The 129,556-nt window shown below is 44.3% G+C and overlaps 3 protein-coding genes across 5 annotated transcripts; 1 reads left to right on the top strand and 2 right to left on the bottom strand.

Moving 5' to 3' along the window:
* Positions 1–34,502: 34,502 nt before the first annotated feature.
* On the bottom strand, positions 34,503–49,113 carry INIP (INTS3 and NABP interacting protein). Of its 3 annotated transcripts, XM_075725898.1 has the most exons (6): positions 48,848–49,113; positions 48,259–48,345; positions 40,138–40,240; positions 37,488–37,578; positions 34,780–34,901; positions 34,503–34,610 (listed from the first exon to the last, which is right to left on the bottom strand). In XM_075725898.1, the coding sequence occupies exons 2-5, from the start codon at positions 48,281–48,283 to the stop codon at positions 34,806–34,808; spliced, it is 315 nt and encodes a 104-aa protein (XP_075582013.1). In that variant the 5' UTR covers positions 48,284–48,345; positions 48,848–49,113; the 3' UTR covers positions 34,503–34,610; positions 34,780–34,805. The 3 variants fall into 3 exon arrangements, with proteins under 3 accessions (XP_075582013.1, XP_075582011.1, XP_075582012.1); XM_075725896.1 differs by having other exon boundaries at positions 34,503–34,901; XM_075725897.1 differs by lacking the exon at positions 48,848–49,113 and adding an exon at positions 48,791–48,841 and having other exon boundaries at positions 34,503–34,901.
* Positions 49,114–59,734: 10,621 nt separating this feature from the next.
* Positions 59,735–111,656, top strand: SNX30 (sorting nexin family member 30). The gene is made up of 9 exons (XM_075726174.1): positions 59,735–59,896; positions 83,100–83,288; positions 89,563–89,673; positions 93,356–93,514; positions 95,886–96,081; positions 96,743–96,942; positions 102,557–102,643; positions 107,607–107,759; positions 109,635–111,656. Exons 1-9 carry the CDS (start codon positions 59,735–59,737, stop codon positions 109,692–109,694), a joined length of 1,317 nt encoding a protein of 438 aa, XP_075582289.1. The 3' UTR covers positions 109,695–111,656.
* Positions 111,657–122,813: 11,157 nt separating this feature from the next.
* On the bottom strand, positions 122,814–129,151 carry SLC46A2 (solute carrier family 46 member 2). The gene is made up of 4 exons (XM_009490567.2): positions 128,086–129,151; positions 126,195–126,278; positions 124,369–124,525; positions 122,814–122,871 (listed from the first exon to the last, which is right to left on the bottom strand). Exons 1-4 carry the CDS (start codon positions 129,149–129,151, stop codon positions 122,814–122,816), a joined length of 1,365 nt encoding a protein of 454 aa, XP_009488842.1.
* Between the last annotated feature and the right edge of the window lie 405 nt (positions 129,152–129,556).

A 129,556-nucleotide genomic window follows, 5' to 3' on the forward strand; every position in this document is an offset into this window, starting at 1 on the left:
ACACTGAAATTCATCCCATGTAGTAGGTTGCCAGTACCCCCCCAAACTGAAGAATTTGAAAACCCCAGCTGAAGATCTGAACCTTCTGATAGTGATTAGGATGCTTAGAAGCCTTGTGCAGCACCTCAGTTCTATTTCTTGGAGAGAATAGGGCTCTCTTCAGAAACGTTTGGCCCTTTTATTGTCCTTTAAAAACTGGTAGCTTCTTCAGGCTCCTTATGCCAAATCAGAAGCTAGCTGAGACCAGTTGTAATGTGTTTCTCCATTGTTTTGCTTGTCTAGTAGCTATTTACACATGAATGCATGCTTCCACTAATATGAGTGAAGAGTTTTGGCTCCGCAGAACTCCTGCCTATGTGGCCCTAATATTAAATATGCAAGGCAGTGATACTCGGTCTTATTTCCTGCATTTCTTCTATTTATAACTAGATCTGAGTCTCCATGGTCCCACCAATTGCACTAACTGTCTTACCAATTGGCATTCCTAGCTGCTCCTATGTGTTGGCCCAACTTGCAAAAAAAATCCGTCAGACTCCTGCAGCACAGCAGCTGTTTTTTCCCCATCTTCTTCTCTTCCATTGTGAAGCTAGATATATCTGCATTATCTTCAGCTTAGATTTGAATCAGGAAAGCGCTCGATATCCTTTATTTAGCAGTTTGCATGCTGGAAATGCAGTTATGGTTCTACAGGTGCAGACCTGGCATTCGTGTTTAGCCTGCTGCCTGAGGCATGTTGGACTCTGTAGTGGCGTTTGTTTGCCTTTCACCGTGGTTCACTGGTTTCAAGAGGCAAACTGGCTGATACTAGTGGTGTGCTGGTTTAGATACCACCTTCCAATCACTGTGATGCCTTCAATGTACGTGTTGTCAGTCCTGTAATTGCTCTTGTAATTGCATTTTGTCTGAAGTGCATTCTATTGCAGGACAAGCTTTCTTTTCTTTTTTTTTTTTTAAACAAACAAATAAACAAACAAAAACCCTATAGCTTAGGCTGTGCTGCTGGAATGATCCAGAAGAGAATTATCCATTCGAACCCCAGTGGAATTGGGGACTTAGCTTTTCTTAGACCCCTTTGCAAACCCCAGCCGTAATCAGCTATTTAAGGCAGAGATCTTAGCATGAGCAGTGCTACATATCTTTCACTCAAAATGCAGTTTTCTGTATGCAGGGCACCTTCTTACACAGATCTCTTGCCCCTGCATTTGGCAGATTATATATACAACAGTTTATGTTGGAGCAATATTTTGATGCATTTTAATGCATTAAGCTCTGCAAATCTAGAATATCTGAGGGGAAGGGAGAGATTACTGGATCATTTTCTGAAAACCTGAGCAAAATTGTCAACTACAGTCCATTTTCAGAGCTACCTGTTCAACCCCATTGTCTTCAAATTACCTTCTTTCTGGAGTCGCACAGCGATCTGAGAAAAACTAGCAAAAGGCTTCACTGCTGTAAATGAGGAAAGATTTCACAACCTACTTTGAGCCGCAGATCCCCAACTGGGTTTCCAGTGCCGGTAACCTTTTTACTCATCAGCTGGATAAGTTTTGATCCATGTGAATGCCATATTGCAATTTCTGCAGAGTATTTTTAAGAAGTAAACTTCATACAGGGTAAGGTCCTTCACAGGTGAAGACCAGTATGGTCAACAAAGTTGTCTGTCATTTGTACTAGTTGAAGCTGGTTTTTTGTTGTGGTGGTGGTTTTGTTTTGTTTTTTTTTCCCTACTGCAAGACGCTCCACTCTTCTGTAATTGGGATGGAGTAAGCAAACGTATATTGTACTGCTGTCTGCCACACTTCAGTCAGATGTCTCTTTGAAAAATACGCTTTCAGTGTTCGACTACATAAGTGCCCTCAAGAAGAAGAAAGTAAAACCAAGAGGTCTTTTTTTTTTTAATGGTGTCTGAGTTTCATCCTTTGCTCAGCTGTCAGGTAATTAGGCTTTTGAAAAGAATGGATTCGGTTGTGTGCTAATTGGAGTATGACATTCACTTTTACTGATCTGCAAATTCCAGAGATATTCTGATCTTTGTTGAACTTCAGTTCCATTTTTATTCTCTTATGATTATCTTTAAGAAGTCTGGTTCTGCTGCATTAGAGATTGATTTCACTGTCAGTACAATGTTTGCTACTATTGTAGTGTGACTTTTTATTTTTGTTTTTTAAAATTTATATTGGTACAGCCTCAAACTTACAGAATTAAAGACCATTTAAAAAATGATCAAGATAGTCATTGATGTCTGATAAGTGCATGCTTTATTCACAGTATTTTGTCTGTAATTAGGTGTAGCAACCAAGTCTCATGTATTTAATAAACTGTTTTCTGCGAAGTTGACTGCTTTCTTCAATCAAGTGAAAACAATTTACTTGGCATTTTGGAGCACATTGTATTAAAAAAAGCGTAGCTCGCTCTCATGCTTTTCAAGTATGAGTATCAGCATAGCTGGGAAGTTCCTATGGACCTGTGATGCATTTCGATTAGCAGAGTGCAAACAGGCTCACTGAGAAATAGTTGCTGTCATCCCCTCTTTAACTTCTGGGGTTGTGTTTCAGAAAAACATTTAAACAATTGCTTAGGTCCTTCCCTGCTCAGGAATGTACCTACAAGCAAGCTTGACTTGAACCATGTGCTCATTTAATCTCACTTCAGTAGGACTGAAAGCCTACATCCTGAGAGCCTTTTTGGATATTCCTGAACCTGATCTGGTTACATCAATTCCAAGGTGAAGTTTGGCTTGAAATTATTTATTTTGCACTTAGCATTTCAGCAGTAATGTCTGCTCTTCACATAGGTTTGTTTTAATATGCATCTAGAATAAAAATAAATGTGCACCCAAGGACATGCATCTTTTAAGACATTGCTTGTCAGGTCTGACTTTTCTCTGTTCAAGAAGTTTTTAAAGTAAAAGACCAGAAAACTAAAGCTAATAAGGCCCCCATAGTGTGAAAGAGAAACATCTGCAGGTTCAGGTAAGCAAATTAGTAAAGTTTGGTAACTCAGCTGCTTTCACTTTTCCCTTTGTACACTGATTTAACCCAGATTGCCACTTTAAGAACTGCCGTGCTTCCACAGCCTGTGGGATGGTTGCGTGTCCTCTCCTCCTCCTCCTCCTCCTCCTCTCATACCCAAGGATAACCAGCAGCAGTGTGCACACCTTGTGTGCAGTCCTGCAGGGTTCAGGCCTTTTGGGTAGCTAGGCAAACAGCACTGAGGAATTTGGCCTGGGCAATCTGGAGTGCTTCCCTGGGATGATCTCACAAATGTGATGCAGTCTCCTGGTTGCAGCTGAATATATCTGAACATTGTGCTTGAGACATTTCTTAAGAATATCAATGACTGCAACTGATGTGGAAGTTGCTTGGGGACATTATGGCACGATGCCTCTTCAGATAGGCTTGGAGATGGCAAAGTGGGCTCTGTAACTCGCTGGCAGTTTACTTTGTAATATACATCAAAAGGAAACTGGCAACTATCCCTGGAAAGATCCAAAAGATTTCTTTTTAGAGTAGCCCGATGGCTTACTATGTTACAACCTTCACTATTGATAGCACTGATTAGCTCTCAAAGAGAATAATTAGAAAGATAAAAAAAAAGACAGTTATGTGTAAGAAGATAGGGTTATCCATATATAGACACTTTGTTCTAAGGGCCAGATTCCTGCAGGTACCTAGGAGAGAATGCACATGCAAGACTGGCAGCACATGAGACATGCTTATTGCTTCTTTTCCGAAAGCTGTGAGGAAGCAATACCTGGAAGAGCTTGAAGATAAAATCCTGCATGTAGTATGATTATTCACCTCAGAGCTCCTTGTGTACTTGCAAGCACAACATTTTAGTTATTCTTGTCCCCATGCAAAATGGCAAACAGAACAGGATTGGAGAAAAATCTGCTTCAAATGTATACCCAGGGAAAGGCAGGCAGAAGCATTGAGTGTTGAGGAGGTAGGATGCTGCTAGCCATAAAGCCATTAACTCTGTAATGCAAGATGATGCCATTCATCTGCATTTTGAAGGAGATTTCTGTGTGTGGACCTTCGTGAAGGACACTTAGAAACGTTCTTGGAGGCACAGGGTGGCCAGATGTTCTCGTGTGCCTGAGGAAACTGTTGAGCAGACAAACATTGCCAATGCTACAAAACCAGGCAGCTAAGCTTTATCCTCTATGCCATCTGCTATGGGGGTCGCTTTTCCACATCGTCTGTGTCCTTCAGCCTCCTGGGTCTGGAGCCCCTTCTGGAAGAGGGACTGGTTACATAGTTGTAAAATGTGGTCATCAATCTGCTAAGCAGACCGGAAATCGGTCAGGCCATGTCGGTGCTGTATCAGACAACTGGTGCCTGCAAGCCTGCAGGGAGCACAGGATTGTCTCCCTGCTCACCTTGTGAGAGCTGGGTGGCCTCTAAACAGCATTTAAAATCCCTGCTCTTTCTGGACAACAGTGGTATCTGCCAGGAGCATGTGATACATGTCATCATCTTTGCAGCATGGGCTAGCACAAAAATGAGTAAAGGCCAGTTAAAGATGAGTAGAATTTGTGGATTCTAGGAACATCCAGATACGGCAGAGATCTTTATCTTCTTTATTTAGAAGATAAAGATGGGTGGGGGATTAGTATGTTTGCTTCCATAGAGGGAGGATGAATACAGTCCCCCAGCTTTTCTGATGTGATGCCACTGAGACAGTGACTGCTAATTTGCACATAAGCAGCAACAGGCGCTGCGTGAGGAACTGCCACTGCTTTAGGGGATGACTGCAGAGATGTACAGAGATCTCAGATCTGAGACCTCACCAGTTTTGATGGCATCTTTCTACCTTGTCTGGCCACCCTCCTCTTCTTCCTTCACCAAATACACGCACAGTACAACTCCTGGCCACAGCATGGAGCACAGCATTAGACATTTTCCATGTGCATTTCAACTTAAAAGGTCTGGCATGGAGCACCTACAAACCATCAGGTAATAGCACGGTGGTTGTCTGCACAGATGTAGGGTGTGTACATGTTTTGGCAAGCAATGACAAACATAAGTGTTTTTTTCCTGTACAAGTATCATCTCAGTGACAGAAGTTTGGCAAGAGGGCTTGTGCCTGTGCAGACGGCAGTTTTGTGTGATTTTGCAGTGTTTCTGCCATGAATGTGGCATCAGGTGAACTGAACACAAAGATGACCTTTTCAAAGGAACCATAATTACTGAGATGTTCAAGTGCTGAGTATTCATACATACCTAGCCTGCATCCCCTGAAATGTTTGAAAATAAGCCCTCAGGTAACCTCCAGGAAGAGGGAGGTAAAAGGCGTATTAGGGGTGAGGGAGCAGGATTCTGAGTGCAGATCTCCTCTGTGTTTGTTAGCTACTCATGCCATACCTACAGCAGTACTGAGTCAGGACTTGCTTGCTTTCATAGGCAGCCTGTGAGTTACACACATCAAAAAGCAGTCTCACAGGACTTGATCCAGAACCTGCAAGTGTTGATGTGATTACAACCCAGAGCACCAGTGTTTGCAAGGCCCTTCTGGAAATGGGATCTTGTGTTCCTGGCTGCTTAATGCTTTTCCAAATTCTGTCTGACAGGTCCCGGTGAGAACTCATGTCCACGCTTGGTAAGGGTGTAGGCTTTCTTGGTGTCTCCTGACAGTGTCCCAACACCTCTATCAAGTACTCCACGAGGTGTTCAGACATCATTTAAAACTCTTAGAGCATCATCTGGCTGCTGACAGGTGATGTCAGGTGAAGAGCTTTGTGGCTTGGTATGGTATGCTGCCGCTGAAGTTGGCAATGAAGGCAGGGTGGGAATACCCTTATCTTTAAACAGAGCCCATGCTGGTGCACTTTTGAACCCAGATCCCAGCCTTTTTCAGGACTCCTCCACATTGTCTGAGAATAAAAGGGTGTCTTGGGTTTGCATGGCAAGGTTTCAGTAGCGGGGGGGCTGCAGGGGTGGCTTCTGTGAGAAGCTGCCAGAAGCTTCCCCCATGTCCAATAGAGCCAATGCCAGACGGCTCCAAGACAGACCCACCGCTGGCCAAGGCCGAGCCCACCAGCGACAGTGGTAGAGCCTCTGGGATAGCATATTTAAGAAGGGAAAAAAAAAAAACCAAACAAAAATGGGACACAAACTGCAGCTGGGAGGTAAGAGTGAGAACAAGTGAGAGGCACAGCCCTGCAGACCCCAAGGTCAGTGCAGGAGGAGGGCAGGAGGTGCTCCAGGCACCGAGCAGAGATTCCCCTGCAGCCCTGGTGCAGCCCCTGCTGAGGCAGCTGTGCCCCTGCACCCATGGAGGCCCACGGGGGAGCAGAGATCCACCTGCACCCGGGGAGGGCCCCACGCCGGAGCAGGGGGACGTGCCCCAAGGAGGCTGTGACCCTGTGGGAAGCCCACGCTGGAGCAGGCTCCTGGCAGGGCCTGTGGGCCCGTGGGGAGAGGAGCCCACGCTGGAGCGGGTTTGCTGGCAGGAGCTGTGGCCCCGTGGGGGACCCACGCTGGAGCAGTCTGCTCCTGAAAGATGGCACCCCGTGGGAGGGACCCAGGCTGCAGCAGTTTGTGAAGAACTGCAGCCCATGGGAAGGACCCACGTTGGAGAAGTTCATGGAGGACTGTCTCCCATGGGAGGGACCCCAGGCTGGAGCAGGGGAAGGGTGTGAGGAGTCCTCCCCTGAGGAGGAAGGAGCGGCAGAGACGATGTGTGATGGACTGACCCCAACCCCCATTCCCCATCCCCCTGTGCTGCTCGTGGGGAGGAGGTAGAGAAATTGGGAGTGAAGTTGAGCGTGGGAAGAAGGGAGGGGTGGGGGGAAGGTGTTTTAAGATTTGGTTTTATTTCTCATTACCCTACACATGTTCTCACTCCTCTCTCCTACTCAGTTTTGATTGGTAATAAATTCAACTGATTTTCCCCAAGTTGAGTCTGTTGTGCCCATGATGGTAATTGCTGAGTGATCTTTCCCTGTCTGTATCTTGACCCATGAGCTTTTTGTTATATGTTCTCTCCCCTGTCCAGTTGAGAAATGGAGTGATAGGGTGCCTTTGCTGGGCACTTGGCAGCCAGCCAGGGTCAAACCATCACAAAGGGTTAAACTGTTTTCTTCCGGACAAAAGAAAGCAAATATTCATAATGCTGATAAAAAAAAAAGAGAAGCAAGGATGATCTATTTCCTGCAGGAGTGTAAAGTTGGATAATTCTTCTACCATCCTTCTGATGATACAACACCCTTACAGGTGGTAGCTGCTACATGCCTGCCATCACAATGCCATCATTTTATTTCATTTTTATTTTGTTATGCTAAGACTCCTTTGCTGCAAGTATTAGAGCTGCACACTGCTCACAGTAGCCATCACTTTGTTGATGTGGCTACACTTTCAAGCCTTAGAGCAACTCATGCCAATTTTTGTAGTTTCTGAGTTTATAAGGACAAGGTGTCTAGTGGGAAGAAAAGGCAAAAATGATATAGACTTTAATGGGCATCACTTTGCATTAGGTATGAAACATCCCTGAAAGGCCATCTGTGTATCCTGTTCTGGTGCAGCACTTGACTCGCTGTCCAAGGTCAGTGGACCAAAGTAGCACTAATAACAAGTTGTTACTATTAGCAGTATCAAGTATCAGAGCTCACCTCAAACCAGATGCCCCAATTTTGAAAATCTGGAATTTGGAGAAACCAGAAAGTCCGACTTAATTTCCTAGCACATAATAAACCCTGCCCTGGGAAGCCAGAAGCAGGCTAAGTCTCTGTCTTCTGTTGTGGTTTGACAAATTGCCTGAGTGATACTGTGATTCAGGAAATGGCCACCATAATTTTCAAATGGAGGCCTGTCAGAATTTAATTAATCCCTGTGGGATTAATTGCAGTATGAGAACTTCAGTGAGGCTGGTGCTGTTATATCTTCCAGGGCAAGTGACATTGTATGGCTAGGCTCTTGAGTTTAGTAGGCTGTTTCCCAGTGCTCTTGGTGCTCTCAGAAGTAGTCCTTGGGTGAGCCAGCAGTGTGAGGCAGTGGCAGCTCATGAGATGGCCATTTCAAAAGCAGAGTAGCAAGCAATGTGAAGGGAAATGTGGTGTGAGGTGAACATTACCAACCCATGGGCTGGGCAAAAAAACATCCTGGGAGGTGCAAGGCTTTATGGAGAACTAACCTAAGATTTGCTTATTGGTAGGGGACAAACAGTGCCTGAACAGTCATTGCAAGAGGGTTGTAGCAAAGCCTGAGGGCACAAGAGAGCAAACCCTTGTCGAGGAGGCTGCTGGTGACTGAACAGCTCATCATTTCCATGAGCATCCCGGCCTTTCTTTAGCAGAGCTGTCTGCCTAATAACTCACAACACAGAGCTTGTGAAGCTACTGACCAGAGGAACTTCCACCCAGGTTCATGCCACCTGAATTTGTCACAACCCCCCGCTTCTGCAGCACAATCCCTGGGCTAGCAGGAGAGCAAGGCAGCTGCCAGGCACCACAGGCAGTGGTCGTCAGCACAGACAGAGGAGGATCATTTACCATGAGCAAGATTTGTAAACACAGCTCACTTTAGAAAAAATACTTGCAGCCTACCTTTCAGACGGAAAGAAGTCCTAATTTTGTCCACTGACTAGTTGCAGTGTACAGAAGGAAGAGAGGGTCCCTCTAGTTTCTGAGACTTCTGCCCCTGGACGGGCTTGCATGGCAATGTGCATTTTTCAGATGTGGCCTCTGTGTAGCACGCTTTTTTCCAGCAATCTTTCTTGGAGTCTTCAGAAGGAGACGCTGGGCCATCAGGGGTCTGCAGAGCACAGACTGAGGACTCCTGTTATGGAAGCATCCAGAGCTAAGAGGATCAGGCAACATACTTACATTGCTAGCCTGTGCATGGTGCATCTCTTCAGCTTTCCAGCTTGTTTTGCTTGCAGTGCATTCTTCAGCTGGGTTTATGCAGTTCCTTTACATTTTATATGCTATATTAACAGCAAAAGCTGCAACAACAGAAACCTCTTTTTAAAATCACCTCTTCCTAGCGCGCAGAGTTACATCTCTGGGGCTGCAGTAATGGCCAGCTGTGGCTGCAGAGTTGAAGGTTAGAAGGAGAAATCCAACACCTCCTTCCTCTTGAGTGTACCACCTCTTCCCTTTTCCTGCCACACTGAGATGGTCACTGTGGGGATCACTAGCTCAGTGCATGGATGTTCAGAGCAACCTTTCACAGCTAGCGTGCATTGGGCTGCAAAATCCATTAGCTTCAGCCCTGTAAAAAGTAGACTTAAAGTATAGTGGATATAATAAAATTATAGTGGTATCATAAAAATGTATTACTGTTTCATAAAAGATATTAAGTGTTTGAACATCTATAAAATGTTCTCCATCAATCCTCTACTTTCAGTTCCTGCCCGTGGGGCTGAGGCTATCCTTCTAAGAAATGCACACTGCGTGTCTTCACTTAACTCATGGTATTCATCAAGATGCACCTGCCTTTGGTCCACTGAACCAACAGGGCCTGTGCCTAACAGGGAGTAGAAAGGGGGTATGAGTGGAAAATCTTACTTGGTTGGCATTGCCTGTCCAGTTTGCCCAGACACCTGTGGTGGTGTGACACACTGGCAGCACAGAGTCAGACTGTATAGGAATAGGAAGAGTTTTTCCCCTGCTCCTGAGCTGATTAACAAAGGAAAAACCTTTGCCTTTGTCATCCTCCTGCTGTTTCTGTAGCAAGGTGAAAGGTGCTGTGCACTCCCTCTCTATTACTGGCTCTGTGTGGCAGCACATTTTTAGCTCTGCGGCAACCTTAGAATGACTTCATGCTGGTGCCCCTCCAGCCACATCTGAGTTTTCAGCTCACAGACTTGTGGGAAATCGTCAGGGAAATGCTGTGTTTCATCTTTCTCAAATTCCTTACATTTTGTGAAGAACACCAAGTTGCTCTTAGCCAGAAATGGTGGCAGCATGTGACTAGGGCAAGTTATTTTTATCCCCTTTCTTTGTTTTCTAGTGTATTCAACTAAGCTCAACAAGTTTCCCATCTTTAATTTTGATGATGACCTCAAGTACCTGTGTGTCAGTGCTGTGAGCCCCAACATCACCAAGGCCACCCTCTGTGCTCTCAACGTGTGGAGATACTGGTGCATGACCAAAGGACTCAGAGATTGCACGGACATCACTAAGGTCAGAAAACTTAGCAAAATTCTGTTTTTTCAGTGATGGGAGCCAGCCCCCCCGGTCAAATGAAGTTATCATAAAGTTTGAAAAGAGATGGGATTTCAGACTTCTTTACGTCTTTGTGGTCTTGGGGACCTTCCAAGTTTCTCTTAATAAAGCTATAACCTTTTCTGATTCACACCCTGTTGCCTTTATGGTTGAGACAATAGCTTGGAAACCCAGGGTGATACAGAAGATTTCCACGTACATAAAACTTGTACGCACCCTTGCCCTCATGCTGCCATGTGACAAGATTTGCTGCTGTTTCCTAAGGACATCCTGTCTGCATGATTTCTGCTCCCAGAGCTAGCCAATGCAATTCAGAGCATTTAAGGACTTTTCTCCAAAATTGAACTCCCAGCAAAATCAGTGTATGCACCAAAAATAAGGACAGTGGCAAAGGGCCAAAGTACAAAAAGCACCACTCACATTTTTATCACGAAGTTTCTCTGTTAGGTTGATCTAAGACATTGGCAGGCTGAAGCAGCCTGACTGGCAGCCTGACTGCAATACTGACATCTCATGGCCAAAAGAAGAATCTGCTGCTGCTTCTCCTTTTTGTCCTCCTTCTCCTCATCCTCCTTCTCTTTCTCCTCCTCCTCCTTCTTTGCCTGAAAAGTTTCCATATGTACCATATTACCGCAAAAGTACAGCGTATTACACCCAAGTGGTAGGTCACACATTTGCACACGGTCACACCTAAGTGTGACTGAAACCTTCAATCACTTCAAAAAATCCAGGAATTTGCCTCCTTTCTTCTGTATCTGGATTTCTACAGCTGGTGCAGAAGTGGTGCCAGCCAGTGAAATAGATCTGGTCTGTCCGAGCATCTCTACACCATGGGGTTTCGTTGCATCTCTTTTGCTTAGATAAACATCTAGCCTCTTCCTAAGGTTCTAAGGCTGCCCAGAAACAAACTTCTGGGGAAGCATGGAAGCTGCTGCAGATTTCTTCAGACAGAGCATGGAGAAGCCCTAAATGTGTCTTCCCCACCTGCAATGCATTTCCTTCCCATAGGTACCCTGATACATCTTTCCCGTTCCTCTTGTTCCAGATCTCAGCAGTGAAGCTCAGTGAACTCCTGGAGGACTTTTACATCACTGTGAAGAAAATAGATGGGTCTGACTTTTTAGCCACATCCCTCCACACTATCCAATGAGTCCTGGACTGGATCCTCAAGAATGCTGGTGCTGGTTTCTCCATCTCCAGCAGCACCTTCAGCTCTTCCACCAGAAAGCTCAAGGAGAAGCTTAAGGTCCTGAGCAAGGCTGGGATGTCTGGTACCCGCTCTTGCAACATTATCTACTTCTCCCTTTCTGATGAGGAAGAGATGTGGAGGACAGGATGCCTGGGAGATGACAGCCCCGTAGCCCTGCTGTCCACAGTGGTGAAATACAGCAGCCAGTACCTGAACATGCAAACCTTACAGGAGCATGTGGACTTAATGTTTGGTGACATTGAATTGCTCAAAGACTCCCAGAACAGGCCATTTTTTGCCAGAACAGATAGCATGAAGCAAGAAAACAGGGTGAACACGAACAGAGTGTGTTACAACCAGATCTACCATGAGCAGTCAGAAGGGCACAAGCTTTGCCCGTACTGCCTCCTCTACAAGTACATGTACGTACACCGGCCGCCAACGCAGATGGAGGCCAAGTTTCCCTTCTACCTGACAGCCCGGAAGAAGGTGAGCAGCATAGGGAATATCTGGTATGAAGAGCAGAGGATGGGGCTCTGCTCCCTCAGGTGTGTCATCCCCAAGCTGGCAAAGAAAGTAAAGCTGGAGCACTGTGAAAATTTTACTTTTGTCTCCTTCACTCAGGCTTCCAGGAAGTTTGTCCCTCTTAGCGCCTACCAATAACTCTGTCCTTGCCAGCCAGCGTCCCAAGAAAGTGCTTCACCCAGTAGCTTTAGTGTGATAGGAAGAGGGTGAGCTGCTATCAAACAAGAGCAAAAAGTGGAAAGACAGGACATTAAATTCTTCCTGAGGAGGACTGCACATGGTGCGGTCCCGTTTTGGGGATGAATACAGCCTTGTTCTGAAAAGCAGGGCAGCAGTTTTCTCCTTCACTACTGCCAGGTCTTCCAAGCAAAGAGGTGGAGGAGAGCTTTCTCCTCATTGGATGCAGCAATGTGTATATCATGGATTTTCCTCCTTAGCAAGCATAGCTAGGAGAAAGCTGACTGAGTTTTGGGGACCAAGAACTCTTGAAGCAGAAATGCATATGCTTGCTTTCAGAGCTACTGTACAAAAGTTGCTGTCTTATGAACCATATTTTTTGATGGTTCACAGTTTTCTTCACTTGTTTGGTGTATTGTAAACATAGATATTTTTCAATACCTGGTCATTTACACTGGATCTGAAACTACTATTGGCTTTACCAAATAACAGACAAACAGATGAAATTAATTACAGCATCCCCAAAGGACAACATTTTCAGTCAGTCATTTAAAAATGGTGAGCACTTAACTCAAAAATCAGCAGTTTTGGGCTGTCCAGGTTTTGAGACACCTTAAAGGTGGTTTATATTACAAGTCAAATGCTCAGCACCTTTTGAAAATGAAAGCACTCTAAGGTGTCTCACGTCTGTCCTCCAAATGATGTCATTTTCAAAAATCGGTGGTCAGCTGTAAAAATAATTTCCTTAAACTTCTACAGTTACGGCTTGGTCCACTTTCTGTTGAGAGGAAAACTTCATTTCAGCTGGAGCTGTGGCAAGCCTTTAAGTCACAAAAAAGAAAACCTGGAAGACCTAAAACAGAGTTGGGGACGTGCAATTTGATGATGTGCAATCTGCTTCTATTCTAATGGAAAGATATGGCTGGGTTTTTTCCACCAGGTTGCAGGGCTGCGAGAGGATTGATGAGGTTTACCGAGCCCACTGTACAGTCATTGATTTTCTAGTACTATATAACACCTTGAAATCACAGCTTCAGTCCAACAGGTACATGATTGCAAAGATAAAATAATGACATTTAGTTGTACTTTTTTTGAAAGACAGCTGCTCCCTCCCCCAAATTACTTGAATTCTCTGTTTTAAAAATATTAGTTTGATTTGTAGTATCTCTGTATTGTAGAGATTGTCCTGTCTTTTAAATACTTTCACACAGTATTATTTTCATTTTAAGAAAGTAATTTGCTGGATATTGAAACAGTAGCATCAACTGTAGCAGGGGAAACATCTGCTAGGAAAAGCTGCTACTTACAACCCTCACAGGCTGTGGACGTTATTTCCCACTGTCAGGGTGGTTTTTTTAAGAGCCTTATCCTGGGAACCCCTGGCAGCCTTTGCTGGAGGAGGCAGAGGTTTTGGTCAGGATTTCCAGACAAGCTCATGTGATGGGAATAGGAGCTTCTGCCTGAACAGGGTTTCAGGTGTGCATTGTGGGCATTGCTCCCAGAGGAAAAATGCTATTTGTTATCACTTTCTTTTGTTTCATGGGCGATGGTAAAGGGCATTCTCTGTTAAAAAAATACCATTCTGAGTCCTGCAGAGCAAATCACCAGCTAAGACTGAGGAAAAGCAGAAGCTGGGGTTTATTTGTCTTTGAAAGGAGCAGAAGCAGCTGTTCTAACACAAACCATTTTGAAACCTGAGTGCACCCAGAAAATCAGACTCTTTGTTTGGTAACTAATCAAGGAACATGTTCTTCAGAGGTGCTGACCTGCTGGAGCTCCTCCTGCAGTCACTGCCACTGAGCAGTTCCCACGCTGGGACCTGCTGGTGGCTGTTGGCAGTAAAAGGAGTCATGGTGAGGTTTCCTTAGGCACAAATAAGAGGTACAAAAGCCCAGTGGCTGTTCTCTAATCTCTAGAAGTTTTTTGCCCTTAATTTCTTTGCTCGGTAATGGGGCTGTATTTGGTGGGTCAGGAATGCTCTGTGGTGGGGTCCAGAGTCCTGGCCCTCTGGCAGCACAGGGTGGAGGGTTTCCTAGAGGAAACCTCAGCTCCCTTCACTGCCCATGTGCCCAGAGGAAACCTGGCATTGCAGGAGAGGTGGACACTTGCCTAGGTTCAGACCTCTCTGCAAAACGAACAACTGGTTCCATATATTAGCAGAGGGAACATATAGAGCAGTAGGACTGGTTGCTTTAAGGCATGGTGATAGGGACTGCTGTGGTTTCTCTCAATGATTGCAAGCCTCTCCCTGTTCCTCCAACAGTGTCAAGGCACTAGGAGCTGTGGCTGTAACTAAACATGCATACGTTGTTTGTAAGAGTCAATAAATACACAAGGAAAGCATTTAGCTTATGTCCAATATCCCAAGCGGAAGGATACTTCCTTTTCCATGTTTTGCAAAGAACTGAATATTCTATATATGAAAACTGAGTAAATTCCTAGAGTTGGTAGGCATCTTACAATTCAGATTGACTTTGATTTATCCTGTTTGTTGTCCTGTTCTTGTTCTCCTGCAGTGGCATCTGATACCATAGAGGAAATGCTCACAGTGCATCAGCGTACTATGAGGTTTTTGTTTTTTTTTTTTAATAGTGACATAAAGTGAGAGGAAAAAGAGAAGAATACTGAGTGCTTTTGTGAAGAAGAGTTGGTCTTGATTTTGTCTCACAGTATGTCTTATTCCTTTGTCTGATGTCCTTGAGTTTGACAATTTGATGTCTCTTTTCTCACTTAAAAGCAGCATTTGTTCTGATATAAAAGCAGTATCACCTTTGTAAACTGTGGAACCATTATGAACTGAACTGTTACGGAAATTACTTGGATATGGGGAAGAACATGTGGTGTTTAACTGTCAATTTTTGTCACAAGGAATATTTGCCTACTAGCCAAACTTCTTCTTCAGTATTGATGGTCCTTTTTTTCTGGCAGCTCCTCAAATTCATGATCCCCAAACCTATGTTTTAGCTAGCAATATTTAACTCATTTGACTTCTTTGGCTCAGCTTATAATTATCTGTATTTCAGCAGTGGTTAATGTGCTCTAATGAGACCAGTGTCATATTAGTATGTTAGTTTTATCTGAAGGAAACAATTTCCCTCATGAAGCAATTCCTACCAAAAGGCAAAAAGACAAGGCCAAAAGAGGTGTGATATGACTTGCCAAAGGTCACAAAGCGGGTCAGTAGCAGGGTACAGCCATGTCCACTTACAGCGCCCGTCATCTGTAAGGTCATGATTGATAAATGCAGCTCCTCTGGGAGTCCTGTAAGAGCTGGTACTCAAGAATCGTACTCAAGAATCACCTAGTCAAAAAGAAAACTGGGTTACATCAGGAGTGGCACTTACCCTTTTTGCCTATTAACAAATAATCAAATGATGCAAAGGACAAAGAAACACCCCCTCTGCATCTCTGGCATGGCCCCATTTCCAGCCAAAGCAGGTATCGCCCATTCTGTGCCCAAGCACCCAAATTCTAAGTAGATGGGGTTTATAGCAGCCTTGTGCTTCTGCAGTGCACTGGAGAACTAGGCCGTGAGTTTTATGTTTCCAGCCATGTCTCACACACCGGGCTGTGCTCTGTCCTTGTTGAGAAGCTAGCTTTTGCAGACTTTCAGCCAGGCATGCATTATTCAGTGGGTTTTTCTTGCACTGAACACCTTCCTTTAAAATACCTCTCATATTGCAAAATCAGAGCACTTAGCAAATCCTGACTTTATTAGTTTTTGTGGGCCATGGAGAGTACTCTGGCACAGCATTATTCCTTATTTTGGGTTCTAAGGTAGATAGAATTACGGTTCATTCAGAATTTGCTGTTAATTGCAGGGGGTTTATTTTGCATTCCCTCCCCACTCACCCCAGACCAAACACATCTATGATGTGAGGCATACGCTCACCCTGGCAGGCTACAGAATTATGCCCAAGATTATCAAAATACTGGCTAGCCAAGTGACTAGCATGATAAGAAGGCCTTATGTTTTTGAAGCCTTTCAGGCTTTTCTGCAGTGTGTCCGGTTGAGCACCCATAATTGCGAGTTACTTTGGAAGACCTTGGCACAGCTAAGAATGGCCACCATTGGCATGGATGAAAGGGGACACGCATACATCTCTGCTTATCAGGGTGGGGCTGTGCACTTAAGCACGTTAGAGCAGACAGACCTGATGTTTTAGTTTTAACATTCATTGTCATCAGGATGGATGATTAATACAATGTCCTCCTACAATCTTAGGTGCTGGGGAGGGATGCAGACATTCCTGTTACGCAGAACAGAGAGCTAAGTAGAGTCAGAGGGAGAGAGAGAGAGAGAGAGAGAGAGTCTCTCTTCACTTTCAAATGTGTCCTGACAGCTGAGCTTACAAGGGCATGGAGCCATCTCGCATGATGCATTCAGTCCACTTGGTTTAAGTTGAAATTAAGTGATGTTTCAATTTTGCTCCAAGAAAATGTTTTTCTCAAGCCAATGTAAGAAATACATTTAATTAAATTAAGTAAAGTGTTCCATTCTTTGGCAGACTTTCAGTTACTCAGAACATTGATTTCAGACCTTATCTGCTCAATACTATTTATTAAGTCACTAAGCTTTCCTGAAAAGCAGAACAAAATCAAAAATGCCACATACCGCAGTCCTGAGCCAGGCCATGCAGAATTACACCTGCACGTAGGCAGAGTCTGAAGAACCTTGCATTTGTAACCCACCTAGATGTTTCCTATGGACTCAAAGACAAATGAGAAGGGAAAATAGTAATAGTTTAAGATGTATCATTTACTTTAAAAAAAATCTCATGCATTATGCTTTTTTTCTACTCCATTTGTTGTATTTTTGCCAATCTGATGACTTGGGGGGTCCCAACTTAAAAGGAGTTGAATGCTTTGGGTTGCAAGGCTGTCATCCATTTTGTTGGACTGGAAGTCTCTGACTGCCATGGTGCCCCAGGGGTAATTGCAATTTTCACTGCAGACAGACTATTCACTACACAGAGAGTGAGAAGGAATCACTCCTATTGAAGTCAGACACTGCAACATCCACAGGGCATGTCTGGTTCATCCCGTGACCTAGACTGAGCACCCTTATGCAAGGGAAAGACAAAATAGGAACTAACCAGCACTGCGGATCACCAGGTCAAAATCAGGGAAGTGGAGGGAGACAGAGCTGCAAATTCTACACTCACATCTCCATGGAGTCTAAGGCACAGGAAAATGTTACCTAGAAAAAACGCTGCTTGGAAGAACAGTCAGGGCAGGAAACAGGGAAATACCACCCAGCCTCAACCAGCAGCCCCAAGTCCAGATGTGGGAGGGCCTGCAGAGCCACAGTCAAATATAATATGCTAATTATTGAATATTTTTCTGCTCTGAAGGAAAACCTTGCCTTGAACTGTACACCTCCTTGAATAATTTGTTCCCTGATGGAAACAAGAGCTTTCATTATTGGTGCTAAGACTAGGGTGCAAAAAGCAACAGGGCAACTGGTCCCTTCCAGCCCAAAGCATTCTATGATTCTATGAACTGTGGAAGAAGAGAAAGGTGAGCAGACAATTAATTAAGAAATGCAGAAAAAAACAGATGGCATTAAGGGAGAGATGTGGTTGCAGGAAGCAGAGCAGAGAATCACACACCATTCCCAGTGGTTCCATTTCCAGAGGTTCCAGGAGTGAATGGAGAGTGGTCAGAGCAGCCCTTCCCAGAGACACCAAGTGAACAAGGGACAGAGAAAGTCCTGCAGCTGCAGAGAAGGTCCGTGGCTGAGAGCCTTTAGTGTCCTCAGGACAGCTGCAGCATGGTCAGTCCCTGGGTGAGTCACCCATTCCTGAGGGTCCTGCCAAGACACTTCAGGACCTACCTGAAGGAGTCTGATCTGACTTCTGTAGATTTGTGTTGTGGATGAAGTTTCTTTTACTGAGCTCACTGATGAGGTTTGTGGGAAAATGGAGCCTGTCTGGGGAAAAACACTGAGAGGAGATGTGATCAAGTTATGTCATGCTGGAGCAAGACAAATGAGGTTGAGCCAAAGTGGTTATTCTCAAAATACAGCTTCTCATACCTAGTTAAAACACAATCCCACAGGAAACCCTAGCAGTCATTGATCTCTCGGGAGCTCGGAGGAATCTATCCTAGATCTGCCAGCCAAGGTCACAGGTGTGCTGGTAGTTGGTGAACAAGCTGTTGTGCATGATCTTGCTTGAAGAAGTCCTGCAGACAATTCTGGAGTATTTTCTGTGCTTTTGGGGTCTTTCTGCCTTCAGCTGCTGCTGGAGTAGAAGGAGAGTCTAGGTGGAAACAGTCCTGCGCAATGTGTCTGGAGCTTTTTAATCTGATGCTTTTGAATAAAGCTGTTGCTTTTTCAAACTTACTCCCAATTTGGCAGCGTGTGTTGGGAGCAACTCAGAGTGAGGGCCAGCTAGTTGGATACCAGTCCACAGGGCAGGTTTCTGCTCTGCTTGAAAGATTAACCCTTAACCCTGTCCTATGAGGGTCTCTCACTTTGCTAGCAAAAATTCACCCAAGACCTCCAGCATCTTGCTGAGATCGCTGGCGTGCAGCTGCACCCATGAACAGGGGAGAGCAGCTGTGGGCTGGGGAGGTGATTTCTGGGGATGAGAGTGGAGGAAAATGCTAACAGAGACTGGCAGGAACACCGTGACATTTGAATGGCTCCTCTGGTATTGTACACTGGCTGTTTTAAATGTGTACAAGTCCTGGCACCAGCTCATGACTGCTTTTCAAAGCAGTGGCATTTTCGGGGGGGCACATGCTTGTGCTTTATGTTGTTAAAGGAGAACACCTCTGTTTTAAACACTTGCAGATATAAAACAAAGCTGTGATGCCTGGGATAGTAGGTCTGAGGGGCAGGATCGCTATTTACATGAGCAGAGTGTTCATTGTGAAGTTGAGCGATGACATGTTGATTACTCTGCCGCTCATTCAAATACCGCAGAGTGGGTGGGACAATGTCCCCACAGGGACAAGCTGTTGTGTCTGGCATCATTTTGACAGAACACCCAAGCTGAGTCAAGCTGGGGTCAGAGCTTGGAGGAACACGCCACTCCTTTTTCCTCTCCTACTTGGTCACCTTGGTTTTTTTCATGGAGGATACATCTAAACTTACAAACATGTATTTGTGTAGCAAACGAAAAGCTAGTGACCAGCTGTAAGTCACACCTGAGCAAAGCTTAAAAGAAAATAGGGGACAAATGGGAGATGACAAACCTGTGTGTTGAAGCTGGCCTCAGATTCAGAAGCAAGCTCTTGTTTGTCAGAAGCAATCCCAGCTTGTCAGAAGCAAGGATTTACTAGAAGCAATCCAAGATGCAACTCAAGTCTTCACTGTCCAGACCTAAGTCCTTCTGACAGTGGCACTGAAAGCTGTGCGAGGAGCTGTCCTCCACGTTTGCCGGGTGCACCATGTCTCTGAGCCAGACTTTTTGCTCCCTAGCATTTCCCACCGGCCCTGGCCCCAGGGGTGAGCCACTCTCTACTCTTCAGTGACTGCTTGGCATTAAAGCACTCGCAGGGCTTCTCACCTTCCTGCTGAGAGCTGACTTTGTGCTGAGGCTGCAGAGCCCCTCCACGGAGCAACCCTGCTCCTGCAAGGAAGCAGCACATTCCCTTGCCCTGAGGCTACCATGGGCTGGGGCTCCTTTGCACTAATTTTCCCCTTAGAGCAAAGCAACCAAGTCCTTAATTTCCCACGTCTGCCACACAGGGACATTGCTGCCTGGTTTTCCCTGGTGGGAGTCTCTCTGGGTAATGAGTATTTGATCCGTCTCCCATCATGGCCTTGTGACTGGTAGCTTCCTTATTGAGGCAGTGTCATTTTTATGGCCTGACGGAACCCTGGAGCATCTTGATTGACTTTGGCCATACCTATTCCTTCATATCTGTGCATGTCATGGTGACAGCACATCTCTCCCCAACAGTGCTGGCATTCTTATTTTCGGATGGAGCATAATTGGCTGCCGTCAGACGCTACCCTGTGATCCAGTAACATGAAGCCTATGATAAGGCGTTGTAGCCTTTCTCATCAGGCACTTGACTTTTTTCTGTTTGCCACCAGCCTGTTATAGAGGTTAATGGGATCTAATGGTGACCTCGGTCTGTAAAGATAGTCATTACTGCAGACTGCTGCAATACTAAATGGAGGCCAGCCTGAGACATGAATGTGTTCACCGTATCGCACCATATGAAAGCTTGCCTGGCTAGTAGATGTCATTTATTTAGTTAATATGTCTAGAAATACAGCAGTTATGAGGAAGGCCAAATGACAGGACAAGCATGCATTTTTTTTGCACACTTCTGGAGGAGATTCACTTTCTCCATACCAAGAGCATTGGCTTTTGCACTTGATAGGGTTTGTACTTTTGATGTTAACTTGCTTTAATAAAGTCCTGAAATGTCCCTTGCCTACCATAGACTTCTATAAAAATCCTATTACAGCAAAATTATTTTTATAGTTTCAACACTGCCTTCTTGTGCTCTTGCAATACTTCCCTGTAACACATGAAGAATTGCTACCTTGGAGTCTTTAAGGTAAACCACAGAGAGAAGTAAGACTTCCTCTTTGTAGTGGTGGTCCCAAGGGACTGTTGAATAGCTGGAGTCAATTTCTGAGAGGTCTCACATCTGACCTATGCTCTGGCAGGTAGTGTCTTCATCTGCAGCCTGTTTCAGCCCTGATGGGGGCTTTAGTTGCTGGGCTTTTTTCTGAGCTTTTTCTGAGCGCTGGAACAATGTGATATTTCATGATCACTCACTGACTGAGACACTTGCAGGAGATCTGAATGGGCTCCATCCAGCTCCAAATGTGTGTATGTAAAAAGCCTGTGGTCCATACGGAGAGCTTTGACATCAGAGACATTGTTCCCAAAGCCATAGCAGTAGAGGCCTGGTCTGAGCCACTTCCTGTGATACGTGTGCCTTGTGGTATCTGCAGGGCAACAGTGGGTTCAGTGCTTAGGCAGTCTGGCTGTACTGGGACTTCTGCTTTTTGACTCCTAAGGACCAAATCAAAACCACAGACCTAGGGCCACAGTAGGTAATAAGCCAGTGAACAAATGCAGATGCACTCCTCCTTCCCTCCCCTGCTCTAGACTGGGACAATGAGTGACAGCAAAGAATAGCCCACACCGTATGCAGTGCTGATGCTCCACGGCAAGTCATGAGTGATGTGTATGTGATGAAGAGAGAGAAGACCTGCACAGGTTTAAGTCTGTAAAGGTCTCAGAGGAAGCCCATTTACATCATATGTGTACAGGCTGAGGAGCAAGAAAGGCCCTGCACTTGGGAGGGAAAAATGTACATTTTTGCCTTAAGCCATTTTGAATTTCAGCTGCACTGTGTGCACTTGCCTCAGGTGACAACACTCAGAAGTAGGGATCTTGGCCTGGTTTTGGTGTGATTCAGAGCTCTGTAGGCAGGTCTGAAGAAACTACCATGCATCACTACGGGACTCATCTTTCCCTGGGATAGTCTCAATGCTTTGAATGGCAACATGCCCTACAATTCACATTGGGGATTTCATTCCCCAGTGCTGCATGAAGCAGCAGTGTGGGATTATGTCTCCAGGAGATACAGCACACAGTGCTGTTGCTGCTTGTAAGTGCTGTTCAGCTCACCGGGATTTTTCCAACAGGATGTTAAAGACCAGAAGGGTAGTAGGGATAAATGCTGTGAGCAGCTGAAGTGCCTCCTGCCTTGACACCTAGGCTTTGAAAGATTTGACTGTGTCTTGAGGAATGGTCTGGGACCACTCTTGGGCAAGCAAGGGTATTGCTAAGCTTCTTTGGAAACCGGTATCTCAAGTCAGGTATGAGGTGTCCAAAAGCATCATTACTCAGAGCCAAAACCACTTTAGAACAGTTTCTTGAGATATGAAAAAAAATGCCATCCTGGGAGGCTTTTGCACTCTTGCTCTTCTACAGTTGTGTCCCCTACAGAAATGCTCTAAGATCTCATACAGTGAAATTCCTCTTTCTACCTTTTTATCTAAGCTGGTTTTAAGTGTAGATGATTTATCCTCAGAAAGGGATTTTAAGAAATATTTGGGGAAAAAGGGAAATTTAAAAAAAAAAAAAAAAGAGTAAATATAAGCTGTTTGAGGTGGTTTACCCTGCTATTCATACATGCTCCAGGTCAGTTTGTGATGAGAGAACAGTGGGGAGAGAAGCTCAAAGGTGTGTGATAAACAGCAGAGCTATGTGTGTTAAGTGACTGTATCACTACTGCAGCGATGTGTATGTATACATTTGTAGAGCACTGTATGTGTTCTGCTTTACAATTAGTCTAGAAAACACGATTAAAAGCTCATCCTGCCACAGACATTACAGAACCTATCAACTGTAAAAACATGCACGTGTTTCTACAATGCAAGATGGGGGGATGTGCAGTAATGAGGATATTGGGGGGGTGTTCTTTCTTTTTGAGGTACCTTACCACCGAGATCTACTAGGGCCAGAGAATGGGTACAATCTGATGGGACACTGGGCTTCCTCAGCACACACTGAAGAGAAGAGAAGGCAGTTGGTGGGCCATTGGCATATGGAGGTTTGGGTTCTCACCTGTACTTTGCCAATACATAACTAGATGACCTCAGCAAGGCGCTTCCCTTTTCTGAGACTCAGTGCATGTTTCTGTTCAGTGAGGAAAACAACAGCTACTGCTTGATAATGTTCTGCCACAAACCTGGGGACAGAATGATGTCAAAGAGGTGCTCTGCACTTGGAACAAACACTCCCATTGCAAGGAGTGCTCTACTGCAAGATTAGACAGCCCCACCTTTCCCCCGCCACATCAGAATAAAGCAGAGCACCATGGCATAATTGTCAATCATCATCTGACTACTAATGAGAGTGAAATCTTCCAACTGATTTACCTGCAACTGGAATCCTTAAGTCACCAGAGGATGATTCGTCCCTCAGATGAGTTCTGAATTCTTTTCACTTCCAAATCCAGACACTGAGCACAAAAGAATTAGACACAATTCCCACCCATTATGTGAAATACCAACTTTATGAGATGCAGGAAAGCAAACATTTGCTGCTAAATAATGCATTATGTGTCAGACTGGTAAGAACCACAGCAGTGATTCAGTGTTTTGCTTTGTTCCTCATGCAAATGGTCTCAGTTTTGAAAAGGTGTCATATTTATGGGGGACTGCAAGGTGCATTTTGTAACTCACTGTAAATATTATTTATGGGGATGTTTCTGAAATCAATTTGGCTGCCAGATAGAAGGCTGTATAATTTACACTATACTGTATGTGTTAGGAAATCCCATAGGTATATTTCCTTCTGCCACTTGAAACCAGTATTGTAGGAAATAGCTTAACAGGAAAGAAAAACAGATAGAGTCCAGGAGGGGAAAGGAGGCCAGGCATTGGCTTTCATTGCTGTAAGTATCAGAAGCAAGAAAGAGTTCTATAATGACATACTACATGGAATGCACAATGCATACTGAACACACGTCATAGAATTAGAAGGCAGTGCATTGTTGTCTGATGGAGATTTGTGTCCTTTAAGCGAGGGAAAGCCCTGTATTAATTCTGTTTGGGTGTAGGGAGATGCAGCCTCCTCATCTCACTTCAGTTTGGCATTATGCTTGTCCTGACCATGCATAAAAATGCTCGCTAGCATGGATAGGCATTTTCCTGATGCATCTTTCTCAACCTCCCTCTTTTGGAACTCATACTGTTAAGGCAGACAATGCCTTCTTTGCCTCAGTCTTTAATAGCCAGACTGTTCATCCCCAGGGTACTCAGCCCCCTGATCTGGAAGACAGGGATGGGGACCAGAATGGAGCCCTCATAGTCTAGGAGGAAGCAGTTAATGACCTGCTATGCCACCTGGACGCTCACAAGTCTATGGGGCCAGATGGGATCCACCCGAGAGCATTGAGGGAGCTGGCAGAGGAGCTCGCCAAGCCACTTTCCATCACCTATCAGCAGTCCTGGTTAACAGGGGTGATCCCTGATGACTGGAGGCTTGCCAATGTGACGCCCATCTACAAGAAGGTCTGGAAGGAGGACCTGGTGAACTACAGGCCTGTCAGACTGACCTCAGTGCTGGGAAAGATTATGGAGAGGTTCATATTGAATGTGCTCAACAGGCAAGTGCAGATCAACCAGGGGATCAGGCCCAGCCAGCATGGGTTCATGAAAGGCAGGTCCTGCTTGACCAACCTGATCTCCTTCTATGACCTGGTGACCCACCTGTTGGATGAAGGGAAAGGCTGTCGATGTCATCTACCTGGACTTCAGTAAAGCCTTTGACACCGTCTCCCACAGCATTCTCCTTGGGAAACTGGCAGCCCATGGCTTGGACAGGCGTACTCTTCTCTGGGTAAAAAACTGGCTGGATGGCCAAGCCCAGAGAGTAGTGGTGAATGGAGTTAAGTCCAGCTGGCAGCCAGTCAGGAGTGGTGTTCCCCAGGGCTCTGTTTTGGGACCAGTCTTGTTCAATATCTTTATCAATGATCTGGATGAGAGGATTGAGTGTGCCCTCAGTAAGTTTGCAGATGGCACCAAACTGGGTGGGTGTGTCGATCTGCTGGAGGGTAGGATGGCCCTGCAGAGGGACCTGGACAGGCTGGACCGATGGGCTGAGGCCAACTGTATGAGGTTTAACAAGGTCAAGTGTCGGGTCCTGCACTTGGGTCACAACAACCCCATGCAATGCTACAGGCTTGGGGAAGAGTGGCTGGAAAGCTGCCTGGCCAAAAAGGACCTGGGGGTGCTGGTCGACAGCCGGCTGAACATGAGCCAGCAGTGTGCCCAGGTGGCCAAGAAGGCCAACAGCATCCTGGCTTGGATCAGGAATAGTGTGGCCAGCAGGAGCAGGGAGGTGATTGCTCCCCTGTACTCGGCGCTGGTGAGGCTGCACCTGGAATACTGTGTCCAGTTTTGGGCCCCTCAATACAAGAAGGACATTGAGGTGCTGGAGCGTGTTCAGAGAAGGGCAAGGAAGCTGGTGAAGGGTCTGGAGCACAGGTCTTATGAGGAGCAGCTCAGGGAACTGGGGTTGTTTAGCCTGGAGAAGAGGAGGCTGAGGGGAGACCTTATCGCTCTCTACAACTACCTGAAAGGAGGTTGTAGTGAGGTGGGTGTTGGTCTCTTCTCCCAAGTAGCTAGCGATAGAACAAGAGGAAATGGGCTCAAGCTATGCCAGGGGAGATTTAGATTGGATATTAGGAAAAATTTCTTCACGGAAAGAGTAGTCAAGCATTGGAACAGGCTGCCCAGAGAGGTGGTAGAGTCACCATCCCTGGAAGCTATCAAAAAACGGGTAGACGTGGCACTTTGGGACATGGTTTAGTGGGCATGGTGGTGTTGGGTTGATGGTTGGACTGATGACCTTAGAGGTCCTTTTTTACTTTCATTATAAGTGATCCAGCCACCAAGCCAGGAGGCATGGGGTTGCTACTCTACCCTCAATTGGTTTAGTGGTGGACTTGGTAATGTTAGGTTAATGGTTGGACTGGATGATCTTAAAGGTCTTTTCCAACCTAAACGATTCTATGATTCTATGAATATTCACTGGTTTGGATCAAAACTGGCCCTGTTACCTTGTGGGTCAGGCTCTCACCTGGCCTATGGAAAACCCTGGGTCAGGTCCATGTTCCAACAATTACTTCACCATTTATCCAAAGGGAAGGAGCTCTGTCAGAGGAGACTGAGAGCCCACCGCCTTTGTAAGCATGAATCTGGGCACTCTCCCAGAGTGGAGGTCAGGTTCTGTGGTGGGTTGACCCTGGCTGGATGCCAGGTGCCCACCAAAGTCACTCTATCACTCCCCTCCTCAGCTGGACAAGGGAGAGAACATATAACAAAAAGCTTGTGGGTTGAGATGAGGACAGGGAGATCACTCAGCAATTACTATCATGGGCAAAACAGACTCGATTTGGGGAAATTAATTTATTACTAATCAAGACTGATTAGGGTAATGAGAAATAAAACCAAATCTTAAAACACCTTCCCCCCACCCCTCCCTTCTTCCCACGCTCAACTTCACTCCCAATTTCTCTACCTCCTCCCCACGAGCAGCACATGGGGACGGGGAATGGGGGTTGGGGTCAGTCCATCACATGTTGTCTCTGCCGCTCCTTCCTCCTCAGGGGAGGACTCCTTACACTCTTCCCCTGCTCCAGCCTGGGGTCCCTCCCACGGGGTGCCATCCTTCAGGAGCAGCCTGCTCCAGCGTGGGTCCCCCACGGGGCCACAACTCCTGCCAGCAAACCCGCTCCAGCGTGGGCTCCTCTCCCCACGGGCCCACAGGCCCTGCCAGGAGCCTGCTCCAGCGTGGGCTTCCCACGGGGTCACAGCCTCCTTGGGGCACGTCCCCCTGCTCCGGCGTGGGGCCCTCCCCGGGTGCAGGTGGATCTCTGCTCCCCCGTGGGCCTCCATGGGTGCAGGGGCACAGCTGCCTCAGCAGGGGCTGCACCAGGGGCTGCAGGGGAATCTCTGCTCCGTGCCTGGAGCACCTCCTGCCCTCCTCCTGCACTGACCTTGGGGTCTGCAGGGCTGTGCCTCTCACTTGTTCTCACTCTTACCTCCCAGCTGCAGTTTGTGTCCTGTTTTTGGTTTTTTTTTTTTTTTTCCCTTCTTAAATATGCTATCCCAGAGGCTCTACCACTGTCGCTGGTGGGCTCGGCCTTGGCCAGCGGTGGGTCTGTCTTGGAGCCGTCTGGCATTGGCTCTATTGGACATGGGGGAAGATTCTGGCAGCTTCTCACAGAAGCCACCCCTGCAGCCCCCCGCTACTGAAACCTTGCCATGCAAACCCAATACAGGCTCATACTCCAGGCCTGGAGAGAGAGGCACACAGACTGCTCCTGGGTGGTGAACTTTTACCTCTGGGGTTTCTTGTTGCCTTCTCAGATGGTCTGAGAAGGACCAGTGCATAATAAGCATATTTTGAAGTCCCAAGAGCTTCCTTGGAAATGGAATAGTATTCCTCACTCAGGTCTGATCATCATTTTGCATTTAAGGTGACATTCGCTCTTCCCGACACAGAGCTGGAGTTTGAGGCTGTCTCTGGGGAACAAACAGGGACTGAGATCTCTCCAGGGCTAAAAGGATGGAGGTGCTCCCACACGCACAGTGCAAACCTGTGTTGCAAAACAGCACTGGCATCTCACCTTACAGCCCCTAAGCCCACAAGAGAAACCTTCATCCAATCACCACTCACCCGCTTTGCCCCCTTTTCTGACCCTTACAATCCAGTGGCAAAACCAAGTTTCTGTGAGTGCTGTGCCAATTGCCTTCCACTGGGTCATAGCTGAGGGACAAGGCAGACTGCCCACATGGCTGCAGATGGTCTCTGTGTGTAAGGGGAAGGAAGGCTTACATCCCCTCGCCTTAACCTGTCCCACAGAGAGCTCTGGACTGAGATGGCTTGATGTGAGCTTTATCAGGTGATGTTGGTGCTGTACCTAATGTAAAGTTCACCAGAATCAGGTAGCATCCCTCACTCATGTTACCAGGCTTGGGCTCAGGCTGGAATTGGCTAGCAATTCTTTTGAATTGGCTTGCCAAGCTCTAGGCAATCAAATGTCACTCTCCAATAATAACAGAACTGTTTAAGTGCTGCAAAAGACAACTTCCTTATCAATGAATCTGAGTACATTAGGGTGATGCTGAGCTGCTTTCCCAATAGTGTCATGAAACTCTCCACAGCTGAACACACTCTCAGAGTTCCCAAAAGTAACTTTCTGCTTGCAGTCTTGCTTGCATGTGTCAAGAAATGTAGTTACATCTTGTTTAGTACTGAGATAGAGCTTCATTAAAGCACATCTGCTATGGTGTAACGAGGACATTGCTGACTGGAAGGAAGAAGCGGAGCTGGAGGAGCAACACAACATAACTGAGATAAATGTGTGTGGTAGAGGAAGAAACGGTAGCACTGACGGGTGTTACCCTAGAAAGTCTTAAGAAAATGCTGAAAAGACTTCCAAAGGACTAAAAAGGTCTAACAAACAGGTCAGCTAGAATCACAGACCACATGAGCATGGTAAGGCTGAAAAGCAATAACCACAGGAACAAGAACCACCATGTTTCTCATGTGCTTTAGGGTTCAGTTGCTGCACTGAGGTGTCTTCAGCCGTGTGTTGAGGCAAGCAGTTTGCTGATTAAGACCTGGAGAACATACTGAGCTGGGGTTTTGGATAAGCAATCATCTATTAGATTTGAGACTTCCCACTCTTACATGGCTCAATATCACCTGCTACCCTTAACATATGTGAACAGACTGCATCGTCAGAAAGCTCTGCTGGGTGGTGCTGGCATTGTGCTCCTGTCTGATGTACTGCAGCACCACTGCTAAAAGCCCCATGTGGGGATCAGGACATCATACTGGCAGGTCTCTCTGAAACCCTGTCTCTGAGCTCATCATTAGAATAAGATACACAGTAGCATGGGGGATATCACTATAAATGGGAATACTTTTTTTGCAATTGCCCTAGGAATGCTCAACTGAAAGGAAGACCAGTAACAGAGGTTGAAACAGCAGCATGTGCCACTATGAATGACTTCCTGTTCTTAGCAACCTGCCTTATGTCAAGGACTTCACTGTGCCAGGTGATGAACAAACACATTGATGAAAGATGGTCTATCCAAATCAACACAATAATCAGGCTCGGTTGCTGACAGAGCAACTGAGAACTAGAGAACTGTCTGGTTCAAGACATTAAATGTGAAGGTGATCAGGCCTGAATCTGCCAAAAACATTCTCTGCACATGTGTGTGTGAGACTGGGACACATATCCAGGCTCAGTTCAGAGGGTAACAGCCTTTGAAAACCTGAAAGTCCAGGGAAGCAGGCTATACTCAAAATGAAGCTTCAAGCCAAGCCAGCACAATGCACCTTCATTTGGATGGGACACAAACTGCCTAGTTCTTAGAGGGGCTGCCAGGGTTGCTGGCACTGCAGCATGCACATCAGCCAACTGTACACAGGTCAATGCATGGCCATTTTGCTTTCCTTGTACTAACAAGCCATCTGCTAGGGCAGAGATTGAAAACATATTACTCTTGGTGTGTCTCTTCTTGACAGGCTGCAACCATGCAGTCCCCCTGACACCTGTCCCAGCTGTCAGCCAGCTGCGCATAGCTCTTGCTGGCAGAGAAACACGGAGATGGCAGCTTTGGCTTGGGCCCACATCTGGCCATTCCCACTTCCACAAGCAGCCACGCACTGACAGATGGAGAAAGTCTACAGTCATCCAGGCAGACAGAGGCTCTAATGTGCTTCTACTTAGGGCATAAAATGACAGCTAAACCCCAGCATAATGGGCAAGTTTATCTGGTCACTGTTGCGAAGAAGGAAGTACACTTGCCCTTGCTTCCAAACACCAAGTATAATACTGCTTTTTATCACCATCCTCCCTACCCAAAATTTCAAACATAAAAGACCCAAACTCTGCCCTACTTTGTTGTTTTCACCATCTGAAAAAAAACCCAAATCAAACCCAAGCACTGAGCTATCCATGAAAGCAAAGACAAACCAGGAACCAGAGAGCTCAGCATCTTCTGCGGGGGGGAGATGAGCCAGCGGCTGGTGTGGGATGCACAGCCAGTCTCCAGATGATGCCTCACAGCGGCTCACTAAGCAGGAGCTAATCCAGGACAACTCCACAGGTTTTCTGTGTACCTGCAGGCATTGCAAACCCTTTGCATTTTTCTCCATCTGCAAAACTGAAGATAACAGTAACTTAGTTTGCCTCATGGGAGGATTCAGGTAATGCACTGAAAAAGCCTCTGAAGATATAAAAATGTCCATAAATCTACATATATTTTTTTAGAATGAGACATGTTTCCCTACTGAAAGAAACACACACTCCACCAACCAATAATACACATACACGAATGTACAGTGCAACGTATGTGCATAGTGAAGCTGGTGTGCAAGCTTGTGATTCGCACTTTTAAATGAACCAGTACGACTCTTGGGACAAAAATAAGGTAGATTTTGAACAACTTCCAGCCCACAATCTAAAAAACCCACATGCCAAAAGTAGCATCCACTGACAGTAAAGTATCCAGATTAGAGGTCTTAATGAGAACAAGTTGAGAACTGTGCCACCACCCTTCAGAATTCAGTGTCTGAACAAACCTGGCAAAGTGGAGTAACTAAGGAGAAGACAAGAGGCATTTCCTCACGAGTAGTTAAGTATCACTTTTCATAATGTCCCACTGCACTAATCAAATTTTCTCCACTTAGGTCATTTAACCTGCTTTCTTCCTCTCTGAAAAACCTGTATTCAAGGAAGGAATGTAAAAATAATTTCCCTGGGGAGGTATGTCACTTGATTCCTTCTATCAAGAGCAAGAACCAGGAAATAAGGTGAAGGTGTTGTCTTTGTTGTAACAAGTCTGGGGCAAGCTCTGTGGTTCCAACAAATGCAGAAACTCATTAGAGCAGGCTTTTAACCCAACAGCATGTGAAATCCACTTCACCCACTTGTCTTCAAAGTTACTGTTCACTTCAGAAAGCTCCGTACTGTGTATTTTAGCCCAAGAATTCCCTACAGCCTCCAAAAGTGTTTCAGAACACACTGATTACCAGACTTCCCAGACACAAGGGTGTTACTAGCAGATGCTATAGGATTTTCCCTGTGTGTTAGCAAAACATAAATCAGGCACATAAAGCTCTGGATGGGAAGACTCTTCCAGTTGGGTGCAGACAATCTTTCCCTCTCTCTCCACCTCCTCCTTCAGAGGCACCTGTGCACACAAACCACCAAGCAGAGAGATGCCTCCTCTTAGCTTTTCCCTTAGGATTCATGTATCTTTTTGGTTACCATCTGTCGCCTAGGTCATGGCAATCGGCTTCGGTTTCAGCAGAAGTCTGGAGCACAGTGCACTGACCTTAGCCTTCAAGAAAACTTGCTATTTGAGCTGGTGTGACAGGAGGAATCATCAGTGCCATAATTTTGACCAACAGGAATCATCCAGCTGCTTTCTCAAATCTCCTGATTCTGAATATAAGTTTAAGCAGACACAGGGTGAAAGAACATCACCTGCATAAGACAGCTATTCTTAGCAATGCTTCTTCCTGGTGAATACACTGAGCCCTGTTTTAACTATCATGATGCTTAAGAGGATGCGCTGAGATAGTCTGTGATGCGCTGCTTGCACATCTGTGACCGCATGCTGCACTATTCTAGGCTCATTGCCCTCCTTCAGCCCTTGTTGCTCTGTCCCTGAAACACTGCAAATGCAACAATAAGTCAAGCCATAAAGTCATGCACTCCAATACACAGTTGTCTGCATTTCCTTCCACCAGTTCAAGCTCACATTCCCTGATACCTGGTTGATAATTGGTAACTTCCTCTCCTTTCTAAAGAAGATGGGAAAAGCCTGGCCTCTTCATTCATTTCTACAAGGTTAGGGTCAGAGCACTGACCTCTCTGCTGTGCAGCAAGATGATAAGTGACCTCCAGCCTTTAAGTGACACAGGTGATCTAAAAGACTTAAGCCATCCAAAGTGTCTACCTCAGACAGGACTCCTCAGCATTAACAGAGTGGTACCCACATGTGTTCATAGGACTTGCAAATTACAGCTGGCTTGTCCTGAGCTGACTGCACTTGAAGGCAGAAATAGCATTTAGCTATTTTAACTGATTGAACACATGAAAGCAACTAGGAAGTTCCTGGCATGTGACATCAGGGGGTGTAACTTCTTTCCAATAATGAGTTTCATTGGGTAGTCTGTGTTCTGACATAAAGGGCAAATATGTCAGGTACTATTGATTAGTTTCATACCAGTGCTTCTAAGAGATCAGTAGAGTGAAAATACTAAGAAAAAATGGAGACTAAAACCCTGCAGTAGGAGGAAACCACGTGTGGTTCTACAGGTCAGGCTTCTTGTGTTAAAACTGAGCATTCTCCAGAGCCTATAATGGTGGGGAGATGGTGAATGACTTTGAAATACAAGGGCGTGGAGAGAAAACTTTTGTAGTGGAAGAAAAAGAGCACAGAGCTAAGAAAAAAGAAGCTATGGTTCAGTTCTTCCAGTGCTTCAGTTCAAGATCTTTGACTTCCTTACCTCATCTGTTGTTGACAAATTATGACTCTGCCATCACTTAGAAAGTCTGACCTCACTGTGTGCTATCGCACCTCTCATTTATCTGTTTAGTGTAAGACCTACCCAGTACCGTGACCTGCTCTCACCCCACCATCCAGCTCCAATATGGCCTCTACACCAACCATCTGTGTTGGAGTGGAAAGGCCGATTACTACTGTAGCAAATGAGATAAAATTACTCTTGAGTGATTATGTGTGTTAAGATACATCAGGTGCACAGGTCAGCACTAGATTACAAACCTTCTGCTTTTATGTGATCAAGTTAATGGCTACTGCCAGCAGCAAGACATCCCAGACACTTCCTGGTTCGGGTACATTCTAACTAATGATTTGAATTTCAGCATGCAATTCCAACAGGAGAAAAGATTTTGCTGAAATTACTGCACAGGGATAGATTAATGGTTTTATTACTGATTAATAGCAGAAAAGAAAAAGTAAGAGTGGCAAGACAAATTGATGCATCTGACACTAATTGCTAGAGACTGTGGTTTCTACGATAGAAGCTTCCATATACAACATTTGTATCTTTTGACAGTTAATTATATCTACATATATCATCAAGTCCCTCATGATTACACAGAATAATTTGAGGCATTATAACTTAAAAATATTACAACAGCTGTGTCAATTTTTCCCCTCTTTCGAATACCTCCATCTTTGAGCCCAGGCCCTGGATTTCCAAAAGCAGATCTTTTGATACCTGAGACGAAAACAATACAGCCAGCAAGTTTAACTCCTTCAGTGGAGCAACTATAGCTTTCCAAAGGAGAAGGATCTTTACTGTTTCATTGCCTGGATCATATGCAGTCGGCACAGCAACACTGAGAGATTCTATAGTTCAATTTGTTAGCATAGAGGGTCTGTTTCTACAGAAAGCAGACATTCTTTTGCCACTTTTCTCAAGGGAAGGAAAAAAGCTCCTTTAAAGTGCCCAGCTTACTTTTTAAATTCAACTAAAAACTAAAATACAAACTTCCTGCTCTATCTGCTTTACCTTCTTTGCCTTTGTATGTTTCCAAGCTTGGACCGATTCATAGCTGCCTCTTCTACACACATAGATTTGCACATCTTTTTCTTCAAAGCATCTAAGATACTCAGCTCACACTGCAGAATAATGAGTAGTTAGGACAGCTTCATGGTGAAGTTACTCTTGATAATTAAAATGAAAAAGCTACTCAGAGCCAACCACAGAAACCAGAAATTACAGTACTTCCTTCTCCACTGTCCACAAAACCCATTGTTGTTCCCATGACTCACAATATCAGACCCCTCAAAAAGCACACTATATGAATAGGGCATGTTACAACTGCACATCTTTAAGCTCTATCACGCCTCCTCCACAAGATTCTCCTTCTTGAATATGTTTCACAGCTGCTGCAAGGGTCTGTACTCAGCTGAGGTGTATGAAAGCAGTGGCATTTTCCTCATACCTGCACCGATTTCTTGGCCCTTGCTCTGTTTTCTTACTCAAGAGGAATGGAACTGTTAACAGTGCTTCCAGTTCAGTAATGCTTACTGGGTTTAGGCAATCCCCTGCAGATGGAAACAGGATACCCTAACATCACCGAAGAAATCTGTAGACTACAACCCTGGAAACCCAATGGGACAGCTAAGTTTCTGCAAAGGACAGAGCTGCTTCAAACGGGCACCAATTTAACAGATGCTTTCTGATTTCTGGTTCTCACTTAAGTTCTCGGTTTTTTATTTTCTAAAACTTGCCTCCATAGGTAAAGCAATCAATGTACTAGTATAATTTTATCAGTAAAGCTGTGGAGATATAAGAACATCTATGCAAGGACTATTTTTCACTCTAAGTTACTTTATCCTGGTAGCATGATCACAATTCCAAAATAACTTACCTTAAGATCAACAGATTTCCTTTCAGCATGGAGTTGGAACTGGTTACCACAGATAAAACCAGGAAGGAAAAAAGCAAACCAAATGAAACACACTAAGTATTGAAAAACGTATAACTAGAAAAATATGTCTTTTCAAACTGAATTGCCCTTGCAGACAACACCTTCCATCTGAAATGTCCAGAGAAGTTAAAAGACTTCTTTTATTTTGTCTGTTAAAAGACCATTTAAAACAATTCCTTTTTCCCCACTTTAATTCATTTTCATGTTTCACAAAACAAAATAAGAGGCAGGCACACTCTAAGGACTTGAGACCAGATGATACTACAACAGCAAACAGTACACTAGCAGTGTTCCTGCATACAGAGAAAAAAAAACAAAACCAAAAAAAGGACTGACTGATGCATTTGATAAATTCATGTCTGTTTTGATGGACCAAAGTAACTTCTGCCTTTCATTAAAGTCAAATATAGTACCTGTACACAATAATAAGAGACACAAATGCTGACAGAGTGTGCATCTCTTGATGACCCTGGTTTGGACATTTATTGAAAGGAAGCACAGAAACAGGGAAGAGCAAGCGCTATGCACTTCACACACCAAGGAAGTCTTACGTCTGACTTTGACCTGACAAAGGAACAGAAATACAGGATAAAAATCACTGTGCAACAACATTGCTTTTTCATTGTTACAGCTCACACTCCCAAAAGGCAACCACAAAAACCCAGGAAAAAGTTTTAAGACAAGTAAAGAAATTAAAAGGTCAGACAGTTCCTGCTATGGACAAAAATCAGACCTTGCAGTTCTAAGAAACAACATTCCTCATTCTGCCTCAAGTCGAGGTAAGACAGGAAGAATAAGATTTCCAAATGCAGAGTCTTGAGTTATGAAGTATCCTGAGGAATGTGCGTGTGCGTGCTGGAAAGAGAAAAACATTTGTTAAAGCATAACTCCCCGCAGTACTGATATAATTCAAGATTTTACAGCTTCTGCAGCATTAATTATTTATTTTTCCCAGTCTGCTCCTCAACTCTGATAGTCAATAGTCAAATTCAAAACCACCATTTTAAATCAGCTGCATCTGAACAGGGTCCATCAAGGGAATTAACTTAGCCATGCCCTGCTGCTCCTTTTTCAGCAAATCCCATGGAGATGAGGCGAGTGGTAATGAACTCCTGACCACTCTCCTCTGCCTAGACCCCATGCTTCCATGCCCATCTATAAGCAACTTACAGGTCTTGGTATGTGACAGCTGCCACACATGACTGCCGGAAGTGTGCATCAGTAGTGTCACACGACCCGAGCCTGCATGTACAAATAAGATGTGACCAGACACACTCCTGTTTGACATGGGACACCAGCCTTCTGCTCATGTGATGTATATATGTTTGTTCACCTGAGGAGGGCAGCTGCTGCTTAGGGCTCTGGACAACCTTTGTAAAATCGTATGTAGCCCCTCCCAGTTCAAAGACTGGACTGCAGTAAGCTAGATGGCCTGCATATCCCTTCCTTCCACCACTAGGGAAAAGCCCTAGTGGATATCAAACTTAGCCTGAGCCAGCAGTGTGCCCTTGCAGTGATAAAGGCTACCAGCACAGTGGGCTGCAGCAGCAACACCACAGCCAGCAGGCCAAGGCAAACTACCCATGAGGCTGCATTTGTGATATTGTGTTTGGTTGGAGATACAAACTGGAGGGAGTCCAACAGAGACCCAAAGAGATGGCGGGGTGCTGAGATGGAGCTCTCAGCATCCAAAGGGATGGTGAGAGGACTGAGCTTCTTGTAAGAAGAAAAAGCTGAGGGAAGATCTTATGCTGTTTTCAGATACCCAGTGACAGAATATAGAGAAGACAGAGCCAGACTCAGAGCCAAGAAAGGCTGTGGGAAGTGCATCCCTGGAGAGCTTCAAAACTTGATTGGACCATACCCTGAACAATGGGATACAGCACTGCTGCTAGTCATTCTCTGAGCAGGGCACTGGACTAGAAGCCTCCAGAGGATCCTTCCAGCCTACAATGTTCTGTGATAAACACAAGACCCCCGCCAGAGCTCATTTCTGCTCCCATTCATTTTAGGAGAAGCAATCTGGGGCCTTTACTGGGTAACAGAAACACAACAAGGTATAGGATACATGAACAGAGTTGCTAGTTTGCATTTCAACATTTTTCCCTTTCCTGTGCTCTCTGCCAAGTCATGCTGCCTAGAGTGCCAGGAAGGCAGGTGTCCATGTACTAGCTTTCCTGCTCAATTCCCAATGTCAACACCAAAATCAACCTCAACTGACATGAGCAAAATTGCAGCAAATAGAAGCCTATAAATGTACAAATAAATTTTCCAAACCTTTCACCCCTGTCACTCATAAGTGCAGGATATTTACTTGGCATCTACTCAGATTCAACCAAGGAAAGCCCTGTGGCTAGTTCTCCCTACACTTCATGAGACATTCAGAAGTATGATGAAACTGACTCTTGACTGAAATGTACAAAACAGCTATGATGATACTGTAGGCTACATTCTTACAACCATACTGAGGGAGAATGAGCCGATATATTTAAGCTTTCATTGTAACAGAAGAGTCATAGAATCGTTTAGGTTGGAAAAGACATTTAAGATCATCCAGTCCAACCATTAACCTAACATTACCAAGCACCACTAAACGAATTAAGGGCAGAGTAGCAACCCCACACCTCCTGGCTTGGTGGCTGGATCATTTATAATGAAAGTAAAAACTAGGAATCATTAAGATTGGAAAGGACCTCTAAGGTCATCAGTCTAACCATCAACCCAACACCACCATGTCCACTAAAGCATGTCCCAAAGTGCCACATCTACCTGGTTTTTGAACACTTCCAGGGATGGTGACTCCACCACCTCTCTGGGCAGCCTGTTCCAATGCTTGACCACCCTTTCCGTGAAGAATTTTTCCTAATTTCCAATCTAAATCTCCCCTGGCGCAGCTTGAGCCCATTTGCTCTCGTCCTATCGCTAGCTGCTTGGGAGAAGAGACCAACACCCACCTCACTACAACCTCCCATCAGGTAGTTGTAGAGAGCGATAAGGTCTCCCCTCAGCCTCCTCTTCTCCAGGCTAAACAACCCCAGTTCCCTGAGCCGCTCCTCATAAGGCCTGTGCTCCAGACCCTTCACCAGCTTCGCTGCCCTTCTCTGAACACGCTCCAGCACCTCAATGTCTTTCTTGTATTGAGGGGCCCAAAACTGGACACAGTATTCCAGGTGCAGCCTCACCAGTGCCGAGTACAGGGGCACAATCACGTCCCTGCTCCTGCTGGCCACACTGTTCCTGATCCATGTTGGCCTTCTTGGCCACCTGGGCACACTGCTGGCTCATGTTCAGAAGGAACTTCATTTGTGACAAATATAGAAATGTATGAAACCTAACCTCTAAAAGGGGTTTTTCATTCTCTCTAGGTGCAGGACTGCTCTCTGAAGGGATGCACATCTAAAATAGAGCCAAGCTAAACTCTACCTGACTGTATCACCTTACCTGCAGTGCAGCCTTCTGCTGTGCTGCGATGTGCTGCTGCTCAGCATGATCACGAAAATCCTTGTTCAGCGGTGATCTTGCAAGTGCAATGCTGCAAAAAAGAACAAGATGGTATGATACATACCACAGAAAAAAATGTGTCTTTGCCATTGTAGCCATAGATTCCACGACTTCCACAGCTCACGATTTATTTGACTCACGGCTTGACAATTGTTAACTATTGTTTGGAATTACTGTTTGCTAACAGAAAAGAGAAAAGGAAAATGGAGTGACCAGAGCCACATCATTTGACCTAGCATAAACAACTGATGCCAAACTAAACCCAGAAGACTCACAGTCCTGAAGCCTGTTGTGGATTTTGCTCATGGGTGGAGTCCCACTGAAGTCAGTGGAACCACTGGGGTGCAACATTAGACATCATCAGTGTTTTTTAAAACAACAGCTTTGTGTTTTCATCATTACTCAGTCACTCAGTGACTGTCCTAAACAACTGGGATAAACAGAAGCATTAACAAGAGCTCTGCAGTTTTCAGTATAAGACCAGTTCTTCGGCAGGTGGGTGGCAGATCAGTGCTTATGGTAAAGGAGCTTCATATTGACATAACTGAAACAATTAATGATCCTCTGATGATAGCTTAGAGTACCTAAAATTGATTTTACTTATCTATCTCAGTGCAGCATACATTAGGTTTCAAATGAAAATTTCTGAATAGGTTTTCTTTATATCTTAAGACTTGTCCACCGTGTTAATCAAAGAAGAAGAAATAAAAAGCAGACCTTTTTTTTTCCCCAACTCTGTGTAAGTAACATGATCAGCCATCCTCCAGATAGAAATCAGTGAGGACTGCCATTAGAGCTGTATCACAAGGCAACGCACAACTACGTCTGAAATTGGCTCTGGAGATTGGTGCTGAAAGCCCAGCTCTCCTCAGTCATAGAGACAAAAGTATGAAGGACCACAAGGGATCCAAACAAACTCATCACCCAACCTTTCCCAGCAGCTTCAATGTCAACAGCTGATTCAGTAAACCAGTTTTGCAAAAGCAGCCATGCTCATGAAAAGACCTTTAGCCAAACCTACACCTAAATGCATAACGAAAGCTAACTGACAATCCTCTGAACAGATTTTATGACAAATACTAAGATCAGCTTCACTGCTGGAGAAAAGTACTACTCAGTTTATTTAAAACCTAATATTTTCAGTTGTTTTGAAGGTATTTATTTTGCACTTAATTCTGTACCCTCTAACTTTTCAATGTAATTTCTGTAGATAATGTTAAGGCTTCATCATAAGTTGACACTTTTCAAGAGAGGTCTTCTGTTCTTGGATAGAGGATTCCCAAGTGCCAAGGCCAGAAATCAATTAACTCAATTAACCCTTATGCTGGCCATGCCACTATTGTGCTTCAGGTACCTCAAGCTTTTTTCTGTCAAGTTTGCAGAATTTCTGTGGTCTCATTTCTGACAACTCTGTGGTCCAAAACCTTTGGCACAACAGCTCTGCCACAGAACCGTCAGCTTCTCAAAAATCACACATCAGCCCACCATGCCAAAGCAGAGAGTTTGCGGGCTGCTTTGTAGGCTCCTCCCCATCCCCACTTTCAAAATTAGTAAAGTCTAATTCTGCTCACTAGCATATAGTGTTATTTTTCCTTAAACAAAAGAGAAAGCAAACAAGCACTCCCCAAAACTGTGCCAGACTTGCAATAAAGTATGGAAACACTGTAGCCAGGAGTCAGGGGTTGTACATAAGAGTATGATATTTCTATTTTCTTCTCTAATCAATAATTTTGCTTGAATACTAACTGTATACAGAGTCAGAGATCTAACTCGGGCAATTTTTAAAAATATTCTGCATGCTTTTTGACAGTATGAAGGAATTGAAGGTGACCTAGAATCTCCTTGAAAAAAGACACAGGCAGCATTCAGACTGTATTCAGAGTATTTGAGTCTTGTACAGACACTGCATGTAACACAGTGTCTAGAATACGGCACTGCACTCATTTCATGCTAACCCAAAAGCTCAACTATCTCAATTTCTCCATGTAAACCAGTGTGTGATTTTCTAGTTACTGATTTATGACAGAAATCTAATCTTTTTGTCTTAAATGGGAGAAATCCTGGTGACAGCTCCCAAACTCAGATTAGATTATCACACCTTATGGTGTAGAATCATCCTTACACCACAGTATCTTGTACAAGAAGATCTGCAATTACATAAAGGGGCTTTGTCTTGCACACAGGGAGTTTCAAGGATAACTCACTCGTTGCTGTTGTTCTTCTCTAAACACACAGTACCCTGAACCTAATGGTCTGCTACTTCCATTCCTTAGGGCATTTCAGCTTAATAATTAAATGCTTTCTCAGTGCCTGCTACCTGATTCTTCTTTTGAGGTTGACTTTAATACAGTTGAGTAAGTGCATCTGCTTCTCCCCTTCTCTAATGCAAGTTATATAAGCCAAAATTCAGGGTCTGTAAACAATTTTAAATACTAATATGTTCCTAAAGTGCAAGGTCTCTCTGACTGGTTATTGAAGATGGTCGGGAAACATTTCTGTTAAGTGTTTATGTAAGTTTACAGCTCACTTGCTTTTTTTTTTCCTTTGATGTAATCAGTGATGTCCAAACAGGTCTAAGAACATAAAATACCTGGCTCCAGGGTGATTTGTGGAAGACTGGTTTTGCATAAGTAACTTTCTCTTCTCCTTGTCTAGTTCTGCCAGGATTGCAACCCTATTTTTATTCTGGAAACCTGGTGGGAATGACAGAAAAATATTAGAGAGATTTACTTGATTTCTATGGCCCAACTCTTACCCTATGGAATTAAATGACTCTGTACAATATGACATTATGATGAATACACTAATCTTCAAAACTTTGCACCCATCTGAAAGGCTATTAATAAATAGGTTTCATTTTTCCTTTTCTCATTTTACAACATGAAGTAGGTTCTTTAAGCTATCATACATATTAATACATTTTAAAATCCACGTTTCTATCTCAGGTTAGATCCTACCCCTTCCCAAGCCAGCTCTGGAGCTATAAACAAGGTACATGATCAAATACTTGCCTTTTAAAAAAAAGTAAACTTACCATTTCTAGATTTAAAATGAAGTCACTGAACATAGAACTCAATGATAATTATGGAGTAATATACTGACAGGGCCTAATTTCTCATGTCAGTGAACTCAAACTATAATACAAGTTTTACATATCTAACAGGTAAGAATGAGATGACCGCTAAGCTTGCACATGTACTTATATAAAAAAATTACAACCTTTTATTCAATCTGTGCAGAAAGCTTTTAGTTTTAATATACCGATGTCCTTACATATACATGCTACCCTTCTGAGTATGACCACAATGCTGGAATAGAGAAGCAGAATTAAACTGTCTGGACACAATACAAGAGCATGGCCTTTATTTGCTCTGTTTCTGCCAAAGGGATCTTGTATACTAGAGAAGGGGTCATGAAGTAGAGTGACTGAGGGAATTTAGAAAATGCCTACAATAGTTGCTATCTGTATATTTTTGAAGTTGCCTTCTAAATGAAAATGTGGCAAAACTGCTGCACTTACACAGAACTCTTATACGGTAAAGGATCTTATTGCGGCCACCAAATAAATGAGATACACAAGTCCCTGCTGTTGCCCAGTATGCCCAGTATAGCACAACTGAGGACAACAGCTACAAAGCTGATTCTTATAGGCCTTTATACCACTAAGGACACTCCTCATGTCAAGAATATTTTTTAAATCTCTAATTTGCTGTTATTCTATAAATATCAAGCCAGTACACTGTCATAAAAAAAAGATAGATGTGAAAGTCAAGTTATCTCCTTTATTTCCTCCGTACAAAAAGTCAAAGTCATTCCCACTGGAAACTGCTGTGTGTTGTGCCGCCGCCCCTGTCTTGAGTGCTCTTTTAGTAACACCACTAAAAAATGGGAGCCCACAAGCTGTTAGGATGGCCAGACATGGTAACTCTTAAGGGGAATATTAGCATGTCAAGGTAAAATGATTTCAAATTTATTTTCGGTAACTGCACTCAAGGTTCATTCCCTTTGAGGGATCTTTTGTTGCTGCTCAATTACATAATGCAATATTCCTTTCATCAGCATGGCTCAATGAAGGAGAGAATTATCAGGTAGAAACCTTCAACTCTAAATAATAATTTTCACCCATACTACCTTGCTACCAAACCCTGACCTTTTTCTTTTCCTGTGCCTAACATACACACCCCTAAGCCTCAGTGTCTCAGAGTTCTCGAAAAGAGCAGTTGTTCGATTACATTTTACAGTGGTTTTATGCAAGATCACCCTTAATCATCTTTACATTTGTTAACAGATTTTTTAAATTAAATGTAATTAATTGTTATTTTCCCATCTGTTACTCTCTCCTTCCCACATGGCATTAGTTCCACTTAAACTCCATTTTGTAAGTGTATTGATTCAGGTCTTGGATGTTTCTCTGCTCTTTAGGTATTGTACGCTACCTGGTTTTGAACACCCTGCACTTGCAATGAGTTTGAAACATTACAATACAGCTGAATGCGTGCTCTAAGAGATACAAAGGCTGAGAGATCTTGAGATTCAACATTTCTGAGTTGCAGCTAGCCCACACTTTACTTTCTTGTAAATTCTGGAGACAATGCTGTAATAGGATGACTGAAGTACCTCTAAGAGGGTCTGAGCTAAAGTGATCACCTCTATATGCTCATTCTACACAGTTTTCAGCCAGAAAGCTTAATACTTGACATATTACTCAGCAGCCTTCTGCTAGTGCTTGTTTATCCCAAACTGCATAAATCTAAATGCATGCTTGGAATTCAGATGATATGGTGATTGAGGCAAGAAAAAGGAGACCACTTTTTAATAAGTTGCCTTTCAAAGCAGCTAAATAAATTAATGGCAGTGTCAGATGTCAAACTGAGCACCTGGATCCTCAGATTACTTACTCTCTAAGGTAGCACATTCAGGACATTTAAAATTTAAACCTGTTCTTTCTGACACCTCTATGTCTGAGATCAAGCACTGTATTATGTGCTCTGTGCAGCTAAAAGTTTACTTGCACCAATGTTTTGCATATGAAAAGCAGAAAATTAGAGAAAGCTGAAGCCTTGCTTAGTGATGCTGGTAGCTTTAAGAGCTCACAGCAAGCTTTACTCTTTAACCTAATCCTAACACCTGATCCTACCACCCTACCTTACCGATATGTATGTCAATTAGTTCTGCTAGCTAACTCTGCATGGCAAGAAACAGTATTACCTTTACCTACTTTTAAAGTTCTTGCTTTTAATCTCATATCTTTTCCCTGATCTGTTTGTTGCTTCAAATTAATAGTATGTGTAAGTTTTTTCTATTATGCATTATTTATCATTTGTCCATAGATGTGTAATGGCATGAAAGAGTCCTCCGACACTTTGTGTTCAAGATACGCTTCTACTTGGAAAAGTGGTTTCAAAGCTGGATGTCTACTCTAAGGTCTGTACATTAAAAAGCACTGTCACTGCACACTGTTCCGCCTGCTCAATTCAGAAAGCATTTCACAGCAATTTCTTTATGGAAGTGCATGTTTTCATAAATGGTAGCCTTCAGAAAGTGAGGCAGCAACCTCTTAAAAAGTAGAATCTAAAAACCTTATTAAACACACAATGCTTGGGAAAAAGGATGGAGTAACTGTATTTTGATTTCCTCTCCTGCTTATGACTACTGGCATCACAAAACATCATCTAATAGTCTGCTGCACGTCAGTACTTTTCAGTAACAATTTACATTCAGATATGCTTTCATATACATTGTGTGACAATGAAACAAGAGGCATATTAGCAATTCAGTAAATTAACTTGAGTTACTAAAAGATATATTAATATGTTTTGTCTGTCCCTCCAGAAAACAGCTACATGCATAGCTGAATGTAAGTCATTGATTGCTTTACAGCCACAAAGTTCTCTTCTCCAGGCTACAGCCCTCAAGTAGCAGGAGATGGTTTAAAAGCACTCTTTTGATTAGAATTTCAAAGATAAGGAGCTGCATATGAGTGCAGCTAAACCAAAGAGAATTGAATGAAAGCCTTACTTCAGGCTGTTGCTTTAAACTAAGGTTGCTATTGGAGGGAACCTCAATCCATCCCACTCCTACCAGTTTGGTGCCAGTGCCAACAATAGATGCCCAGAGCCTGAAGAAGGATCACAGGTCAGCAGGAGAGCACCTGAAGAGCAGCAGAAAGGAATTCCAGCCAGTAAGTCAGCTTCATCTGGCGCCCAACTTAAATGGCTCTATGCAAATGCACATAGCATGGGGAGTAAATGAGAAGTTAAGAGACATGCACACACCTGCAGGGCTGTGATCTTACCAGCATCACAGAGAATAGCTCCTATGACTGGAGTGTTGGAATGGAAGGATACAGGCTCTTTAGGAAGGACAGGCAGGGGAGACAGGGAGGGGGTGTTGCCCTCTATGTCAATGACCAGCTGGAATGCATGGAGCTCCAGCTGGGATGGATGAGGAACTGACTAGAGCTTATGGGTCAGGATTAAAGGGAGGGCAGGGACAGGTGACATTATAGCAGAGGTCTGCTACAGGCCACCTGACCAGGAAGACTAAGCAGATGAGGGCCTCTACAGACAGATAGGAGCAGCCTCACATTCACAAGCCCTGGTCCTTATGGAAGACTTCAACCGCTCCGCTATCTGTTGGAGGGACAACACATCAGGGCACAAGCAATCTGGGAGAAGAGGTGCTATGCTGGACCTTGTTGTCACCAACAAGGCCGGTGGGGAAAGTGGAAGCTCCAGGGTAGCCTTGCCTGCAGTGACCATGAAGTGGTGGAGTTCAAGATCCTTAGGGCACCAAGGAGGGCACACAGCAAGCTCAGTACCCTGGAATTTGGCCTCTTCAGGGATCTGCTTGGTAGAGCACCATGGGATAAAGCCCTGGAGGGAAGAGGGGCCCAAGAAAGCTGGTTAATATTCAGGGATCACCTCCTCCAACCTCAAGAACAATGCATCCCAACAAAGAGGAAGTGAAGCAAAAATGCTAGGAGGCCTGCATGGGATGAACAAGGAGCTCCTGGACAAACTCAAACACAAAAAGGAAGCCTACAGATGGTGGAAGCAAGGACAAGTAGCCTGGCAGGAATACAGAGAAATTGTCTGAGCAGATTAGGAAAGCTTAAAGCCCTTGCAGAATCAATGGCCAGGGATGTCAAGGGCAAGAAGAAAAGATTCTATAGGTATGTCAGTGATAAAAGGAAGACCAGGGAAAATGTGGACCCCCTCCAGAAGGTAATGGGAGACCTGGTCACCTGGGATATGGAGAAGACTGAGGTACTCAATGACTTTTTTGCCTCAGTCTTCACCGGTGAGTGCTCAAACCACACCATCCAAGATGCAGAAGGCAAAGGCAGGGACTGGGAGAATGAGGAACTGCTCACTGTAGGAGAACATCAGTTCACAAGTCCACGGACCTCATGAGATGCATCCACGGGTCCTGAGGGAACTGGCAGATGAAGTTGCTAAGCCACTATACACCATATCTGAAAAGTCATGGCAGACTGGTGAAATTCCTGCTGACTGGAAAAGGGGAAACATGATGCCCATTTTTAAAAAGGGAAAAGGGGAAGACCTGGGGAACTACAGACCAGTCAGTCTCACCTCTGTGCCTGGTAAGATCACGGAGCAGATCCTCCTGGAAACTATGCTAAGGCACATGGAACACAGGTGATTGGTGGTAGCCAACGTGGCTTTACTAAGGGCAAATTGTGCCTGACAAATTTGGTGGCCCTCTATGATGGTGTTAGTGTTGGCGGATAAGGGAAGAGCAACTGACATCATCTACCTGGGCTTGTGCAAAGCATGTGACACTGTGCTGCACCACATCCTTGTCTCTAAATTGGAGAGACATGGATTTGACAAGTGGACCACTCGGTGGATAAAGAACCTGGAATATTGTGTTCAGCTCTGGGGCCCCCAACATAAGAAGGACACAGACCCATTGAACTGAGTCCAGAGGAGGGCCATGAAGATGGTCAGAGGGCTGGAGCACCTCTCCTATGAAGACAGGCTGAGAGAGTTGGGGTTGTTCAGCCTGGAGAAAAGAAGGCTGCGGGGAGACCTTAGGGCAGCTTTCCAGTACCTGACAGGGGACTACAAGCAAGCTGGAGAGGGACTTTTTACAAGGGCATGTAGTGCTCAGACAAGGGGTAATGGCTTTAAACTGAAAGAGGGTAGATTTAGATTAGATATAGGGAAGACATTCTTCACTATGAGGGTGGCGAGACACTAGAACAGGTTGCCCAGAGAAGCTGTGGATGCCCCATCCCTGGAAGTGTTCAAGTGTTCTCCTTGTTAATGCATGTTGTCTAAGTACTGTGAAGTACTGCTGCAGAATTACCAAGCACCTGCAAGTCCTTTCTGTAATTTAGAAGCTGATTTCCAGCCTGCCCCCACCCAAATGTACCACTGTGGTCTATGAGCTCATCTTGTGGACAACACACAGCATGTTAAAAGCTTTTCCATTTCTTTTAAATGCTGTAATCAGTCTCATGCAATCAGTTCCATGTGGTACTAACGGCCTGAAGTAAGGCTTTTATTCAATTCTCAGCTCCTCATCTTTGAAATTCTAATCAAAAGAGTGCTCTCCTAAGAGTCCAATGAATTAAAGAAAGTCCAGTCCACAAAATCTTAACCTTTGTAGTCCAAGTCTGCAGTTAACAGAAAACTCAGTTGGAAAACACTTGGTACTGATTAAAGGGAAAGAAACAACTCGGTACAAAAAATTACAAGCACAGCCTACCATGTAGAAGGCTAATGTTTAATCCATCCTTACAGTTCTGAGTAAATGCTACTATTTATAACCCTTTCAGTGGCTGTTTCAGCAAATCCCTATTTCTTTTGTTCAAGAAGAGGGAAATGAGAGAATGAATTGCTTGAACGGCACCAATACGCGTGCCATGCAGCAAGCATTTGTCTCCATCATTTTCACTACTAGGCTGCATCTGGCCAAGAGAAGGTACAGAGGCCTTGAACTGTTGTTCATATTTATCTGTTCCTTTCTAACTTTTCTAGGTGTACTATTTATAGGCTCATTTGGGTGATTAAACTTGATAGTGTTTCTTGCCTGCTTAGTGCAAATAGTTTTCATATGATAATTAAACAGTTCCTTTAGTGAGTCTCTAAAGGGTATCTCAAAGTATAAAAGCAGATTCCAAGGCTCTACTAAATTATAAACTCTGGAATCTGGAGAGAAGCAAAGGCATTCTGGCACTAAAAACTCATCCTACTTCTTAGTAAACTCACATATTTAAGAAAAAATAGGTTTTAACTCTCTGTGACAACATTCTATTCCTTGCAATAATGCTGACTTGGTATTCACAGAATACAGCAAGATTTGCCACTGTGTATCAAAACTTCTCAGAGTTAAAATTTGCAGACAACTACCTGCAATCTGCAGTACTCCTCTCCCAAGACTTTACAAAAGCTCAACAAGCATTACAAAACTAACTTATTTTGGTCAAGCAGAAAGTAAAATCCATCTTTTGGACCATAACATTTCTTCTGTGTTTGTTCTGAAAGCAGAAGGCTGTTGTGGGGGGAGGGGGAGGAAACCACACAAGTGATCTGGTACCCCTTCAAAGTATCAGCACTTCAGAATTAATTACACCCCAACTTTATGGGACTGCTTTCCTGGATAAGGATACTCACACACAAATGTGCATGAAGAAGTCTCAGGTTGCCGGGAGACTGAATTCTGAATTCAATTCTCATAACCAGTAAGTGAAAAGCCATACCTGAGAAGCGCCTTTCTCCTCAGCTCTTCCATGGAAGAGACAAGCCTCAGAGTTCCACTAAGATTTCCAGAAATCACCTCTAGAGGGCGATTTAAGATGCTCCTTCAATTTATCGTGTGACACGCCCCCCCCCCCCGCCACCCCCCCCCCACCCGCGACCCTCAGCTCCCTCTAATGCACATGCCTTGGCCTGGAACAATTTTACGGATGCAACTGAGATGTGTCATCATGCAAAGAAATATTTAATCGGAGTTAGCATTATGATTTTATTTGCCTTTTCCTCCTAGGCCTGGCCACTTGCTATCTATCCTTGACAGCTATTACTGCCTGGGTCTTGCTGCTCCCATCATGACACGGAATATATTAGATTTCTGGCTGTTCCCTGATACTGAGCGCAAGAGCTGCAAGTCACGTCAATGCTAAGTGTTGTAAGTGTCTGAAATACGCTTCAGGAAATAACCACAGCACCATAGGCCTGATAGGTATAGAATCATAGAATCACAGAATGCTTTGGGTTGGAAGGGACCTTTAGAGGTCATCTAGCCCAACCCCCCTGCACTGAGCAGGGACAGCTTTAACTAGATCAGGTTGCTCAGAGCCCCATCCAACCTGACCTGGAATGTTTCCAGGGATGGGGCCTCCACTACCTCTCTGGGGAACCTGTTCCAGTGTTTCACCACCCTCATTGTAAAAAATTGCTTCCTTATATCCAGTCTAAATCTACCCTCCTTTAGTTTAGGTACTTCATAACCTGAGCACGAAGGAATGCACAGTAATTCAGAGCTCCTCAGCCATCAGTGGTCTTTTTCAACCATTTAATGTGTGTGCCTTTTCCCAGAAGGCTTGCTCACATTCTGCCACTTTCAGCCCCACCTTCCTGCCTCTGTTCCTCATTTTGCTCTTTGTAAACTCATGGTTTTGGTGACTTCACTAACACTTTGCACATAGTCTTTCCCCTTGAATACTTAGAGTAAAACCTACCTTGTCCTGAAGGATTTGCTGCCATCCTTCAATTTTCAGCCCTAGTTTTATTCACCCGCAGTTCAAATCTATTAACCCCACAAATATCTGCAAAACATACACAATATAAGATAAACACATTCCTTTAAAAGAAAAGCTTAGATTTCATTCTGTTACAGATTTCATAAATGTGGCAACTGTTACAAAGCATAAGCCAAATACAGCGTGTGTATGGCTTAAAATACGCAGTACTATTTATATTGTTCTGATTTAAATTTTTAGTTTGAAATATCAAAACTTGTGATCAATTCTTTTTCACATACTAGTAACTGAAGAATAACCTTTAGAGTCATTCTGGAGTCACACACCCATTTTCCTAACAGAACTTCTTCCTGACAAAGTACGTCAGACTACACTTAAGAGTCATGTTAAAGCATTATACTCCTTAAATGCTAGAGCCCCAAACGACCTCAGTTTAGGGTCTAACTCAAGAAAACTGATGATTTGAGGAAAGAAAATATAAATTCCAGCTACAAGGCCTGCTGAAGGTTACCATCCTCACAGCTGTGGCAAAACAAAAAGAGATGCCTGCTCCTCAGCCATACGTCACCTCGGGCCACCATCAACTTCTGTTTCCATTAAGGTGCTGGGCTGCGAAGTGCAGTGGCGAAGGGCTCCAGCTCAGCCGGGTGGACGGGAGGGATGGTGACACTGAATCCTGCGGGAAACACGAACCAGAAATCTGCCAGGTTTCAACGGGAGACCAGGAAGCAGTTACAGCCCGGAGCTGCGGGTCCCTGAGCAGCAACGCCAGCGCGACGGAAAGGCAGCTCATCAGCAGCGTTAGCCAAGAGCAGTGACACCGGGCAGGATGCGTTTCCCCAGGAGGAAGGCTGTGGCCCGCACCGCGGCAGCGGGCTGGGGAGAAGCCAAGATCCGCGGGGCCGCACCCGCCGGCGGGCTCGCAGACCGCCGCCGCCCGGCCGCCGCCGGGAGGGCACCATGCGGAGAGCCCCGCGGCGGGCGGCGCCCGGGCCCGGGCTCTCAGGGGACCGGGGGGCCGCGCTCCCACCGCCGGCGGCAGCGGGGCCTCCCGGCGCTGCCTGCCCCCCGCCCGACGGAATGGACTCTCCCACCCCTCCTCCCCCGTGTGTGTGGACTCTCCCGCTCACCGTCTCCCCCCCGCCCACAACGGGCGGGCTTTTCCCGCTCACGCTCTCCCGCCCTCCCCGGGCCGGCGGGGATGCACCACCCGTCCCTGCCCGGCCCTCCCCGTACCCACCTGCCGCGGGCTCGGGCTCGGGCTCGGGCTCGGGCTCGGGCTCCGGCTCCGGCTCCTTCCCGCCCGCCCCCAGCCGCAGCCCGGCGGCCGCCCGGCCGCCCCACCCCGCCCCGCCCCCTTCCCAGCTCGGCGCTCCCTGCCGCAGCCAATGAGCTCGCGGCACATGCTCATGACGCACCGCCCGCGCGACGACACCCCCTCCCCTCCGCCCGCACCGCCCATCTCCTTCCTGGCTGGTGGAGAAGTGCGTCACGGCGTGTGGCTTGACGGACAGGCAGGTGTGGCCAGTCCGCTTCAAGCGGGGTGAGGAGGACCCGCCTCCGCCTCGCTCTGGGGCTGCCCGTGGTATCTAGGCAACGGGTGGGACCGGCATGGCGGCCCGCTCCGCCGGCCTCTGCCCGCGCTGTCGGGGCCGGGGGACGCGGGCTTCCGCGGGGGAGGCTTAGTAAGGCCCCAGCGATTGCTCCGTTCAGGCTGGAATACTGTGTCCACTTTTGGGCCCCTCAAGACAAGAAGGACATTGAGGTGCTGGAGCGTGTTCAGAGAAGGGCAGCGAAGCTGGTGAAGGGTCTGGAGCACAGGCCTTATGAGGAGCGGCTGAGGGAACTGGGGTTGTTTAGCCTGGAGAAGAGGAGGCTGAGGGGAGACCTTATCGCTCTCTACAACTACCTGAAAGGTGGTTGTAGTGAGGTGGGTGTTGGTCTCTTCTCCCAAGTAGTTAGTGATAGGATGAGAGCAAATGGGCTCAAGCTGTGCCAGGGGAGGTTTAGGTTGGAAATTAGGAAAAAATTCTTTACGGAAAGGATAGTCAAGCATTGGAACAGGCTGCCCAGAGAGGTGGTGGAGTCACCATCCCTGGAAGTGTTCAAAAAACGGGTAGACGTGGCACTTGGGGACATGGTTTAGTCTAGTCTACTCTTGATTGGCTTAGAGCAGACTTGGTAGTGTAGGTTAGTGGTTGGACTGGATGATCTTAAAGGTCTTTTCCAACCTAAATGATTCTATGATTTACACTGTATTCCTGCTTCGTGGTTCCTGCAAGGGGCATCACCCAGCCTACAAGGAGGGGTTCAGGGGCAAGTCCGAGGGTGACCCTTGGATCACACTAAGGGGACTTTAGGCATCTGTGTAGTTAAATGGGAAAAAAAGAAAAGTGGAAGGGGAGCACAGAATCATGGAATCGTTTAGGGTGGAAAAGACCTTTAAGATCAGCCAGTCCAACCGTTAGCCTAAAACTACCAAGTCCACCACTAAACCAGTTAAAGTTCGAGTAATAATTAATTTCATGTTTCCTGGCTTGGTGGCTGGGTTAATTTTTTTGATGAAAGTAAAACTAGGCATCACTAAGGTTGTAAAGGATCTCTTAAGATCATCAGCCCAACTGCCAACCCAACACTACCATGCCTACTAAACCATGTCCCAAAGTGCCACGTCTACACGTTTTTTGAACGCCTTCAGGAATCAGGGCCGGTGACTCCACCACCTCTCTGGGCAGCCTGTTCCAATGCTTGACCAAGGGTTGCTTATTTTTTTATCACAGCCACAGAGTTTGAACACAGCAGGAACAAGTATTTGGCATGAATTCCAAAAAGGGTTGTGCGTTCATGTTACTAATGCATGGTTTGTTTTTGAAATGTCAAGTTACAGCTTTATAAATCGAGAGTATCTTTTCTTAAGTGATCCAACCTGTCCTGGAGGATAAGCCTTAGTCTTAAACAGCAATCTGTGACTTTTATTTTCCATCCTTGTGGTTAAAATACTGCAGTTTGACTCAAACCAAGCTGAGTAGTGATTTGAACTGTGACCCTTAAGAGCTGTACCCCTGATCATACACGAGTAAAGTCAATTCTTAAGAACTGCAATAAGTAAGTAGTATAACGGGCTGCAAACACATGGGGCCAACACTGACCTGGCTAGCCAAGAAAACAGTCACATTGCCTACGTCAGATTTATACGCAGGGTTTTTTTTAAGGCAGTAAACAATTTTCATGAAATAAAGGACCTATTTTTTAGAACCAAATTTAAAGATAAGTACAGAAAATAAGTTACTTTTTTTAAATAAGTCTTAGTTCACAATGTCTCTAGTTAGATGTGCTTTTACTGCAGGATATTAAACTTTTTAATACTGAGATTTTGGTGGTGGATGTAACAGGCATTTCTGAGCAAATGACACTTCTGGCAAGGGCAATCTTGGATCTATTAGTCAAACCTTCTGTACATTGCAGGGCATTTAATTTAATTTGCTTCCTCTTCCATCAAGTTGTAGAAGTCCATAACCTCATTGCTCTCCAGGCTTCAAGTGGCAAAAAGTCTTATTAAAAACTGTTGGTTTAGTTATGATGGAATTATTTATGTTGGTAAGAATGTACACAGGGTGTGCATAGTGCTAAATGCCACACTAGTCTGTTAGCTTGGACCACCAAATATATACGTAATTGTTGAAGGCAATTAACAATTTTTTAAGATCTTCTGCTGCAGCCAGCTATACTAGATCATGTAGAAATAAATTACATTTTTTGAGAGTGTACAGAATGTATAAAAAACCTCATACTGATAGTATCTATAACAATTGACTTAAAATAGTGACCATTAGTGTTATGCACACAAATTCTGTGAGATAGGGAATGTTCTGCTAACCAAATATGCTGTGTGTCCATGCATTTATACTTACCTTTCAAAGCCTCAGTAAGGGTGAAAATTCTTAAAACTGAACTAATTTATGTCTAGAGACTTGTAACATCCAGATTTAGAATTTGGTTACCTGGATTGTTTGCCTGGTAAAACCAGTCTCTGGGTGTTTGTGTGTGTTAATGAAAACCCAAATGAGCACCCAAGCAACGAGCACACATCTGACAATCTCAGGGATTCTTCTGTTTGCTTTAAAGCTGTGTTAATTAAGACTGTGGAAGGCAAACATTGCTGCCTTTCCCACATACAGGTGTTATTTTCGACTCTTCTCTTTGCCTGAACAGCTGATGGAGTGCCTTCCCGCCTTCTAATATTTTAGAGGTTTTTTTTTTTTAATTTTTGTAATTTCTCATTATGCCTGAAGAACTGTCATATGTGCTATTTTTTCTTCCTTTTAATTATTCTTTCTTGGATGGTTTGCAGTCCATTTTACCTAGACATCTCGCTTGTAATCCTTAACTGCTGAGAAGCATTGCAGGTGAAGAGCAGTGCAGTGCCCAGGCTGATAATCCTGCCTGGTGCATTTCTCTGCATTGTCATGCCAGGACTGAGGATGTTAAGTCATTCTGAAAAGCTGCAGTTTGAGACAGACAGGCTTAGTTGCTGGGCTCTTCTTTGGCACAGCTAACCCTGGTAGGCAGAATTAAGTAGTAGACCATGGTCCTTGGCTGGGGATCGAGGAAGGAAGGTAGAAAAGGAAGAGGTAGCAGGTTGTGCTGGTTTTGGCTGGGCAGCTGGGGTTAAACCACAACACAGGGTAGGGAGGAGGAGTCATCAACAAGGAAACTCAACTGCAGAAACGTTGGGACTCATTAATTCTGCAGGTCTGTACAAGTGTGATGAAAATTGATCATAGTAGTGACTTTGAGCATCTCTACGAAAACACGGTCCTGCCTCAAGTCAAATGATCCTTTGGCTTTGAGAGGAGTTTCATATCAGTAAATTAATTTCCTCCTTGGGTTGTGGAAAGGGGAAGGAATGTAGTAGCCCTTGAAACGAATGGGGTCTAATCTCTCATCCATCAGAATACTTTCACTTCCCTGAACTTCCTATTCTTGTTCACCATAATGAAATACCAAATTACAAAATACAGCATTCATAGTGTGTCTATTGGAAAGTCATTACAAAATCTTCAGTTTAAAAAAAGACTCTTCTTGAACATTGCCTCACAAATCTGGCCATGCTGGTTCTTGAGCCAATAAAATGCTGTTTTTCAGGCTGGCTGTTCTCTTCATCTCCATGTAGAGGGAGCTGTGTATCTCATTAAATAAACAAAAGCTGAGTTAAATTGGATGTGATACTGAAAGATCATAAACTGCAATATTTCATAATTGCCATGGGCAGTTCTGTTCACCACAGGCTACTTGCAGTTGACAAAGCTGAGGTAAAACAGTGATTTACTTTTTTTTTTCTTTTCTTTTTTTTTCTTTTTTTTTTCCTTTTTTTTTTCCTATGTGAAAATGGGTTGTGTGGGATGTCTCCTTGGCTTGAGCCAAGATCTTCCAGACTGTGCTGTTAGTTCCAGTTGGCAGTGCTTCTCATACAGATCCATTCTAAACACTTCCTTTTATTTCTATATTTATTGTGCATGTCGCAAAAAAAAAAAAAGACCCAAACAAATTAGAATGTTTTGAAGAGTCTCTAAACATTTTAGTTGGATTACTTTTTTATATCCAGTTGCCTCAAGATACTGTATCCATAGCTGTAGTCCTTCTGCATGCTTGGACTATTTTTCAAATTTTTCATTTTATAGTCATTTAGCACAAACTTCCACTTTTTATTGCAACTGCCCTATCTTCCCACAATCCTGTTTATTGCTTCCTCATCAAACTCGACAGCTTTGAAGGCTTTTGATGCAGCAAAAGCTTACCCATTAGCTTAAATGTGTACATGAATAGTGCTGTTGCTTGAAAGTGATCCCGTCTCTGTACTGATTCAAGAAGCACATGCATAAGATTTAACTGGGTTGGGTCAAAAGCCTGATGTCTTCAATCTCTGCAGTACAAGACATGAGCTGTAGCATAGGGAAGGAAGGACCTTTTTTTCAAAATACAGCTGGATTTTAATTTTTTTACATCCTCTAGAATGGTCTTGTTTCATCCTAGTTTCATATGTGCTTATGTGCAGACAGGCACAAACTTTATCCTCTCCATGTAAAACACGGGGAAAAAGAGAAAGTGGTCAAGGAGAGGCTGTCAACAGTGGGGAAAAAAGCTTTTGCTGCCATTGACCTGGCAAACCAGCCAAGCCTGACAGTCTGGCTGGTGTGGCCTCCAGCCTACTGTAGTGTTAGTTGTCTGTACTGTCTGGAGTGCGCTAAAGGGAAGAATCCTATAATTTAGGCTTTAAATAGAAGACGTGATGAAAAGCCAGGTGGGTTTTAGATGTCTGGTCTAGTAAATAAATTCAACCTGAAGTTAGTCTCCTGCTATTCATTGTAAACCCTATTGCCACTGTATGTCTCATTATCTGAACTAGAAGATGAAGATGCATTACGAAAAGAATGTTATGAAACAACTGTCAGTCCTTTTCAGGCTCACACTGAGCACTGACAAAGCCATCCGCCATTATAAAAACATCCTGAGCGGTATTGTTGGAATACCTGCCACTCCAGATCAGAACAGCAGTAAACCACTGGTGCTACCTATATTTAAATTTGTAAATAGTGACTTCCCATTGTTATTAAGGAGTTGCTCCAGTCCTGGCTTCGAAGAAAATCACTTTGCCACCTAATACTGTATTGCTGCCACATAGTATATATGCTGCTGTCTGTAACATCTGTCAACTTATTTTAAAATTAGGAATTGCATTAAATAAGAAAATGCTCTTTTTTAGAGGATTTAGACAGGCAATAGAGAAAGCACCCGGATCTCAGAATCCACCACCAAACTGCTCCTATACCAACAACTGTAGGTATGTCATAAGTAATGCAACTCAATAGCCCTGCAGAGAATCTCTTCAAAATTCCTGTTCTTGCGTATTCTGGCCTATGTCCCAACCTTAGTAAAAATGGCAGGAGATGTAACATACACAGAATGATCTCCAGTTGGTGCCAGAGATGCTTAATTATAATATCTGTCAGCCCTGGTTGAGAAGATACAGCTGAACAGCAGAAGTAATTTGAGTATTTCCTGAACTAACACTGCCTTAATGGAGGTGCAAGAGTATCACTGAAAAGGCAGGATAAGAAGGCAACCTCTAGATCCTTCCTCTCTCCGTTTATTCTAGTAGCAATCCAAAGAGGTAGTCTGTAGGACTTGCATTTCAGTGATAGAGGCAGAACTATTTTCTTCAGAAAAAAACATGTGAAACTGGTGATTCTTGAATTGATGAGATTCTTGATCCCCAAATTGACCATTTGTCTTAATTGCCCAGTTAGTATTATCCGCATACCTATTCTGTTGTATCTTGTTTCTCAGCTGAAATGATGTAAAAATAATAAATAGGAGGATTTTGCTAGGAGAGCAAGTTAACTTGGGTTAAGAGGTGGGCGTTGAATCGCAGCCTCTCTTCAGCCAGTCACTGATTTTGATTCCCATTGTGTATTTTATTCTGCTGATTGCATGTTTTCATGTGCTGATTGGTTTGGTTTTAGCTTGGTCAATGTTTAACAAAAAGAAAACTATCAATAAAAATGTCAAGGGAAATATTACAGTCATAAAATTATACCACCACAGTTGGTGGTTTGGAGTAGGAATTGGGGAATGGAACATTACCATGTTTTTAATCACTTAGAATTTCTTAGGAGAATTAAGACATTTATTTATTTCAGTGCTGCTACTATTAGAAAAATAGACACTTTCCTTCCTCAGTTTTTTGGCTGTACATTCTTGTGCCTGCTGCTGGAGCCAGATGAGCCACATGCTGATGCATTTAGAGGTTTTCTATTTGTGTGTGGAAAAAGTTCCTACAAGATGTCACCTACATAGCATACCTTTCTTCTGTTTTGTTTCATGCACAAAAGATTTGGAGTTGTTTATGGCCTCTGTTGATAATGCATGACTAGTTCTAATCAAGGTACCAGAATTTGCTCCTAACTCTAATTTTTCAAATGTAAGTCTTAAGATGTTTTATCTTCTGTCTTTTTGAAGTTCCAGCTCTTGAAATCAAGTACATAAGATTGTCATCTTCCCTGTTAAAAATAAATAAGAATGGGTTTCTCTCATGGCTGAAGAAGCAGCTAAAAACTCGCCTCAATCTGTGATACAAACTTGCAGAGAAGAGAGCAAAGAAAAGGCCAGCCAGTTGTACAGATTTTTCAGATTACAAATTTAAAATAAGTATCGTACATTTTGAGATATGATTTATGATTTTTGAACTCTTCTGGTTCTCGGTATGATAATTTGCATCTGCTTCTGAAGGTATATATCATTGTTAAATCTAGATTGCTGCCTATACAGATGTTTACAGACTTAGCACTCACTGAAATGGGAGGAAGATAGACATCTGTCTTTAGTCCTCAAGAGATTTACAGATAACCTAACCCTGGTGTTTGGTTTCACAAAATCCATGTTATTATCAGAACTGAGTTGTAGTGAACATTTATATTGAAGTGACCTAGGGGTCAATATAGGAAAGAGACTGGCTCAACAGTTAACCATCTTGCCTTTATAGCATGCTATGGTGTCAGAATTCTGAAATTTAAACATAACTGTCATAGTCAGAATTTAGGAGTATCACCGTAATAATCACCAGGTTTGTCTATTTTCCTGGATAAAAGTCCTTGTGCTAATGTCTTCTGAACTTTTTCCAACCAGACTGCAGCTTGCTTGTATTCACAGGTGCACAAATATTCCTGTATTTTGCATGTACTGATCCAGTTAGTTGTTTGAAAATGTTTCTAAGTGGTTTGCGTCAGATGAAAAGACTAAGGATGACATGTTTCAGCTCCAAGCAGAAACCATCTAGGTAACACAGATAAACGTGATTAGTAAACAGAGGCATATATTGCCCATATATACGGTATTCACAGGGAGCTAGACCAGTAAGTGAATCACTGGAGCTTGGAACTTTGTCCTTGTGTACAGGAGAATTGAGAGGTCACCTCACATCACTTCAGAAACTAGACATACGACTTCCATAGCAACAAACATTATCTGAATCACTGAATCATTCAGGCTGGAAGGGACCTAGGGAGGTCTCCAGTCCAATCTCTTGCTTAAAGGAGTGTCAGACATGAGATCAGACCAGATTGTCTTGAAAACCTCCAAGGGTGGAGACTGCACAACCTCTCTCTGCAACCTACTCTGCTGCTTGGCTGTCCCCAGGGGGGAGAAGTTCTTCCTAACATCCATCAGGAATCTCCTGTATCAATTTACATCCTTCGTCTCATGTCTTCCTGCTGTGCACTGCATGTGAAGAGCTCAGCTCCACCTCTTCCATACCCCTCCCTATGGGGTACTGGGGGCTGCAATTAAGTGCCCTTGAAGCCACGTCTGCTCCAGGCTGAAAAAGCCTCAGCTCTGCAGCTTCTGCTTGCAGGGCAAATGCTCCAGCCACCAAGCATCTCAGTGCCCTCCTCTGAACGTTCTCCAGTTTGCCAGTGTCATTCTTGTATTAGGGGGCCCACAATTGGACACAGTACTTCCGATAAGGTCTAACGAGTGCCAAGTAGAGTGATAAACCCTGCCCTCGATCTGCTGCGTGTACTGCTTGCTGTTCAGGCAGCCCGGATACCATCAGCCTTCCTTGCTGCAAGGATGCAGCAGGCTTCTGCTTGCCTCGCTGCCCACTGAGCCAAGAGGTTTAATGAGTAGAAGGTTGCTTGTACCTGCACAGAGCTAGAATGTGCCCAGGTTTCCAAGTTTTGATGGTGTTGGTGTAAACGACCCTGACAGGCTTCCTCTGGAGAAGGGTTTGAGTTGGAAACAGCTGGGTGAGGATGCTTAAGGGAAAAGATGGGAAGAGCTCTTGGTAAGTCATAAGCCTTTGAGATACTGGCTTCCAGAAAACTGAAAAGAACTCGTTCCTGAGCAGTGCGGCAGATACACGAACCTGCCTGCTGCTTTATCACAAGTTTCCACTTAAGATTTGGATAGTCTAGAAGAAAGCTGGTATGTATGTATTTATGCTGGCTAATTTGTACTGTTTCGTTTTCCTGATAGTTAAATAGGTTATTGTTTCTTAAGTGTAATGAACAAGGCATATTTCACAGACACTTTCACACTGTGGGCCTGGGACTTGGTTGGGGCTTTTGATTGTTACCGGAGTTCAAACTTTATGTCATATTAAGTAGTTATTTATAGTAAGGACTGATTTTTTCATAGTTTTTTCCTGTGATACATAGCATTTATTTTTGTAATGGAAGTCCACACTGTTGTACTCCCATGCTTGTCCTGCTGCACAGCACCTGGTGTTGACACCTGCAAAACTTGTTAGTTTTGCAGCTTAGCTTTAGGTAGCAGTGCTGCCCTTTTGATTTTGATGGGCAGTACGCCCCCGGGAAAAGTTAAGAGCAAAAATGTTTACAGCATCCAAGTCCTCTTTGGTCACAGATCTGTATGCGTATCTTTATATAAAGATATGTAGCTGGAAGGGATTATGACAGTCTCAGAGAGATCCATCTCTTCCCCCAGTAGCATGCTACTCTATTACATCTGGTTAGTGCTGAGCAAATTATTTGCAGAGAATAATTTATCAGACAAATGCAGCTGCTTTGTCTGCTCAGGGAATATCTTGAACCAGACCATGATTTTTCTCCTATTTATTAATTATTCAGCAGTCATCAACACTTTTTTCACATTGTTAACTGTGATCACTGAATTTTTGTAATTGATACATGCCGTTAGACAAATTCACACGGATCATTTCTACAGGGCTGGATGTAATCTTTTGTCTCATTTTAGTAAATCGTAAGAGAGCCTGCATTTAAGGTTGCCTGAAAAAATACAAAAATTCTTTCAACACGGGGTCAAACTTCTCTGCGCGTCTTCTTTAAAATCCGTTTTTTCAAGTATGAAAAGAACCCTCTGCAATGAATTCCACGCAGCTTCAGCACGGAGCATTACAAGAGCGCGACACCTCCCCGACGCACGGCCACCGCCGCCCGCCCGCTTGTGGAGCTCGCTGGCCCGCGGCGCCGCCATCTCCCTGCGCCCCGCCCTGCGGCGCACCCCCCTCCCCCCCCGCCGCCATTTTAGCCGCCCTCAGCCCCGCAGCGCGGCGGGGTCGGTTGTTGGCCCCGCCCCGCCCCGCCCGGGGCGTGGCCTGCGCTCGCCGCGGCCCCGCCCACTGCCGCCGCGCTGGGGCGGCCCCGCCCACTGCCGCCGCGCTGGGGCGGCCCCGCGCCTTCCGCCGGCGGCCCGCGGCGGGGCGGGGCGGGGCGGGGCGGGCGGCGCCGGCCCTGCGCGGCGAGGGGGCGGTGGCGCGGGCGGGCGCTGCTCTCGCTCCTCTCGCTCCTCCTCCGCCGCCGCCTCCTCGTAGCGCGGTGGCGGCGGGCAGGCTCCGGCCGCGGCCCCGCAGCTCCCCGTCGAGGCGGCGCGGCCTCCGTTCCCTCCTTCCCCTCGCTCGCTGCCCGGCCCCAGCGCGATGTCGGGCGGCGCGGCGGGCGCCCCCAAGCCTCTCCCGTCCTCCGGGCCCAAGTCGCTGCGGGAGATGCCGCATCCCCTGGCCACGTCCAGCAGCGAGGAGATGGGGCCGGCGCTCACCCCCAGCCCCGACCTGCTCCTGCCCCGCAGCATCGCTGACAAGGTGCGGCCCGGGGAGGGAGGGCGCGGCGTCTGGGGGGGGTCTCTGCCTTTACCGGGGCGCGTGGAGAGGGGGGAGAGGGGCTGTGTGTGTGTTTCCCCGCCCCATCCCCTTCCCCGGCTGCATCCCTGGCTCCCCGCGGGGAAGTGAAGCCCTGGGCGCTGCTGACATCCATTGCAAGAGCCCAGGGCTGCCCGCGGGGGAGAGGGCACCTGCTGTGGGGGCTGCAGGCGTCGTGTCCGTCTGTCCCAGCTGGGACACCGGTGCGCCCACTCTCACCGAAGCGGGTGCGAGAGGCGCGTTCTTACCGATTCTGTCTTCCTGTGGCTCATACCCTCTCCAGATGGGTCTGAATGCTTCAGGCATTGCTGCAACCCCCTTGCTGTCTCCTTCCTGTAGCCCTCACAGGGAAGGCTTGGAGCTGCCGTTGTTTCCTTACCACCGAGCTTGCCATCAACTTGTCTGTGATTGTCGTCTCCAGAGCTGAGCTCCTGCTTGCTTCTTCGCAGCAGTGGAATACGGAAAGGATGCTGTTGCAGGAGTATCTCTCTGCCTGCTTTCCCTTCCCTAGCTCTGGCATGTGTCCGCGGGACACTAGCAGGCTTTGTAAAGTGCCTTGCCCATGTGTGGGCCTTGGATGTGATAATTTCCTGAATGTGAAAGCAATAGCGGCAGCACGGCACTGCTGATATGTTAACCATTTTTACAAGGACTCTGTGGGCAGACTTCCTGAAATGTGTTAAGGTAGGGTTTCCTGGGAACAAGGGTTGCAAGGGGTGAGATCAATTTGAAACGTTATAATAAGCAGTTCTGGGCCAGCTGGTGTGTGTGCAAGAGGTGCTTCCTATGGCTGTTGTCCTGGGGAGTGTGGAGCTGCTTCTGGGCAGGATGGATCTGCTAGCCTCCAAAAGCCTTGGGGCTGCCAGCAGTATCTGGTCCAATACACTCCCAATACTCTAGAGGAATGAGTCAAGGTAGTCTGGCCTCTTCCGTGTGTTACCTCCTGTTGCCCTGTAACTGTGCTGTAAGGATTCAGCACTTGTTCCTGCCCATGTAAGGGGCCCTCGCCTTGAACATTTGCTTACTGTTGCTCAAGTGAGAAGCCAGGCTTACCTTCCCTCTGGGAACACACGCCTTCATCGAAGAAACTTCAAAGAGTTGATGGCCCTCTGAGAGACGTGTGTGTGTGTGAGTAGGGCGGGAATAGGAGCTGTGGAGTTTTCTGTCTATGGTAGATTGGATTTACTTATGTGGCTAGGTTGCTGTCTGACCAACCTGTAGCAACAGGAGTTGGCAGCTGCCTTCATGGGTCTTCTCACAGCTCAGGAGTGCGGCAGCGGTATTGTACTCTGTTAGCACTGTCCATTCACACTGCTGTGTAGCTGGTGAGAAGCTCTGTTCTGAGGAGTAGTTCACACCCTGTAAGTTCTTTCCTCAGCTGTGTTAAAGAGCTGTATTTTTTGCTTTTGGAGTGCAAGCAAGCTCCTCTCTGCATTACTACTTTAAGGTGTCTGAGAAGTGTACCAGCATCTCTGATAACCTAGGAGCAGAAATACCTCTCTAGCCTCAGGCTGTGGTCAGCTGACTTCTCAGTAGGAAGGTTCTTGCCCAGTTTTTCCACCAGCACCACAAGTGAAGTCCATCTTCTGGTACCTGTATGTAATACTGTCCTGTTCTAGGCACTTGGCAGCACAGAAGCACTCTAAAGGGGAGAGGAAAAAGGAGCTAAGTCATTTTTAGACTCAAAAGCAGTTCTGTGGTTGACCTGGAAATGGCACTAGGGTAATGAGCCTTGCAGAATAAAAGGATTTCCAGTAGGAAGAGAGCAGCATTCTTTTTTTTTTTTTTTTTTCCTTCCAGCTGAATTAGCAGAAAAAGCCAAATGCCTGATCCTTCTTACAGAAGGAGTCCAACAGCTCCGCTCTGTGAGGGATGTCCCTTCTTCCACTTAACACCTGATGCACTGGCAAGAAAAAAATGAGTTGACTTCTTTCCCACCTCAGGAAAAACTTCAGCAACAAACAGGTGTTCCTAACTTTAAGGCAATAGTAAACTTCAACTGCTTGCACTGCATGTTGAGTAGTTTAGAGAGTGAGTATGGTTAAGTGGAGGTAATTAGGTAAAACTGCATTTTAGGTGGTTAGTGTGTCTCTTGGTCATAATCTCTGGTGGTGTGTCGTTAATCTCTTGAAAGGCTGGCTCACTAATCAACTAACAATGTGCAGATAGCTCCAATCGTTGGGCAACAGAGGGAGGTCAGTATTCAAGTCTGACTCAGGCTTAAAGCTCTGCAGCTGTTCTTTATTGATTCTTGAATAGGAGCTGTGCTCATCTGCTCTCTTGGCTTTTCCAAGGGCCTTTCTGGAGAGTCTGGTGGAAATTGGCACTGCAGGAGAAGTTTGGGTTGAAGTCTTCTGCTTCAAAGTGCGTCTTGAGTCAGTAAGCTTCTGTAAGGACCACTGTCCATAACCAGGCCTGTTCTAGGACATCCCTCTGGCAGAGGGATAGTGGCAATGGCTGACCCATCACCTGTGAACTGGATAACTTGCTTTCTCTGTATTCTACTGTCCTGCTTTCGGCTGGGATAGACTTAGTTTTCTTCCTAGTAGCTGGCATAGTGCTGTGTTTTGGGTTTAGTATGAGAATAATGCTGATAACACACTAATGTTTCAGTTGTTGCTAAGTATTGCTTGTGCTAGTCAAGGACTTTTCAGCTTCCCATGCTCTGCCAGGTGCACAAGAAGCTGGGTGGGGGCACAGCCACAATAGTTGATCCAAACTGACCAAAGGGCTATATTCCATACCATGTGACATCATGCTCAGTATAGAAACTGGGGGGAGTTGGCTGTGGGGGAGCAATCACTGCTCAGGAACTGGCTGGGTATCAGTTGGTGGGTGATGAGCAATTGCATTGTGCATCACTTGCTTTGTATATTATTATTACTATTATTATATTGTTATTATTACTGCTACTATATTTTACTTTATTTCAATTATTAAACTGTTCTTACCTCAACCCAGGAGTTCTCTCACTCTTCCTATTTTGTCTCCCTTCCCACTGGGGCAAGGGGGAGTGAGCGAGCAGCTGCATGGTGCTTAGTTGCTGGCTGGAGTTAAACCGTGACATCTTCTTACCTGCTCTGAGCAAATACTTCCTAAACACTGCTGCAAGATAAAAAGTACCTAGGGCTGAAATCCTCTGAGGGGAGAAAGTGCAGAGGTAAGGGAGGTTGTCTGCCATCGCTGCTTTGCATTCTTTAAAGCATGCTTTCCTTGCTTTTTTGGAGCTGCTGATTAAGAACTACTTTATCCTGAGTCAGAGGAGCCTGGAGGGCAGGAACGCTGCCTGTGTGTCTCCTGTTGGTTTTTCATTCAAACATGAGAATAACCTAGTAGCTTAGGCCCTGTCTAACTTCGAAGTCTCATAAACCTTTGGTTGCTGTTTAAGAACAGTGGCTAATGCTACTAGAGCAGTAAGTCACGGGAAAGGGAAGAAAAGCCTTCTGTGCTGTTGTCTGTGGCTTCTGTGGTTCTCAGGCCCTCCAAGTAGACTAGTCCTAAGTTTTCTGAATCTTATGAAGAGGACTGCAGAGCTTTTGTTGTCTGAAATAGTCTTCCTCCTGACTTGTAGGAGAGTGCTGTTTTAGGACCCAGGAAACCTTGACTTCTGAGCAGCATCTAACCTCTTAAATGAGATGGACATTTCTGGCTAAGTACTTGGCTTTCACAGTGATTCTGCAGCAACTATGTAACACTTGAGTTACACTTTCCTTATCTCTGAAGCATTTCTGTATTAGCCAGATCTTTCTATAAAGATCTTTCTGTTCCCTCAAGTCTGATTGCATAAAACATTGTTTGCCCTGATACCTGACCACCATCAGCTTTTTGGGGCTTATTCTCCCTTTACCCTTGCTAGCCTCCAAATAACAAGACAGCTAAAGATGAACCTAAGCAGTACTTGCCCCTAACACCTCCCCCCCGCCTTTTTTTTTTTGACATCAGGTGAGAGGGAAACATGCAGGAGGAAACAGTCCCTCAGGATGCATGGCAGGGTCCGTGGCAGAGTTAGCTGTAAAACTGAGTTCTTGCTCTCTTGCAGAGCTTTTGGAAGATATGCAAGCTAATTGAGATCTGCTTTTCAGAGTAGATCCTCTGCAGAGGAAGGTAAGACAAATGGGGAACTGTCAGTGTGGATTTCTCTCCTTTTTTTCCCTTTAAAAAAAAAAAAAAAAGGAAGTCCTGCTTGTGTGTGACTACTTAACACCAGTTCACTAGTTTGTCGCTTTCTATTGCAAATCTGCTCTGTGCACTAGGACAAATGCTTTGACACTGAGGAGAAGACATTGTTAATGGGTTACTGAGTTCGGAGCAGAGGTGAGAAGTAGATGGTATTCTGCTGTGTGATTGTATCCAAATGGTTGTAGAAGTATGATAAAACTCAGGATGCAGCCCCACTGAGGCTGTGCAGATTTAATAGCATGCTACTAAGTGCTGGAAGTGTCAGACTGTGCAGAATTAGAAAGTGTTCTATACAGCTTACTCCTGCTGTCCTCTAGCTGTGGTCCTTGTGGTCCTTGTAGTCCTTCTAGACTTGTGTCATGAGACTATCTTCTGACCGGGTGCTGTTGGCTGTTCTTGTTATGGTCTGCCTTGAGACTGACAGCTATCTGATAGGGTTCTGACTCCCAGTACTGGTTTCTTGCCTATCCCTCCAAAAGCTATAATGTCCCACCTGTCCTAGGGCTCAGACTCCCTTGTCCTCTTTCAGATATCTCTGACTACCTGATACTGTACTCGTGGCCAGCTACTTATAACCTGTTAAGCTTTTCTTCTTTGAAGATTCCCATGCCTTGTATTTGGCTCTGTTAACACTAGACAGCTGAAGTGAGCTTCAAGGCTATTTTACAGGTGGTATATCAAGCAGAGGTGATGTGGAATACCAGGCTTGCAATGAATGCATAGCTTGCATTTGCTAATTCATGGAGATGGATGTTAAAACTCCTGCTGCAAACTTCTGGTTACTAACTGAAAGGTATTGCTGGCTCGTCTGCTTCCAAGCTACCACCCTGGTGAACCCCTAGGCCTGTATTAGCACCTGATCAACTATAAAGTACTTGGTGTGTTTGCTGGAGTCCTGTTACTTAGCACTCATATTCTGGAAGGGAGCCTGGCAGCTCTCCAACAAAAAAATATACTGCTTGTCTGGAGCTCTACTTCCAGCCTCCTTGGTTGCTAGTTTAATTATTGCTCTTAAACTTCATCCACCCACAGATGAAAACAGTTTGCAGTATAATCTGAAAGCTTAAATTAGATCTGCCTGAGCTTCTATGAACCTCTTCCTTCTCTGTCTAAATGAGAACTGTTAGACCAGCACTATGTATTGTTCTTAAAGTGAGCCGGAGGTAAATTCTCAGTTTTGGGAGAGACTGAGGACTACAGAAAGTCAGGAACTGAAGCTGGTGAACTCTTGAAACAATGTCAGTATGGGTGAGTTGATCTCGGTTCCAATCTACAGGAACACAAAGCTGACAATCACGGAGAAGTTGAGGCTGGAAGGCGCCTCTGGATATCTTCTAGTCCAACCCCTCGGCTCAGAGCAGTGTGAGCTAGAGCAGTCTGCCCAGGACACTGTGAAGATGTTTTTTTAATATCTCTCTGGGCAGCCTGCTCCTGCATGCAGTCACCCTCAAAGTAAAATTTCTTTCTCACATTTAAGTGAAACTTGCAATGTTTCCATTTGTGCCCTTTGTCTCCTCTTGGTATATCCACTGAAAAGAGTCCTTTGCCACCTTCTGTACACCCTCCCAGCAGGTATTTATCCGTATTGGTAAGATGCCCTGAGCATTCTCCTCTCCAGGCTGTTGAACTTCTTTGCCATGAGGCATATTGTTGGCTCATTGCCAGCTTTTCCACCAGGATCTGTTCTGTGTCGTGTTTTTTTTGGGTTTTTTTTTTTTTGGTGGGTGTAGGTCCTGTCCCCCCTGCCTTTCCTTCTGCCAACCTTCTTTTCAACCAGTCAGCCCCCAGCACATACTACTACATAGGGTTATTCCTGCCAGGTGCAGGAATTGCATTTCCTCACATTGAATTTCATGAGGTACCTGTCAGCCCATTTCTCCAGCCTGTTGAGGTCCGTCTGAATGGCAGCATGACCATCTTATGTATGAAGCACTCCACTCAGTTCTGTACCCTCAGCACACTTGCTGAGGATGTATCCAGTCCCATCATTTAGGTCATTAATGAAGGTATTTAACAGTAGTGGCCCTGTTACTGTCTGCTGGTGTACTCCACTAATGACTGCCCTCCAGTTGGAATTTGAGCCCAGCAGTTCAACCAGTTTTCAGTCCACTTTGCTGTACATCTGCCTAGCTTGTACCTCATCTGCCTAGCTTGTACCGCATCAGCTTGTCTAGGAGGATGTTATGGGAGACAGTGTTGAAAGCCCTCTTGAAGTTGAGATAAACCACATTAAAGCTCTCCTCTTGTACACCAGGCCAGACATATCTTCATAGCAGGTGTTGGGTCGGTTAAGCATAACTTCTCTTAAGTCCATGCTGACTTCTCATCGCCATGTCCTTTGTGTTTTTGAAAATGGTTTCAAATATTCACTCAATCGCCTTTCCAGGGATTGAAGTGAGGCTGACTGGCCTGTAGTTCCCTGTATCTGTGTTCTTGAGGACAGGAGTGACGCTTGTTTTTTTTCCAGTCCTCAGGAACCTCCCGTCATCACCATAATAAGGATGAGATAATTGAAAGTGGCACTACAGTGTCATCATCCAGCTCCCTCAGCACTTGTGGGTCCATCTCATTGTGGGCTTATGTCTGTCTAGTTTGTTGAAATGCTCCCTAACCTAGTCCTCCCCCACTGATGGTGAGTTTGCCTTGTTCCAGACTTGCCCATTGGGCTCAGGGGCCTGGGATTCCTGAAGACAGGTCATCTCAATAAAGACTGAGGCAAAGGAAGAACTGAGTAACTTGGCCTTATCTGTGTCTTTTGTCATCAGATCCTCTGCCCCATCATCACTGCATTTTCCTCGTTCTTTGTTTTGCTGCTGATGTACCATATAAGCCTTTCTTGTTGCTGTTCTCGTCTTTTACAGATTCAGCTCCATCCCACTAAACCCATCCCTGAATGCTCAGACAGTGTCTCTATGGTCGTCCTGAGTCAAGTGTGCCCACTACTAACTTTTTTTTTATGCTTCCTTTTTATATTTGAGTTTAGCCAGGAGCTCTGTGTTCATGCATGCAGGTCTCCAGCCACCTTTGCTTGATTTCCTGCTCACTGGTATGGACCAGTTTTGGGGCTGGAGGGATGGTCCTTGAAAATCAACTAGTTCTCCTGGATGCCTCTCAAGGGCCATGTGTCTTCTTCCTAGCAGATCCCTGAAGAGGCCAAAGTCTGCTCCATGGAAGTCTGGGGTTGTGATCCTGTTCTTTGCTTTGCTCCCTGCTCTCTGGATCCCGAACTCTACCAGCTGATGGCTACTGTGGCCAAGGCAGCCCCCTACCTTCACATTTCACATATCTGACCAGTTCTTCCTTTGTGTAAGACTAAAGTTCAGCAAAGCATCTCCTCTCGTCAGCTTGTCAATTACCTGTGCCAAGCAGTCATCACCAATGCACTTAAGAAACCTTCTAGACTGATGTCACCTCTGCTGTGCTGTCCCTCCAGCAAATACCGTTGTGATTCAAGTTACCCATAAGGACCTGTGAACGTGAGGCTTCTTCAGTAAATCCCTGTCCTTGTCTGCAGAAGAAGTGCTTGAAGGACACAGAAATGTTGTTTTCCACCTAGGACAGTAGGACTGCTAATTTGGTTGAACTGTCTCCTAACTGTTTCAGAATTCACCTATTTATGAAGCTGTTCTCCTGGCTTTTGGGAAACCCCATGGTTCTTTTCCCCCAGTCACTACACTGAATGGGGAGGTTACGTGGTATCTAATAGGTAGATGTGTGCTAAATCACTGAACGTGGTTATTCTGTCAGGAAGCTTTTAGGTACAAGTGCTTGTCTCCCACATGCTTCGTAAGTGGGCCATCAGCTCTCAAAGGCTGAGCTTAGTCATCTTCTTTGAACTCCAGTTTTGGATGGCTGTTTAAAGGAACTGCTGCCTCTTCTCCTGTTGCACTCTGTGTGTGTGCATGCATCAGGCAGCTCTTTTCTAGTCTCCTAGTTAAAAGAAGTGACTTAAACCTGGCATGCCTTTCAGCTTGCCATCAGTGCCCTACCCACAGCCAAGCTGCTGGCTGAATCCATTTTCCCGTCTTTCTTAATGGTGGTAACTAGAACTGTTTTCTCTAGGTATTTAATCTCTCAAACTCATGGTATCACTTGGATAGGTTAATACCATGGTATCTGACTGAAAAGATGGTCTGCTTGTCTCCTTTTTGCTTGTAGTCAGTCTGGGATTTGATGGTGTAGAAACACATACAACACCACAGTTGCCTTTGTTTATAGAAGTAGGATTTTATTGGTAAGGGTGCTTTAATGGTATCTTATAATGTAGGTGCTCTAGTACTGTCATAAAACTGTACTTGGTGGTCTCTTTATGATCCACAACTTCCCAGTACAGCATGTGTCTCTGGAATTGGCAATTCCCATCCCTTCTGAACAAGATGAAGGATAGTTAACACTTAACGTTGGACAAAGACTTGCATCAGCATAACTGTCTTAGTACTGTTACTTTTTTAATCTTTCCGTCTGGTAAAACTGATTCTACTGTATAACAGTATTATTACTTTGTGGTTCTTATTTCAACTTAATGGAGAGAGGGGTATACTTTGAAGTTGAATTTGTTGTTGCACAGCTTTCATAATCTTTTTCAACATGATTGCTTCATGCTTAATGGGACAGAGTATTGAAAACAGATATTCAAAATGTACATAGAGGAACTTGGTTCTTCAGATGGTTTCAGAAGGGTGAGTCTTGGCAATAACTTGTCAGCCATGCTGGAAAAAGTTATGCTTGGCGGTCGGAAAGAATCCTCTAGGCTGCCTGCGCTGGAACGCCTCAAATCTACCCGAGTTGCTTGATGCTCTCTGAGCTCCTTCATAGGGAGAAAGGGGATAACTGGATTGGTTAAGAAGGTCTCTTTTTACAGTCATGTGGGCGTGTCATTCTCTTATCAGTGCCCCAGGGGTTTGTGATAAGCCTCAGGCAGCATATCCCTGTAATTAATGATGGGAGGGGCAGAGGATAAAGACTGAGGCTTTCCTATTGACACACTGTGATCTGGGAGACATCAGTTCCTAGATTAACCTGCAAACTATTGTCCTGGTGTCTTCTAGCATTGTGGGCTACTCTCCTGGTATCTAAACAGATGGTCTGGCTGTCACTCTAGCCAGTCTCTTCCTTATCTGAGCAGAGAGGCTGGTTTCTATAAAGTAGGTCAGGAGACAAGATGGGAGCTCTTACGGTGCAGTGAGACTTAACTCAGTACTGCTACATGAAAATCTACTTGCAACACCTAAACTGTGTCTTTAAGATTGTAATTTGCATGTGCTTTCACTCTGCGGAAGACAGCACACCAATTAAAAACGGCATTTCGTCTTGTGTGTTTCTCAGAAGTAACTTCACCGTTGGTTGTTCTCTGCCAGCCTTGAGCAAGATCTTAAATGCTGAGCTGTGCTGACTCTTTAAGCAGTGGCTGACTTGATTGCCTGAGCCTGGATTGCAGTTTAGCTGAGACTGCAGGCCCTTGTGGCTGGGGGGAAACTACTCCCATCACTAGGGTGAAACAGGGCAGAAAGCTCCAAACTCCACCTTGGAGGCGGTGGTAGCTGCAACCCTGAGGTAAAAGCTGAGTGAATTTACTCTTACTAAGAATATATTATTTGTAAATTATCGAAACACTGCTAGGAACATGTTTCTATTCCAGTTACTAAGGGCAATAACTGACAGCAAGGTAGCTGCTAGCAATACTGCAATGACCAACTGAAGATGGAAAACAAATCCAGTGAGCTGCAACTCTTTTAATGAGCTAGTATTCCCAATGCCAGTCCAACTTTAAATGGCTTATCAACAGATGAATTTATGGGACATGTTTTATTTTCTAAACTGGGGGGGGGGAGGGGTGTGGAAAGAGGTGTTGCCTTCAGTTGTAGGTGATGTTATAATGCCAAAACTGTTGATTCTCAACCAGCTATTTCACAGAAATCATGGTCTGAATAAGCATGTAGGTGACATGGGTTAGTGGAACTAGCTGAAATTGTTCTGAAAATAAAGGCAATAATCCAAAATTCATATGACAGGCAAGGAAAGAGCTCAGTCAAGAGCTGTATTTAGAGTGGTCCTCAAAGCATAAATTCCTTTGGAGAACATCACTGTCTTACTATGAACTCACTGTCTTGTTATGAAGCAATAAGCAGCATCATAGAATGCTTTGGGTTGGAAGGGACCTTTAGAGGTCATCTAGCCCAACCCCCCTGCAGTGAGCAGGGACCGCTTTAACCAGATCAGGGTGCTCAGAGCCCCATCCAACCTGACCTTGAATGTTTCCAGGGATGGGGCCTCCACTACCTCTCTGGGCAGCCTGTTCCAGTGCCTCACCACCCTCGTTGTAAAAAATTGCTTCCTTATATCCAGTCTAAATCTGTTCTTTTTTAGTTTAAATCCATTATTCCTTGTCCTGTCACAACAGGCCTTGCTAAAAAGATTGTCCCTATCCTTTCGATAGGCCCCCTTTAAGTACTGAAAGGCCACAAGAAGGTCTCCTCACAGCCTTCTCTTCTGCAGGCTGAACAACCCCAACTCTCTCAGCCTGGCCTCATAGGAGAGGTGCTCCAGCCCTCGCATCATTTTTTGTGGCCCTCCTCTGGACCCGCTCCAACAGGTCCATGTCCTTCTTGTGCTGAGGGCTCCAGAGCTGGATGCAGTACTCCAGGTGAGGTCTCACCAGAGCAGAGTAGAGGGGCAGAATCACCTCCCTCGACATGCTGGCCATGCTTCTTTGGATGCAGCCTAGGATTCGGTTGGCTTTCCGGGCTGCAAGTGCACATTGTTGGCTCATGTCCAGCTTTTCACCCACCAGTACTCCCAAGTCCTTGTCCACACAGCTGCTCTCAATCCCTTCATCCCCCAGCCTGTATTGGTGTTGGGGGTTGCCCCGTCCCCGGTGCAGGACCTTGCATTTGGCCTTGTTGAACCTCATGAGGCTCACACAGGCCCACCTCTTCAGCTTGTCTAGGTCCCTTTGGATGACATCTCGTCTTCCTGGCGAGTCAACCGCACCACTGAGCTTGGTGTCATCTGCAAACTTGCTGAGGGTGCACTCAGTCCCACTGTCTATGTCATTGATGAAGATGTTAAACAGCACTGGTCCCAGTACAGACCCCTGAGGGACTCCACTTGTCACTGGTTTCCATGTGGACATTGAGCCGTTGACCGCAACCATCCAGCCAATTCTTTATCCGCTGAACAGTCCACCCATCAAACCCATATCTCCCCAATTTAGAGAGAAGGATGTTGTGGGGGACTCTATCAAATGCTTTACAGAAGTCCAAATAGACGACATCCATTGCTTTTCCCTTGTCCACTGATGCAGTCACTCCTTCATAGAAAGCCACTAGGTTGGTCAGGCAGGGCTTGCCCTTGGTGAAGCCGTGCTGGCTGTCTCGAAGCACCTCCCTGTCCTGCATGTGCTTGAGCATAGCTTCTCGGAGGATCTGTTCCATGATCTTCCCAGGCATAGAGATGAGGCTGACAAGTTGGTAGTTCCCAGGGTCCTCCTTTCTTCCCTTTTTAAAAATGGGCACAACGTTTCCCTTGTAGTCACCAGGGTTTTCACCTGACTGCCGTGACTTTTCAAATATCATGGAGAGTGGCTTGGCATCTGCATCAGCCAATTCCCTCAGGACTCTGGGGTGCATCTCATTAGGTCCCATAGACTTGTGTACATTGAGGTTCCTCAGGTGGTATCGAACCTGATCTTCCCTTCCAGTGGGAGGGGCTTTACTGCCCTGGTCCCCATCTTGCAGTCCGTTGACTTAAGAGGGGTGAGGAGAGAGGTTGCCAGTGAAGACTGAGGCAAAGAAGTTGTTGAGTACCTCTGCTTTCTCCTCGTCTGTTGATACTAGGTCACCACTCTTGTTCGTCTTATAGAATAGAATCATAGAATCGTTTAGGTTGGAAAAGTCCTTTAAGATCATCCAGTCCAACCATTAACCTAACATTACCAAGTCCACACTAAACCAATCAAGGGTAGACTAGACTGAACCATGTCCTGAAGTGCCACATCTACCTGGTTTTTGAACACTTCCAGGGATGGTGACTCTACCACCTCTCTGGGCAGCCTGTTCCAATGCTTGACTACTCTTTCCATGAAGAAATTTTTCCTAATATCCAACCTAAATCTCCTCTGACACAGCTTGAGCCCATTTCCTCTCGTGCTATTGCTAACCACATGGGAGAAGAGACCAACACCCACCTCACTACAGCCTCCTTTCAGGTAGTTGTAGAGAGCAATTAGGTCTCCCCTCAGCCTCCTCTTCTCCAGGCTAAACAACCCCAGTTCCCTCAGCTGCTCCTCATAAGGCCTGTGCTCCAGACCCTTCACCAGCTTAGTTGCCCTTCTCTGAACACGCTCCAGCACCTCAATGTCTTTCTTGTAGTGAGGGGCCCAAAACTGGACACAGTATTCCAGGTGCAGCCTCACCAGCGCCGAGTACAGGGGGACAATCACCTCCCTGCTCCTGCTGGCCACACTATTCCTGATCCAAGCCAGGATGCTGTTGGCCTTCTTGGCCACCTGGGCACACTGCTGGCTCATGTTCAGGTGGCTGTCAAGAAACACCCCCAGGTCCTTTTTGGCCAGGCAGCTTTCCAGCCACTCTTCCCCAAGCCTGTAGCGTTGCATGGGGTTGTTGTGCCTGAAGTGCAGGACCTGACACTTGGCCTTGTTAAACCTCATACAGTTGGCCTCTTGTTCAGTAGGTTCAGTAGAGAAGTTACTCTGAAAGTGAAAGTGGTGGTGTCTCTGACCCCTGAAGACGGGCTTCTGCTAGACTCAGCTTTGTGGTTTTATGTATCTTAGGTTAAAGGGAACTATAGTAGTGTGTGGGAGCAAAGACATCACAAAAACGTGTAGTACTCTACTCTCTAGGAGAATGAACAAAACATAAATAGCAACTGGCTCTACTTGCTTCTAGATGATACCCTCAAATTAAGGAGTGCAGACCCTACTGTGAGGATGACAACCTCTCTGCCTGTCTTGGAAAATAATAGTTATAGTGGTCTGTAGTGCTATTAGTGATGGGATGGCTTACAGCACTGAAGCACAAGCTTTAATCCTGATTCTTAGCCTGTGCTGTAACCTCAAGCTGAATTTAAGTCTGAAAAAACAAGCTCTTTTAAACCACCCTAGCACTGCATATCTGATGAGAGTAGCTAGTAGCCTCTCAAAGCCAAAATACTAGCAAGGGGTGAAGCTTCTCTCTGTCACATCCAGCAGGAAAGCTGTTACTACACTGGTTCAGTGCCCTGTCCTCATGGGAAAGTGTTGCCTTACACTGCTTGAATGGAACTTGCTGTATCCTTCTGAAGGGCCCCTTAGGGTATAGAAAAACTGATCTTGGAGTCTGTCTCCATAGTTGGCCTCACTTTTCCAGTGAGCTTGAATGATGTGATGTGTTCGTTGAAAGGAGTATGCTGCCGTGCAGGTGTTGCTCAAGGGCAGAGATGCCTCTTCCCCTTCGGTGCTGCGGGTGGTGTTAGCAACAGCTACTATTGACTAGCTCTGTGGTGAAAGCAGTGATATGTGGCAATGGTAAGTGACAGACTACCCCAGACAATGCTCACACTTGTGCTTATCTGAGTGGGACTGGCACCTTTGCTGTAGCTTTTTAGATGCTTTAGTATAAGGTAAATTATAAGTGAAAGTCTTGGATACTGCCAAGACAAAGCAGAGTTTTGGATTGTCACCAAGAAAATCCCTGGAAAATTTTAATAATACCATTTATTGCGAGTGACCAGCATGGCCTCCTCAGTATTTGTATCTGATGTTCAGTGTGCTGACTAGCTCGCTCCTGCATCAGTATGCTTCACTTGAAGCCATGTGTGCCAAACACCTGTATGTGCCACAGTGGCTGTCAGGAGCCTAGGCCATATAAATAAAGGGTGCTTCTATAGATGAATTAGTCTGTAGATCTCAGGCCTTGTTTTGTCCCTCCATCAGGCTCTATAGATATCATATTGTGAGGAAATACTGCATGACTGATTTTCCTCACTTGCTCTCCTTAAAGCAGGCAGTGAAGTGGTCATACTGTGTGGTTCCCACCCCCGCCCCTTTCTTCCAACAGACACACATTTGTTTATTTTACCCATCTAGGAACAAATGCCTTCCTGCTGGAAAATGCCTTGTTTCTCAGCAAATGTGGTGGAGGGCTATCTCTTAAATTGCACCTGCATAAACTAACTGAGAGAGCTCCTCCAATAGCACACTCCTCCAGCTCTTCCAGGGTTCGAGGTGAAAACATGAGTTCTCCCCTTTGAATATCTCTGCCTCCTTCACTTGCACAGTGATGTCTCATCAGTTTGACTTGCTCTCCTGAAGCCTCCACTGATCTTGTGTGGGGAAGTGCTAATGGAACTCATCTGAAACAGCATGAGGAAACGCACATCGTAGTGCAATATGGAAGTGTATTCTTGCTTGTTTAAACAAAGTATTCACCAGGATACTATGGTGCTTTCCAGTCCTCTGTTATCTCTTTCCTTCCTGTTTCTTCTCTCTGCTTCTCCCCAATCCTTTGCATCTGTTCACACTTTAAAAATATTGCTGTTTACTCTCAAAAACATCTCAGCCAAATTGGCACTTCGACACTGGATACAGAGATAACTGATGCAGCTAAACCTACTTCTGGAGCATGAACAGGAAAAAACTGCTACATGGTATGTCTGCAGAGCTTTAACACAAAGCTGTGTGTCTCTAGGAGAAAGCAGTTTAGTTTGGACAAGCTTAACAACTGTTCCATCTGTAATCAGATATAAATCTGGCTTCTTGGATTGGGGAGGACTCCTAGTCATATGCTGGATTCAGGTTTTCCTGCTCATGGTCTGAATCCTGGTTGCTGCTTTGCTATTTAGAAGGTCAGAACTCGGGTCTGAAAACAAAGCTTTAAACAAAACCCTGGGCGTGTTAGGCTTGTTCATTAACAAGGTGCTCTTCAGCATGTTAAAATGGGTTGTTAAAATTCTGGTGCACACAGCTGCAGAACCCTTCTGATAATAATTCAAGTCTTATAACAAACAATATTCCTGAAACAAACTCCTTACAGGTGGAGATGGAGCTTAACAGAGCTAGAGGAGAGTAACTGGAGACTTGACTCAAAAGGTCTGTATTTTTCTAAATGTTTCTGAAGACATCTAGCTTCTGCCATCTGTGGAGATCTTTGAGGTCTGAAGGTAGAGTGGAGTTGGTGCCTGTTGCCTTCTGTTGAGAATGGTAGAAGGAAGAAAGAACCTTTAGCTCTTTTGAAGGATGCAAATCCAAGCCTGCCCGAATGTTAAACTCTCTTGCTTTCCTTCGGGTCACAAGCACTTTTCTACTACTTTCTATAGCTTAAACATAACTGAGCTAATCTTGCTGGACAGTTGCCATACTGGCTTTTTGCTTAGGAAGACAGATAAACCTTTCCGCAAGGACGCTAGTGCTTTGTAAACAGATGTAGAAGCTAACCTTGGATCTGGGACTGTTTCTTCCAAGAAAACAGTTCATCCTGTGGATGTGTTAAAATACCTCTTTGGATTTAAAGTACTTTGCCACAGTAAGGGAGCTGTAAGATGTGGCAAGCATCCAGTTACTCCTTGCACTTTCCATCCTGTTCAAAGGATATGTCAGGTTATCTCGATAACATGTCAGGTTATCAAGAGTTAGTAAGACAAAAGTATGTCTTATCCCTTTACATTTTGCTTGATTCATGTTTGCTCCAAATAACAACCCATTTCATCTGCCAGATACCTGGCCCCAAAAGCCCACAAAGTAGCACAGTAACATGGTTTATTACTAATATTGAAGGACTTATCTTAACTGCTGTAAAACATCTGTGAAATGCCACTCATGATCCTCATTTTTAGAGTGTAACCTGAACCACGTTTAGCTTTAGTGTGATATTGCACAGTTCCCCTTCCAGACAAGGGAAAGAGGCCACCCTCTTAAAGACTCTGCGAGAAGACAGACATATAGCCAGACTGTACGAGCAGATGGTCTGATGTGGTACTTGACACCTTCTTGTGACACCCCTCCACCCTTACCCCTGTGCACAGGAAGGCTGAAATTGAGCTGTATTGTAGCTGAGTCCCTGAAGACTTCTGCAGCAGAGGTAGGAGATGGCTTACTGCTCTTGCTGAAAATGCTGTTCGCAGGAAATGCTTCTGTGCCCACATTCTTGCTCTGGTTAGCTTAACTGTGATGACTTATAAGAAAATGAACCACAAATTAAAATAATCTATCCTATAAAACTTGGCTGTTAGCCTCAGGAAAGAGGTGGGAATCCCATGACCTGCATGAGAAGGCTTGGGAAGTGCTCGTGTCAGTCACGTAGTGTCTCTGTGAAGCTTGTACCAGTCTTTCTCTGTCCAGCCAAAGTGCAAAGAAACACTGTTCCAAGTATGACACCTTAATAAGCAAGAATGCTCCCAGGTCTTGAGTGGTACCAAACTATATGCCGTTATGACCAGATGCTGCATCTGAAATTCTTATTTTTTCAGGGGTACTAAGGAGTCTGTCTCCAGGCAGCTATGACCTTCAGAGCAGAAACACTAGTTTGAGTGATAAACTCCAGAACAAAGTCATCAGACTCATGGCTTGGCTCCATGCTGTACTCTGACACCTATTTAAAATATCCTGAGAGTAAATTAATGCAGTCTATCTAGTGGCTTTTTGGTTAGATGTACCAGTGGTACTGCTGGAACTGTAGAGGTGAGGCTTGGATCAGGTGTTGCATGCCCCGTTAGAGTTAGGGGCTTTCCGCCCAACACTACAGGGACCACAGACTTGCTGCATAATACCCTCCAGGGCTAGGAAGTAAAAATCTGGGCTCATGTCATCAGCACCCAGCACTGTATCTTCTCTGCTGACACATTTCCAGGTAAGAGCAAGAAGAATTGCTTCTGCTTTGAGCTTAGTCTGTATTGCTCTTAAAATAGCCTCAACCTTGCAGTCTGATTCTAGATGATTAATATAGTGGGAAACACTGACCTCTTCTGAGGGTATAATCTTGTTCCTTTTGAGTACATCTGCACACACTGTACTCTGCTTCCCATTACTGGAGGAGGATGTCAGGAGCTGGAGTACCTGTAACAGCTTACCCTGTCCTGGGAAGGTAGGCTCAGCCTTAGAAGCTGATTCTTGCAGTTCTTGTCAAACTACAACTTAGCACTGTCTTGTTTGTGGATCAGTGTGGAAATGTGGTACTCCGTCCTGGGAATGAATAGGGTTTTTGGAGTTTGTTAACTGTGGGTTTTTTGTTTGCTGTGGGTTTGGTTTGTTTTTTTGTTTTGGTTTTTTTTTTTTTAAACCTTGTAGAGGAAGTCTGCCTTCTTATCCTCCCTTCCCTACTGCGTCCAGAGCATTCTGCCTCCTCTGCAGACTGGATCCGCTTTGGTCACTCTTGCCTTAAGTAGCTGCCCAAAGACAAGTGCAAGAGGAGGGGATATGCAGTCTCTCATATCTACCTCAGATATGTGTGGGGAAACAAAGGTGACCTGTAGTAAACAATGTACGATGCTGATGTCTGGTAGAGAATGAAACTGAACACACATAAAGCGGAGGCAAATGCCTTTTCTTCCCTTCTCTATCTGAAGAGAAGTTTAGGTATTTGTCTGCTGCTGGTATTGGATAATAGTATTGTGCAGACTGAGATTTCACTGTACAGATGCTTGGTGAGGTCTTCTAATAAGATACTGTGCTGTCAGTGACAGATGAACTGATCTAGATGGACTGGAGGATGGAAAGGTGCTTTCTCTTTCTACTCTACAGGCCAGTGTCAGAGAACTCTATAAACAAAAAATAGCTGCTTTTGAAACTTGCTGGGATGAGACAAGTAGTGCTATGAACATGTCTGTGAAAGCCAAGTTAATGCAAGCTTTTTTAGTGTTCTTGGGAATACTTGCATCTAAACCATTTTAGGTTTTCAGCCACCAGCAGCAATTTTGCTACAGCTTATTGTCATGTACTGAAGGTACAAAGGTAGGACTGTTCCAGAAACCAGCTGCATTCATTGTGTAGAATTGTTGTCCCCTCAACATGACTGTATCTGTGTTTGTGTCTCTCTGGGAAATGGATGGCAAAAAGCAACAGAACGCCTTGAAACAGAAGGAGAGAGGTGCAGCACTCTGAATTTCAGAAGCAAAGCAGTGATGCTCTGGGAATAGTACAGGCCTGGCTGTTAAGGTTCCCGAGTTAGGCAGGGATATTTGGGGTTAAGTGCACCACTTGCTTCTAAATGGCAACATTTCTAAAGGTCTCATACTGTCATCTAATACTTGTTGAATGAGAGCAACGTGCTTGCAACATCAGGTGGTTTCTGGCTAACCCGTTACAGAGATGAGCTTATCTGTGCTTGGAAGACCTAGCTGAACCACCTCTGCCACTTCCTTCATGGTCTACTGCTTAGACAGGAAAGCTATCACGTTAAGCTGTACTCTTGCTAAGGCAGAATAGGTGAAAACTAATGTTCGGTTTATAGAAGCTGCAGTATTGACTAGCTGCACTTAACTCAGCAGGAGGCTGCATCATCTTCACTTGACAATAAGCCAATACGTACAGAATTTTAGACCCTTTTTTAGCCTTCAAGGGTTGAATCCTGGATGCTTTCTCTGGTGTGTACTACTCCATTGGGGGAGGCTGCCATCCAGAAGACTGAATACCAAGCTCCTGAGGTTTTACTTTATGTGGATCCAAGCTGCTCTGTAAATCCAGAGTCTTGGAAAATCTCCTGGGAGAATGAAGGAGGGAGAAGATGACATCAGCTGGAAACTTCCCAACTCATTTTGCATCTCATATGCAGACTTCAAGTTTATAAAATTCAGCTGAATTTTAAACTTGGATGAAGTGAACTTCTTGATAGATTTAGTATCTGTTTCTGGCCAGGCTAACTAGTCAAGGTGTTTGGACTGCATAATAAAACAAAACAATGTGAAGCTGCTTCCTTACCAGATAGCAGCCTGCTATAGTTGGCAGGGCTCATGCATTTCCAACATAGGCGGTTAGCTCTTACTTGCTCTGCACTGTAGGAAACCAAATATATGTTGCTAGAGTCATCTAATCTCATGTACCCATACATTTATGTGTCTTGAGGAATCCTACAGACTCCACAGGAATGCGTGAAGAGTCTGCCTGTAGGTGGTTGCACAACTGTGCACAAAAGCCGAGTGCATAACCTACTGGTTATGATCATGAACCTGAACATCTCAAATGTCATACTGTTTCTGCTATAGGTTGTGATCCAGGTCTTGTTAGACCTTCACCTGACCTGCTTCAGAAGGTGACAAAGCTGTGAGACTGGCCTGAGGAAGTGAGGGACAGAGGCGAAGGATCTTTGCTCTTTACTTTAGAAAAAAGCTTTGAAACTTGAGGCAGTCTTCATGGATACTCGCTAAGACTTGAAGAATGTCGTGACAGAACCTCTCCTCCACTCCATCTGCCTGGCTGCCAGAAGCAGCCTCCCCTCCTCCCTGCTGTGGGACTGTTCAGATTCATGGCAGGCTGACTGTACTGTGAGTAACAGGTGCTGTGACAAAAAGGCTTTTTTTTCCGTGAACAGCTTTGTGAGTAGTAGGTACCTGCTGGGACTTGGACTGTGCTCATCTCTGATAATGCAGATAGGTACTTAAAACAGTGGATGAGCAGCTACTTGGTGCACTAAAGGTGAAGCTGATGCATGAGTCTCTGGCACTGAAGTCAGACTCTGTGTTATATAAAATAATTAATACTAGTCAGTATTTCAAATGCTCGCAGGTGTGATAACTACACTGACAGGTAGAAATGCAGAAGGCTGCAGATCTTTCCTGCTAGGCTCTGCAGGACATACTCCTCTTTCTGTGGTAAAAGCAGGCTAGAACAGATGATGCAGTCTTGCTTCCCCAACTGCAAAAAATCCTCCAAGTCCCATGGAAGGAAGCCAGTGCCAATTAACATGATGAGGAGGTGCTCTGCTGAAAGGATTATAGCCTGAGACAACTTAGATTGCTAGGCCATCTGCTGTGACACTTCAAAGCCTACCTCTTTCTAGCAATAGCATAAGACTTAGCAAACTGATCCTGCCTACTGTTAAATGAAGGTTCAGCAGTCATAAGCATTGTTCTTTGTGCAGTTAGCTTCACCCATTAAGAAGGACAAATAGTTAGCTTCTACCTTGGCTTTCAACTACTGAAAACTAGCCAAGTAGCTAGGCATGATGCCAGCTGTGACTGCTAGGGGGAGGGTTCTGCCATCACAGGTGAGGCAGTGTAGCACAGTAGTTCTTTCAATGTACACATCCTATGTCCTTTCCTCCCATCGCTGCTCCTAACCAGAGTTGGTCTAGAAGCGTTACTTGGTCTAGAGCTGGGGTGTTTCATCCGAGGCTAAGATCAGGTAAATCTATCACAGCCTTTATTTTAAGACCTGAGACGTTCCACAAGACCTATGACTGCAAGAGCACACTCAAGTAGATTGATATGGATTCCAGCCTTCACAAACCTCTTCCCTGCTTAAAAAGTGCTAGACGTGCTAGTAGGATATTGTTATCTCCCAATAGAATTGGTGAAGAAAGTCGCTAACTTCATGCAAATGGCTGCAAGCTCCATCTTTGGTCCTTCCTCCAGTTGTTCTGACACCTTGATGCAGAGTTTTCATATTTTAAGGAGATTCTGTCATATTCTTTAAGCTCTCCTTTGGAAGGGTTTTGTTATGAGCTTTTGAGATCTCCTGTGCAACTGTTTCTGCAAGTTAATTAATTTCCATACTGGAAGCTTAGAATTTGACTGGCTGCAGTTCTGGCACCACTTGTCTTATATTAATGATTATTGCACATGGGCAGTGAAGAGCTGTCTTTTGCTTTTGGAAACAGGAACAGATTTGACTGCAGCTACAGCAGTGTCCCAGGGTTTGCTTTGCTTTTTACTCTGCTCAGCCAAATTCTCCTGTCTGGCTGAACTACAGATTTTCTGAAGCCATCTCCTGTTGCTAATCTTATCCTGTCTTCTGCTTATTCTGTTTGTCTAACTCCAACAGAACTCCTTGTCTGCTGAGTTATTGTAGCATTGCTTCTTCCTGTTGTACATGCTTCTGCTATGTTGAGGCTGAGCCAGATGCTTGTGTAGTTCAAGCTGTCTGCCTCATGTATGAGCTGGCAAGCTGTGCCATACTCATCCTGCTCTTTTGCCCTCTTAAGGGAGCATTTGAGTGCCTACCTTCCAATTCTTGCCCACTTGCCAGTTAAATCTGAAATCTCTCATCTGTTGGCAACCACTTCTGAGCATTAGCTGGGAGAATGCATCCAACCTCTCTGTTAGTAGACAATAGTTTAGATCAACCCTTTCCCAAAATGTCTAGGTGGAAGCATTATTCTCCCTACTTCATAAGACAGACCTCAAGGTGAAGAGCAATGCTACCACAGTGCTGCAAGACTGCAACAGGCAGAGGGCTGTGTATAACATCCCAGTACTCCCATGATGGGTTTGTGACAAAGACTGGTAGGAACTTAGCCCTGTTCTTAGCCATTGTCAAAGGCAGGCTGTTGTAAGTAAGCTTTAACTTGAAGCTCTCACCTGTAATTCTGAATCCTTGAACAAAGGAGGACTTCTTTTGAAGACAGGGACTACTCTTATCCAGCTGGAACATAAACCACAAATGCATAAGGAACACGGATGGACAAAGAGGATCTTACCCAAACAGGATTGCTTTGCTAAGGTTACATGTTGCGTTTAGTGACTTAAAGACTGTGTGAAGCTGGGGCTAAGCAAGTAATTCTAAAACTAAAACACTTCTAGTTAATGTGCTGCTTAGTTGTAGTGATGTTTCTTTGTCTAGCAACCAGAGGAACCTTTATGCTTATAAGGGAGACACTCTGTGGATAAATCTATTCTTGTGCTACTAGTTAAACTGACTCACTCCTCTTCTCTGAAAAGAGTAGCCATGGGTCTTTGGTACTTTCTAATACTGTTGTCAAATGTTCCTACATATTGTGCAACTTGCCACATGCTGTTAGTTCCCTCTGCTACAAAACCAGAGCAGAGAACATTTGTGAAGTTGCTGTGATATTTATGCGAAGTGGAGTAACCAGTAACTGGATGGAGTAGTTGGTCTGTATCGAAGTATGAGACTCAAAGGTGTGGGAATGTACCAGCTTGCTATAAAGGGTCCCTGTCCATTCCATCCCGTCCCCTCCCTGCTCCCTCCCACCCCTCCAACTCACTTTCTGAGAATTACAGACTTCCCAAACCCTTGTGCAACTCTTCCTAAAGTAGCCCCTTGCTGGTTCGTTTAGCCTCTGTCTTCTCTAGGCACAGGGTGATACTCTTGGAGTTGGGAGGATGGGAATGAGGACCTCTCCGAGCAAAACACAGTGTTTTCATTGGCCTTAGGACTCCAAGGGGGAGTCCTATGCACACATAGACACTGGTGCTGGAGTGTATGATCTGTGACTGTCCTGTAGTACAGTGATGGCAATTCAGTCTCTGACTGCTGTCAGCGTGTTTGGAAGTTGGACCAATGGACTGGTTGGGAAGCCTCTGATACAAGTTTGCCCTCTTTCTACTATAGGAGTCTCCAGAGGTGAAGGCTGACTGCATTCCAGTCAACTGAACTGTTGCCCGTTTGCCTGAAGCCTGTCTTATAAGTAGGTCTCTTGATTTGCCTAGGTGTTTTGTTTTTAGAGTCTGAGGTGGTTCAGTCTCACCAGGAACTGTTGGTTCAGCAATACTTCTACTTCCTCATGAATAGAAACCAGGTTGCACCATACTAAGGGGAGGTATGGTGGTAATGTGCTTTCTGTTCAACTTGTGGAACGGTAGAGCAACCTAATGCTCAAAGCCCAGACCTTAGGGGATTGCCCAGGTGTCCTGGAAAAAGATGATCCTTGGAGCTGCTGAAATAAATAGCCCTTGTAATGGGTCAGTGAAGCTTGTCTTTAAGAATTTAAGACAGGACATTTATTCTTTAAGAATACTGTGCTTTATAGTGAATCTGTTCACTTATTAAAAAGCTGCTGTGTTTTCCTCTCCAATACAGGATCTTAGTCTACCTAATGGCACACCTGTGGACACTTCTAGCCCAGCCTCTTCCTCATCTCTCCTCAACAGACTGCAGCTGGATGATGACTTGGATGGGGAAACTAGAGACCTCTTTGTTACTGTTGATGATCCCAAAAAACACGTGTGCACAATGGAGACATATATCACATACAGGGTTACAACAAAGGTACAAAGCAATATCCTCCTTTCCTAGTACTTTTTGCTTTGGGGAGTTTTTTTGGGGCATGTTCTGATGTCTGTGCATTGCATTGTATTTCCTTATTTGAAGGACAAGAACTTAGTGTCTTTCAGTACCTTGTGAATATGTTGAAGGTGTGACTTCTCTTAGCAGAACTGTTACTACTTCAGTATATGAAACTATGGAAAACTTTTAACATGTCATCTTAGATTTTTGTCTCTGACTCTTAAAAATAGAACTGTTTGTAAACTTGCAAGGCCAGTTTCTTTCATTAATTTGAAAGTCTGCTCATGTAAGGTAATCTGACACCCATTTGGTTTGAGTTACCTCCCCTGAAGGGGAATGTGCCTTGTTATTGATTCGCTGTTAATCATCTCACATTTTGTGTCTATCCATTTCTGAAATGCTTTAAGCTTGCTGCTTTAAGTGTTTACCACACTTCCTCTATCAGCCACTTACCGAAATCATAATCTTGATCCTTCAGCTGTAAGCTAGCTTCCGTGGAGTTGTTGGTACAGAAGGCTGTATCGCTACTGCTAAAACTAAGTAGTGTAAGCATGCTACTGTCTACCAAAAGAAATATGCTAGAGATTTTTTCAGCATGTGTTGCAGTTCAATCATTAGTGCAATCTAATTGCACTAATAGGAAAAGTGATCTGAAAAAGTCCACTGCACTCACAACTGGAATGTTGATTTCTGTTAACTAGCTCATTCTCATTAGTGTCAGCTCCTATGTGATGCTGACATCTGTTTTGGGCACTTGTAGTTACCTAAGGCAAAAAGTGTTCGCTAACTTCACTAGGAATATACTTGATCCACTTTATCCAAAAAGATTAACATTCCTCTGGCCTACTTAGATGGCACTATATACTGGAGAGAATATTTTCCTTTGAGATAAGGAAGCCTTTACAGGCCACAGATAATTTTTTTTTCAAAATGTCTACTCCAAAGTTCCACTTTCAGGCTGCACAGGAGAAAATGTGGTTTCTCTAAAATAGTAGCTACCTCTTACTGCACACTTAATGTAGGCCTGTCATTCTTTGCTGCTGTAAGTGTCTTAATCTTGCAAGAAATGCTGCCTCTTAACTACTAGGAAATGCTAAGAAGTATTGTAGGAAACTTTTCTACTTGGAGCAGCTGTTACATGATCAGAAGGAATAGGAAGCACAAAATGAGATGCAGCTTTCCACAGGCAAATGGCTAAAATTGGCTAAAGTTGTTTCTCCCCTAAGTTAAGACCTGATTATTCTGTCAAGTTAGAATATCTCTATGCAGTGACACCCTAATAACGTTCCTCTGCTTGGAAACCTCTGTTCGTACAAGGGTTCCCTTCCTTCTTAAAGCAGAACTCTGGAATGTGGGTAAGGTATTTAGTGTATTTAGATCAGATGTATTACCCAACAGTGTCTTTTTTAAATAAAAAAAAAATTGTCTTTTATTTCTGTTTTTGCCTATCTACCCACCTGTCTGTTAATGCTTGTTTTATTTGGGATCTCACTGTAGCACATAAATCTGCTATATCATAGCATTACAATACCATTGTGAAACAGTGCATAACTTATTCTTATCAATCACCATGAAAGCCTCACCTCTTTGGGTTTATTATTCTTGTAAACTTCTGGCTAACCTCTAGGGTCAGCACCTCTAGCACTACCTACCATTGTTTAAAGAAAGACTGCTTGGAAGACTAACAGTATTAATACTCTGACTCATTCTTGCCATACAAACAAGGCCTCTTTCATGCCAAGCTAATTGCCCAATCTGCCATTGTAGCTGAAAGTGCTAATTAAACATGGCAAAAAAGCTGCACAGGAATAATCCCTAGACAGTGATGAGGATGAGTGCTGCTGGTTGCACCTCCAGGTTGTAGGTCAAAGTTCTATAGCAGACCTTGCTCCTGTCATCACTGCAAGGCCACACCTTCCCACCGCCTTCCTTGCAGCCTTGTATGAGAGAGTTTTGAGACCTGTAAAGGGCTGAAAGGGTCTCTGTCGTGGCTCTGGATGAGGAGGCAGGGATGGCTGCTTTTTTACCACTGAAGAATGCTACTGGAACCTCAAAGGTTTGGATAAACATAGGTCCTAGAATGAGTTATGCTGAAGACTCCCTTGCTGTGAAAAGCAGGATCACTAGGGGAAGAGGGGAATGTAGTTGCTAGTGCTGTAATGTGTGCTTGTGGCTGTGACTGGACACCACTGTAGGGAAGGGTGTAACCTGACCACAGTCTTGTTTTTGTGTTATTTGTTTTTTTTTTTTCTTTCTTTAGAAAGGTCCTTCATTGTAACAGCAAAAAAAAGAGAAGTCTTGCAGCATGCCCCAGACTTCTCGTCTACTGATACCTTTGTCAGCATGTGGTGGTGGCAGCTGAGGAAGGGTCCAAAACATCTGGTCCAAAACAATGGCTTGCAGGGAAGCTGAGAAGAAAGCTTAGATTTTACTTGGTCCTGCTTGTACCCCTGCTTTCACAGCTTCCTAGTAAGAGCCAGGTAGCATTCCCCAACCTGTCTTCTGGATGAAAGCATTTAAAGGCTGTAATGGGACTCCCCAAAATAATGGGGACAGTGATTGAGACCTGGCTGTCTTGACTCTTTCATACTGTGTTTTCCTCTTGCTAAGAGCAGTTTTCTTATACAGGGAGGCTAGTGAAACCAAAAAGGTATGTGAAACTTGTGCTGGAACTTAATTTGGTCTTGGCTGTGATGACTGAAGTGTCTTGGGTGTTCTTGATGATAGACCTTTGTGCTCTTCAGGTAGACTGATGTGTAGAGGGATTTATCAAGCAGATCTTTCTGAGGAAGTAGAGGGAAAATAAAGCTTACCCATATGTTATGTAGTCATCTATCCCGAGGGAAACATAAGTAAGTGTACTTCTAACTTCACTTTTGTTGTACTTTCTAGAACGGCAAGGCCTTCTTCTGTGCCTTTTCCCATGGAGGTCTGAACAGCTGTGTGCCATTCCTCAAAGTCATGCAGTTGCTCTGCAGGCTTGAAGGGAGAGACTTTCAAACCAGTCAATACTGAAGTGGAGGTCTTGTTTTCTTTTTCCTGTCCTTCTCCTCCTGCTTCCAGTGCATGCACTGGGTAGGTTACCTGAGCACATGAAACATCTTGATCCCTAGAGAGGAGCACGTGTAGGTGCTATGATCCCTTTTTCCAAATAGGCTGAACTATTTGAGGCAAATGAAACTACAAACTACTAAGAACACCAACCTTGCTCCCTTCCCCCCCGCCATTCTCCTCTTTTTCTAGCTGAAGATTTTGCCCCAAGCTTAGATAGTGTCATGGAGGGGAGTGCACAATCAGGTGTAGTGAGTGAGAGACGAGAACTAGGGTACAAAAATAATTTCATATAGTTATCACAGGCTAGCTTTAGGTTTGTCTGCTAACTCCTTTCAAGAAAGACAAGAATCTTGCACAAGACCAAGACTTGGTGATTGCATCAATATTGCCTCAAGTCAAAACTATTTCAGCAACAGAGGTAAAAGTGTCTGTAAACCTGCCTGCTTTCCAGCAAGTAAAACTGAGCCCAGAATACTGCAATGCTGACTTAGTGGAACTGTGCTGGAGTCTTCAATAAGTCCCTGGAAATGTCTTGCCCATTATTTTTGGGAGGTTGAGATCTGCCACATAAGTTTCTCAGCTTCCTCTGGGAGAGACACATGTCCTTACAAGCTGAGATTTATGGATCCTACTAAGAAAGAGGGAGGAATTGAACTGTGTCAAAACCACAGACATTTCACTTACCATCCCTGGACAGTGGCAAGACCCTCTTCCCTTTTGTGTGCAGTCTGGAAAAAATAGCTCATGTGAAGCTAATGAGCAGTTTGATCTGAGATGCAGATTCTTTCAGCGTTAGTGAGGTGTTGTTAAAACCTTGAAGGGCCCTTATGTTCTGTCCAAATAGTGAAAAGCTTATTTGCTGTCTGGATTTGACAGCCTGTACAGCAAACAGTGAAATGCTCATGACTATGATGTATTTTCATCTGCCTCCCACTGAAGAATAAAACCTGGTATGTGGAAAACTTTGCAAATCTGCTTGTGATATAAAGGCAGCAGGAGCAGTTTGCTGGAGATGAATGATAACTAATGTAAAGTTTGTGCACTGGTACTTACCCTGCTTTTCTACTTCTAAACTGTACCTACACAGTTTTTCTTAACTGTTAGCAGAATACTGGTTAATAAGGTTCTCAGTGCTAACAGATGGGAAACTTTACCTTCATCCTCATGTTACAGGATAAGACGCTGTAGTGTGTATACATCCTGATTATTCTCATTCGCTCACTGTCTGATCTTTTTTAAGGGGCCTTTGCCTGGTGACAGCCAGTTCACAAAAGCTGTCCCTACTACTACTAAATCATTACTTTTTTTTTTTTACTGCCAAGTTGTCTCCTGTGAGGCTGAGGTATAGCTGCCCTATTAACAGAACAAAACAGTCAGCACCACTGGCTGATGAGGGCTGTCTACGTGTGTGTGAATTACCTTGTTCTAGTGTAACACTGTTCAGTCTCCTACTCAGAACAAGAGAAAATGGTTCATATGAAGTCTCAGAAGTTTCATTTATAATGCGGCACTCTAACACATTAAATAAGCTGGTGTTACTCTGAGGTGTAGCTGAGTAAAGTGCAAATCTACAGTGGATATCTAGGTCTTGGTAGTCCCTCATCTACAAATACAGCTTCTCTGTTGGTGAGCATTCATTATGTTAGTCCATGGACTAATGGGTATATCTCTTATCAAAGCTAGCAGGTCAAAGGAGGGAGGAGATGAGCTTGATTTATTCTTTTCTGTCTCTCTATGCCTTCCTTTTCTAGAAACCAAACCATTTCATAGGTAATATCACATTAGCATGCTGTTTATAGTATACTAGAGCTACTGTTCTGTTGATAGTGTGTTAAGGCTGCTGGCTTCCCCTTAGAAAGAGATTTCTGGCACAGGACTTGTACAGGATCCCTAGTAGGGATTGGTGGGAATAATGTGCAGTAACTGAAGAGCTGGAGCCATCCACAGAGCAAGTTAAAGAGGTGGATTGCATTTAAAGGCTGATACGAAACTCTCTCCAAGTATGTGGCAGTTGCTTTCAGTCTGGAAGTAAATACAAAATCTCTGCTGGAATTTAGCAGGAGGTTGTGGTGGCTAGGAGTAGCAAAGCAATCTAGTGCTGTACTCAGTGCCAGTTCAAAGCTAGGAGAGCTGGTGTGCTCCTCAGGATGAAATGGTTTTGATGTCTAGCTGTAGATGCAGTGTGCTGGCACTGCAGCATCACCTTAATTGCAAGATGGTCTTGATGCTGCCAGGTAACTCAGTATAGCTCTCTAGGCTTCTGTGATCTGTGCTTCTCAGTGGGACGTGATGATAAGGGCCATCTACCTTCCAGTGAGGGCTGTTGCAATACCAGGCTTTTCAGTTGGTACACAGTTTCATTAGTGCTTTTAGGCAGTTGCAGTACGTGCTGTGCAAGCAGCACCACACAGTCAGCCTTCCAGGCTATGGACTGTTCGAGGACTGGATAAAAGATTTGCCAGCAGTTTCTCTGCATATTTACCTTCTGTCTCAAACTTGTAATGGCAAGTGTAACTCCTTACCCTAAAGAATGAAAACTGTAAAGATTTGACTTAATGTACTGATATCTCTAATCAGGCATACATAAACTTAATGTAAACAAACTCGTTTCTTCCTCTGAGAAATCAACAAAACCAGTCCTTCGGCCAACCTAGCAACAGCTTATGTTCTAATCTTTTAGCCTTGAAGGGGTGTAATAAGCCTGTCACTTCTGGAATACTGGGCAGTGGTGAAACATTTTTTCACCCATGGTTAATGCACATCATAGTATAAACAAGTCATTAAGTGTCTTTGCTTTTAGTTCTTGACAGCTAAAATAGTCTCGTCCTTGGAATGAAGATTTCATACAGTCTTCCCCGCAAACTTGTAACTGCCAAGAGATTAACATGGTGCACAGTACTCTCCTCTCCACAGACTTCTCCCATCAAGTTTATCTGAGCACAATGTGTAATGAAGTACGAATAGATCTTAAGAACACATCAGCTCCAAGTAATCATTTTTCTTATTGCTGGCTTTCCTACTGCTTGAAAGGCCAGAGGATTTTTCTCTCATGCTGGCTGCAAACATGATTTTGGGGATGGAGTCCCTGTGCAAGGCTTGTCTGGCCTTACCCTTGCCAGTGATGGCTGTACTGCATTTGCTGCTAAGCTCTGAAGTTAGAGGTTCTGGTGCACGCTAAGTGTATCCTGTTCTTCTTTTCCAGACCACGCGAGCAGAGTTTGATTTGCCAGAGTATTCTGTCCGCCGGCGGTACCAAGACTTCGACTGGTTGAGAAACAAGCTGGAAGAGTCTCAGCCAACACATCTCATTCCCGTAGGTAGTGAGCAAGAATCTGCTATTAAGGATGGTTCTGTCTCTGTCTTCCAAGGGTGATTTTGGTGATACGTCTCCTTAGATGTAAATACTTCATACTCTTCTAGTATTTAGATTTAAATGTAGTACTTCATTCTCTTTTAATGGAGTGGGAAGAGCTTCCCATTCTTAACTGAATATGAAGCTTAGACTTTTCTTGGCAGCCTCCTGTAGGGCAATATGCGCGGTGACTACACCTGTTGTGGCATAAATGGAATACGCTTCATCTGTTTGCTCAATTATTACATCTAGATTTCTGAGTATCTGAGGCTTATGAAAAGCCACCCAGGTACTTCACGTCCTACTCTCAGTCAGTTTTCAAGATGGCCCTTCAAGCTGGTTTTAAAGAGAGTATTTCAAAACTATTTGTGCTAACATTTAATAGCACAGACTTACAAATCTAGTCTCTGGCTTGGTAGCTATTGCATGCCTTCAGTAGGCAGAATTTTGATTCTGCTAATGAGATTAGCTAAATTACTGCACCCCTTCTTGTTGCTGAAGCTGGCAGTCTGACCAACTTATGTGATATGAAGAGGTTGATACTGATCTTCAGCAGTCTGTTTTTCATGCTGTAGAAGATGTGAAAAGGTAGGAAGCCTGTGAGATCACCACCATCGGCTATTTTGAACAAAGAAATTCAAAAAGGCCTGTAGGAGGTGAGTTGTGGGGAAACAGCAACGCTGCTAGCATACGTTAGCTTGCCCATCTGGGATGGGGGGTAGTTTTCTCTGCTGTCCCTCCCTGAGCAAAGACTAGGCTATGTGAGAGGTATTCAGTTAGGCTGTTCCAGGGTAGAGAGCTATTTAGGTCCGTAAGTTCTCTGGGACTTGCCTCTAAGTGGAATAATAGCTTGGTCTCTCAAAGATAAGAAATACTTCACAAAATCATGTGACACCACTTACTGGCAGCAAATATATTTACTGAGGGGTAGGGAGAAGAGAAGAGAGAGAGTGAGCTTGCTGGGGTAAGGTGGAGATGTAAGATTAATGTGTTAGCTGCCCAGACCCTCTTTTCTCCCTCCCTGTTCTCTGAACAGCTGGAGCTATCACATTTAAGCTTCTACAGATTCTTGAGTGTACTAACAGGCTGCCAGTCCTGCCTGAAGGCTGCAGGGCAATAAATAATAGTCTAGTAGCAGAAGGTGAGTCGCAGCCAGGGAATCAAGCTGTTTTGCTGTGACCTGGAATTTATTGCACACAGAACGGCAGATTTGGCTCAAGTGGCTCCAATACTGGACACAAGACTCGCTGCAGAGCAAGGCAATCTCTTAAATGCCTCTCCTAGAAAATCTGGAAGTATAAGGATGTGCTGCCCTCTTTTATCTGTCTATGCACAAGTTAGCAGTTATGGAATTTCCTATTAATCTTATTGCTGTTAATTCCCATTTCCTATTAATCCCCAGATTGCTGAATGCATTATGTATTTATTGCCTAGAAGTAGATGGGGAATAGAAGCTAAAGGCAGTTTCAGGTGCACTGTGACTCAGCTGTGTTCTGAAATGTTGTTTCAAGCCAATCTAAGAGTATCTGTATTTGTAACGGGAGATACTGCAATCCCTGGAGGCCTTCTGCCTAACAAAATACCGAAAGGGGGTTGTCGTCTTAATCTTGGTATAGTGACTGCATAAAATCCTTCTGTAACAAATGGTGTGTCTTCTCAGTGCAGCAAGTCATGATACACTACACTTAGGAGCCCAAACTAAACTGAATATGGGTTCCTTTTAATCTCTTTGGTTACTGATTTTTACTTTTTTTTTAAATGATCTGAGACTTACTGTAATCTGTTCTTTCAAACAATAGTAAAAATGCTCTCAGATCTGTCTCTAGACTAGAAAGATAAGCCTAACATGGCCAAGGATCTTGTCTTTGGATGCCGATGTTTGGATTTTTGACTGCAGTGAACTCTGCTCATGTGTCACAGTAAGGAAGAGTAGACTATTAAGCTGGAAGGCTATAAGGTAGATAAGTAACATAGAGTTAAAGCAGGATATCAGTTGTTAGTTGTGTGTACTGACTACTTGGGATGGAACTCCAGAGGCCTAAAATATAAAGGACTATAACTACTGCTATACCTAAAACCAGGTTAAATGGCAGAAGTCTCTGTAATAGAGGTGCACCCTTGTGTGGGTCTCAAATGCTCAAATGTTAGTGATTATGCAGTGCCAGTTTGCATGTGTTTGGTTGAACTAGGGTTCTATAAACTAGTCTTCCAGCTTGTCCTTTTTCTCCTGCATATGGTGCTGAGGAAGTGACTTCCTAAAGTACAGAGTCCCAGTTTGCAAAGCAAGGAAAGAGAGTGTCTTCCTCCCTGAAGACTACTGTACGAAGCATTATTCTTCTGAAGAAGTCTTAATTGGAGTGTACCTTACACTGGATTAACTGGAATGACTGATCTGAATGCTAAGCATAAGAAGATAAGTCTTAAATTATAAGAACTTAATACAGTGGTCAAAATGTAGCTGTGTTGCACCTAAGTCATGCTGTCTGTTTTTTTTAGGAGGTGCAATCTTCATGTACATCCCACATCAGATAGGGTGTAGTGGGAAAGGCATATGCATGCACAATTTTTTTTTTCCTTTGAATTACTTTTGTCACAGATTTCAGGTGACAAAGACTTTTTGCAGAGGAGAATCCTGATTCCTGAATTGAGTGGAATTGTCTGTCACTGCTAGCTTAAGAGTAAGCAGATTATCTGTCTGGGTGGACTGTTTCACAAGAATAAAATGCAAAGCATGATTTTAAAACTGATACTAATCTTAGAGTCCATGCTGTCTGGAGAGAACAAAAGCAGATCTAGTGGTGGAGCTGAGATTAACCACGCTGAAGCTTAAACAGTTATCTTCCACCTGAAGTGGTACTTTGAAGTCTGGAGTCTAAGTGTAACAGGAGGGACTGCAGAACTAGCAAGTCCGGAGGCAGACATGTTAAGCTGAACTGCAGAGATGAACTAGTGGAGTCATAATAAGAGTAAGATGAAAGAGTAGATATGTTGGCAGACCTTTGTGACTTACACAAACATGCTCTGCAATGTCAGCTATGATAGATGACCGAGTATGCAAGTGCTTCAGGAAGGCTCCAGCCTGGACAACTGGACCATTTGCTGTGTCAAGCCTGCTCATCTGTCTTTGCTCAGTGTGCTGCTATCACTAAGACTATCAGCCCTCCATGGAAGGGCCCTGTCCAGGAGCCCTAAACTGGTCAGAATAGGGGGGAAAAGAATAAGTAGAATTGCTAAATTTTCTGAGTTTCCTTGCACTGAGCAGCCTTGCTTCAACATTGGGGATGTGTGTGTGCGCATTGCTGTAGTGGATAGTGTGCAGCTCTGCTGGCATCTCCTTTAGAGCTGGAGCTTGAATGTGGGGAACACCCTAAGCTATGCTGGAAGTACTTAGTGGAGTATTGTTTGGGCTTCACTGGTGTGGCTCTCAGCTAAAGCCACTCAGTAGAATTGCTAGCATTAGGCCAGACCAACTAAAGGGTAATTCAGAGCAGGGCTTGCATCCCATCTGATGTATGGTTCCCATTAGCAAACATAACATTTCAGTTCCTGTTAAGACTGGAGTTTGATTGCTTTGTATGTTTCCAAATAGCAGAAGCAAGTTTTTGGTCTTTTGAATCTTGTGCATTTTGCTTGTCTCTGCCAGCCTCTTCCTGAGAAATTTGTGGTGAAGGGTGTTGTTGATCGCTTTTCTGAAGAGTTTGTGGAGACGAGGAGGAAAGCATTAGACAAATTCTTGAAGAGAATAACTGATCACCCGGTGCTTTCTTTTAATGAGCACTTCAACGTGTTTCTCACAGCCAAGGTAAGCCAGTAACTTCCAAACACAGTCATTGACAGGGACAACAGAACAGGCACCTTTGCAGTCTCTTCTGAAATGAAGGTTAGAAGGCATTAATAAAACTACATGTGCAGGTCAGAACTTCCCCTAAAATACCAGAGAGTTGATGGGGACCCTGAATGTTTTGTGTGACAGACCCTTGTGTGTGCCAACTGTATGGGTTCCCTTTGCTTGAAGGGAGGAATGGTCTGCGGATTTACAAATGCAGTTCTCCAGACTTGCTTGTTTTGTATCCCTGTGTCTAGAACATACTCCTCTGATGCAAGAGAGGTTCAGAATTTTGAAAATTGTAGACTTTGTAAAATCCTCTTTTGGGGAGGAGGGAAGTGGGGGAGGAGGAGAAATGGCTCTTGCACAAAAGCTTGCAAATTTCTTCGCTTTTTTCTTGTCTGTGCCTTCTATACTGCTTGTACTTGTTGCCCTCAAAACTAACAATGAAGACCTCATTCTTGTTTGTTCCTGGTCAACAACTTCATGCTCACCTTCTGTGTGACTCATCCAGCAGTGGTGCAATTGTCTTTGGCTGTCTTTTGAACTGCATTTTAAATAAGACTAGGAGGACCTACAGTCATGCTTGGGTTTGACCTGATGCGTGAGGAGAGCTGTAAAAGCATGTCTTTCCAATGTCACATTATGCTAGCTCATTCAAATGTGGCACTTAGCACAAGCCTGAAGTGAGCTCAAATTCTGCTTGCTGGCAATGTGAGACTCAATCTCCAGTTCCCTTTTATTTCCCCTTCATGGTTAACTTCACTGCTGAAACAAGTCAGAAATGCAGAATTTGTTTAGCACCTTGATAGTTAAATGTCAGATAGCTTGGTTCTGCTTTTCAGCTGTCAAAGCATGATGCAACTTTCTTAGCTGCTTAGTTGTCTTCTCCCATGCCTGTAAAATGAATGGTAAGGGCTTTATCCTCAGCCCCAGGCAGGGCTTGCCTTGAGAATGCAGAGCATCCAGGAAGGCTGAGGGAAAAGGACACATGTTCTTCTGGCTGTCTCTAGTGTTGGAACTTGCTATACTGCAGCAGTGAGTTGTCAGTTCAGTGTGGTGGGACTTCAGAATTTAGTTACTGCAGAAAGTCATGAGACCATCTCTTGGCTGAAAAAGAGAAACCAACCTTTCTTCAAGTTCCCTGTTTGGACCAGTAACACACCAGAATGCTTGACAGAGTGAGTGAAAAATTTTGAGTTCAAGGGTCTTTTTCTGATGCCTCCTTGCAGGTAGTGCTTAGGACAGGTGGAAGGCAAGAGTCAAGAAACCACTGCATTTAAATGCAAACATAATTCAGAATTATAGTAGCTGCTAAGAGGTCAGGTTCTCTTAACCAGACTTACGTATAAGTACTTGGACAGAATACCACAGTACGAGTTTTGAAGATGGCTGTTGTATTTTTTTAAAGAACACATAAGCTTTTAGTGTAGTCTGTAACACCGTGTCTTCATTCTTGACCTCTACGGGTCTACTTGGTTTGAAAACATCTCTTGGTCAGGCTGTGTAGGATACTAGGTCTTAAGCCTGTTTTGCCGTGTTGAATATTGACCCCTGCTGGAAGGAGTAAAATGCAAAATGGATGGTGGTTTGGCTATCTAAAACCATTTTCTTTTTTTTTTTTTTTTTTTATGATGTGCGGTCAAGGTGAAATCCCCTGAAGAGTGTAGGCAAACAACCTTGTTAACATAGGTTGTCTGAATGTTGATTTATGTGAACTTGTAAAGTGTTGGCAAGGAAGTTTAAGCTTTCTGTGCAGGCAGCATGGCTACCCAGCCTGACCTGCAGTCTGTCTTCCAGAGAAGCTGTGCTAGTCTCCCCATGCTGCATTTTTTCTGTGTACAGTCTTCCCCTGCCTCCTGTCTGACCACACAACTGGTGTGAGTAGGCTGCTGACCAAATAGGCATGCAATATGTAGCTCTGTACTAGGTCATCAGAGCCAGCTGGTACATTTGCATAATACTGATACTGTGCGCTATGACTTACAAGTATGCGTGGATGAATGGCATGAACAATATTGACGGAAGCAGAGCTGTTAATGTCACTACGTCCCTGGTGACAGTACAGGAACATGGGAAAGTCTGGCCATGTGCAAAGGTGGAACGCTTACTCATTTATAAAGTACTTCATACCATTCTCCTCGATAGCTTAGCTCCATCTAGAGGTAGTCTTGAAGCTGTGCTCAGCTGTGCAACTTGTATAAAGTGAGGTTTTGTCCAAGGATACATGTCACATGTAATCTCCTGCCTTCACAAGATTCAGTCTTGACTGGAAAGTATCCTTCATTGTATTAATCTTCCAACATGCAAGTGAAATATTTCTAAACTTTTGTTTTTAACTTCCTAGGATCTTAATGCCTACAAAAGGCAAGGAATGGCATTGCTGTCAAAGATGGGGGAGTCTGTCAAATACGTCACAGGAGGCTACAAATTAAGAAGTCGGCCACTGGAGTTTGCAGCCATTGGGGAGTATCTAGACACATTCTCTCTAAAGCTTGGTACCATTGACAGAATAGCCCAACGGATTATCAAGGAACAGTTGGGTAAGGACACAAGGTGCTCTATCATAATACTTCAGTCTGAGTGCCCTGTATCTTGTTCTGGTTGATGGCATGACCAAGACAACTTGCATCAATGATTCTGGCCTGTAACGAGCCACACACAAAGCAAAATCTAATGCCTCTTGCAGACTTAAAACAGGCCCAAAGCCTAACACAGTATCTTATCTTAGCCCAACTCTCCAAATATATTTTTTTAAAGTTGCTCTTCTGTTATACCAACTTACTTTCTTACTAGAGTTATTTTTGGAAAGACTTTTGGGAGGGGGAAAAACCTGTAGATTTCATCTGGAGGAGTACAGATGGAATTCCTAGGCACAGATAACCTTTACAGACCTGTCTTAGCAGAGCCAAGTTTTACGTACGTTTAAAAAAAAAAAAAAAGACTTTGGCTACTGCACAGATGCAGGTGTCTTTGTATTGGAAGGTTGTAGGAATGGTCAGTTAAGCAGGAGACAATTTGAACCTGTCACCTGTGCAGCCATAGAGCTCTGTTTATTAAGATGCTAATGCGACACAAGACTTGACTCCTGGGGGAGTTAGTGTTTGCCAAGCTTGCTGCATAGTTTCTCCTGTTTGGTGTAAGTGTTTGCAGATCCTTGTGCCTCACTCTTACTCTGTTAACTTTTCCATCTGCCTCTTGCAGAATACTTGGTGGAACTACGAGAATATGGACCTGTTTATTCAACCTGGGGAGGGCTGGAAGTTGAGCTATCAGAGCCACTGGAAGGGGTGTCTGCCTGTATTGGGAACTGCTGCACAGCTCTTGAAGAACTCAGTGAAGACATGACAGAAGACTTCCTGCCTGTACTTAGGGAATATATATTGTACTCGGAGTCAATGAAGGTAAAGAGAGCCCTGTGGCAGAAGACACTGTCACTGTGTTTGCATGGAATGATATATCAGTGAGTTCATTCCTTCTAACAGTGAGAAGGGTTGGTGGTGGGAAAAGTGGGGAAGTAAATAATACATTAAGTAGGAGGATGTTTCCATAATCAGAACAAAACTAGGTATGTTTAGTAGCAGGGTACTGCATGGGTAGCATTGTCTGTCTGCTCTGCTAGTTAGTCAAGCTAAGGTCAGTAATCATAGAATCGTTTAGGTTGGAAAAGACCTTTAAGATCATCCAGTCCAACCATTAACCTACACTACCAAGTCCACACTAAACCAATCGAGGGTAGACTAGACTAAACCATGTCCCAAAGTGCCACATCTACCCATTTTTTGAACACTTCCAGGGATGGTGACTCTACCACCTCTCTGGGCAGCCTGTTCCAATGCTTGACTACCCTTTCCATGAAGAAATTTTTCCTAATTTCCAACCTAAACCTCCCCTGGCGCAGCTTGAGCCCATTTCCTCTCGTCCTATCGCTGACTACTTGGGAGAAGGATGTAGGATGCTAAGGTGTACACAATGTGTTGAAGAGTTCCTCCTCCATCAGAGTGGCAGGTGGTACTCTATAGGAGACATCCTGTGGCTGTCTCAGATCTTCTCTTTTGAATTGTTAGAAAGTCAGTTGTAGCTCAGCTCTTCACTGCTGGGTCAGTGTCTGGCCCTGCATAAAAGGCAGCATTAGCAGCTTCTGTCACTTGCATGTAGCAGGGTTGGGTGGCTCCTTTGAGAACCACGTATCCAAATGACAGACACTGCTTCCTCTCTCATCCCCATACCGTAAGCAGGATGTGTGTGTTGGAAAGTTCTGTTAAGTTCTGCATACTAAGTAACTGCTTAAAGATGTTGTTCTGTGACTCTTAATCTCTCTAAGAACTTGATAATTTACTGCTTATGCAGAAGTAATAAAAGCTACTTCAATGCAGTTTTTATTCTCTTGAAGTTAAGGAGCAATGGTAGTCAATCCCATTGCAAGGGGAAAAGAATTACTGAGCTAACTGCACTGAAAACTGAAACCAAGGACTGTAGTTTGGCTGTTAGAGCTTTTTACTACATGTCCATGGTACAGTATGTATTAGCAGTCCCTCTATAGGGTACTAAGACAAATTCCTTCTGAGGACTTTCCACTTGGAACAACCGTTAAAAGGCTACGGTATGCACTCCTTTAGAGATCTAATAGCCTGTGGTAAACTTACAGGCTGAACATGGTAGTCCTTCTCAATCTTAGTCATCCTGTACTTCTCAAACTGACAATTGAAATGCTTGCAGATTTCTTTTCCCAGCTTTGGATGGCTAGTTGTATGGCTCCTGTCTTGCCTGGTTGAACTACTCTTGCAGAAAGCTTTGCACTAATTCCCTGAATATACCCTTTGCTTTCATAGTCATGATATTGACTCCAGCATAAACAAGGTGTATTTTCTTTACACCCAAGTATTGCTGGAACACCCTGAGCTGCAGCAAGAAGCCTTGACCCAGGGTGTTCAGACTATCCTTATTCTGTAGGAAGGGGGGTGTGTGTACTTACAAATAAACAGAGCATGAGGCTAGTGGTTAAAGCTTTTAGCCCAGAACATCTGGCTTTTGATGCTACAAATGCCACGGCCTACTGGAGACGGCATCTGGAGTGGCAAGCTGAGTTGTGAGAGGTGCTTTTCACAAATGTGTGTGTGTGGGGGGGGAATTTTTTTAAGCTAAAAAGCAAGGGTTTCTTCTTCAGCTGAAGAGGTACTTCACACAGTTAAACACCACTTACCACAGGGAGAGCAGCATTAAAGACTTGCAGCTAGACTACCTGTTGGCTTGACAGTCCCATTCTAAAAGGACTCTCATCAGATGATGGCAAAGACACTAAGTGCAGTCTCCAAGCCAACAGCTCTCCTTGCTTTTTAGCTTAATTTTTAGACCTTTGACTTGACTTTCTAGTGCCCTAAAGGATTCACTCTTCCTGTCAGTTATTCTGTGGTAATGGACTGAACATACTCATTGTGTTGGTGCTTTGGAACTGATTGGATCTAGAAACCACACTTGCAAAATAGCAGTTAATAGCAGATAAGGATTATGCTGCTTAGTGTCCAGCTTGGGCATCTCATTAGCTTTACTCTGTCTGAAAATCAAGAGTAAAAACTATTTCTAGCCAAGGCAGACTGTTCCTATTTTCCTTCACTGCCAAATATGAAAACTGAAATCTCTCAGGTGATACCAACTGCAGTTTTCTTATGCTAGAAAATATCAGTCTGTTGCTATTTCTGCAGTAAGCAGCTACAGAACTGTGTTCCAGACTGCATAAAACCGAGTAAGTAACTGTAAAGGAGGCTACTCTTGGACTGCAGGAACCTTTTCTGCTGAAAGGGCTGTCGTCTTCACTAGCACTGCAGTCCTGTTCATCAGCGGCTGAGGCCTGCTTGTGAAATTAAGTCTGGTTTGGTCTTTCAGTGCACAGCTTTTGGACAGGGTACTTAATGGAAGGTAAGTCTTTAGGTACTAGGAATTCAGTACAACCTTGATAGCTTTCTCTGTTGCACACTGTACCCCAGGTTTAGCAATGGGAACTTGATTTCTAGAGCAATCTCTAGCTAGGTGAATGTCCCTCAGAGTAAGAACTGCCAGGTTATCTTCACTGTTTTAGAGATGAATGTTCACCTTAGTGTCTTCAGGAGCACTGTTATACCTGGGAGAGGGCAGCCTGATGTAACTGCACATACGGAGGCAAAGCCCAGTAGTTCTGGTTGAAACAAATAATGGCTGACTCCAAGGAAGCCCTGTCCCTGGGTTTGTTAGAAAGATTTGCAAAGTGGGGAGATTGTGGCATTGTGAGCTTGTGTTAAAATGTGTGCTGGTAGTGTCTAGGAGAGACCTTTTCTAAAACATGGGCCATGTATGGGATGGACAGATGACGTCTTGAATCCTGGTGCAGTGAGACCCTTGTCAGCAAATGTGTGGTACCACATTTTTTCTGGTATGCTGGTGTTCCCCAGGGAGGCAAGTGCAGGGGATGAACTCTGCTCTACATAATTCAGTGCTGATATTAAAATGTTACATGAACTCTGTATGCTTAATACTGCCAGAAAGGCTTATCAGATGATGTGATCCCCAGCTATGTGCTTGGACATTACTTTTAATGCATGTTTAAAGCAAGCACCGCATGAATAGCTAACTGTCTCTCTAAAGGCGTGCAGTAGATAAGGATCCTTTTGTGAGGTCCAGTCGTAGTAGGAAGCTATGTGGTGTGCAAATAGCATAGGGTTGCAATTTGAGAAAGGAGGCTGCTGCCAAACTCCTGAAGCTCCTTCAGAGATATGGACCAAAGTCAAATGTTTCAACTAAATACAAAATGGAGAAAGACCTGCCTCACTGAAAGAAAGCTAAGTCTTGCTTGTATAGGGGCCAGTGGTTTAGTTCTGTCCCCAAATAACTGAAATGTGGTGTGTGAGTTTTTTCTGTTTGGGGTTGGTGTCTTCCTACTTTTTTAAAAAAAAAAAAAAATTCTTTAATTTTTTTTCCCTCTCTAAATGAGACCTTAACTAGTGGGAAGTATTGCATGGGCTGTGGTAGGTCTAGGGATGCTTGGTACAGAGCTTTTTGGAGGAGCTGCTGCAGCATTAATGCATTGATCTGAGAAGAGATGGCCTGGAGGTGCCAGAGGAAGCACTTCCTTTCAGGTATGGGACAAGTGAAAGGGAAGGCAATATTTTTCTCATCACTTACAGGTCAGCCGTTAATGGGTACTTAAAGCTGTATTCAGAAGCATATTGTTAATTGTCCACAATGGATGGACTTGAGCATGCAAGGAGAAATAAGATATGTGTCCTTTGAATCTAGTCTGCTGATACCTGTTAATCATCTGCTACTTCTGGTACAGATCCAGCTTACTGTACTAATTCCAGGCTCCTAAAGGCTGAATGCAATTGCTGGAGGTGGTTGTTTTTCTAAGAAGAAATTTCAGTTGACTCAAGTTCAAGAGGCAACACAAAGTAGAAATACCTGTTAAATCTCTCAGGCTTTTGTTGCATTGGTAACCTCAATCACTTAAGGGCTGTTCCACATAGTTGCTTAGATTCCAAAAGGAACGGGAATGTTGGTTTTTTTTCAAGCAAACACAACCAGTGGCATGCTTGCTTGCATCCCTTTGGGGACAAAAGGGAGAGTTGAGCTGTTGAAGGTGAATTTTTCAGTTTTGCCCCCTTTTTGTGCCTAAACCAGTAGCAACTTTTTGGATGGGGTGCCATTCCCATTTATCATGGACTGAGGTTTGTAAAAATATTGATTGCAACGTCTCCTGTCTCTACTCTAGAGCAACTGCACTGGTGACCTTCCCTTGGCTTAAGAGGGAGGAGGGGGAAGATGATGGTTAGTAGATACAGGGTTTGTACAATTAAATCTGTTTAATTAGGAAACAGATCTTGGCTAGACTGGCTCTTAGAGCTCTGAGAACTACTCTTTTAAACAGCTGCTTCTGTAGGCAGCAGTGCACATGACTAGTCCTGCTTTACTAGCCTTGTTTGAAACTGTTAAAATGACCAGTTACTTCCTTTTGTCCTAACTGGGTAATTCCCTCTGTGTGGCAGAAGGGAAGACTTGCAGCATGAACTGGCCAAGTTGGCTGCAAGAGAAGTTCAAATTTACAGGTGCCTCAGCAGTGAGTGTTGGCCGACTTCCCTCTGAGTGTTTTTAATAACTTCACATCAACCGAGTTATAAAAAATAACTAGTTGTTTCCTTGTGAAGACTGAAGAAGTAAGTTGCCTACTCTGGCAGACACAGAAATGCTTATTTTCTAGGAGTATGTTATTAAAAAGACTAATTTCTGTGGTTTTTAAATTGTGAGACTGTAGTATAACGTTAGTGGAGATCTTAGCCTGTGGATGTAGTACAAGATAAGGGTAGCATCTTTTGCTCTCTATTCTGAGAATACACTGTCAATAAAATGTTTACTGGTTGTGAAGCTCAGATAGTTCAGTGCTTTTAATTAAACCAACAACCAACCCCCCCAAACTGATCTAAAAGCAAAGCTTACTTTTGTGCTAACACAAGAATGTGACAGCTTGCTATAAAGGTCCTATAAAGGACTTTGAGGACTCTTTGCAGCTGAAAAGGGAGCTGTAATACCTTCTGTGGTGACCTTCCTGTCTCTTAGCCCACACTGTTGTCTGTCTGCTGCTTGAGGATATCAGAAGCTTTGCACTAGTCCTTGACAGCTTTGATGCTTTTGTTTATATGCTTTTCATGCTAATAATAGGTCAACTGATGAATTGAATTTCCTTAGTCAGGGTTATATTCACGGTTACATGACAGCTTCTATCTTGCATGGTTACATGACAGCTTCTATTTTGCATGCCTCCAGCTTGTCCAGAAGTTGAATTTTATCTGACCCTGCCAGCTGCTGGAGAGCAAGTGCTCTTTGTTTTTAAAAGCTGCTCCCTAAATACTGTAAAGGAGGACAAAGTAAGTCTGAAAGTCTGACTTCAGACTGAATTAGCACTTAAGCTGTATCACTTTGCAGTTTCTTGCAGGCTGGGGAGGGAAGGAACAAGAGGATCTCTCTCACAGCTGTCTTTTCTCTTGCCCATAGAATGTGTTGAAGAAGAGAGACCAAGTTCAAGCGGAGTACGAAGCAAAACTGGAAGCAGTAGCCTTGAAAAAAGAAGACCGCCCAAAGGTTAGCACTTAAAACTACTCTGCAAAAACAACTTGCACTTACATTACTTCCCGAGAAGAATGGACAAACAGAACTTGCTTTATCTGGGTCTGGTGGCAGTATAAGCGATTTCTGGCAGAACAGAAATTTGTTGTTGGCAAGCTGGTGTGAAATAAAGACCTAGGTATGAACATTTATAACCTGTCTAGCAACTTCTGTACTACTGATCTCCCACCATGCAGAGCAGGATGGCTCTGACCTGTGTAACACTTGAACAACAGCCAGCAATCAGTTGGAGTTTTTAGTGAGAGGGACTGAAGCAGTGGTAGTACAGTCCCTTGGTGATGTAGCAGTATGTCAGCTAGCTGAGTTAAGGTCCTAGCCCTGGCACTGCTGAACTGTATTGCAGGATACCTGTTTTGACTGTGGAAGACTCCATGTTTTGCCCCTTCTGCTAGGGAGGTCTTCCTGTGCAATGCTGAACAGCCACAGCAGCTGTCACTGGGTGACAGGTTTTGGCCAGGCTTTATGCAGAACAAAGCTGTAAACTAGTGTGCTTATGCTGCCACCTGCTTTCTGCCTGAAGCAACGTGCAAGAGCTCTATCTGAAATCACTGCAACTTTAACCAACAGTGACAACAGGTTTTGTTCCCTTCCTCTGCTTGGGGTTTTTTGGATTCCCTTCATCTTTGTGTTAATAACTAATGGCTGACTTTCCAGTATTAGGACTACTGTACAGTAATCTTACAGGAGGTTCACACATCTTTAAGAAGCTGAGGAGGACAGAGCATAGAAATGCAAACTGGTATTTTTCTAGTCTTGTGTCTGTCATGGACTCTAGAAATAGTGGTGTCAGGTATCTTGTGGTGCTCTTGTATTTTGGTCTTTTGCCTGCCCTGCTGCTGGCCGGTGTGGTACATACTCTTACTTCCTCGGTGTAGCTTTGTATAAGCAGGTATTCTAATAAGTTGTATGTAGGATAGAGGGAACTGAATCTCGCATATCCAGGAAGCCAACTAGGGTTTTGAGGCATCTGACTCTATCAAGATCTTGATGCAGTGGAACTGCTGAACTTTGCTAATCTCTCACCTGCTAAAAGGCTTTTGCATCTCACCTCTCAGCAGGGTTATTGTGTAAAGCACAGCACTTAAATAGCTGTCAAAGAATTTTTGAATACTTACATCTCCTCTCCAGAGTATAAGCATATCTTTTGGCAATGCCTTGCTAACATAAGTATTTTGTGACATTTACAAGATGAAGTTGAACAAACTAATAGAACTTCTTGCATGTTCATGAAATACTAGCTTGCATTTTTCAAATCATTTCCACCTGGAGGAAATGTCCTTGTCTGTAAGAGCTGGTAGCTTAGAGCTGTGGCTAGCAGCACATCTTACATTCAGTGAGGTCTCCTGGCTATGACTTGCTGGAAACTAAAAGCAGGCAGAGGATCATGAGCTGGGTTATGCAGTGAGCGGCATTTGTGTTCCTTTTGGCATATTTAGCTGATTTGGCAGAAACTGTGTTTAAAAAAAAAAAAAAAAACCTTAAGGGAAGAAAGGCCTACTTTTTGATCATGAAATGAGGGCCTATCGTAACTTGTTCATCTCTTCCACTGGAGGATATTCTGGGACTCACTGTACATGTCAGATTGGCTTCACAAAGCTCTGTCAGTGTCATTAGGTCATTCTCACATTGAGATGATCAGCTTAGAACTCAGTGGTCTATAAATACAGAAGGCTTATAGGACTACTGTAAATGTTGGTCAGCAAATACTGCTCAGAATGCTGAAGTTTACACTAAAAGTGTAGTGTGTGTGTGGTGTTTTTCAACACTAGCGTAACGGTATTAGTGCAGAGTCTGCAGCCTTTCTGTTTCTAACAGAGTGGTGAAGTGTTTCTTACCCATTTGTGACCCACCCTGGAGCTGATTTTGCAAGAATCCAACCAACGTAGTGAAGTGCAGGCATTGTTTCCTTTTGATGAGATGAAGTCCACCTCTGATGACCTAATTTATTCCGTCTACCTCAAGGCTTTGCAGTGTGATCATCTATGGGAACAGTAAATATGACAGTGCAGAACTTGAAGTAGAAGGTGGCCATATGTATTCACAGGAAAAAAAAAAGGCTTGTAACAGTATATATTTCCAGAGAACTAGGAAGGTAGAAATATCATATACAAAGATTAGTTCCCTAAGAAATGCTGGATTTATTGTGCTTCAGGACCATTTGTTATTTGGTAATGATGCTGTAGAGGAGTTTTAAAAAAATTGGATATGCTAAAAAAGTGGACATGCTTGTGCTGCAAGCAATGCCATCTGCACTTGACCACTCTAAATTCTAGATGTGACACATACTTAGACTCTGGTCCCTTCAAGAATTATGTGAAGAGGAATAGATGTAGGTGCAGAATTTCATATCATATGAGGTGATCAGACTCATGAATATACAATTTTATGCTCAGTTCTTGCCTGCATGTACATCTGTCTAGTGATGGGCCCTTCTAGAGTGTGTTGGAGTTTGAGCCAGTTGTCACTTAGTTTTGGGGTTGGGGTTTTCTTGAGCTGTTGGAGTAGCTGAGAGCAGTCATCAGTAAAAAAGTAGCAGCTTCCCCCGACGTCCAGTCTTCTTTCTCCTCAGTTCCTAGTTGCTAGCTGATATTTAGTATCTCCACTGGTAAAAGCATATGAAAGCATCAGCATTGATGTTTCAATTTATGTCCAAATTTGCTGTTAGAACTATAACCTCTCTTTTCATTAACCTTGCAGTAGATGTAAAGTGCTTAAAAGCTGTTAACTAACTTAAAAATTTGTTTCAGCTACTGAGTTGCAATTTCTGTTCTGGGAAGCTGCAGATTAGAATGAAAGTTTTTGGCTCTGAGCAACCTGATCGAGTTAAAGATGTCCCTGCTCTCTGCAGGGGGCTTGGGCTAGATGATTTCTAGAGGTCCCTTCCAACCCAAAGCATTCTGTGATTCTATGAAAGATATTTACACTCCTGAACAGGACTGGTGCATGTGCAGACACTGCTTTCATGATGCCTGTGGAGATTTAGCTGGAATTCATTGATGATGCTCTTTAATTAGAGCATACGTGACCCCTTTGCTGACTACTGGGTTGTCCCTGTAGCTCTAAACTTGGACAGCCCTCTCAGACTGACCTGCAGGAGAACTGGCTGTGACAAAGAACAGACTTTTTTCTTTTTTTCTTTTTTTTTTTTTGTTTGTTTTTTTGTGGCTTCGTTGTGGTTTCAGATCCTGGCAGAAGAAGCAGGAAGCTGGTGAGTGCTTAGAAACTAAACTTCATAACTCTTGATAGCCTAGTCTTTCCCATTCCGATAGCAGAGTACTTTACAGATAGGACGCAAGGTGTACTTACCTTGAGGGGAGCATCTTCTAAACATTCCAGCCACTGGCTTGGTAGTTCTTGTCTGAAGCCTATGAAAGAACTTCATGTCTGGAGTTGTAGCAGAGTGGATTCTGTAGCCAGAAGTATAGTGCTCCGAGAGGGTGGGGGAAACGTGTAGCTACTGAAGCCCCAAGCTGCCTGCAGTGTAAATCCAGTTGTGTAAATAAAGGGGTACTCAAATCCCATGAGTATGAAGGAGGTGCTTCCTGTGTCTGACACAGTTTTACTGGAGAACAGATGTAGGACCTTCTCTGAGTATTAGTCAATGTAATACTTCAGTGATGGGTCTAATCCATGTCCTGGAGAACCAGAGTTGATATGTTTCTGCTTAAATCGTGTACCTTGCCAAACTGCAAGGTAGTAGCACACCTCTAACTTACTACATTGTTACCTATGAAAAGCTTCTTACATAGTCCATTCATCCTCTTCCTTCACACCCCTCAAAGAAAAAGGGAATTTCCTGACAGTGTCAAGTTTGAGAGGAGCCACTAAAAACTTCTGCAAATGTTCTTCATTCTTGCCTTGTGCCTTTGCAAGTCACAGCTTCCAGAGCAGAAGTTCACCTCTCCCGTTGGTGCTAGAGCTCAGGGGTTTCCTCTTCTGAGGTCATGGACTTAGTCTGTGTGTCCTTACAGGCTTCCTGTCTGTGTGGACCATGCAGCACAAGGAGAAGGGAGAGAAAGGTGTTCTTGGATTTCCTGCTTGAAGAAGTATTTGTAAATTGTTCCTGTAGTTGCCTGGTGGTATATGTGATGTTAGCTAAAACATAAACAAAACCCACCAACTTCTTTGGCCTAAGGTGCATCTACCTTGGACTGGTGACTACTGTCATAATCCACTTAAATCTCTACCTAGGCTTGCAATAGGCTGTCCTTCAAAATTTCTCCCATTGCTTATGTGTGATTATGTGTCCAGTGTTGGCTCCAAAGGCCCATGAGCCAATCCACAGTGATGACTGTCAGTGCTTTGCATTTGTATTTTTTTCAGGCAGCCTGTAAGGTTAAAAGTGGAAGCTAGAAACTAGAGGCTTTGGAATTTTATTCTGCAGCCATAGCTGATCATTCCTATTTGTATACTATGGTTGAGAGGTAACACTGAGGTCTTTTATCCAGCTCTTTGGACAAACCTGAATGTTTTTTGTTTCATACACACTAGAGTAAATTGGGAAATGCCTAGTGCAACTGTAAATGGGAAGGAGGAGAGAAAGCTTGCTCTGGAGCAGTAGTCAAGCTGCTCAGTTTGACAACTAGGAACTGAGCCTAGGTGCTCAGCACTTACACCAGATGGTTTTCTTCATGTCCATCTGGCAAGCTCTTCTTCAGCCTGCTGCCATATCTGGTGTGGAGATGGACAAGCACAACTGCCCACCACCTCAAACAGCAAAGAGCAAATTAAGCAATCCTATCTCCTCACTAATACAGAATTGGGGCTTTTCTCCCTGCAGCCATAACTGAGTTTATTCAGGTAACTACTGGACTGTTAACTTACCCTTTCCTCTGTAGCTTTGCTCAGTGAGGTTTGAGCTAATTCAGCAGTCTAACACTCTCAGTGACAGTTTCAGTCTTCATTTCTTTTGCTGCAGGTACCCACAGATGTTGAGAAATGTCAAGATCGAGTAGAGTGTTTCAATGCTGACCTGAAAGCAGATATGGAGAGATGGCAGAACAACAAAAGACAAGACTTTAGGCAGCTACTCATGGGGATGGCAGATAAAAACATCCAGTACTACGAGAAGGTATGTGACACTGCTGGAGCACTGGCAGGAATAAGAGTAGTTCAGAGTTGCCTCTGAGGTGGTGATAATTCTTCAGGAAATCTTCACGCTGTCTTGAAGCAAAGAATCTTGGACATCTAAATCAGTTCTCTAGTGCTGAGGAAGCTGCTCTTTGTCAGCAGCTCAGTGTAATCTGTTGAGTTGCTGGTCATGCTCAAGTGAGCTGCATGAGACTAGTAGTCTTTTGCAAGGCATCCCTGTAGCAGCATTTCATACTGGATGCTTGTGTCTTACATTCTTGAATTGAACAAATTACTGAGCAGCAGTAGTGGTGATGAAAAAGGACAAAATGGCATGTTCTAGTAATATTACCAGACTAGAAAATCTCTTGATTCTGTCTTTTATGAACCAAACTACATGGGTTAATGTACATCCATGGATCCATATATACAATACAACTGGTATGCATAAATTATTCTAATCTCTGTCGCCTTGTACATAGCTCTGTCCCCTGTATGCTAGTCCTGGAAATACCTAGTCAGGTGCCTGGACCCTTCTTCAGCTGGTGCATGTGTACCTGAGATTCAGTGTCTTTTTTTTTTTTCCAAGTGAAAGGGCCTTGACATTTTAAGTGCATATGCTGCCAATCTAGTTTTCCTTCATGCTAGAACAGTGCTGCCCAATGCAGTGGTTGATATATTAAACCCTGCTAGGCTTATGCATGGTGACATACTTCATCTTCTTGTCTATTGCTTTTTTCCACATGTACTTTACAAACTTCTTCCTGTGCTAGGTTACCTCTCCATGTAATATTCATATGCACTTCCTTTGCCCCTTCCAATGTCTGTCTTGTCAGTAATTCATAAGTAGTCACACAGACCAGGGTGAAAGAAGTTGTCTTCTCTCTTCTGAGACTGGTGTGGAGGCTGATATTAAAGACTCCACTGAACATCCAGCAGTGCCTCTGTAATTGACAGTTAAATCTGTACACCTTAGTTTTGCTCTTAGCTGCAGCAAAGAAGCTTTTTGGTAGGAAAATGCCTAATCACTTGAGAATACACAACTAGAAATACTCTATTCACCTGCAGTACAATCAGCAAGATTAGAAGAAAGATACTTGACAGCAGTTACTTGTGGATATAAGAGCTGGTGATGAGTTTGCCCATTCCCAGTGTTTAATAATATCTATTCCATATTCCGGTCTGTATTCGTCCGGTTTGACTTCTGGGCTGTACATAGTTGAAAGATGGTAATGATAAATAGCACAAGGACTGGAGTAAGCATATGTGTCTAGGGAAATGACTCCAAAGCCTGGAGTGACTTTCTAATAACCCAGAAGCTAGACTCCACTTTTATTTTACTACACCAGGCACTACCAGTTTGTCAAGACCCAGAGCTGTACCGGAGTACACTGTGTCTCTGAGCTACCTTCCCCTAAATGCATGGGTTTTTCAAATAAGTTTGCTGGAGGTAGTCTATAACAGCCACCATTGTGTCCAAATCAGCCCTCTCCCATAGTCACACCACAGAGGTGTGAATTTCTACTAGAAACAGTTTGTCTGCCTAGCTGAAAGCTGTGGTTTTTCTTCAATTTAGAAGAATCTGTCTTGGTATTTGGAAATTCTGGTATTCTGATGATTTTTAATGGCTTGGGCCAGCTGATGACTTTAGGAAGCTTTGATTTGTTTTCTTTGTTTGGAAACTGCAGCTATTCTTTCTGAACACTTTCTTGCTGTTTGAGGTTCTGTTTTTTTTTTTTTTTTTCCCCTTCTGTAAGAATCTATGAAGACCCAGCTAGCCTTTCTTGAACTTCCATTCTGTTGGTCTGGAAGGTTGGTCAAAAGTTACAAGAACTGATGTACAATTCATTTTTTAAATCTTTATTTCTTTCTTCAGTGCCTTACGGCGTGGGAGTCAATTATACCGCTATTGCAAGACAAGCCAGAGACCAAATAAGAAGTACCTTCATGGACACTCTAGCACTTCTATGCTTAGTACCACTAGACATACTGGAACTGTATGAAGGACTCCTTTTGTCAAGTTAACTGAAATGCCAGCTGCACTTAGGCTGGAACAGACACTCTGAAAACTATTTGAAATTTTTTCTTCACTTTTCTGTGTTTAAACTGGGGTATGTTTCATCTTTTTGAGTTATCTTGAATGGTTCCTTCTTTATCCTATGGAGTGATTGGGGGTTCACAGTGAAAGTGCACGGGGATCTTTATAAAACTTACCTCTAGTCTGGAAGGAACTGATGAGTGGAACACTAAAAAGGTGAAAATAACTCTACTGCAAGGTGCCAAATGACATCTTTATTACCATTCTGTTTTATTTGCTTAAAAAAAAATAATTATTTCTATGTTACAGTACTCCCTAACCAACCCTTATCCCTTTTTTTGGATGGACAGGGAAAACCTGGAAATGCATATTTTCTGTTTTGCTACTGCCCATATACTCCTCTGGATAAAATGGTTTCTGAGGACTTTTCTGTGTGGGTGTTGGGCTGGTCCTAGGCAGAACATACCAACACCACCTGCAGATAGCCTGTGATGCAAGCATGAACTGTGGTTTTTGTGAGTGTGGCATGCTGTTGGTTAATACTGAGTATCTTTATTTACCTTGGTGATAATGAAGTAATGTCCGTTGGCTGAAGTGTACTTGTGACTGACTTGGGGATCAAAATCAGCCTCGCTGCAGGAGTTGAGTTGAGCAGTCGCCTTTGAAGGCTTATGGGAATGATGGAAGCAAGTATGAGTCTTTAGTGTATTTTTTTCTAAAGTTAGCTCTGGAAGTTGTATGGTAGAATTCTCTTGGTCCATGCTTTAAACGTTTGGGTTTTTTTTCTGAACTAGAGCCACTTTGGGCTTGGTCACTTAAGGTGCCTGCTGTAGTAAAAGTAGAACTCCGCTTTCTCTCCCCATGGTTTTTTTCAGCAGCCAAAAGCCAAAAAGTGTCAAATGCTTGCTTACACCAAGCATCATTGTGTGTGAAACTTGCCTTAAACAGGTTGGTGGGGGTAAATGGGTATCCTGTGACGTACACATAGTATTCATACTTGTCTCTACTGAACCACATGGCAAGTCTTTTAAGACTACTTTTGGTACAGATCTATTTTCTTAGTCGATTTTATTGGCCTTTAGGAATGCCACTGCTTCTGCAAGTCCCTTTTCCCCCCTTTCTCATGCAGTCCAACTTCAAGTAAATGCCTGTTTGGTGTTAATGGCCTTAGGAATGCTGATGTGATTCCCAGGGTCCCAGAGTCTTGGTTTAACAGCATGCAGATAAAATCTTTTTAACCATCCTAAGTGAGGGGGGTTTGAGGCTAATATCAGTGTACTATTAGGATTTGGGGGAATTAATAATTTGGAGCACATACTACTAAACTTGAGTGATTATTTGATCTTTGGCAACAGACTTGTGAAGAATCTGAGCACTGATTGAGTATGTACAACTTCTGTGTTCTCCTGTGATGACCTACCGCATACCAGTCTGGTTTGCACTTTATCCCTCCATAAACACCTGAAGCCCTCCTACTCAGCTTGGTGGCTTTATAGCAACTGTCAAGATGAGTTACTGCCGCAGTGTGGTAGCTGTCAGGCTAATGAGATGATGCTCTATGGGTGCAAAAGTCAAGTTTAAGACATTTTAAGAGGTCTTTTCTTTTTGACTCAGCCTCCCTTGACAGCTCTGTGCTACTAAACAAACTATGCTTTTTGGTATAAGCTCACAGTTTATCTATATACACTTATTTGGTGTAAATGAGAACTCACCTTTAAGTTGCTGTTGGGTCCAGAATGACAAACTACTCTTGTTGTGCAAGGGAAGTGCTTAAGGGGATCATCTTGAAGCAGTAACCAAGTGTTTTCCTCAATCTTTCCCTTCTAAAATAAGCAGTTGCATAACATTTAACAGTTCAACCTTCAGGGTTACAGCTTCCTATTTCCCACAAACAGAGATCAACATGCTTTTTTTGAGCTGGTTCCCATGTGGGAAGTGGCATTTTGTGGTTGACTCTGCAACATCACTGGGAGTCAAGCAAAATATTTGGACAGCCTTCCCTTCACCTTATCAAAAAATAGTGCAAGATGAGTAGAAAGGATGGTGTTGGTTTCCTACAGGTGAGTAGGTTTTGACTGATGCCTTATAACACTGAGATCCTGTTCCCTCTTACTTTTGTGTCAAACTGAAGTGGGTGTTGGTTCTGGGGAATTTAGCAATTGACATCACAGCTGTTCATGAGAAGCGTAATGGATAGTGAGGAGTACCAAGTGAAGTTCAAATCAACATGTAACTGTTGAGGCTGGAGTTGTTGAAGATGAGCTTAAATTTTCTTTAATCTGATTGCACTGATTGTGCAGCATAGTTTTTAAACTAGTCCTCAACAAAACCATGTTTTGATTTCAGATAAATTCCTTTCTGGCTAAGCTCTTGAAAGGCAGGCATGCTTTGCACTTCCCTGTTCGAGTATGTGGATTCTGTGGCACCTGCAAATTGTTTTGGAGGGGAGGTTGGAACATGCACCTCGGGCTGTGACCACTAATAGGATTTCTTATATGATCTGGGAAACCAAAACTTCTTAAGCCCCTAGAAAGAAAGTAAAACTTAACATTGAAAAGAGGAGTCCTCTGCAAGAATTGCTGCAGTATAAGAAGGGTGTGTAGTGGTGGGTCTCTCGGCTCCTGTGCGCTATGGAGGAGTCTCTTCATAAAGAGCTGTTGTAAATTACTAGGTAACTGTGGGAGAGGCTGTCAGGTGTGGGGGCAATCCTGACTGTAAGGTTTGGGGCAGCAGTGCCCAATGGGAGAACTACAAAATAGCAGGAAACTCCTGTAAGGTGTAAAGCGACGCTTGTAAAGACTGCACTTACTTAATTGCTGTTAGTGGGAGGTTGAGATCTGAACTGTTAGTGGAAAATCTTACATGTTATCCTGTAATCCTTACAGGATAGGAGTTTCTCCTTTCGATGGCCCAAACCTTAAGTGTGAAAAGTAAAAGGTGTTGGTAAAGGGAAGCAGAAGTAGTGCAGGAGCTTCATCTTCGAGTAACTTCTTGAGTGTTCAGTCACTTAAGGTTGCCTTCTGCACATGCACTAAAATGATGTCAAAAGTAATTGTACCCTTTCTGTAAGCCTGTGTAACATGGGTCCTTCATCAGTCTTTAAATCAGCCCAGTTTTCCTTGTAATCCATAGCCAGACCAAGTTCCCTCTTAGAGGATGCATAATTCATTACTGTCCTGCTTACTTCTCTGTAGTTTCTGGGATGTTTGTTTCTTCTCTTAACTGGCCACCAGCACAATAAAGCAAGCACTGAGATCTTGTTTTCATGCTCGGTAATGAAGCGTGCATCGTTCATATGTATCCTTACCAGATTCTGACTCTTGCAATAAATGTAGATGTTGAAACATCATGGCTTTTTCAGGTATCCATTGAAAACTGAAAAGGTAATATGTGTAGCCCTAAAGACACGAACCCTTCTCATGTGAGTTGTATCAAAGAATAAACTATGGATTCTTCACTGAAGTCTGCTTGGATTTTTGTGACACTGACACTTGTGCTAAGGATAGAGTGGTAGGATAAGTGGCAGAAAGAAACATCTGCAAAGCATGAGTGGCAGAGATGGTCCTGTGGAGGTACTGTGAGGTAGCCTTGCAGCAGTGGCTCTGCATACCCTGTTTGTGATGCATATTGCTTCAGGTATTGGTCCTGCAGATGCCAAGCAACATTATTCCCTCCCAACCCACCAGGGACTGTTCAGTGTTTTAACAGGAGCCATGCTTTTGTTAAAACTTGCACAATTTAACTGAGTATGATTAATGTTGCAGACTGTTTAAAATCCTGGTGCTGATAACCACTGAGCAAAATTGCATAGACTAAACTAGCTCATTAGATGTTCAGCCTTCTTATATTCCAAAGGTAGAACAGTCTTTCCCTTGGTATATTAACTTTTACTACAACAACCAATAAATATGGAAAATGGGGTCTTTTTTTAAGGTAGGGAACTTGCTACTGCTTGCCAGATTTTTGGGGTGGTTTTTTTTTGTAAAGCAAAACTGGGGATCACAGAAATAAACTTGCCTTCTGGCAGTGTGAATGTTGCATATTAAACTTTATGGGACTGCTGTTTAACCAATTTTAAGGAATAATATGGCAATGTTTAATTCTATGCTTAGCACTTTGGAGTCTTGCTGGGGTATCTGACTTGTACAAGTACTTGGTAATGAACTGGGCTAGTTTTAAGGTTGCATGGCTAAGGCACGGTACTTGTGCAGAAAATAATGCACTTTCCAAAAAGGCATAAGTAGATCACCCTTACGTAAGTGGCATGCTAAAATGTTAAAAGCTAGTCACTGTTGTGGAGTACTTAGAAGGCCTTGGTACTCTAAAAGTTTGAAGCTAAACCATTTTCTTAACTCTGTTGCTGGGATATGTATCCATACCTTCAGATCAAGCAGCAGGGTTGGGGCCAATGCCACATTCCCACTGCACAGGGAGACAGGTTGCAGAGGGACAGTCCTACAATAGCAAACAGCCAAAGGGCCTTTGTCTTTAGTACATTAAAATAAAGCAGCACAGTCCTTGTTCTCTTTTCCTCTGTGCCTGCATCCCTCTGTCCCTCCTTAAGGTTTGGAGAGCTGGGCCATGTAGGTGAAGGCAAGCTGCCTGCGAGTGGAGGTGGATCTCATCCCCCTCCTTGTTGAAGGTGTCAGTAGTGGGGACCAAAACAGTGCTGGCTCATTGCCCAGACTCTTCTATTTTCAACCTCTGTAAACCCAGTCTCCAGAACTAGAGTCACTGTTCATACTATTAAAAAACAAAATAAAAGCTGTGAAAAGACTTGTCTTTGTGTGAATTAGCTAGTAAACAATGTAAAAAGGGGAAGAAGGCTTTTGTTTCCTGCACTTGACCAAATCTGGCAACTGTGCTCTTGTTCAGACTTGCAGGTTATGAAATGTTGTCTTGCCTTCTGGTGCTGGTGTGTTTCTATACCCTTTCATATATCGCTATATAAATATACTTTGTGCATTGTTTACTATGGAACTAGTGTTGATGGAGAAAAACACTTTGAGGTAAAACTGTTTGTAATTCTCTATTAGTGTGTACATTTTTTTAAAATGCACTGTTTGTTTACCTCAATTAATTTAATGGAATGGACCAATAAATGTATTAAAAGATTACTCCTTTACCTAGAATATAAAGTTTCATTTTTTGCAGCCTTCGCCATTCAACTGATGTGTGCGGCTGGGCATGTCATTATCTTACTGCAGAAGTACCTGTTGTGGTTTAACACCAGTTGGCAATTAAGTAGTACCATACAGCTGCTCACTGTGGGGATGGGCAGAGAATGGGGTAAAAAAAAAGTGAAACCTGTGGGTTGAGATAAAGACAGTTTTATAGGACAGCAGAGGAAGAGAAAATAATAGTAAAAGAAAATACAAAGCAAGTGATGCATGATGCCAATTGCTCACCACCTGCTGACCAATACCCAGCCCCTCCCTGAGCAGCAATTGCTGCCTCCTGGCCAACTCCCCACAGTTTCTATACTGAGCATGATGCCACATGGTATGGAATAGCCCTTTGGCCAGTTTGGGTCAGCTGTCCTGGATGTGCCCCCTCCGAGCTTCTTGTGCACCTGGCAGAGCATGGGAAGCTGAAAAGTCCTTGGCTAGCATAAGCAGTACTTAGCAACAACTGAAACATCAGTGTGTTATCAGCATTATTCTCATCCTAAATCCAAAACATGGCACTATGCCTGCTACTAGGAAGAAAACTACCTCTACCCCAGGACAGTATCCACCTCTTATTCTATACCATCTACATCATGCCCAGGCCCCACACTTACCAATAAATTCCAATTAATCACCACCACTTTTCCTGTCTTTTGGTATATACACACAGCTATCATTCCCATAGTCTGTGGGCCATCCCTCTAAAATGTCCTTTGAGTTCATTTAGCCCATGACTTTGGGCTCCACCTGTCTTTCAGGGCAGGAGAGCTGGTATGCATCTGTTGTTGCATGCTGAATCCAGTTCTGGTTCCATCACTGCTGCACTTCACTCGATTTTATTAAAGTTCATTCTTCATTAATATGGGTGATTCTTACTGTGATACCATTGATATGGCATATAGCAACCATAAAAGAGATGCCATACAGTATTATATAGCAATTAACATCATACCATTCAGTTCATTGACTATTTTCACCCAAAATCAAATCCTCATGACGTACACATCAGAATTCCCATTCTTCGGCATCACCCATCAAGTGCACCCAGGTCCTTGAGCAAAAGCAATCCCATGGATGGGTTTGCTTTTGCCTAAGGCAGTTATAACCCAGACTGTCTTCCCCAGGACATTTTTTATGTGCACTACAGGGACTTTATCCCCTTCTACAGTATGTAAAAGTTCTGATTAGGCAGGGCCAGCTCGATTGGCAGGTCCCCTAGGGCTGACTAACCAGGTGGCCTTTGCTAAATGTGTATCCCAATGTTTGAATGTCCCACCACCCATTGCTCTCAGGGTAGTCTTTAACAGCCAGTTGTATTGTTCGATTTTCCTGGAGGCTGGTCACCACTCAGTGTCTATGAGGTTGTTTCAGAAATGAGTCCTGTTGCCTGACTCAATTCTTTGTGGAGCGCCATGTCACCACAAGACTTGCTTTTCAAGGCCCAGGATGATGTTCCGGGCAGTGGTGTGGGGCACGGGATATGTTTCCAGCCATCCAGTGGTTGCTTCCACCATTGTAAGCATGTGGTGCTTGCCTTGGCGGGTTTGTGGGAGTGTGATATAATCAATCTGCCAGGCCTCCCCATATTTATATTTCAGCCATTGTCCTCCATACCAGAGAGGCTTTAACTGCTTGGCCTGTTTGATTGCAGCACATGTTTCATATTCGTGGATAACCTGTGCAACAGTGTCCATGGTCAAGTCCACCCCTCTATCACAAGCCCATCTATATTTTGCATCTCTTCCTTGATGGCCTGAGGTGTTGTGGGCCCAGCAAGCTATAAATAATTCACCCTTATGTTGCCAGTCCAGATCCACCTGAGCCACTTCAATCTTAGCGGCCTGATCCACCTGCTGGTTGTTTTGATGTTCTTCAGTGGCCCAACTCTTGGGTACGTGAGCATCTACGTGATGTACTTTTACAACCAGGTTCTCTACCCGGGCAGCAATATCTTGCCACAATGCAGCAGCCCAGATGGGTTTGCCTCTGCGCTGCCAGTTGCTTTGCTTCTATTGCTGCAGCCACCCCCACAGGGCATTTGCCACCATCCATGAGTCAGTACAGAGATAGAGCACTGGCCACTTCTCTCATTCAGCAATATCTAAAGCCAGCTGGATGGCTTTCACCTCTGCAAACTGACTCGACTCCCCTTCTCCTTCAGCAGTTTCTGCGACTTGTCGTATAGGACTCCATACAGCAGCTTTCCACCTCTGATGCCCTCCCACAAGATGACAGGACACATCAGTGAACAGGGCATATTGCTTTTCATTTTCTGGCAGTTCATTATACAGTGGGGCCTCTTCAGCACGTGTCACCTCCTTCTCTGGCGATATGCCAAAACCTTTGCCTTCTGGCCAGTCCACAATCACTTCCAAGATTCCTGGGCAACTGGGGTTTCCTATTCAAGCCCATTGTGTGATCCGTATGACCCACTTACTCCATGTAGCATCAGTTGCATGATGTGTAGAGGGGACCCTCCCTTTGAACATCCAGCCCAGCACCGGCAGTGGGGGTGCCAGGAGGAGCTGTGCTTCAGTACCAACCACTTCTGAAGCAGCTCGAACGCCTTCATATGCTGCCAATATCTCTTTCTCAGTTGGGGTATAGCAGGCCTCGGATCCTCTGTATCCCTGACTCCAAAACCCTAGGGGTCGACCTCAAGTCTCCCCTGGTGCTTTCTGCCAGGGGCTCCAGCTAGGGCCATTCTCCCCAGCTGTGGTGTAGAGCACATTTTTTTACCTCTTGTCCTGCCTAGACCAGCCCAAGGGCTACTGCATGAACTATCTTCTGTTTAATTTACTCAAAGGCTTGTTACCGGTCAGGTCCCCGTTTGAAATCATTCTTCTTCCAGGTCACTTGATAGAGAGGGCTTACGGTCAGACTATAATTTGGAATATGCATTCTCCAAAAACCCACAACACCTAAGAAAGCTTGTGGTCCCTTTTTGCTAGTTGGGGACATAGCTGTTATTTTGTTGATCACATCCGTTGGGATCTGATGACATCCATCTTGCCATTTTATTCCTAAAAACTGGATCTCCTGTGCAGGTCCCTTGACCTTAACTTTGTTTTATGGCAAAACCAGCCTTCAGACGGATTTGGACTATTTTCTTTCCCTTCTGAAAACCTTCTTCTGCTGTATTGCCCCACACAATGACGTCACCAATATACTGCAGATGTTCTGGAGCTTCACCCTGTTCCAGTGCCGTCTGGATCAGTCCATGGCAAATGGTGGGGCTGTGTTTCCACCCCTGGGGCAGTCGGTTCCAGGTGTACTGAACACCCCTCCAAGTGAAAGCAAACTGTGGCCTGCACTCTGCTGCCAAAGGGATTGAGAAAAACGCATTAGCGATGTCAATTGTGGCATACCACTTGGCTGCCTTTGACTCCAGTTCGTACTGAAGTTCTAGCATGCCCAGCATGGCAGCACTGAGCGGTGGCATGACTTCATTCAGGCCATGATAGTCTACTGTTAGTCTCTGCTCTCCATTAAACTTTCGCAATGGCCATACGGGACTATTAAAAGGTGAGTGAGTCTTGCTGATCACTCCTTGGCTCTCCAGTCGACGAATCAGTTTATGGATGGGAACCAGGGAGTCTCGGTTGGTGCCATATTACCACCAGTGCACCATTGTGGTGATCGGCACCTGTTGTTCTTCAACCCTCAGCAACCCCACAATAGAAGGGCCATCCGAGAGACCAGGCAAGGTGGACAGCTGTTTAATTTCCTCTGTCTCCAAGGCAGCTATACCAAAAGCCCACTGGTACCCTTTTGGGTCCTTGAAATACCCTCTCCTGAGGCAGTCTATGCCAAGGATGCACAGAGCCACTGGGCATGGGGTGCTTTTGCTGCTCATTCCTGGTTAGGCTCACTTCAGCCTCCAATACAGTTAGCTGTTGGGATCTCCCTGTCACTCCAGAAATACAGATGGATTCTGCCCCTGTATAGCTTGATGGAATTAGGGTACACTGTGTGCCTGTGTCCACTAGAGCCTTCTACTCCTGTGGGTCTGATGTGCCAGGCCATTGAATCTGCCCGGTCCAGTAAACCTGGTTGTCCCTTTCCTCCACCTGGCTGGAGGCAGGGCCCCTCTAGTCCTGGTCATAGTATTCATTATTCACTTCTTGTAGATATAAGTCAGGAATCCCTTAATTAAGATCAGAAGTAAGATCAGCCCTTCTACTCTGTCTGAGGAACTTGCTCACTGGGAACTGGAGCTGCTGCAATTTTCCTGGAAGAACAGCCTTTTGTAATTGTTTTTCCTTGCAACTCACACACCCGTGCCTCTAAGGTCGAGGTAGATTTTCCATCCCACTTCCTCATGTCCTCTCCATGGTCATGCAGCTAAAACCACAGGGTGGCTGGTAGTGTATACTCACTGTATTCTCTCTCTTGAGCAGAGGAATGCTTACTCCTAATGGCTGAGAGTCTGTACAGGTGGGCAGTAGGACACACCCTCTTTGAGTTGCTGGAACTCTCAGGACAGTTTTTCCAACAGTCTTTCTACACCTGACATGCAAGCCCATAGGGAGGAAGAGAGACTTTCTTTGTATTGTTGGAGTTGGCCAGCCAATTCATCCATAATTTGTTTTTCTCTGTCTTTCCAGGTCATTACTGCCAACAAGTTGGCATACAATGATGGTGCGCTCCATACAAACTTCCGCCACATGGGTCACATGCACTTGACTTCATCTGGATCTTTGGATAACTGCTTGTTGTCCAGGTCATCACAAATCACCTACAGAATGGCTAATTCTCTTGGGTACTGGATACCTCTCTCCATGGTGGTCCACTTGCCTGGGTGACATATAACCTCTTCCTTGAAGGGATACATTTCCTTCACGCCTGAGAGGAGTCACCTCCAGAGGCTGAGTGCTTGTGCCCCTTTTCCAAACACTTTATCAATGCCCCCTTCCCTAGAAATGGATCCTAACTGCTTGGCTTCCCTGCCTTCTAATTCCAGGCTACTGGCCCTGTTATCCCAGCATTGGAGCAGCCAGGTGATAATGTGCTTGCCTGGATGATGGCTGAAACAATCTGCAGCTCACTCAGGGGTAGAGATTGGGTGGTTACTGTCTTGTTTATGAGTTCTTCCTCTCCCTCTGAGGAGTAACCCTCCCGCTGAGTTTTTCCTCAGGGGGAAGCGGGGAATTGTTCCTCTTCCTCCTCCTGTTCTTGTGATAGCCCTGCTTTAGAGTAGTCTGCCTCCTCGCTGGTGAGGCAGTATGCTTCTTTCTCCTGCTCCCTTTTAGGAGAAGCTTCTTCACCTCTTACTAAATGAGCTGACTTTCGCTTCCAAGTTTTCTTCTTGTGTATGAGGGTGAATGATACCAGCACGGGTTGGTTCTCTGGTTCAGGTGTAGTGCCTGTCACCAGGGTTGGAGTAGCTGCAGTGCCTATCACAGGGGTTGGAGTAGGTGCAGTGTTCTTAAATAGTTGTTTAACCCTAAGCAAGACCTGACTGACATTCAGGAGACATAGCAATAGGAACACGCTGGTTTGAACATCCCAAGGATACTCAAAATTCTCACAAGCTATTGTAATTAGCCTGGAGGAGCAGGGGAAGATGGCAGAAGGTGTATCCTCCATAGGCTGGCTCTCCAAGGAGAAAAAGTAAAAAGTATAATTATTAATAATTTCTGATAGATGGCTCCTGAAGTACAGAGATGACAGCAATGCCGAGAACAAATACCAGATGGATGTCATGACCAATAACTTTATCATACCATAAGGCAGTGTTACACAGTACAGCAAAGTGGTAACTGTAATCCACCCCCAAGAGGTGATAAACAGCGCATAAATACTAATGAACAGTGTATACGGCAAGTGTTATGTAACACAACTCCAAGAACAAATACAACAACTTTGAGAGCAGATAAATCAACCCTGTGACCAGTGACTACTAAACTAATATAATGAATGCTTATAACAAATTTCTTTTTAACACACTGTGGTCAGATCTGTCATTATGTCAACCTTCGTGCCCCATGTTTGGTGCCAAAAAAGACTGTTGTTGTTTAACCTCAGTTGGCAACTAAGCACCGCACAGCCGCTTGCTCACCTTCCCTGCCCCCTGTAGTGGGATGGGGGGGAGAATCAGAAAAAAAAGTGAAACCTGTGGCTTGAGATAAAGACAGTTTAATAGGACAGCAAAGCAAGAGAAAATAATAATAATGATGAAAGAATATATACAACAAATGATGCACGATACCCAGTCAGTCCCCAAGCAGTGATCGCTCCCCGCAGCTTATATACTGAACATGATGTCCTAAGGTATGGAATAGCCCTTTGGTCAGTTTGGGTCAGCTGTCCCGGCTGTGCCCCCTCCCAGTTTCTTGTGTACCTGGCAGAGCATGGGAAGCTGAAAAGTCCTTGACTAGTATAAGCAGTACTTAGCAACAACTGAAACATCAGTGTGTTATCAGCATTATTCTCATCCTAAATCCAAAACATGGCACTATGTCAGCTACTAGGAAGAAAACTCTATCCCAGCTGAAACCAGGACAGTAGCCTTCCCTTAAAATCTTGTTCCACTGCTGATTTAACTAAAAGTCATCTGTCTCTTGCTGTAGAACATCTGGTATTACTTGAAAGTGGAGCCTGGAGCTGAGGAAAGATTGCAAGAGTGTGCATGTGAGGGAACAGCGTGGCAGCAACTTCCTCAAAATAATGGGTTGCATAGTGAGTAATCAACTTCTGCTTGCTGCATCCCTGGCTCAAACTGAAGCTGCCTGATTTGCCTCCAGATTGTTCCAGTTACTGAAGGGCTTTTAACTTGCCTTTACTTAGTCCAGGAACTTGGATGCTACTTAATCCTTGTTAATTGAATTAGTATGTTAGTGGACAAATAATTTAAGCCCTGATCCCTCTGGAGCATTTCAGTCTTTTGAATCATGTTTTTGAATCATGGATTTAGCTGACATCTCATGCCAGTTGCTGTATGGTATGAGGTTCCTTTTGGTAGGGGTTTCAACCCAGCATAAAGCTGGGGTAACAAGGTGACTTTTACCTGGCATCAGTGTCCCTACACTTCCATAAAGCCTGTAGGAGTAGTGTGCTGCACCTGTTCTTAACCTGTTACATCCTGGTGGTGTGAGTTGAAATGCCAGTATCAGCTCTTGAGTCATAGGTGTCCTCCCATGACCTCTGTTAAAACACTGTCTGGGGACAGTGGGACAATCTCCCAGAAGTCAGGGGCATGAACATCTGTTCAGGAGTGTTTTATTGTAGGTATTACTAAAAGTGTCTTAATCTTATGTTTTTTTATGGTGGTATTTCTGTATTTAGTGGTCTTCTACATAACATTGATCAGCTGGGCTGACACATCTTCTGTAGCACTCGGAGAGCAGGTGTGTCCTGCTGATGACCATGCGCGCACACAGCACACGGCTTTCAGACCCATGCGTCATCAGCCAAAGTCACAGAATTGCCCTGAGGTTTCTGAATGAACAGACAGGAAGGAACTAATGGAAAACTGATTCTCTGCTTTCCCCTTCCACATTGAATGATGTGTCTAGAAACACCATTTTAATTTCTACTCTGTTCTTGTCTCTCTGCACTATTGCTGACCAGCGTAGCAGGAAAGCAAAATGCTTTGAAGACTGCTGGTGTGCAATAGCCAATGTATGTTCTCTGCAAGATAAGGTACTGCAGAAATAACAAGGCAAACTTCTTTGGCCTGGGTGAGCGCAGTGGCTGAGAGGCTGTGGTGTGCTCTCAAATGGAAACACAAATGAGATGCTTCCTGTAATGATGATAACTGTGGGGACTAATGCTTGGCAAACCTTCCACTTTGGTAGCTCAGGGAGTTAATAATGACCAAAAGATGCTTTAGCTGGTACAGCCTCTGTCACTCCATCAGAATCTGAAGGGAGCCAGTGATTAGACGTTGTTTGATGGCCACAATGCTGTAAAGAGCAATAAAAATGCAGGTTACAAAAGAGCTAGCAGACTACTTTCTCAAACTACAGTTTGCTTTTTCCCCATCAATTCTTTAGCTTAAAATTTGCTGGGGTGTCTGGAACTGGCTGAGTGCTCATGTGATTCTGCTTGGGGATCTGCCAGCCCCTCTGTAAGTTACTCTTGTGTACAAGCAATGACATTGGCACCATTTATCATCTTTCAGACTTTAGGTCCTAATAACCCCTGTTTGTGCTGACAGTGGTGCTAACTTCTATTTAGAGCCTGTATTAAAAAGCACTTGAGTAGCTAGCAGTGACTCGCTGTTGAACAGCAGGGTTGTGCGTAAGAAATGAGTCACTCTTGTGTCTGGAAAATACGAGGAGGAAAGGAGAGCCAGGGGAATGATGAGTTTGAAGTAGGCTTCTCCACACTCATGGTCCTGCTGACATCGGGTGTCAAATGTATTCACAAGCCCAGAAAGTCTGCAGTGTTCTGGACGAGGCAGAGCTGATGGTCTAGCAGCTTTCCTTATTGTTGCTTTTTCTTTTTTTCCTGTCTAAGTGATAACACTGAAGTCAGTATACACAGTGCCTTTAGACTGTCTACTATTATTTTTTAAAAAAATTACAACAAAACTTGACAAGAATTTTGCCTGGGATCAGACATTAGCCTATCCAGTACCTCCCCTATATCTGAATGAAAATATTGTTGTTGCATGGATTAAATACTGATATTATCACAATTCACTTTAACTTCTTACTGGAAGAATCTTGCTGTTTCTAGTAATGAAATGAGCTGGAGGGTCTTAGGGAGGGGATGACAGGCAAGGTAAGATTTGGAGAGAGAGCTCCTTCAAAAATTCTGGGAGAGTAGATGGAGATGCTGTTTCAGCTTTGTCTCTTCAAATTAAGCTGGTTTTGTGCTTAAAACTTGTTCTTGAAATTGTATGTCTCGGTCACTCTATAGCTGTGCAGTTGGGCAAATTCATTGGATAAGAAAAGTAACCATTTCCTTCACTATGTGGTAATGGTTTCTTTAAAAGAAACACCTGAGGGAGACTCAGATTATTCTTTTTTACCACATTAAGTAACCTATAATGGATTTTTTAAAAATATATTTTACTTTGTGTAGGATTGTTCCCTCATTCTACTTACTACTATTTTCGCAATATCAAGCACTACATTTGTGCAAAGGCTTTGTCCCCTGGGATTATCAGCTCTTATACTCTGCCGAATATTCCTCCTACACCAATTCATGTTATATTAAAACAAAAGAAGATTAAAAAAATGGGCTAGGTCACTTGCAAGTTTCATTCTTTGAATCTCCTTGATATTTGTCAGCTCATCTCTGCAAGATTTTTGTTTCTCCTCTTCCAATTGTTTTTTCTTTTTAAATTAAAAAAAAAAAAATTCCCATCTGTATTATACACTTTAGACCTAGAATCAGGAAGCATGGAGAAAATACTGCATGTCCTTTTGGACAAAATCCTTCCTATTCCTTACCTTAGAGGGAGGAGACTCAGGCAGCCAACTAGAAAAGACAAAATGAAACAGAAGCTGCTGTACCAGTTCAGTGTGTTTTGATAGATCTTGTTGTAGACTGTAGATGTCACTACTCCCGTGGTGACTAAAGACAACTGCAGCAGGACAAACACCTTACCTGTAAAACAAGAAAACAGTTTGTTACCAGGGAGGAAAACACCAGCTCTGGTATCTCCCTGCTGAATTCAGGATCATCACTGTGTGGAAGAGAGATACGGTCATTGCTTCACAAACGCCAGATGGCATGAGCTGGTATCTCCTGCTGTTCTGGACCAGAATTAAATGACTTTTCCTTCTTTTAGGCATAGGACAAAAGATCCAACTAGAAAACTGTCTGCTTAAACAGTCTAGATGTAGAGGTAGCTGCTTGGAAGAGCAGCAATAAACTGGGCAGTAAGTGCTCCTTTCCATAGGAGGTAGAAAAGTAGGCTTGGGCCAACATCTTCAGGACAGGAGAGATTTTAGTCAGCGTCTGCTTCTACCCTAGGCCAGAAGAGTGGTCCACTGGGTTAAAATGATAATAATGCCTGAAACGGGGAGGTGCATGTGATTTGTATGATGTTTATGTCTGAGGAAAGGCAGAAACTGGATCCTAGTTGAAACAGCTTTTTTGCTGAAGTGCACTCTTCTGTTTCTGCCATGGTAAACAGTGGGAGGGGAAGTAACCCAGCCCTGCCGGGATGCGCAGACTGGGAGCAAGGTCAGGGCTGTGCACTGAGCTTGCTGCCCTGGCAGCCTTCTCGAGCCACACAGCACCAGTGGCCACAACCTAAGGAAACAGCAGTGCTGCCGGGAGGCAAGGGCTGCTCTGCTGCATGGTCCTGCTGGAGAGCTGCTCTGTCTCTGTAATCAGATGCAGCCTGTATGGCTCATGGTAGAGGTTAAAAACAACATTATGGTTAGTAATAACAGTTAATTTGGAGTGTGAGCTGTGCTATTTGTGGCAGGTAGGTGAGTTTGCTGTGGAGCACGTTGAGAAGCACAAGCAGTAGGAATGAACTGGTGACAGAGCAGTATTGTGTTCATATGGCAGAAGTGAAAATGATGCAAAGGATGGCTGTGGGAACATGTCTGGAGGAGGCACGGGCAGCCACGGGCCTGAGGTGCTGTTTGAATGCCTGGCCAGTCCTGCCTGTTGTGTCTAAATCTAGCTCATTGGGGTAAAAATGGTAGCCTTCAATACAGTGGTGTAAAATACATATATTTTACTATTTTCTAATACATTCTTTAATGGAAAAGAATTTCTGCTCCTGTTTACCAAAAAGGGCCAATTTTTATGCAAAGGTTGTCCTTTGTTAGTTAAACCATGGTCTGACAGGAATGAATTGCCAGGTAACACTCAGATACATATTTTAGAGACCATAACTGAAAAAAAATGAAAGAAATCCATCCTTCCCAAAACTGGAAGTAAAAGAAACCAAATATATATGGTGTGAGTATCGCAGGGCTTCAACTCTGCTTCTCTTGGTTTTCTCTGGAGCACTGTGGTTTTGAGCAGCACCTCAGATATTTTTCCTGCCTTTTGAGCTCCACACTGACAGTAACCTCTTGAAACACGTGCTGAAAGTTGTGGATAAATGATGACACAACAGAGGACAAGAAGTTTGGATGTGACAATCTTGTCCTGCAAGTTTCTCTGCTCCTCCCTTCCTGTTTGTCGTACCAACTGTTCTAGTTTTATTATGCAAAGCATGGATTGCAGCAATAACTTACCTTTCTCTTTGTACCTTAAGCTGAATGGATGGATTTGAAGGTTTTTTGATCAGTAAGGTAACCAAAGTACTTACCATAGGATGATCCTTCAACATGCTTGGATAACATGGACCTGATGGTTGGTAAGGGGATGAGGGCAAAAAGCATCACTGCCCGTGCTGCAATGCAATGAATATGTAGTTATCATCAGTACCTGTTCCTTGTCTCCCAACACAACCACCACAGCTTTTGAAGACTATGTTCTCTGGCTTGGGCAGGGCCTTTGCTTCACCTTTTCTCGTCCCTTGAGTACCAGAAAGAAGTACAAATCTTTGGTAGGAGTGTAGGTCCTCACTTCATCCGAGCAATGGTGGATGAGCCACCTATTGCTCCCACTAGCAGAGGTACTTTGCCCAAACCAGCTGTGGTCTCTTGGTCTCAGCCCGAAATCCTAGTGTAGATGGAACATAGCACTATCCTTTGAGATAATGAAGCCGATGATTTGAGTCTAACCAGCAGAGAGAGCACCCCATGCTACACAGCCTTGACAGGAACAGTACCCTTATAACACTATAGGTGTTTTCTACCTTGGTGCTTCTGACTTGCAGTATTTTAGCCTTTCTCTCATGTGGAAACTTTTAGGGAGCTGGAATTATCTTCCTGTCAGCAGAACCAACCCCAGTGAATACTTAGTCCATGTCTAGTGTACCGAGGTGTTCCTGCAATGCAGGGAGTACGCATCCTGCACGTTGTGTAGCAGCATGTGTTCATGATGGACTTAATATTAAACAAGATTTTTTTTATTTTAATTTTTATGTTTTGTTCCCCAGCTTGATTGCCTAAACAAACAAAAGCTCTTAAAAACTTCACTCAATGTTTGGCTTAGTACACATATATAATATCCTACTGTCTTCCCCCATCCTGCACGCTGTGTAGCAGCATGTGTTCATGATGGACTTAATATTAAACAAGCATTTTTTTATTTTAATTTTTATGTTTTGTTCCCCAGCTTATTGCCTAAACAAACAAAAGCTCTTAAAAACTTCACTCAATGTTTGGCTTAGTACACATATATAATATCCTACTGTCTTCCCCTTTATAATAACTTTGTTTGATTTTCAATTTCTCATTCCCTGTAGGGGCAGACAGAAAAATCACTTAAGGCCATCTCTCTTAGATCTTTTTCTCACTTTCAGAAGCAAAACCTCAAAGCCATGCGACACGTGGTACTCTATTTTCAGATATGAATCATCCATCTCACTGCCACAATGGATGCAGTTCTTGGGTTTTGTTTTCTGTGTTCCTGCAGAGGCTACCTCCCAACAATAAACTTGCTTTTCTTTTGTCATAGGATGCTGCCCTATCTATTGTTACCTGCCCCTTGGTCATTTATACATAGTGTAAGATTTGTACACTACATTCTCATGATATTTTAGTTGCTGAAGCAGCTCCAACATTTTGCTATTAAGTTTCCCATCAGCCATAACTGCCTTAATGTAACAAAAATAAGTCACATCTTAAGATGTTTGCTTAATAGGAAACCTTTGGCAATTTGTTTCTGTTGTAGCCTTAAGCCTTACCTCACAATAAGTCACTGCTTCCCACTAATGTAACAGTGTGGTCCGACTAGCACAGGTAGCCAGCAACAAATCCCATTCCCCTGCAGCATGAGCATTGTTCCCCTGCTCAGATCTGGGCTATGACCAAGTGATAAATTACAAGTCAACCATCCTTAAACCAAGCCTTGGCAGGAGTGTATGCCTCCTCTGGATATTGTAGGGTGCTGAGTGTAAGGGGTACAAAGTGAGATGTGGGGAGAGGGGAATGATAATGAAGCCCTCTTGGGAATCGGTTGTGTAACAGTCTGCTGAGGTCCCTGATCTGAAACTCACAGTGAAGCAGAGCAAAAGCCCTTCTCCTGATGCTGAAACACCCCAGCCCCTTTCTCAGGGTGCACTCACTCATGCGAGTGGCTGTTTAACTCACCGATGTAGAACAGGAACGTCCACCGCACGAAGGCCATGATGAGGATGCCAGCGCTGAAGGATGCCACTCCGATCATGATCATGGTAATGTCCCTCAGGTATCTGGAGAACACAAATACCCCTAGGAAGCTGGTGATGAAGATCACATATCCAGCAGCATTGCCATAGCCGATCTCCACGGCATTCCAACTTAAAGGCTCCCTCAGCAAGAAGAGTGGGAGTATGTTCATTGCACCAACCACAGCAAGGTCGTAGAGGATTGCTGCCACAAACAGCATGATGATGATGAGTTTCGAGGGGGATCCTGGAGTGGAGCTGCTGCTCTCCGAAGGTGTGGAACTGCCTGCTGTTGCTCCTTTGTGGGCTGGTACCTGGCTGCCCACCTCCTCTGCACTCTTGGCTTTGGCTGGGCAGGAAGTTGCTGGCTTGGGGACTATCAGGACAAAAATGCTGTAGAGGAGGCAGAAAGCATAGCAAGCGATGCTGCAGCCCACCAGCACAGTGCCCTCTCGATAGCGGTCACTGAAGCCAACAAAGAGGTAGCCAGATGCCATGCTTCCCAGAAAGCCAGCGAGGCCATACACCAGCTCAATAATGATAAGCCTCAGAGACCTTCTGTTCTCGGAGGAGCCCAGGGATCCCAGAGCCATGATGCCTGCCCAGAACGTGGTGAAACCACCCGTCAGCCCATTGAAGGCAGCAGCCCCATACATCACCTCGATTGGCCAGCCCAACAGGATCAGGAGGAGCAGGAGAGTTTTGGAGCCCAAGTAGCCAAGAAGAGGGAAGCAGATGGGGATCTTCCGATGCATCCTGTCCCCCAGCTTGGACAAGCCATAGGCTGACACCAGCGGGCTCAGACCCAGGACTAGGTTGTAGATGATATAAAAATTAGAGACAGACTTCTGCTGAGCATCTTCCAGTGCATGGGAGGGAGTGGTGGCATTGGTCTGGTTGTAGTAGTTCTTCACCACCAGCAGCAGTGCCGTGTCATAGAAAGCACTGGCTACTTGTGAACTGGCAACCACCGGCTCAATCCATGTCCTCATTGCTGTCACCCCCACCATGCTGCCAGCAACTGCCTCTTCTTGGGAAGAGCTGTTTTCAGGGAGAGTACTGGAGGAAATAGCTCTTCAGAAGCTCTGCTCTGGAGGCATGCTTGGAGAGGAGCAGCAGAAGAAAAAACAAAAGGTCCACCAGGCTGTACAGAGTCAGAGTTGTGCAAGAGATGATCTGGCTGGGAGGATATTTGCACCTCGCCTTGCTACATATACGCATGCCCACACATCCCTGTGCTGCTCGGAACTCCAGCTAATGCACAAGAAGCTTTTGTACAGCTGGAGAACGCCCTGCACTTGCCAACTGCTGCTGCTCCTCTTCTGGTGTAGTTTCAACAGAGGTCAGATGACCCAGGGGAATTTCTCTCTCCCAGTTTAGGAAGTGAAAATGCCCATATCAAGTAACTGCTGCAA

Source organism: Pelecanus crispus, chromosome Z, assembly GCF_030463565.1.
Source record: "Pelecanus crispus isolate bPelCri1 chromosome Z, bPelCri1.pri, whole genome shotgun sequence".
NCBI classification, from domain to species: Eukaryota; Metazoa; Chordata; class Aves; order Pelecaniformes; family Pelecanidae; genus Pelecanus; species Pelecanus crispus.

Bases quoted from the DNA above. Each gene is read 5' to 3' on its own strand.
- INIP (XM_075725898.1), bottom strand. From the start codon at position 48,283: ATGGCAGCAAATCCTTCAGGACAAG. The intron at 37,579-40,137 runs GTATTTTATGTT...TCTTTTTTGCAG, and splicing joins ACAAATCACCCTGGAGCCAG to CATTGCACTTGCAAGATCAC. The intron at 34,902-37,487 runs GTAAGGTGATAC...TTCTCTTTCCAG, and splicing joins AGCAGAAGGCTGCACTGCAG to CACGCACACGCACATTCCTC.
- SNX30 (XM_075726174.1), top strand. From the start codon at position 59,735: ATGTCGGGCGGCGCGGCGGGCGCCCCCAAGCCTCTCCCGTCCTCCGGG. The intron at 93,515-95,885 runs GTAAGCCAGTAA...TTAACTTCCTAG, and splicing joins ACGTGTTTCTCACAGCCAAG to GATCTTAATGCCTACAAAAG. The intron at 102,644-107,606 runs GTTAGCACTTAA...CTTTTGCTGCAG, and splicing joins AAAAAGAAGACCGCCCAAAG to GTACCCACAGATGTTGAGAA.
- SLC46A2 (XM_009490567.2), bottom strand. From the start codon at position 129,151: ATGGTGGGGGTGACAGCAATGAGGACATGGATTGAGCCGGTGGTTGCC. The intron at 126,279-128,085 runs GTGAGTTAAACA...ATTGCATTGCAG, and splicing joins GACGTTCCTGTTCTACATCG to CACGGGCAGTGATGCTTTTT. The intron at 122,872-124,368 runs GTAAGGAATAGG...TGCTCTTTACAG, and splicing joins CTGAGTCTCCTCCCTCTAAG to CATTGTGGCCATCAAACAAC.